Source organism: Quercus robur, chromosome 11 (genome assembly GCF_932294415.1).
Source record: "Quercus robur chromosome 11, dhQueRobu3.1, whole genome shotgun sequence".
In the NCBI taxonomy this organism is placed as follows: domain Eukaryota; kingdom Viridiplantae; phylum Streptophyta; class Magnoliopsida; order Fagales; family Fagaceae; genus Quercus; species Quercus robur.
Window position 1 is genome coordinate 5,665,901 of NC_065544.1, and position 130,094 is coordinate 5,795,994.

Sequence of the window (130,094 nt, forward strand, 5' to 3'; positions counted from 1 at the left end):
TACAATATATAGTATAACTACAAGTATTGAAGTAAGTTTGCTAACTTTTTGTGTGGTTCAAAAATGCTATATTCTATATTATTTTAGATTATATAACCTTAAGCTTTACCTTATGGAGAGGTATGTACAAGTTTTCAATTTCTTTTGTGTGGATATTTTCTCACAGCTGTGGAGTAAGGTATATGCACTATATGTTAGCTTATGTTTTCTCTATGGTCTTATACTTCTTTGTTTATTAATTAAAGATTATGTTGGAAGCCTATATTATTTGCACCTTCAAAGTGTTCGACAATGTTTGAACCAAATTATTCATCAATTAGGAAGAATTGGATAAAAAAAAAACTTAGAAAAGCTTTCCATCCTTACTGAAATTGTCTCGCAATAATGACTTTTTTTTTTGTTTTGTTTTTATAATTTGTAGGTTCTGAATGTTTTGATTTTTAATTTTATTGTCTTTTGAAAGTTTAACCATCTAAATTTTTGGGTTCAATTTTTTGTAATATTTGAAACAGTTTAGCAAATTTCAACTGTTATAATTATGAATTATTCTCTTGAAGGTAACCTATCTTTCTCTTATATTTCTCTATTTGGTAGTCATATATATTTTGTTTTGTTTCAATAATTTCTAGACAATACCAGTAAATTTTCTGATTTTTTCCCCCTTTCGAACGTTTTAACATCAGAACTTTTTAGTTATTTTTTTTTCAATATCTAAATTTGGCTTATTCATCAAATTGTAACTCAAAAAGATAGGAGCAATTCACGCAATAGTATAGTTTCATAATCAATTTAAAATTTTATAAAATTATTTTAGTCTATTATAAATAGGTAAGTTCCCGTGCGTTGCACGGGTTTCCGACTAGTTTATATTATAAGACAATCTTATGAGGTCACCTTCACAATAAGTGAAAACTACATATATGAGACCCAAATATCATGTGAGGGGGAGATTTTATGAGATCATCTCTTGAGATATATTCTTACTATTTAGGTGGTTATGTGAGGCGTTTTCTTCTACATAGGGAGTAATGAGTAGCCTTGACCATCCTAGCTCCTTGTGTGTTATTTGTGTGTTAGAATTTTATTAGGGTTAGTAAACAATTTTTTAGTATTTGGTGGTCAAATTTGTAAATTATATTATTTTAATAATAATTATTTAAATTGTTACTGTTTTGAAATAATTTGGATTTTTAACATTTTTTCAAATACAACCAAGTCAATTGATATTAAGTGTTAAAATTGTGTTTCTAAAGCTAGATTTTAAAAAGAGGCTAAGTTCCCAATTAACTTCAAAATAAGGTCAATTTAAATAATTAATATGAAAAAAATAATAGTATTTTACAAATTTTACTGATTATTAGACACTTGTTAGTGTATATCATTTGCTCACACTTCTTTTATGTTTTAAATGTAAAAATTGTGCGCGAAATTGTGAAAGTAGTATGTATGGAATGTACATTAGTGAATGTGTGAGAACATTTATTATTCTTGTTTCTCTATTACACCCCATACATGCAAGACAAATATAGTGTTCTCTAATCTCTACTTCTCTTTTCTTTTTTCTTTTATTATTATTATTATTATTATTATTATATATAGGGTTGTATTCAAGTTACACCTAGTGTAACTTTAAGTAATGTTATATTACTTAATATATTTTAATTGAATGCGACTTTTGACAAATTTACCGTTAGATTACATTATCTTTGTATATTCTCCATACTTGCAAAATTTCAAGGTGATAAAAAATTAATAGTCATGTCGTCAATCAATTATTTAAATTTAAGTATTTGTACTTATAAATAATGCATAAAAGATGAGTTTATGAATCGAATGGTAAATAACATCTAATTAGCATGAATGTTAGGAACATATAGAACATGTAATTCAACGGTAGAATTTTCAAAATATGAATTCTATAATGAGTTACACCTAATGTAACTTGAACTCAATCTATATATATATATATATATATATATATAGATAAGTACCACTAATAAGTGGAATAATACTAATACTTATACCGCTAGTAAGTGGATTATTATGACTTCCTTGGCAGAGAGGAGGAACAAGGGAAAAGCACTAGCACAAGGCTATTCTAAAAAAAAAAGGCTCCCAGCGGGACAACCTTTTGTAATGCATGAAGGCGCATCTTCTGGAGTAAAATCTAGTGGATCAACATCCCTTCAGGAATTTGTCCTAGCAAAGGAGACATATTCCAGTGGTGATATGATAATTGCTTTGCAAGAAGTTTTGTCTAAAAGGTTACAATTCCACAATGGAACCTATTTAGAACTGCCAGATTCTATTAAATTTATTCTTGATAACCTTCAAGTTGCTTTTACTAGAAACCACCATAACCTTTTCCAGAAAACCCTTAGAGCCCTTGAAATCCACCTTGTTAACCTTACTGCTCAAAATGAGGCTTATATGAGCCACTATGCTGACCTTGTTTCAAAAAATAACCCCATTTCAGAAAGTGATCTTGCTTCAGAAAATAACCTTGTTTTAGAAAATGATCTTGCTTTAGAAAATAACCTTGTTTCAGAAAATGAGGCTCTTAGAAGCCACCTTGAAGCCTACATTAGTAAACTCTTTGGCAAAGAGGAAATCCATTCAATGGATAAAAAGACTATAATGGGCATTGATTATGCTAGATTGAGTCTTAAGACCCAATCTCTATAAAGAAGTGCTACTATCAACTTGCCAACAGATATACAATCTCGTATTCTGGAAAGCAAGGCTATGTTTAGGTCTTTTGACCTATGGTTAAATATTTCAAGAAACTTGTTACAGCTACTATTCTTGATTCTGATGAATTGGATGAATCTGGTAACGTATTTATCCAACTAGACTGGGAAGAACACTTTGGGAGTTTTCTCAGAGTGTATGAAAAGAAACATCCATTTCCTGGTCTCCTGATTAATTATGATGATGGTTCATATGTTGCTGATGATGATTCAGATGATGATGATGATAGAGATCCTAATTGACTTTCCCAAATGTTTGAATATGGCTTTATCAGGTTCATAAAATTAACAAGCCATAAACAAGCCAGCCAACTCCCACAAATTATTTAGACCGTTATTAGAGGGTTTGAGAGCTCTTTTGTTTCCATTAGATGCTGAGCACTTTGCCAAAATGGGAAAGAGATAACTGGATGAATGTCCAACCCTCAAATCATCTCATTCTCATTAATGGTCACACTCACCAAGGACAATGGCTTGAGGGAAATTCCCACTTGTCATTCAAAGATCCTTTTGCTCTTGCAAAATGTTGGAGAAATTATTTTAATAATCAAATTCTTGATGTTGCTCAGAATCTATGGAAAGATTATCATTTCATAGGAAGTACAGATAGAATTTCTGTTTTTGGTCCCAGACCCTATGCTAATTGCCATTGCTCATTTGGGGAGAGTTGATCATTGTAACCCAAGAAGTCTTCTCACCCCAGGAAATACTCCAAAATTTGAGCCACTTCTATATTGTGGATTCTATAACCAGTATGCCATCTATCATAAGCATGCATGCAATAATGATTCTCCATGGGATCCTTATGATGGTTATCCATCCGATGCTTCTTCAACTAATTGATGAGTGGCCTCCTTAGGCTATTGCTACTTTCCCCTATTTGTCTGGCCTGCACAACGGCCAAATTGCTACAATGTTTACCTTTTGGTAAAATTCCCACAATTGTTTCACACCACTGCCCCATGCGTAAAAGATGATGTTAAGATAGATTCTTTTAGCTTTTAGTCAATTCAACGTCTACTATTGCTTCACTGCTTCCTGATGTTCAAAGAGATTCTTTTGGTCTTTTGGCTTTTAATCATTCCAAAGCCTACTATTGCTCCATGCATAAAAAGAAGTCATTCCAAAGTCTACTATATGATGATGTTTTGAAAAGAAATTTCCTCATGCTTTTCCTCATACTTTTAGTCATTCCTCCTGGCAAGTTTTGGACTCTAGTCATAGCTCTTGCAGATTCCTCATGATCTCCTGCTGATTCCTCATGATTTAGCAAAAAAGGTAAAAAAAATATTATTCACAGTTACTATTCACGGATTACTGTTCACCGATTACTGTTCACTTATACTGTTCATGGCACTGTTCATTCCGAAATTTTGCCTATTTAAGGGGGGCTGTCCCTTAAGTTTAGGACAAAATTCTTTCTTTAGAACTTCTTTCTTTTAGAAGCCTTTCTCTAAAGAGAGTTCTTTGTTTCCACCATAGGATTTCCTACTACTTTCCCTACAAACTTGTAACTAGAACTAGTACAAACTTTGTAATTGTTTCAATCTTGTAACCCCTACTACTACTGTAAGTGTTTTGTTCTATTTTCAATAACAAGTATTTTCAGTTTTCAGTTTATTATACTACTTGTTGCTATCGCTATCTTGAACGATTCAAATTTTTAATTGCTTTCATATATACTGCTAGGATGATTCTACTGCCTTACTATTATTTTAAATTACTTTGTTTATATCTGCAATATCGCCTTCTTGGCTGGTTCTACTTTATTTATTTTACTTTCAACATATATATTACTGTGCTTCTGCCTTCAGCGCCGTGTCCCTTCCCCCATTTTTTAATTGCTTTCATATATACTGCTTGGCTGGTTCTACTGCCTTACTATTGTTTTAAATTACTTTGTTTATATCTGCAATACTGCCTTCTTGGTTGGTTCTACTTTTTATTTTTTATTTTTTATTTTACTTTCAACATATATATTACTATGCTTCCGCCTTCAGCGTCGTGTCCCTTCCCCTATTTTGGTATTAGAGCCACTCTTTTCTGGCCGGTGATAGTGTTGTTGTGTTCTCTATCTTTCTGTCTGTGTCTACTCGAAACTTTGATACTCCTTTGTTGTGTTCCATTTTTACCATCATTGGCGCCACCCGTGTCAGAAAGTGAATTCCCAGAACCGAACAGTAAGGCCCGTTTGAGCCAAGAGAGGGCGTGTAGGGCATGAGAGGTATAGGGTTGACTAGGGTATGTGTTACGAAAAGCAACAGTGATAAGAAAAACATTATAATTGAGTGTTAAACCTAGGATAATATGGATAGGTTGTGGAGATCCAACTCCTCTATCAGCTCCAAGACTGGTTGTCCTCCTGATATTGTAAATGAAGAAGATCACAATGTTGAAGATAATGAGCTATTTCCTGATTTCCAGAAATGGAATATCCTCAAGATTGATATTAAAACTATTTACAAAACTAGTTGGACTGAAAATGCTTTTCATTCTACTTATAAAGCTAGAACTGTTGAACAAATATTCTCTATTTCAAAAACTCATGAAAAATGTAAATGCTTCTATTCTCATGTGTTTAAGAGATGCTAGATTTAAGAACTTTAACGATAGCATTCTTGGTATGATTACTGCTTCTATGTATGATGATCTTGTACATTTTAATTGTTATCTTGATATTACTCTTACTTTGGATGATCCCAATATTGTTAAAACTTTAACTTTGAATATTGCTTTATCTGGTTATCACATGGAAGAAGGTAGTAAACCTTTTGCTTTGATTTATCGTATTTATTATAGACTTTTGGGTACTCAATTGAACCCTCGTGCTAAGATTAATAGAGAACCTTCTGGTAAAACCATGTTAATTCAATGTTCAACCCCTAATGCTAAAGTTCAAGTTCCAAAAAAGATTCAATGGCAAGACGTAAAGCTTCCCACTGAATAGTTGTTGGAACAAGAATCCCCTCTTGTTAAACCTGTTTTTGATGAGCTAGATCTTACTCATATTCAACAATATCTTGATGGTACTGTTAAAATAAGTTTTCAAAATAATCAACCTTTGAGGATCAACGAAGGAAGGCATTCCTTTGCTGGATCTGAAAGCATTTCAAAAAGAGATCAAGAGATCAATGATTTTTTTGCAAAAGAATTTTGAAAAACCCACTAATTTAAAGCTAAAAGGTGTTTCAAGTGATAAATCTCAACTTAGCTCTGTTTACTACTCCACTGAACCTGAAGCTTCCTCTTCATATAGCAGAACTGCTACACTAAATCTATTTGTCCATTTGATTCTGATTTTCCTCCTAATGAAAATCCTGTTTTCCAAAATCAACTAAGAGTTTTGAATGTTTTGGATGAAGGTTTTGAAATTGATATGGTTTCACTATATAATGAATTTATGTTTGTAAAAAACAGAAATAAAAGAAAATACTTCCAAAGTAATTTTGCTCAGTCTGAAAAAGACCGTGTTAAAAAGATATGGTTAGAAAAGATGAATCAATTGAAAAAACATATTTTGTTTTTTGATTTTCTTGAAAACCATTATGTTTCAAAAGCTGAAGTTTCAAAACAACATTTAAATTTTATAAAAAAATCAAATTTTGTTAAAGAAGATAAAACCATTGTTAGGTCTAGCCATCCACCTCTTGAGACAATTTTCATAACTACTAATAAGACTGATGGTAAGGCCTCCCCTTTCAAAATTGCAGATGATAAAACTCCCATTGTTAGTCTTATTGAACAAAACAATTTTACTAATGAATCTTTGCATATTATTGGTCAATAGCTTGACTACATTGAAGAAAAAATTGTTGAAAAAACTCCTGTTTCAAAAACCGAGAAACCTTTGATTGATTTACCTAGTCAAGATAAAAAATTGAAGTTTAAAACTTCTCAAGCAAAACTCTTGACATTGTTGAGAAAATGCTTTCTGATTTAAAGGTGAAAACTGAAGGTACTTCTACAAGTATTCTTGTTGCTCGAACTATTTCAAAAAATGAAAAAGAAATTATTTCTGAAGAAAATACAGATTCTGATATTGTTTCTTCTGTTTCTGTTAAAAAGGTTTTTGATGATGATTTACCAGAAATTAAAAGATTTGTAGGAAATTCCAAACCCATGTCCTTTACAAAAAATTGGTATTCAAAACCTACTCCTCTTGATATGCAGTTTGAAGAAAGAGCTTTTCAAACACAATTCTCTGTTTTTGCTGATAAAATTTATGAATGGAATATTGATGGTTTGTCTGAACAAGAAATCATTAATAAAATGGGTTATATGTCTATGGTTGGAATTGCTTATGTGAATAATCATAATCTTGATCACCCTAAAATTGTTGACCTTCTTGTTACTGGTTTTTCTGGCACTCTTCATGGATGGTGGGATTCATATCTCACAGAAGATTCCAAAGAATCTATTAAACATGTTGTTAAAAAGAATGCTGAAGGTTTGCCTATTTTTGATGAAAGTATTGGTCGAGGTATCCCTGATGGTGTCAATACCTTGGTCTATACCATTCTCAAACATTTTGTTGGTACTCCATGTAATATTTTGTCTCGAATTTCTGATTTTCTGAATAATTTGGGATGTCCTACTATGTTTGATTACAGATAGTACCAAGATGTTTTCATTTCTAGAGTGATGCTCCAGAAAGATTGCTACAAGCCTTATTGGAAAGAAAAGTTTATTGATGGTCTGCCTTCTATCTTTGCTCATAAGGTAAAACAAGAGTTAATTGGTAAAAATGATTCCATTGATTATGATAATTTAACTTATGGTGTTATTTTAAGCACTATTAAAAAAATTGGTATTAATATGTGCAATGATGAAAAACTGTTAAAACACCAATTAAAGAATAAAAGAAAAGCTAAATATGAAATGGGTAATTTTTGTGAACAATATGGTTTGCCCCCTATTGCTCCTTCCAGGCAAAAGGGTAAAAAACATGATAAAAATTATAGCCATAAAAAACATAAAAAAATACAAAACCAACTTTGCTAAACCTAATGATTTCTATGCTAAAAAGAAAAATGTTTCTAAAAAATATGATAAACAGAGATTAGGTAAAGGTAAATATTTTAACTGTGGAAAACCTGGACATTACAGTAAAGATTGTAAACAAAAACCTGGTAAGTTAAAAAATAAGTTTAACATGTTAAAAATTGATGATAAAGATCAAGAAGAATTATTCAGAATCCTTGAATCAAACAATTCGTCTGATTCTTTGGAAGATGATTTTTCTTCTTCATCTGGTTCTTGTTATCAATCTGCTGATGATTCCTCTGATTCACCTAATGTTAAAATTGGTTTTAGAGATTCATGTTGTAATGTTATTAAATCTGTTAATGTTTTCACTAAAAATGAAGAAAATGAAAGTTTGTTGGTTAGATTGATAAGTCAAATTGAAAACCCTGAATTACAAAAAAGAATATTTGGATAAGTTTAAGAAAAAGCATAATTCAAGCTTCTCGGGTAGTTGAGTTGGGCTCGATTTGGCAAGTGGGCGATGGGATGTCAATCAAGATAAGAGGGGATAAGTGGTTACCTCACCCTCACGGCAGTTGTATTGTCTCGCCTTTATCTTTGCTCAGCCCGGACTCTATGGTGAATGCCTTGATTGATGTTGATTCCCACTCATGGAACTCAGAACTGATTTAGTGTGAGTTCCTATCTCATGAAGCTAGAATCATATTGGGTATCCCCTTGAGCATTCATAACTCCCCGGATAGGCAGGTTTGGTTTCCGTCCAACCAAGGTGTTTATACAACTCGAAGTGCCTATAGATTATTATCTTCATCGAATAGAGGGTCTCTCCCTAATTGCTCGGACCCTAGCAATCGTAAACACATGTGGAACGACATTTGGTCTTTACAGGTTCCTCAGAAAATCAAACACCTGTTGTGGAAGGCAGCAAACAATGCTATTCCTATGTTTTTCAATCTCTGGAAAAGGAAGGTGGTCAATGCTGTGGTCTGTCCTAGTTGTGATTCTGAATGTGAAGATACTATCCACGCCCTTTGGAGCTGCCCTGTTCTTAGGTCGGTTTGGGAGGCAGAGGAGTCAACTAGAAAATTTTTGAAATATAAATTTTCTTCCTTTGCGGACTTGCTGGATTTGTCTTTCAGGTTTAAAGAACAAACAGATATGAATCTCCTTGCAGTGCTGTTTTGGTCGATATGGGAAAAGAGAAATACAAACCGAGAGAGGGGCTGTGGGTCAAGCCTTCATGACTTACGGTCAAGGGCGGTACGTTTTCTACAGGATTTTACAATTGCCCAAATTGCTACTCGTCAACAGCATGCTTCTATTCCAGCTCAAAGGGTCAGGTGGATACCGCCAATCTCTCCTCATTACAAAGTGAACTACGATGGGGCTGTATTCAACGATTTAGGAGCTGCTGGTCTGGGTGTAATAATTCGGGACTCTGATGGTAGTGTGATAGGTGCTCTTGTGGAACGGATCTCTCTCCCTTCCTCAGTCACTACGGTGGAAACTCTGGCATGCAGGCGTGCTGTTCAGTTTGCTTTGGAACTAAGTGTTTTTGAAGCTATCTATTAGGTTCTAAAGTCTTAGGATTTTCTGTATTTAAAACTCTAATTTGTATTGTTGGCAAACCATGATCAAAACAATGTTTTAGAAGTGTTTTTAGTCTAGCTCAAAGTTGTGATTTTATGTAAAGTTGGAATCGAGTTAAAGCAAGAAGCATTGTGTCTTTCGGCCTGGCTCGATCGATTGAAAGACAGGCTCGATCGATCGAAGCTCGGGCAGAATGTTTTTCTGCAGATTCGTCTAACTCAGCCCTAAGTGTTTTAAAACGTTTTTAGGGTTTCTTATTTGTCCTAAGTATAAAAGGCAAACCCTAGCCACGTTTTAGTGTTGCTCATAATTTGCGGTTTGTGTAAATCTCTTGTGAGATCTAGAGGAGCTTTCCTTTACACAAACTTAGGGTTTTCAAGGAGAAGATTTATCTATGCCTTGATGATCAATTCAGTTGCTGCCATTGAAACTTAAAGAAAACACAAGCGGGTGTGCTTGTATCTGGTGGCGAATCCAAGAAAGAAGGAGTCCGTGGATTCAGAGCTTGCATGTGGTCGTGTCAGTAAGTTCTACTGGTTGGTAGCAATAAGAAGTCGAGCGTGGGGGCTTGTCAGTCTTATTGTATGAACTTCGATTCTTTCAAGATAGTGGATTTAAGTTTACCTTGAGGATAGCTAGGTCAAATTCTCCCCAGGTTTTTACCGGTTTGGTTTCCTGGGTGATCATATCTTGTGTTATTTATTTTCCGCTACTGTGCATGGTTTGATCTTTTATTTTGTGATAGTCTAGACTTGTTTAATTGGACTAAGTAACAACTTGGCTAATTACCTAGGTTAAATCAATTGTTTAAAGGGTCTAAAAACCATCACTATCATTGAAGGAGACGCTGAAATTGTTACAAAAGCTCTGCATGAGGGTGTTTCAAACCATCCGGACTTTGGTTTGGTGATAAATGATTCCCTAAGGCTAGCTATTGCTTTTCGTTTTTGTAATTTTACGCATGTAAAACGACTGGGTAATACAGTCGCCCATTTACTGGCCAGAAGTTCCAAGTCTGGTAACGAGCTCTAGGTGTGGATGGAATCCGTACCTGAGGACATAGCTCCTTTTGTAATCCGTGATGCATTGTAATCTTTTCTTTTATTCTAGCAGGCCTCTGGGTCTGGTTTCTCAAAAAAAAAAAAAAAAGTTGTTAAACAAGAGATAAATGAATTAAAACATGAATTTAAAAGCATTAAAAGTGATAATAATAATCTTAAACAAGAAGTGTTGTTGTTAAAAATTGATAAAAATCTTAATAAACCTGATAATGAACAAGATGAGCATAAAGATGGAGATGAATCTAGTCAACAGACTCTTCTTTCTAATAAAGGTATTGTTGATAATTCTCAACTTAATCTTGTTAATAAAATACTTCCTTCAAAATGGTTTACAAAAGTTAAGATTGTTGTTTCCCATGATTATCATTTCACTGTTATTGCTATGATTGATTCTAGTGCGGATATGAACTGTATCCAAACATGAGCATTATTCAATTCATATTTAATCTTCATTTGACTACCATTAGCAGAAACCAATCTTTCAGTTGATTCCTTCAAAATATTTTGAAAAATCAACTGAAAGATTGGTTTCTGCTAATGGTAGTCAAATGAAGATTAAATATGAATTGAATAATGCTCATGTTTGTCATGGTAATGTCTGTTTCAAGATTCCTTCTGTCCTTGTTAAAAACATGACTGATAAAGTGATTCTTGGTCTGCCATTTATAAATGCTTTGTATCCTTTTCTTGTTGAACATGATGGAATTACTACTGATCCTTTTGGGCAGAAAGTAAAATTCAAATTTGCTTCAAAGTTTGAAATTGATATTGATCATGCTTTAAATCTGATTCATGCTAAAACCAAACATCTTAACTTCCTTTAGCAAGAAGTGAGGTACAAGAAAATTGCTGAACAACTTTCAAATAAATTGTTACAATAAAAAATTGATAATTTTCAGAAAATTCTAATTGATGATGTTTTCTCTGATGCTCCTAATGCTTTTTGGCATGAGAAAATACACATTGATAATCTGTCTTATGTTGAAGACTTCCTTATTAATGTTCTTATTCAAGACCTAATGATAGGTTCTTGCCAATGTTTCACAAATATTGCTAAAGGTAATATTCATAGCACCAAAATGTTAACTATTACCGATTGTCCTAACATTATCAATGTTTCTTTGCAGGAATCGAAGCATGTTACGTGGATAAGTACCACTAATAAGTGGAATAATACTAATACTTATACCACTAGGAAAGCTAGTTAGGATCCCTATTATCATCTGAATCATCATTAGCAACATATGAACCATCATCATAATCAATCAGGAGACTAGGAAAATGGATGTTTCTTTTCATACGCTCTGATACCACAATGGGGGCGGTTACCCGGGGCTCCCATCTCCAAGTTGCTTATGCTTGGAAAACGCCCTAAACCCCACGATGCTGGGCCCTGCTTTCAACGACAAGGCATCGATACCACAATGGGGGCGGTTACCCGGGGCTCCCATCTCCAAGTTGCTTATGCTTGGAAAACGCCCTAAACCCCACGATGCCGGGCCCTGCTTTCAACGACAAGGCAACGGGCAGGACACACGCAATTCCTGTGGTCCCAACTTCGGCGACACCGCGTACCTACTAGAGCATACAGGCCTAGCACTTTTCGGTACTCACACCTGCCACTGGAGAGCCTCTCTTTACCGTGTATCTATTACAAAGTGAGAGGATCGGCAGTCTAATCAGGCTCTGATACCAAAATGGGGGAAGGGACATGGCGCTGAAGGCGGAAGCACAATAATATATATGTTGAAAGTAAAATAAATAAAGTAGAACCAACCAAGAAGTGGTATTGCAGATATAAACAAAGTAATTTAAAACTATAGTAAGGCGATAGAACCAGCCAAGCAATATATATGAAAGCAATTAAAAATTTAAACCGTCCAAGATGGCGGTAGCAACAAGTAGTATAATAAACTGAAAACTAAAAATACTTGTTATTGAAAATAGAACAAAACACTTACAGTAGTAGTAGTGGTTACAAGATTGAAACAGTTACAAGGCTTGTACTAGTTCTAGTTACAAGTTTATAGGGAAAGTAGAAGGAAATCCTAAGGTGGAAACAAGGAACTCTCACTAGAGAAAGGCTTCTAAAAGAAAGAAGTTCCGAAGAAAGAATTCCGTCTTAAACTTAAGGGACAACCCCCCTTAAATAGGAAAATTTTGGAGTGAACAGTGTCATGAACAGTAAAAAGTGAACAATAAAAAGTGAACAGTAATCCATGAACAGTAATTCGTGAACAGTAATCTGTGAACAATAAAAGTGAATAGTGATTTTTTATTTTTTGACTAAATCATGAGGAATCAATAGGAGATCATGAGGATTCTGCAGAAGTAATAACTAGTGTCCAAACTTTGTCAAAAGAGAGCTTAAGTTGACATAAAGCATGAAGAAACATCATCATGAAGAACCATCATTATTTGTGGTGTGAACCAATGGTGGGAATTTCATCGGGGGAGTAAACATTGTATCATTTTGGTCGCCGTTGTGCAGGCCAGACAAATAGGGGAATCAATCAATCCTTTGCTAGATCATGAACATCTTTTTCATCATGATTAAACCACTCCTAGTTGTAAGGGTCTTTTGTAACAGAGGCTTCAGAGGACCGTTCATCATCTGAGCCAGCAACTTCTTTTCTTTTGAAATCATTTTGATAAGAGCATATAGAGCATCAGGGTCCTTGCAAATTTCTTCCAAAGGAGAACCCTTCTTTCTAGGCTTAACAGGAGGTTTAACAGTTTTAGCAGATGAGGAAGTAGGTGCATCAGGTAGTTCAGCTTTTTGCATTGGGGTAGCGATTCTTAATGTTGGAGAAGCACTTGGGAAGAGAAATCTCTGGTAACATCGTTAATGATTGATTGGGTATGAGGCTTAACATATACCAGCAGTGAGTGAGAGTATCACCTTCCTTAACATATTGCCATTTCAGAATCCATGGAACTTTATATTTTTTGACGAATGGAGCAAAGGAGGGAATTTTGCACCATAGGAATAAACTTTGAGCACACTTTTGAAATAATATGTAAGAGAATTCATTAATGGCTCGGGCAATATTTCAACAGTTGAGCCAAACTGAGCCCACCAGTAGATGAACCAGAGGGGGAAATTAGAATTGAAATTTTTATCAAAATTAACAAACCATGAATGAGACATGTTGTCATTCTGGTGGAGCATAAATCTGAACCAGGCAGTGAGATAATCATGATATGAATAAGGAATAGGAGATTTTGGTAGCCTTCTTGTGGCGGCAAGGTTGGGGCCTCACATTTCTTCAGAAATAATATGATTAAGAAAAACACTATGATAAATTATCTTGGTAGTGTTGATTTTATCAGTGATGGCTTTAATAGTGATTGAGTTTTCATGGTGCAAAATATCACAGTAATATTGCACAGATTTTTCACCGTGTTTAGGGATCCAGTGGAATCTTGGGGAAAAGTAACTAGTAGCAAGTGAAAAGGGACCAGTAATGGAAGCCCTATTTGGCTCAATATAGAAGAATAATTAGGCTTGGGAATAGTACCTAGGGGGGTTAACAATGTCTAGAGGGTAAATAGTTTCTTTTTTAACAATTTGATTAGCAATGGCAGGCGTCTAGTCTTTCGACCTTCTACTTGCCATTATGACACTGCAGAAATTCACTGGTAAGGAAATCAGGGATGACATTTTGAGATCTTTTAATATATTCAATATCAAAATAAAAAACACTTAAAATAGCTTGCCATTTGGCAAAAATATGTTTTGAAGCAATATTTTCAACATCTTTTTCAATAACATATTTAGCACTTTTGCAATCAATACGTAACAAAAATTTTTGGTTTAACAAATCACTTTTAAATTTTTAAATACATAGTACGATAGATAAAATTTCTTTTTTAATAGTACTATAGTTTAACTATGCATTATTCTAGATTCCAGAATAGAAACGGACAATTTGTTTAGATGACTCTGGGGAAATTTTCTATTTCAGAATACCACCATAACCAATGTCAAAGGCATCGGTTTCAACAATTTTGAAAGCATCAACAGTAGGAATACCAAGACACGACAATGTCTTAACATGAGACTTGATTTGTTTAACAAGGGAAGTATGAACATCAGACCAAGGAGGAGGATTATTCTGTAACCGATCAAAAAAGGGTTTACATTGTTTCCTCATATCCTTGTAGAAATCAACAACATAGTTTAGGAACCCAAGAAATCTCTGGAGTTGAGTTTTATCAGTGATAACATCAGGAAACTTATCAACAAATTGAATGGCTCTATCTATAGGATGAATCTGTCCCTCAGAGATGTCATAGCCAAGGAAGCGGACTTTTGTTTGAAACAGTTTAATTTTCTTAGCAGAGACAACAAGACCATTTCTTTTGATGGTTTCTAGAAACGAATACAAATGTTTTCAGTGTTCATCAATAGAGCTGGAATAAACAAGAATATCATCAATATAAACAATGGTGAAATGGCTGAAAGAATTGAAAATATAATTCATAATGTTTTGGAATTCACTTGGGGCATTCTTAAGACCAAAAGACATCACATTCCACTCATAATGACCAAAAGGAGTGGTAAAAGCAGTTTTATACCTATCCTTCTCACTAATTTGGATCTGCCAGAATCCAGATTTCATGTCAAACTTGGAGAATATCATGGTTTTACTTAATCTGTGAACTAAATCATTTTTGTTAGGTATGGGATACCTAATCCATTCTAAGACCTTGTTCAAGGGCTTATAATTGATAACTAAATGAGGGGTTTCTCTCTCAATCTTAGCATTTTTTTGAACATAGAAAGCAGCACAAGACCATGGGGACTTGCTATTCCTTATGAGTTTTTTCTGAAGTAAATCATTGATTTCTTTTTTGCAAAACTCAACTGTTTCAGCATTCATTTGAACAAGGAGAGCTTTAGTAGGAATATTCTTTTCATCAAAATCTTTAACATTAGCAAGTCAACAATATGTTTTCTTCTATGCCAAAAAGCATTAGGAACATCAGAGCAAACATCATCAATCAGAATTTTCTAAAAATTATCAATTTTTGATTGCAATAATTTATCAAAAAGTTGTTCAGCAATTTTCTTGTATCTTACTTCTTGTTGAAGGAAGTTAAGATGTTTGGTTTTAGCATGAATCAAATTTAAAGCATTAACATCAATTTCAAACTTTGAAGCAAATTTGAATTTTACTTTCTGTCCAAAAGGATCAGTAGTAATTCTATCATGTTCAACAAGAAAAGGATACAAAGCATTTAAAAATGGCAAACCAAGAATCACTTTATCAGTCATGTTTTTAACAAGGACAGAAGGAATCTTGAAACAGACATTACCATGACAAACATGAGCATTATGTCAGTTTTTAGACCCCTTAAACAATTGAATTAACCTAGGTAATTAGCCAAGTTGTTACTTAGTCCAAATTCCAAATCTAGGTTATCACAATCAAACAATCATATCATGCAAAGCAGCGGAAAAATAAATAACACAACGATATGATAACTCAGGAAAACCAAACTGGTAAAAAACCTGGGGAGGATTTAACCTAGCTATCCTCAAGGTAAAAAGCAAATCCACTAGAAAGAATCGAAGTTCATACAATAAGACTTACAAGCCCCCCCCCCCCCCCGCTTGACTTCTTATTGCTACCAACCAGTAGAACTTACTGACACAACCACGTGCAAGCTCCGAATCCACGGACTCCTTGTTTCTTTGGCCTTTACAAAACACAAACACCCCCGTTTGTGACTTTGAGATCCCACTCAAAAGTTTAGCAACACAAACTCTCCTGTTTGTGACTCCAAGACAACCCTTGAAGGTTTAGATCATCAACACCTTTGATGACAAGAGAAGGCAGCTACTTCAACAATACCGGATCTTGAGATTCTTCAAGGAATAGCACCGGTAGAAGATATAAGAGAGCTTTTTAGGAACAAAACCCTAAATACCAAAGAGGCACACTCTTTTCTCTCTGAAAAGCCTTATAAAAACGTGCTTAAGGTTTCCTTTATATACTGGGAGAAGTAGATTAGAAACCCTAATCCTAAATGGGCTTGAACTGCTGTTTGGGCTTAATTAAAATTCTGCAGATACGATTTTCGATCGGTCGAGCCTGTCTTTCGATCGATCGAACTAGACAGATTATGAAATCTTCTTCCTGCAGCTTGTATGTTCTTGAATCTTGACTTGAATCACCTTGAGCATTGTCTAATAAAACCTATAGACTCTAAGATCTATATCTAGACAAGTTTGTGTTCACGATTTGCCAATTGTTCTAAACATTTAGAACCTAACACATTATTCAAATTCATATTTAATCTTCATTTGACTACCATTGGCAGAAATCAATCTTTCAGTTGATTTTTCAAAATATTTTGAAGGAATTAATCCTTCTTGGATACAGTTCATATCCGCACCAGAATCAATCATAGCAATAACAGTGAAATGATAATCATGAGAAACAATAATTTTAACTTTTGTAAACCATTTTGGAGGAAGTACTTTGTTAACAAGATTAAGTTGAGAATTATCAACAATACCTTTATTAGGAAGTAGAGCCTGTTGACTGGATTCATCTCGATCTTTGTGCTCATCTTGTTCATCTTGTTCATTATCAGATTTATTAAGATTTTTATTAATTTTTAACAACAACAATTCTTGTTTAAGATTATTATTATTGCTTTTAATGCTTTTAAATTCATGTTTTAATTCATTTATCTCTTGTTTAACAACATTAATTTCATGTTGAAGATCATTAACAGTCAATTCTTTGGATTTCTTTTTATTAAATCTTTCCAAAGTTTCTTCAAAGCTTATAGTTGATTTTAGTTTTTTACTAGTTTCATCTTTTATCAAATTTTTCTTAAACTCATCCAAATATTCTTTTTGCAATTCAGGGTTTTCAATCTGATTTATCAATTTAATTAATAAGCTTTCATTTTCTTCACTTTTGGTGAGAACATTAACAGATTTAATAACATTACAACATGAATCTCTACAACCAATTTTAACATTAGGTGAATCAGAGGAATCATCAGCAAATTGATAGCAAGAATCAGATGAAGAAGAAAAATCATCTTCCAAATTGTTTGTTTTTAGACCCCTTAAAACACAACCAAATTAACCTAGTTATTTAGCCAAATGATTAACTTAGGTAAATTATGCAAATCTAGGTTAATACATATAAGTCATATCATTGATAAGTGCGGAAAATAAAGAACACAACAATATGGTAACCCAAGAAAACCAAACCGGTAAAAAACCTGGAGAGAATTCAACCTAACTATCTTCAAGATAAACTGAATTCACTATGAAAGAATTGAAGTTCACAATAGCGACTTAGACCACTAACATCCTATTGCTACCTCCAGAAGGAAACTTACTACCACGACCCCATGATAGCTCCGAGTCCACGAACTACTTCTTTCTTGGATTCCCAGCAAGTACAAGCACTCTCGCTTGTGTATCTTTAAGCTCTTGAATCTACAACTGATTTGATCACCAAGTTCTTGACATAATCTTGAATCTTGGAAACCCTAAGTATGTGTGAAGGCAACCACCTCTTGATTTCACAGAAGATTCACACACGCAGCATAAAGAGCAACCTAAAAACGTGGCTAGGGTTTTTCCTTTTATACTTAAGATAAAACATAAAACCCTACACGTCAAACGAGCTTGGGCTGAGTTGGAAATTCTACAGAAAAAACAATCTGCACGACTTTCGATCGATCGAGCGAAGCAGATTTACACAGTAAATCCTGCAGCAACTCAATTCCAACTTTACATAAAAAGCATATACTTTGAGCAAGTCTAAACAAGACTAAAACGTTTTGATCATGGCTTGCCAACATTACAAAATGAAGTTCTAATTCCTTAGAACCTAACACAAAGAATTAGACGAATTGTTTGATTAAAGGATTCTAAATAATTCTTCTTGATCTTTATTATCAATATTTAACATGTTAAACTTATTTTTTAACTTACCAAGTTTTTGTTTATAGTTTATACTGTAATGTCCAGGTTTTCCACAATTAAAACATTTACCTTTACCTGATCTCTGTTTATCATATTTTTTAGAAACATTTTTCTCTTTAGCATAGAAATCATTAGGTTTAACAAAATTGGTTTTGTATTTTTTATATTTTTTATGACTATAACTTTTATGATGTTTTTTACCCTTTTGCCTGGAAGGAGCAATAGGGGGCAAACCATATTGTTCACAAAAATTATCCATTTCATATTTAGCTTTTCTTTTATTTTTTAATTGGTATTTTAACAGTTTTCATCATTACACATATTAATACCAAGTTTTTTAATAGTGCTTAAAATATCACCATAAGTTAAAATTATCATAATCAATGGAATCATTTTTACCCATTAGCTCTTGTTTTACCTTATGAGCAAAGATAGGAGGCAGACCGTCAATAAACTTTTCTTTCCAATAAGGCTTGTAGCAATCTTTCCGAAAGATCACTCTGGAAATGAAAACATCTTGGTACCATTTGTAATCAGACACACTAGGACATCTCAAATTATTCAGATAATCATAAATTCGAGACGAAATATTAGATGGAGTATCGACAAAATGTTTGAGAATAGTATAGATCAAGGTACTAACACCATCAGGAATACCTCGACCAACACCTTCATCAAAAATAGGCAATCCTTCAGCATTCTTTTTAACAGCATGTTTGATAGATTCTCTGGAGTCTTCTGTGAGATATGAATCCCACCATCCATAAAGTGTACTAGAAAAACCGGTAACAAGCAGGTCAACAATTTCAAGGTGATCAAGATTATGGTTATTCACATAAGCAATTCCAACCATAGACATATGACCCATTTTATTAATGATTTCTTGTTCAGACAAATCATTAATATTCCATTCATAAATTTTATCAACAGAAACAGAGAATTGTGTTTGAAAAGCTCTTTCTTCAAACTGCATTTCAGGGGGAGTAGGTTTTGAATACCAATTTTTTTGTAAAAGACATGGATATGGAATTTCCAACATATCTTTTAATTTCTGGTAAATCATCATCAAAAACCTTTTTAGTAAAACAGAAGAAACAGTATCAGAATCTGTATTTTCTTCAGAAACAATTTCTTTTTCATTTTTTGAAATAGTTCGAGCAGTAGGAGTACTTGTAGAAGTACCTTCAATTTTTACCTTTAAATCAGAAAGCATTTTCTCAACAATGTTAAGAGTTTTGGCTTGAGAAGTTTTAAAATTCACTTTTTCTCTTTGACTTGGTAAATCAATCAAACGTTTCTCAATTTTTGAAACAAGAGTTTTTTCAACAAGTTTTTCTTCAATACGGTCAAGTTGTTGACCAATAATATGAAAAGATTCATTAGTAAAATTGTTTTGTTCAATAATACTAAAAACAGGAGTATCAGCATCAGCAATTTTGAAAGGGGAGGCCTTCACTTCCGTCTTTTGACAAGTTATCAAAACTGTCTCAAGAGGAGGATGACTAGACCTAACAATGGTTTTATCTTCTTTAACAAAATTTGGTTTCTTTATCACATTTAGATGTTGTTTTGAAACTTCATCTTTTGAAACATAATGGTTTCAAGAAAATCAAAAAACAAAATATGTTTTTTCAATTGATTCATCTTTTCTAACCATTTCCTTTTAACATGATCTTTTTCAAACTAAGCAAAATTACTTTGGTAGTATTTTCTTTTATTTCTGTTTTTTGCAAGCATAAATTCATTATACAAGGAAACCATATCAATTTCAAAACTTTCATCCAAAACATTCAAAACTCTTAATTGATTTTGGAAAAAAGGATTTTCAATAGGAGGAAAATCAGAATTAGATGGACAAACAGATTTAGTGTCATCTTCTTCTTCATTAGTAGTTTTGCTATATGTAGAGGAAGCTTTAGGTTCAGTGGAATAGTAAACAGAACTAATTTGAGATTTATCACTTGAAACACCTTTTAGCTTTAAATCAGTGGGTTTTTCAAAATTCTTTTGCAAAAAATCATTGATCTCTTGTTCTCTTTTTGAAATACTTTCATATCCAGCAAAGGAATGCCTTCCTACGTTGATCCTCAAAGGTTGATTATTTAGCAAACTTATTTTAATAGTACCATCAAGATATTGTTGAATATGAGTAAGATCTAGCTCATCAAAAACAGGTTTAGCAAGAGGGGATTCTTGTTACAACAGCCATTCAATGGGAAGCTTTATGTCTTGACATTAAATCATTTTTGGAACTTGAACTTTAGCAGTAGGAGTTGAACATTGAATTAACATAGTTTTACCAAAAGGTTCTCTATTGATCTTAGCACTAGGATTCAATTGAGTTTCTAACAATCTGTAATAAATGTGATAGATCAAAGCAAAAGGCTTACTACCTTCTTCCATGTGATAACCAAATGAAGCAATATTCAAGGTCAAAGCTTTAACAATATTGGGATCATCCAAAGCAAGAGTAATATCAGGATAACAATTAAAATGTACAGGACCATCATACATAGAAGCAGTAATCATACCAAGAATGCTATCTTTAAAGTTTTTAAATCTAGCATCTCTTAAACACATGAGAACATAAGCATTTATTTCTTTTCTAGTAAGTGGTTTAATAGCAACTTGAACCATACCAATATGCAAATAACTGAATTTTTTAGCAGCAATAAATTCACTAATATTTCTCTTAGAAAACAAGCAACATTTTTCATGAGTTTTTGAAATAGAGAATGTTTGTTCAACAGTTCTAGCTTTATAAGCAGAATGAAAAGCATTTTCAGTCCAACTAGTTTTGTAAACAGTTTTAGTATCAATCTTGGGGATATTCCATGTCTGGAAACCAGGAAACAGCTCATTATCTTCAACATTGTGATCTTCTTCATTTACAATATCAGGAGGACAACCAGTCCAGGAGTTGATAGGGGAGTTGGATCTCCACAATCTATCCATACTATCCTAGGTTTAACACTCAATTATCATGTTTTTCTTATCACCATTGCATTTTGTAACACATACCCTAGTCAACCCTATACCTCTCATGCGCTACATGCCCTCTCTTGGCTCAAACGGGCCTTACTGTTTGGTTCTAGGAATTCACTTTCCGACATGGGTGGTGCCAACGATGGTAAAAAGGGAACACAACAAAGGAGTATCAAAGTTTCGGGAAGACATAGACAGAAATACAGAGAACACAACAACATTATCACCTGCCAGAAAAGTGGCTCTGATACCACAATGGGGGCAGTTACTCGGGGCTCCCATCTCCAAGTTGCTTATGCTTGGAAAACACCCTAAACCCCACAGTGCCGGGCCTTGCTTTCAATGGCAAGGCATTGGGCAGGACACACGCAGTTCCTGTGGGGGATTTTGTTATTCTTTCTGACAATCATTGCCATTGAAGACCCATATGAGCTTCTTTTATGAAGTCTTTTTTTTTTTTTTTTTTGAGAGGGGTCTCTTATCAAGTCACGGGACAGATATACCTGATTAATCGGTGTATTCTTAACTCTTAATTAAGATGTATTTTAAGATAATGAACTAAAATTCCTTATTCTGTTCACAGTCAATTTGGTGCTTTAAATAAATTAAAAAATAAAATCAGCCAAAAAAATATATTAAAAAATAATAATTAAAAGAAAAATTTGAAAGCCATGTCAAATAAGTAACTTGACTTCAATATGGCATATAATAATACATTAATACTTGATACATGTTCCAAGACTGTAAATCTTATGAATCAGCGCATGCGCAGTGACCATTCTATACAGTAACACAAAATCAGAATACAAAAACATTTTTTTTTATAATGTTTTTATATCATTTGTACACACTTCTTCTATGCTTTGAATGTGAAAATTGTGTGTAAAATTGTGGAAATAGTATGTATGGAGTGTATATTAACAAATGTGTGAGAACATCTATTATTTTTGTTTCTCCATACCCCCTATACAAGACAGATATAGTGTTCTCTAATCTCTACTTCTCTTTTCTTTATATATATATAGATATATATGGTTGAGTTCAAGTTATACCTGGTATAACTCTAAATAATGTTACATCACCCAATAACCTACTATAGAATTCATATTTTGAAAATCTCACCATTGAATTATATGTTTTATATGTTCTTAATATTCATCCTAATTTTCATGTCAATTGGATATTATTTACCATTTGATTCATAAATTGATCTTTTATGCATTATTTTAATTAAACTACAAAAATTTGAATTTGAATAATTGATTGATGACATGACTATTAATCTTTGATCACCTTGAAATTTGGCAAGCACGGAGAATATACGAAGGTAATCTAATCTAACAGTGGATTTGTCAAAATTCGCATCCAATTAAAAAATATTAAGTGGTGTAATATTACTTAAAGTTCTACCAAAGTAACTTGAACATAACTAATATATATATATATATATATATATATGAAAGCTTAAATAGTGTGAAAACACTATAGCTTATTCAGACCCCTAATTTTAAAAACACGGCTTAATTGCTTTTATTCTAATTTATCTAAGTACGAAACAAGAGTGAATGATACGCAATAATCGAAACAACTCTCTAAGCCATAACCACAAGCAAGCAATAACAAATATAAAGTTTAAAGAGTAAGGGAAAAGAGATGCAAACACAAGATAACACCGCGATGTGTTATCGAAGAAGAAATCGAAGTACTCGGCGAAAAACCTCTTCGCGGCCCTCCAATCTGAAATCGATCCACTAGTGAATAAAGTTGGAGTATACAAATATCGAAAAGACCCTCCAAGCCTAATCTACCCAATGTACTTGAACCCTCTAAGTTCTAGCTACCAACGGGCTTCATCGAGCCATATCTTCACTAGTTATTCGGATCTTGCAATTAGCTCCAAATTGTATCCACCAATCGATGGCTTCTTCCAATACTTCCCACATGCACTAAAATTTCGCTCAGTACTCAGATTTGGTGAGATAAGTGTTTGAGCTAGGAACCTTTCAAGGATTTGTAATTGGAGAGGTAGGAGTAGAAGAAAACTAAGAGAAATTGTGTAGATGATTGTGGGTTTACAATCTCTAACTCTCAAGTGTATTGCTAGGGTTTTCTTTCTCAAAAGCTCCTTACAATTTCGTGGGTAATGTGGGTTTATATAGTGTTGGTAAAGAAATGAGAAAAACACATTTCAAAAAGGTTCGGGCAATGAATTTCACGGTTCACTCGCAACTTGGCCTGAGTCATGAAGTGACTCGCGAAATCAAGCTTGGTATGAGACTATTCATATACCAGTATGTGCTTCTCACGTGGCCTTTTGCGAGTTGTCCACTTGCAAGCCAATCGTGAGCTTCACTTTCGTCACAAGTCTTCACCAAACTCTCACACTAAACTCTTACATTAAATCCCACAAAAATATAGGGAAATGATTGAGTAAAATATAATCAAATTTTACACGGAATTAAAGCCAACAAAAACATAGTTGTAAATCATAACTTTACAATATATATAGAATAATGCTAGAGATACAAACTTATAAAATTTTTTACAAACTGCTGATGTGGTGAATGATTATTGGTAAATGAAAAAGTGATATTAATGGTGGGCCTAAATGAAAACCAATAAAAAATTAACCACATCGACATTTTATAAAAATATTATAAAATAGTTTGTGTTTGTAGTATTATATATATGACCCCGCATTTTGTTATTCTTTCTGTCAATCATTGCCATTGAAGACCCGTGTGAGCTTCTCTTATGAAGTCTCTTTTTTTTTTTTTGAGAAGGGTCACTTATCAAGTCACGGGACAGATATACCTGATTAATCGGTATATTCTTAACTCTTAATTAAGATGTATTCTAAGATAATGCACTGATATTCCTTATTCTGTTCACAGTCCATTCGGTGCTTTAAATAAATTAAAAAATAAAATCAGCCAAAAAAAATATTAAAAAATAATAATTAAAAGAAAAATTTACAAGCCATGCCAAAGAAGTAACTTGTCTTCAATATGGTATATAATAATACATTAATACTTGATCCATGTTCCACGACTGCAAATCTTATGAATCAGCACAGTGACCAAGCAACCTTGTCTCACCAATATTAGAACAAAATCAGAATATAAAAACTTTTTTTTTTTAATTAAGAGAAAAACAAGGATGTCAAAGCTTTATGAGAATCATTTTGCTATGGGCAGCATAGCAAAACTCATTGACATGAACACATGCATATAGTCCTAAAACTACGGACAAACCATGTTTGCTTATTAATGGTGATCGTTGGTAATTTAGACAAAGTCAACAAATTATACTTTGGCATGTTATTGCAGCATGATTTGCCAAAATTATTATGGTTTTATTAGCCTGATAATTCTGTCATTACAATTAAATGTTGTTTTTGCACCGTTCGTGACAAAAGCCTGAGTTGCGAAGCATAATACGTTAGCTCAAGCACTTGCTATTCTTTAAGGCTTTGTTTGGATGGAGGAGTGGAAAAATGGGAGGATGGAAAATTGTGGAAGGATGGAAAAGTGGGAGGATAGAAAATATTTAGTTTTCCCTCTTATGTGTTTGGTTGGAGGGGTGGAAAAGTAGGAGAATGGAAAACTCTTTTGTTTGGTTGGAGAGAAAAATGGAAGAATGGAAAATGTAATTTATATAAATTGACTATTATACCCTTGTTACATAATATGTAAGAAATAGATTTATTTGTACTCATTAAATAATATAAAATTTACCACATCATATATATAAATTTATATTTATATTTTTATTATTATAATGTAAAAATTACATTACAATTTTTTTTTTTTCATGTTGAAAAAAAAAAAAAAAAAAAAAAAACAACAGAGGAGAACCTGGACTTCTCTGGACGGTGTGCTAGATGAGAAGATGAGAAGGGTATGAATGAGGGTAGGTGGGCAAAAGTCTTCAGCTGGGTAGGTGGAGGGTATGAATGAGGTTACGTGGATGGGTATTACGGTAAAATAACAATGAGGGAGTTTTCCCTCATTGATTTTCCTCCCGATTTGGGAGGAAAGTTTTTGTGGGCCCGGGAGAGAAAAGTTTCTCCCGGGTTTTCCACTCCTCTGATTTTCTCCCCATTACCAAACAGTGGAAAACTGAGTTTTCCACCCTATTTTCCCTCTTATATTTTCCATCCTCCCTATATTCCACCCATCCAAACACAGCCTAAGTGTTAACCAGCACGACATTATAAAGAAAAATCTCAGAATATACACAGCTTTTTATAATTTTTTATACTATAAGATCGTTTATTTCAGTAATATTAGGGTCATCAACGCATAAATATGAGCTAGAGCTAGCCTAAAGTTTTTTATTTTTTTTGGTATTGGACTTACACACATTTACACCCCCATCAACTTGTCAATTCATTAAGGTCCTAAATGGTGCATATCTCTATTCTCTAGTAGAAGTTGGCAAGTGACAAATTGCAAGTGTCAATAAAAAAGGGTTGAGCCATCAAAAGTTTAGTTCGAATCCTAGTCCTCGTTTCGCTACGTACGTAGATTTTAATTTCAACCCAACAATTTAGATATCATAATTTTCTTTTAATATATATATATTTTAAGATAATAAGAAAGGAAGAGGTGATATTTGAACCACAAAAGATGTTATTATTAGGGGTGTTCACCAAACCGCATAAACCGTACAAACCATAAAAACCGCACTAAAACCGCCCACAAAATGACATAACCATACCACACCGCAAGTCATAGTGCACCGCATTGCATCACACCGCATGGTATAGTGTAATTTGCGGTTTTATAATAAGAAAACCGCACAAACCGCACCCTCACTATATATTAATATATTTATTTATTTTCAATATTAAATATATTATTAATAGTTTAATAACCCTAGTTTTCAAAAAAAAAAAAAAAGTTTAATAACCCTAGCAAGTGTTAACTAGAAAAGCCAACCTAAAATAAAGAAAAACTAGCTCAATAATTTAAAACTTGGCCTCAAAAAAAGGGAAAAATTACTTTTGGACTGAGTAGGAAAAGCCCAAAATTTGAAAAGTATACCGACTTCAAACCCCATCTTATACATAGTATCGCACATGTAACCGCAAAAATGAGACGCGGTGCGGTTATGGTTTTGGCTAAATTTTAAATCGCATCACACCGCACATATGACCGCAAAAATAAGGTACTGTACAGTTATAGTTTTAGCTAAACTGCACCGCAAAATACGGTGCTAAAATTGACCCAAAACCGCACTGTAAACTCCCCTAATTATTATTATTTTTTTGAAAGTCCCCTAATTATTATTATTGAACTATCGCTTTCAATTCCATATCATAATATATGTTGTCACGGACTCACTGAGCTAATTGTTTATTTATTTATTTATTGCTTATAGCAAGTGGGGGAGGGGGATTCCAATCAAAAAAATTTATTGGCCGAACTGCAACACGTGGCATCTGCAAAGAACCTTACATTGTTGGGTCCGTAGATCTACAGTTGCCCCAACCCACAGCTTGTGATGTGTAATCTTCTTCAAACTCCTTAGGTTTCTTGACTTGCATCTTGCAATTCCCGGTGATATATAACCTGAACTTGCAATAATTGATGAAACTTGGCATGCTCCAGGTCCAAATGGAATACTTGCCTCCATTAAGAATAATGATAAATGGATGAGTGATGCGATTTTGGGCCATCTCTAAGTCTTACATTGAAAAATAGATCTTAAATTGAGAATCTGTGTTAAAAAAAAAAAAAAAAAAAGTGGTTAAGTGTCCTGATTGCAAAAATTGGGCATAAAAAAAATATTAAAAAAATTCAACAATAGTAGTCAATGATCAATGATGATTGGTCAATGGTGATGACATGGCAAGCTAACATGAGAGAGAGATAGAGAGAGAGAGAGGTCACCTGGTTGCAATGGAGTTGGTAGGGCTGCACATGTACATATACTGAGGTTGTCAACTTAATGAAAATCCCTATTGGTCCAACATTAAAAAAAAATGCAGACTAGAATGTTCGTTGTCCTTTGCATTGTTTGCATCGATTCTTAGCTAAAAAGTAAAAAACCAAAGAAATTTACATATCCATGCCTGTACGTTTCCACTAGTCCAATCATTTGCAAAAGCTTGGTTTAAATAAATTTTGATCCCTCTAGTCAATTCTGTCCATTGGTTCCAGTTTTATCATTATATAATTTTTTGAATTATTTTTTATTGTCACCTCTCTTCAACATCGATGGTAAGCAATTAAAAAAAATCCAAAAAAAAAAAAAAATCCATGCAATTAAAGCCAGTGTACCTACCGGATTATTTTAATTCCTATCCTTTTTTTGACTTCAAATCCCGTGTATAAATAGTCCCATAACCCCACGCAGCATGCAAATCAACAACAACAACAACTACAAAAAAAGTCATGGAATCTAGAAGTGCCATTCTTTTATCATCTTTGCTTTTTTCTCTTCTCCTAAGTACTACTTCAGCTCAACTTAGCAGTGACTTCTACAAGAACACATGCCCGAATGTTGAATCATTAGTCCGCTCAGCTGTCACAAATAAGTTCCAGCAGACCTTTGTGACTGCTCCAGCCACTCTTCGACTCTTTTTCCACGATTGCTTTGTTCGGGTTTGTAGTCTTATTTCACACAGCAAATTTCAATTCATTTTTTGTCCACGACTGTTGAGGTAGTAAGATGCGCTAATTATACAATAAAAATGATGTCAGTGATAATCTAATATGAAAAAGATGTTGCATTAATTACAATTTGTCATCCTGAAAATCTTTTGAAATTTGATGTATTTATAGTATTGATAATTATCATTTTTGGTTTTTGGTAAAGACCTTGTTGGTTGGAATATAATCATGGTGAGTTTGCAAGATGAAACGTATGTATTGAGATATTGGCTTTCTTTGGCACAGGGATGTGATGCTTCAATTTTGATTGACTCACCAACTAATACAGCAGAGAAGAATCACCCTGATGATATTTCTCTGGCTGGTGATGGATTTGACACTGTGGTCAAAGCTAAGGCAGCTGTAGATAGTGACCCTCAGTGCACAAACAAAGTTTCCTGTGCTGATATACTAGCTCTTGCCACTAGAGATGTGGTTGTATTGGTATGTGGAAACAAAACGTTGGTTTTCTCTTCAGTTCATTATTTTCAAAACGATATACTTATATAGTTTTGAAAACTTTTGTAACTTTTCAAACTCTCAACTAATTTATACGGTTATACCTATATGGTTGAACTTCTACAGTCATTATAATCAAGCACCAACACATTTAAATAGTATATGCTTTGACATGTAATACAGACAGGGGGACCATTTTACGCAGTCGAATTGGGGAGGCGTGATGGGAGGATATCTACTATTGCTAGTGTTCAAAGGCATCTTCCTCAGCCCTTTTTCAATTTAGACCAGCTCAATTCCTTCTTTGGCTTTAATAATCTCACCCAAACAGATATGATTGCATTATCAGGTACCTGAAGTCTTCAAGCCCTTTGTTGTAGCTCTTACAATTTTCTATGTAGCATAGATTTGACAATTTTTAAACTTTGATAGATACAATAATAATGGGAAAATGATAATTTGAACGCTGTATGTTTTCATCGTAAATACCAAATGATGTTAATTAAATTACAAGACTTTTAGCAGATTTAACGTGTTTTTAATTAATTGATCTAAATTATAAGACATCACAGGCATTTCCAGAATAAAGTACACGTGTTACTTCCTCATTTTATATGAATGATGAATCCTATTAAATAACTAGACCTAGAGAAATAAGTAACTTGTCACTTAATTTTAGTGTACAACATCAATCATAAATATACTGATGTGTAATGTAACTCATGTTATCTAACATGCAAAGTTTTATGTTTCCATTAGGTGCGCACACAATTGGGGTTTCTCATTGCAGCCGTTTCTCCAGACGAATCTACAAATTCAGCCCCAAAAACCCGATTGACCCAACCCTAAACTTGACATATGCTTTCCAGCTTAGACAGATGTGTCCCTTAAATGTGAACCCCATAACCGTCATTAATTTGGACCCAACCACACCTAATAAATTCGACAATGCTTACTACACAAATCTTCAACAAGGAAAGGGTCTCCTAAGCTCTGATGAGGTATTGTTCACAGATGCAAGATCAAAGTCCACAGTCGATTTATTTGCATCAAACAATGGCGCTTTTCAACAGGCCTTTGTAAGTGCTATAACCAAACTAGGTCGAGTTGGGGTTAAGACTGGAAATCAAGGTGAGATTCGGCATGATTGCTCCCGGATAAACTAGAGAGAAGAGAAGAGAGTTTTCTTCTAGTTTTGTTAATTATGACTGTATCACAAATCTATAAGTTCGCACTGAACATGATATTTCATTTTCATAAGCTTTTTTTAATGTAACTTTCAGAATATAATAAAAGTGATACGTTCAAGCTACAAAAAAATAATGCCAAATCAGACAATGTCATACGAATTTTAGAGTACCTAAAGAGGACCGTTCAAAGCTAATTTTTTTGACTATACTAGCGATAAGCAAAGGTTGCATACTAAAGTTGGCAGGAGCTAACACGTCCCAGATTATATATATTCCTTTCAATTTGTTTTTGCTTACAAATGTTTAATATATATAATCATATGACTCTAAATTTAGATTAGCTAAAAAAATATTTGACGAGTAGTAGGCTTTAGATATCAGAGCTCCTACCAGAAGTGATAGATAGCTCTGACAATAATGATCATCTTTAGCTATGATTTCAACATAAACCTTATACTACGACTTGTTCACAGAGAGAGAGAGAGAGAGAGAGAGAGAGAGAGAGAGAGAGAGAGAGAGAGAGAGAGAGAGAGAGAGAGAGAGAGAGAGATGGATTGGAGGGCAAAAGGGTCATTTCGCCTTTGCTTGGCTCACAAGAAAAACCTCTCAAAAGAGCTTGAGACACTTGTTAAATTTATGAACCCACGCTAGATGCCTTGTGTTCAGGACCGGCCCTAGGCCTAGGCCATGGCCTAAGGCCCCTTAACATAGAAAGCCCCCTCAAATTAAAATAGGGCTAGTAAGGGTATTTTCTTTCTTCTTCTTCTAATTAAAAAGAAAAGTGTGTAACTTGCACTTTTTTTTTACTGCATAGGTCTTATAAATTGATATATTCGATCATAATAAGTAATTCAATATTCATTTATTCTTTTCTTGAAATGTCACATTAGTTTGTAAGTTTTTATAGTAAAATTTGTAGTACTTTAGCATCTTCTTCACAAAAAAAAAAGAAAAAAAAAAGAAATACAACACAATCACCAATTCACCATTAAGTGAATGAAAAATGCTAAAACTAATACAAATTTTATGACAAAAAACATACAAATTGATCAAACAATATAATAAATGAATGTTTTCAATAACTTTTATTTATTGATGACTCGTTAGTTTGTAAAACCAACATGGTAAGTATCACTAGCTCACTTTGGATGAATTAGTCTTATTAATTAGTAAGAACTAATAATAGATTTGAAATAAATAAATTATGATATAAAAAATAAAATAAATATCATTTAAGTGATATTTAGATATAAAAAAACCCATTTAAAATTTTCGTCTTAAGCCTTAAACTATCTTGGGCTGGCCTGCTTGTGTTAAACATAGGAGCTTCTAAAAAATTCCATGTTTGTTGAATAAAAGGCCTCACCTAACACTATGCTTTTTCTTCATCAAATAATAATCAGTCACCATTAATAAGAGACACAAAGAAGAGAAGAAGATGAGAGATTGAGAGAAGCAAGAGAAAAGAGAAAAGAGCCTGAATGAGAGAGGAGAGAGAAGAGTGGAATAAAAAAATAGTTTTTTTTTTAAAAAAAAGAAAAACATGCGACAGTACCCTTCTATTGTAGCATGTTGTAAAAGAAAAATTGGATCTTGGTACATTTGATGAGGGATGATTTTTGGTTTCTTGGTGTGCCAAATGCTAAAAATTTAGCATTTAGCACACTTAATGCCAATGCTTTAAGAGTTTTCTATGTTTTTTAGAATACTTTTTATGTTCCCATGCGTTTGGAAAAATTTGGCCCCATGAAGTTGTTAAACATCAAGCACAGCCTCTCTTTCTCTCTCTTTCTCTAGAAATCTCTAGACATCACTTTGTAGAGCCACAATTTGACTAGAGCCTAGAAGATTGTAGAATTGAAACTATATATAGAGGCATAAAGAAGAAAACACTAGAAGTTGTCATGAGTTAGATATTAAACAAATAAAAGCTAAGGCCTAGAACTACTAGAACTCTACTGGCAGAAATTAGTGAAGCTAGAAGCTTCAATGTCAGTTACTTAATCGGCCTCTAAGAGCAACTGCATCAGTTCGTGCAAAATTTCTGTATATTTTGCAACAAAAAAAACATACTTTTTCTATTTTACACACCTACTTTTACAAAACACCAACATCAGTTTATTTATTCTATCATCTATTTTATTTAAATTATAATATTTCTTTAATTTTTTATTATATCAAACAAACCACTACCCACGTGGCTCCACCCACCTCTTTCTTTCTTTTTCTGACGCCAACCCACTCTTTTTCTCTGAACCATCTCCTTCTTTCTTGTTTTCCTTTTCCTTCTTCCTTCTTCCTTCTTCTCTTTATTCTTTCTTTTTCTTCAATAGATTTCTCAAACTCAAACCAACCTCACCACCGCCATCATCACACCGCCGCCAACAACCAAAGTCAGCCCTAGTTGCAGTGACCCACCACTGCCACCTCCGATCTTGATGTAGTGCTGCACAGTCCCCACTTGACTTCATCTTGGTTTTGGTTAATTTTGGAGTTTGATTTCATATGGTTCTTGTTGATTCTATGATAGGTTATTACTAGTTTTAGTTTTTGGTTTTTTTTATTATGATGGGTTATTGCTAATTTTAGTTTTTGGGTTTTTGTATTTGGGTGGTACTACCACCTTGATCTATGGTTGAGGCTAGGCAGGGGTGGTTTTGTGATTTTGTTGTTGGAAGAAGATAGAGATCGGTGGTTGAGGCTAGGGCAGGGGTGATTTTGTGGTTTTGTTGTGAGAAGAAGACAGAGGAGAAGAGCAAGATGAAGGGGGGAGAGAGAAAAAAAAAAGAATAAAAAAATCATTTGCACATGAACAGTAATCATGCATATATGCACGGTTACTGTAGCAGTTTTGTATATTTGCACATTTTTGCAAGCATTGATGTGGGTGTTTTTTGGGTTAAAATGTGCAAAATTAAGCACTTTTTGTATTTTGCAAACTTTTGCAACAACTAATGCGGTTGCTCTAACATGTATAAATAGGAACTTTGGTTCCCACTTGTGATATGTGAAGTGTGAAGTGAAGAAAAGAAAGTCAAGAGCTAGTGTGTAAGTGTCAGTGCCTAGGTGTCTAGAGAATTAGTGTGTCTCTTGTAAAAGCTTGTATTTTTGTATTGTAACTAGTCGCAGACCCGTGCGTTGCGTGTGATAATTTTTTAGATAAAATACTATTTTAGTCTCTAGACTTTATAAAGAGTTTTAAAAAAAAAATTTATCATATTTTTCATAATCTTGGCTATAACATTTTTTCCATTATCATATATTTATTGGTTGATGATTTGCATAACATAGACATTAAATAAGAGGTAAAACTATTCATTGTGTATGAAGATTATGATTATATATATAATTTCCCTAGTTAGAGTTTGATTAGTTTTAAGTTTAAATTTTGTATTATTATATTTAATTTTTGATTATTGATTTAATTAAGTGAATGTAATGGTTGATTTTATAGCACTATAAAGTTTTCAATGTCCTCTGTATAGCCATTTCTATTTTATTTCTTATTCCTCTTGACCACCTTTTTATTTTCCAAATAACGGTTATTAATTGACATTTGATTTTATTTCTTTTTTTCTTCCTTCATTTATTCTTTATTACTTTATATGTTCCCTTCCTAGTTGTAAATTTTATGGTTATCAATAAAAAATAGATATCATGGATGGTTTAAATAGTTATAGATATAGTTACGTTAGTAGTATGTGAAAGGTTTTTTTATCTTCTGAATTTTCAAGGAAATATGAAAGGTATTTCTCCAGTTTGGTCTCAATCAATTATAATATCCATAATATATTAACGGAAGTAATAATGAGCCTTAAATATTTTTAATGTATGAAGTGGTTAGGTTAGTGGCACGTCAAAGGTTTTATAAAAAAATTTTTTTAAAAAAAATTCCAAGGAAATGTAAAAGGCCTTTTTCAGAAAAAAGAAATTGTGACTTTTTGAATTGTAAAAATATGATTGTTTTACTTACCTTGTTTATAGATTTCATTATTAAGTTATAAACATCTAAATTAAAGTAAATGAATATATAATGCAAAATTATATATAAAGTTACAACTGCACAAGATAAATATGTATAGATATATATATTTTTTTAATTCATGAATCATTATTTCATTTTTTACTTATAAATATCTAAATTAATTTTTTTTTTGAAAAAAAAAATCTAAACGAAAATAGATGAAAACTTAAAATTACCTAGGATGAACGTTTAACCACTGCTAGATGTGTGTCTAGCCAGGATGACCCTATATCACACAAATATTTTGATTCCTCTAATGTATGGTAAAGTAAGGCAGGTTTGTGTCTAGCCATTTTCTTGATTTGTGCTGCATAATTTAATAGTATGGAGGATGTAATTGGATTTAAATGTTGAATAAAATAATATGAGAGGAAAAAAGAGTAAAAATAAAATATATAGCAATAAACATCAAATTATCCAAGTCATTCTATGTAATATAATAACATTATATTATTATATACTATATGTATAATGTAGTAGGATAATATTTAATCAAAGAGAATATAAAAGATAACAACTTAAAACACAAAACTAAATTACATCAACCCAAAGTAAAATTCTAATTAACACAAAAATTCATCAACCTAAAAAATTGATGCAATAAAAATAAAAAAATCAAACAAAAAATGAAAAACAAATTGAGAGAGAGAGAGAGAGAGAGAAGTAACCTTTTTTGTGTGAGAAAACTATGCATAGAATGAAAAAAAATGTCAAATTTATAGTAAGATGTTGAGAATAAGAAGAGTCAAAATAAAGGAAGATAAAAAGGTAGAGAAAGAATGATATTAATGTAGAAAGTAGTGGGGAGATGAAGAGGTAAAAGGAAATGAGAGTTTTGGAAAATTAATAATAAAAATAATGGTTAAAAGATATTTTAATTTTTAAATAATTAAGTCACCTTAAATGAGAAAATATTTTAAAAAATATATAAGAAAAATTGAAAAGAAAAAAATTATGACGTGGCTACTGATGTGGCTCAACGTGAGTATAGCAACATTAAATGCTACGTTTCAGCTTTTAGTAATATATAGATAGATAAGAAGCTTCTGGAGTCTTTTGGCTAAATATATGGGCACCATTCAAATTTATTTGAAAAAAATGAGGAGAGAAGCAAATATCAGCAATAGTATTGTTGAAATTCTAAGAAAAAGTATGAGAGAGGAGAAAGAAATGACATGATGGAAGGAGAGAGAGAAAATTGAATTTTGGTGATGTAGTTACCTATATTCCTGCCAAAATGCAAGCTGCCTAGGAAGAGTGCTAGAAAAGGAGAGAGAAACAAATAGGAATTGTGGTAATGGAGTTGCCTAAATTGTAGGGGAGAGGAGAGAGAAAAAAAAAAGAATTAAGACAATGGAGTTGCCAAAATTGTGGGGGAGATAAAAAAAATTTATGGCAATTGAGTTGCTGAAAATGTAGGGGAGGAAAAAAAAAAAAGAATTGTGTCTCTCCGAAACTGGAGAGGAAAAAAAAAAGGCAATGGTCTATGGAGTCACCGAAATTGTGGCTTGTCATAATTTTTTTTTTCTCTCCCTTACCATTTCGGCAACTCCATTGACCATTCCCATAATTTTTTTTTCTCCAATTTCGGCAAGCCACAATTTTTTTTTTCTCCCCTACATTCTCGGCAACTCAATTGCCAGAAAATTTTTTTCCCCCCACAATTTCAGCAACTCCATTGTCTTAATTCTTTTTTATCTCTCTCCTCTTCCTACAATTTCGGCAATTTCATTGCCACAATTCCTTTTTTTTTTCTCTCTCCTTTTTGGGATGCATTTTGAGTAGGGATTTCGGTAATTACTTCATTGAAATTCAATTGTCTCTCTCTCCCTCCATCACATCATTTCTCTCTCTTCTCTCATATTTTTTCTTAGAATTTAGACCACATTATTGCTAAAATTTACTTATCTTCTCATTTTCCAAATAAGTTTGAAGTGTCCATATCATGAATAAACTTTATTTTTTACAATGCGGTGTTGTACTTTTTTGGGTAAAGATAAAAGAATTTTTTGTGTGCTCTATCACATGTTTAGTTCAACAGAAGTTAGCCCAAAGCCCATTAATATGGACCACAAAGTCATGGAGCCAGCCAGTAAAATTGGCCGACTTGGTCTCACCACATGATATTGGACAAATAGAGACCCACAATTGGGTCAACATTCAAATTACTTAAAATCTTCTTTTTTCATTATGTCGACCAAGCCCATGCATGCGTGAAAGAGAAAACCATCCAAGGTTAAAAAAATAAAAATAAAAATTTGATAGAGATATGGATTAAAGGGCAAAAGAGTCCTTTCACATTTACTTGGCTCACTAAAAAGCCCTCTCGAAAGAGCTTGGAAACATAGAAGTAGGGCCGGCCCAAGGCCTAAGCGTAAAACCCCACCCCAAAAAAACAATTCCCCTTAAAGGAAAAGACCCCACTTTCAATGGTTAAAGACCGAAAATTTTATAAGATTATATATATTTTTTAAAATTTGTGCATTTTTTTTATTAGTGATGTTAAGGATATTACAAATTTTACTATTGGCTAATAAATTGCCATGTTATTATATCACAAAAAAGTGATTTAAATATTCATTAGTTAGATTGATGAATTTCATTAATGAGAGTTAATGTCATATCATATTGTGAATATTTTATAGTGCTTTTAATGCATTTTTCCTTTTCATTTTTATTAAGACTCTCAATGTATGAGACCAATAGAACCCTAACCCAATTGAAACTCTAAAATGTTTCAAAAAAATGTTGCAAATGTATTAAATCATCAATTATAGATTAATCTCTCCTAATAGTTAGACACTTTAATTTTTGTAAACTAATACCCTACAAGGCCATACGCCAAATAATATCTATCTCCCTCTCTTAAAAACAAGATATAAAATTAAAAATTAGATTTTAACTTTACTTAACTATGTATCGTATATCCAAAATAAATAATTTTTTTAAATCGTAATATATTTTTATTAATATTTATGGTTCTACTATGATATTCAATTCTCTATATGATATTAACATTAGTTTAGTTGGTATTATTCATCAAATTATGTATTTAATGTATCAAACTAACCTTGAATTGATTAGTATTAAATAATTTTTTTATTAATATTTAAATATTAAAAACCCCGCATAAATTTTTTTACCTTAGGCCCCAAATAATGTTGGGCTGCCCCTGCGTAGAAGCTATGTGATAAATATAGAAGCTTCTAAAAGAACACCATGTTTGTTGAATAAAAGGCCTCACATGACACTATGCTTCTTCTTCATCAAATAAGAATCAGTCACCATTAATGAAAGATTATTATGTTCCCTTAAATTTAGCAAATTGAGAAGATAGTTTTCTCTTTAGGGAAGCAATTTTTTAAGTAGGTTGCTATTTCTAGAGGAAAACCATAATCAATGCATCATTTTTGGGATGGACATTGTTCAATGATAAAGAACATTAATGCCTAGTAGTCATAACTGATTTTCCTCTCAGTTAGTAGGGTTTTGAGTTCTTAAACATCACTATAAGAGCAAAAGGTATCCCAACATGAGGGGGGGTGAATTAGATCAACTTATGAAAAAAAAAAATACAAAACTTTCCTACACTTAAAACATACTTGCATATTAATATATCCTAGCTCTTTTGAACACTTGGTGGATATGAAATACTTCCTCATGAATTACTGCTTACACAAATAGGGGTGTCTCTTTCTTTTTCATCACACCCCTTCTATTTTTCCCTTTTCCCATTGAAACTAATACTCAATTTTTTCAAGTTATGAGAGTTGGTTGCAAGTGTTTTTCTCTCTTTTGCAGGTTTGTTAAGTATTGCATAACCTCAAGATGCGCTACTAGATTTCTTCAACAGGTGTGCCATTTAAGATAAATCTTATTGAGATACTTTGAATTTCACTTGCAATGAGAAGCACAAAATCAGTAATAATGTAGTTGGGGATACTCAGCAGGTGGGATCAAAGTATTATTTCAAAAGGAATTTTGAAGTTTGAATCTTTTCAAATGGCTCATCTAAGAATTGCACATGACCTAGTACATATTGTGATGCATAATGGCTTAAGAGTTTTATTTGGTTTCAATTTTATTTTGATTTTATTTATGAATTTAATGTTGTAAAGATTACATAAAATGAAGCATAAATTTTAGCCTTATCAAAACACCAAGTGAAGACATTTATATTTATAACAGGATTTGATGATAATTTTGTATAGAATTGAGGTGTTCATATTGCAAATAAAGTCTCACCTAAGATCATTCAAATTACAAATGAAGTGTATAACCTATCAACTCTGGCATTCTTTCTTATTACTTTCTATTTAAATCCTCTAAATCACTTTCTATTTGAACATTCACTTGTCATGGGACTTATGGGGTGTTGATAATCATGCTAATCCTTAACACACCCCTTCAAGCTAAATGGTGGTGAAACAATATTGAGCTTGATTTGTAGAAGTGAATATTTGGAAGAAAATACGAGCTTCGTAAAGATATTAGATTATTAATCGGAATTGTTGGTTACCATATCTCTTACACATGGAAATCAATTTCAATATGCTTGTTTAGCATGCAAAATTGGGTTAGAGGAGAGGTAAGTGACCCCAATATTATCATACCAGAGTATAGGAGACGTGGATAGAGGAACATGAAGTATGACAACAGAGATTGTAACCATTTGACTTCATCTACAACATTTGAAAAGGCCTTGTACTCAGTGTCCGTTTGATATGGATTATTTTTGCCAACTTATTTTACTTTTTAGCTTATTTTTGCTATTATTCATGGGTTCCACTGCACTTTTTTGTACTATTAATGAGTTTCACTGTACTATTTCAGCTAACTTTTATCTTTATTTACAGTACTTTTAGCAAAAAGTTTTCAGTTTCAGCAAAATAAGCGGATCCTCAATATCAGTACTTGACCTTGCAATTTGTGACTTCCTTTTTGTAGCTCCAAGAGATGAGATTCTCACAAAGAGAGAAACAAAAGCCCCTAGATTCTCAAAGTGGGTGTTTCGCACAACCTCAATACCAAGAAAGAAATTGATCCAACCTAAACTTTATGGTAAAATTAGAGTGCAAATGCAGAAACAGTTTATCAATAGCAGATAAATTAACGTAAGTAATGATAATAGCATACACAAATATCAAGAAATAGAAGGTAAATTCTCTATTTGGCCTAAATGTGTATGGAAGAGAATGATATAGATCCCCTGAATCTAAAGTCAAGCATTTGTGTGGTCATTTTTGAAAACCAAGCTCACATAGCACGTTTCAAAATTGTAGATAAATTTTTGCAATTTTCATATGTGATGTGGAAATTGGGCATATGTAAAACCTTTGTAGTTGGGCCATGTAAACATCTTCAAATGATTTGTTGTGCAAGAAGGCATTATGAACATTAATTTTTCTCACAAACTATACAACAATTAAGAGAATAGTATTCATCGTTGTGGGTTTGATAATAAAGCTAAAGGTCTCACTGAAATCCACGTTGAGCTATTGGTGGAAGCCTTTTGACATAAAAATCGCCTTTGTACCGCTTGATGGAACCTTAGGCACAACACTTGACCCGCAATACCCATTTGCAATCAATTATATTGCGAGCAATATCTAAAGAGACAATAAGCCATGTTAATTTGATTTTGGATGAGTGCATCAAACTTTGAGTTCATGGCTTAATGTCATAATGAAAGATTGTTAGTGAAAATTTTGGGTTTGGTTGTGTCATGTTTGGATTGAGTGACCATTGGGTGATGAGAAGCAAAAGGACCGATCAATAATTGGGAAGTGATATAACGAGAGAGGTTGAGCATCGCAAGGTAACAGGTTATGATGAGGGAGAGAATTGGGAAATCAATATATATATAAAAGCAGAGACCTCAAGCGGAAATGCATGAGGTCCTGCCATGTGGCACTCTAAGCTTCCATTTAGTCTTTTTAACCTTTTTTACATTAAAATTTTTAATTATAACCCAATAATTTATAGTAATTTATTTTTACTGTCACATATACAGCAACAATGACCAAACAATTGTAATCTTCTAAAAAAAAAAATAACTACGTTGTTAAAGTAGATGAAAAGCCCAATCCCATAAATATTGACCCAAATATGAATTTCCCACCAATATGTAGCTGAAAGGCTACAACCTTTGACTCACCCCAACTTTGAACCCCCCACCAACGAGTATCTCAAAGGATAACCCACATTGAACAACCCACCAACGTGTAGCTCAAAGGCTATAATCTGAATTCCCACCAACGTGTACCTCAAAAGCTAACCCATGCCAACTCTGAACACCCCACCAACGTGTAGCTCAAAGGCTAACCCACGCCAAGGTTGACCCACCCACAGTTCAGTTGATGAAAGTATAAATTTTTACACACAAACCCTCTTCTTCTTTCCCACCTGTAGATGAAACCCAACCAAGAATTTCAGTCACAGCGAACCTCTGTTTCTCTATACAAAAACTCTTCAACTTCTAAGAAAACAATGGTTTCCATTCCAACTCAGTGATTATTTATACAAATACTCTTCAACTTCTAAAAAAAACATCGGTTTTCACTCCGACTCGGTGATTATTTGAAGACATAAATGCAGGAGCTTAAAAGATTTTAGCATTTAATATATTGGGCTTCAATGTAGCCACTTCCAACCAATTATACAATGCAATTAACACCAGGTAAATGCCACCTGATTTATGGAATTGTAGAGTTAGTTTCAATTAATGTTTGTTTTGCATGTTGTAAAATCTGTTCTTTTATATATCTTCATCTCCTTATGCCTCAAAACTTATGCCACTATAATTTATCATAATTCATTTCAGAGAGGTATGTTTACTTTCTTAATTTTATGTTCCTCTTAAATAGTTCATTTATTAATTTATTTTTGAATCCCAAAATACTATATTCGTTGTTATGCCACTATAATCTTACATCTCATTTCACATTCGTTGTTAATTTCATGTTTCTCTTCAGTAGTTTGTTTATTGATTTGTTGTTTATTTAGTTTACCCATCTTTGAAAACTATTTATAATTCAATAGTTGTTAACCCACAGAAACAATATTGATTTGTTTGTTGAACCAAAAAAAGAAAACACAAATAAAACAAAACAAAGGAAGTATTTACAATTAATTTCAAATTCCCTTTCAAAAACCATGAGGTCCCTTAATAGTTTTGAGTAGAGGAATTTATTGGGGGAAATGGAGGCTGCAAGACTTGCGCGCCAAAGAAGGTGCATGATCATGTACAGGAAAAGGATGGCCAAGATGCATTCCACAAACATAGTGTCATCAAAGAAATTTGGAGGTGGAAGCCATAGGAGTAAAAAGCATAAAGACATAGCAATGATCCATGAAATAGATAGTTGTAAGCGAGCAAGACTTAATAGGTGAATGGTATTGAACTTTAACCGTACTTAGGAAAGTAGTTCAAATGCTCAATATTTGCAGCGATCAACCCCTTCAGTTATAAATGTTTTTTCTCACTCGGTTGTTGGGCTTAATGGTGATGTTGCTACTACAACTACTGTACAAGAATTCAGGATACATATGCCTACAAATTCCAGTGCCTTGGATAAGCATCTGCCTACAACTGAGCTTACAGGTACTAATTTCATAATTTGGAATAATTGTATTGATATAGTAATTAGCTTGGTTGGAGTATTTCTTTGGTTGTCACTTGCCTAAAAGTCTATTGAATCTTTGCTTAGGCTTTTTATTGCATGATTAATTGTCTTTTGAGTAGTGTAAATGGCCTAAATTATTTTGTGATTTAGCAGGGATCTATTAAAATGAAAGCTACCATGTTATAGGTTTCACCGTAAAGGACTGCTGCCTTTTATAAAACCAGCCCACGTTGTGATCTATTATTCATGCCATGGATCGATTTCCCTTGATAATGTTCATTGTTATTGCTTGCTTTTTTTATTTAAATGATAAAGGACTAAAACACATTTTATATATGTATATATTTTCTTTTTTCTTTTGATTCGAAACACGTTTTAGATTAAATAGTGATGGAGTTATCCCAGCCATAGTAAAATGTAATTTAAACAGCTTTTACAGCCATCAAATATTTTGGTCTATTATTCATGCCTTGGATTATCCGTAATACTATTAATGGTAAGTGATGGGGAATTTGAGGTTTTGGATATTGAGAAAATTTAAAATCAAACTTTGCTTTACTCTGTCTCATCCATATTTTTACTTACTTTGAATAGTTTCATGTCTTAAAATTTAAAATCAATGATAATTAAATAGGAAGATTGATTAATAGTTGTACTATAACTACTGAAATTCACATTTGAATACACTACTTAACCTCACCTACAGCAGCCATACATAATAGAACCTTCACACTTGCTTATTTTTTATAGCGGTCAATCCTCATGTTTTCTTAACTCTCTTTTAGTGTAAGGCTTAGTATTGTATATTAGTAAGTTGAATATATCATCTTTTATATTTCATTTTCCGTAATACTGTTAATAGTAAGTGATGGAGAATTTGAAGTTTTGGATATTGAGAAAATTCAAAATCAAACTTTGCTTTACTTTGTCTCATCCATATCTTTACTTACTTTGAATAGTTTCATGTCTTAAAGTTTATATTTATAATCAATGATAATTAGATAATTAAATAGGAATATTTATTAATAATTGGGCTATGACTGCTAAAATTCACATTTGAATACACTACTTAACCTCACCTACAATAGCCATACATAATAGAAGCATCACACTTAACTTGGTTTATTATTATTATTATTATTATTTTGGGCAGTTATGGTGTGTAGTTATATATGATTGTGTAGTATTAACTTTGGGAATTGGTTGCTCTTGCTCTGCATATTACTAACTATGAATATTAGGCCCATAAAAGTTATAGGTTTCACCGCAAAGGCCTGCTACCTTTTATAGAACCAGCTCATGTTGTGGTCTATTATTCATGCCATGATTTCCCTTGACAATGTTGATTATTGTTGCTTGCTATTTCTATATAAATGATAAAGGATTGAAACACATTTATATATGTATATATATATTTTTAGCCTCGAAACTCATTTTATATTAAATAGTGATGGAGTTATCCTAATAGTAGAAAAGTGTAATTTTTAAACAGCTTCTACAGCCACCAATTTTTTTGGTCTATTGTTCATGCCTTGCATTGTCCTTAACACTGTTAACTATAAGTGATGAAGAATTTGAAATTTTGGATACTCAGAAAATTCAAAGTCAAACCTTGCTTTACTCTATGAATATTAGATCCATAAAGGTATTATAACATGGAAAACCACCTTCAGAAGCTTTGAAGTATAACCTGTGCATTTGATTTGTGGAATTTGCTTTTGAAAGAGTAAGACAAAATTTTTGATGTGATATTGATGTCATTATATGTTTATATAGAAAAATCAATTATAAATAAAAAAATTACTAATATAGAAAAAATCCTCAATGATTTTAACTATACCAGGGGAAAAGAAATTAGGCTTTCACCATGGGGAACAAGTGTCTAGCGAATTGATGAAGATGTATTTAAGAACAATCTAGGACCTTTTGTCTTAATTGCAACTTTGACTATTGTCAAATCATTTGGAGGTAAGTATAACTAAATAATGTTACCAACTATCAGTTTTAATGTACTTAGTACTGCTATCAAGTTAATAAGTATATTGGTTACTAATCTTAGGCCATAAATTTTACAATGAGAAATGTAATCACTAATTATAAATTTTTTATACTCAAACTTATTCATTTTCAAATCAATCTAATGATACTTTTAGAGAATTTCATTCTCATTAAAACATGTCTTCCTTTTTCTCAATTTCAATTCAATACGATTTTGTTTGTTATAATGTATTCTGCAATTTTTGTAGGCAAATTCTCTTTGTCATCCACCAGTGCAACAAAAGTATATCTAAATCTTGAGATTCCCATGGTTGTTGAAATAATTGGCAGGTGCATATTTTAAAAATTATTAATAAAAAAAAATGATAAATATCATTTTTTATCTCACAAAATACCATTTACATTCTTTTTTCCTTTTTAAAAATTCAATGATAGGAATGGTAAAAAACATGATCATATACAAGAAATACCAAAAATACGTGCAAAACAGTTTTCAGAGGAGGATTTATCTTCAAACAGAGCTTAAATGCATTGAATGAGATCCTACGAAACAGGTTTGTTAATCATTTCAAAGTAGACTCATCATTTACATGAAAATATAATAATACATCACTTACTTAAAAAAAAAAAAACATATTACTTCAAAATTCATTGCAAGATGTTAACTGCTATTGTGTTGCAACAATAAGCAACATTGATACAACAATGGGTTGGTATTATATTTCATGTGTGTTATATGGAAAGAAGGTCAAACCACAATCAGGATCGTTTTGGTGTGCAAAATGTGAAACAAAAACAAATCTGCCTATACCAAGGTTAGAGGCACACACATTAACTACAAAGTTTGAAACTTTTTTTATAAACATATTCATCTTACTATAATTACTATACAATTGCAAAATACTTCAGATACAGGATTCAAATTGAAGTTTTTGATTCAACTAACAAGACAACTTTTGTCATATTTGATCAAGATGCTGAGAAAATCCTAAATAAATCTGCAAAAGACCTTGCTGAAAAACAAACCGAGGTACAACTTATTTAAATTATTAAATTTATTGTAAAACTATAGATTATAATATAAATTAAAATTCCTAATATCAGATTAATATTGAAGAAGGAATCCCACGTGATCTTAAGAAAATTTTAGGAACAAAATACATTTTTCTACTTCGCTTGAATGAATTCAATCTGAAGGATGGTTTTGAAAATTACACAATTGCTAAGATTTTTGATGCACCTTCAAATGAGAAAAAGGTATGGAAGAAAAAAAAAACACAAGCCAATATGCTATATTATTTCTTTCTCTACACTATATTGATGTAAATAACGTGCTCAAATTTAATATGAATGCAGATATCTATGCAAAATCTTAGCGACAACAAATCTGCCAGCATAAACTTTGTAAGATCCAGCCATGAATCTTCCAGTGCCATTTCATTAATGATCCACACAAATGATGCAACAAAAGGAGAAAATGATAAAAGCTCACAAATTGAACAAATAAGGATAGACCAAACTTCAAATGTTGAAGATGAAGAAACAGATGATGATAACATACCCCTTAACATGCTTTACAAGCGTCGACATACTTCAAAAAACAAAGCATTCAAGAAACAAAAAAAAAAACAAAATTTTGCAATAAAGCTCTTTATTACATCACAAAATAAATATCAATAATATGGAATGAATTACCATGCTTTTATCAACTTTTATAAAGCTCTTTATTATATCACAAAATAAATATCAATAATATGGAATGTTACCATGCTTTTATCAACTTTTATTATACAATATTACTCTAAAGTTGATTCTTTTTTGTTGATTACTTCAACAAAATAATTATAATGAATATGTTTCTGCAATTTATAATTGTTACTTTTTATGATAAACTTAGTACTAACAAAGTTTTATAACAAATATGTTATAATATATGTACAATATTCTTTATAAAAAATTGTATAAACTATTACAACATTATCCGTGCATTGCACGGGCAATTTACTAGTTGAGGACAAAGGAGAAGTAATGGGTTGTGAGGGTAGTGGACTCGAATCAAAAGAAGTTTGCACTTGGGCTTGAGCAAATAGCTTGATAATAAAAGTAGAAGAAAATAACTCTAATTGGTTAGTTATAGTTAGAAAGGCATTGACGAATGACGTAAGTTACCATTGATATATGAATGCAAAGTCCACTAATATGCATCATGGCATAATTGAGCTTATTTAAGGAAAAACTTTATAGATATGGGAATGGGAGTGGGAATGTAAACCTTTATAGATATGTGGACATTACAATTCTATTCTATTTCTATACATCATGGCATGAAAATGAGAAGTTTATGTTAAATTACTGTTTGTCCCAAAAGTTTAAACTATCAGAAAATTGTGAGTTTAATCACTTAACCATAATTCTAACACTCCCCCTCACTTGTGGGGTCCAACAAGTGGGAATTTAACATTTTAAATGGGAGGTAGAGTAAAGACAAGGATCGAGCTCAGGATCTCTTGCTCTGATACCATGTTAAATTATCGATTGTCCCAAAAACTTAAGCTATCAAGAAAGTGTGAGTTTAATCACTTATCCATAATTCTAACAATTTTCACTTATATTGGCCAAAGAAGTTGCAAATGTTTCTAAAAATATATTATTCTTCTTATTCTTTTTTTTTTTTTTTTTTTTTTTTAAGAGAGTTTCAACCTACGGCGTCCGCTTCTAATGATAGATCTTTATCATCACTCTAAGACACTAATAAGTTTTTGGTATAAGCAAAGATTGAACCTTAGATTTCTTATTCAACAATCAAATATTTTATCAGTTGAGCTAATTGGAACCAACCTGAACACATCATCCCGAATACAAACACTCTCAACAAATTAAACAGAAGATAATGCGTAAATTCTCTTATCTTTGCTGTCCTTACGGACAATGTCAGAGGCACAAAATTATAGTAAAAATTCAGCAGAAGTAGAAGGCAAATATACATTGGCATTTATAGCTTCTACTATCTGAATTGTGGTTGTGATGAAGGCACGTAATGCAAACAAGGTAAAACATATTCCCTTGATCCCTTGATAGATATATCAAAGGTAAAGTCCCTACTCCTAAGCAAAATAGGGCTCACTGTTTCAAATTATTTGATTTAGACCCAGTCGATATGCAATCACACAAAGACAAGGATTTGGCAACAATTTTAAATTACCTAAATCCGCACTACTTTCTGCCCCATGGATCGTGACACATTTGAGGTAATATTAGTTGCGATATCTAACAGTAATCATTCTCATTTCCACAAACAAAGCAAAAAAAAAACATTCTCATTTCTCAATGCTGTCTTATATATGTCTTTTTCAGCCCACTTGCAGTGGATCCCTTTCAAAATAACCATCAGAACTTACTAAACTCTTTTGACCAAGCCAGTCTCAACTCATTATCAGTAGCTTTGATGTACTTAAATATTCCGTACTGCATTAGTAATTGGTTGATTATTCGATTAAAAGTCTTATGCTGCTTGATGTAAAATCCTCTTACTTGTAGTGACTGTTTTGGTTGTCTTTCAGACTGGAAGGTTCTCCTAGTTAAATACCATCTTTGTTCATTGAAATTTTGCAACTATTTTCTCATCTGCTCATGAATCACAAAGTTGCTTTGTTTTCAAAGTAGGATTAATGCTGCCTAAACTGTGAATGTCTATCATGTTGCATGCAATGCAAACATCACAATTAACCAAAGGACAAGACAAGTAGTGTGACAAGGATGGCTAATGAGCTATTTACAGCAATGTACACCCCAGATATAGGTGTGTTAATTATCCCATTATTAGAGTAAGGAGACAACTAATTCAGATATCTCAATGCATGAACCGTGTAAAATACAATCGTCCATATACAGGCAAAAGGATAAACACAATATCAAGTTCAAATCCATGTTCAAATCCTATTTGAGCTTTAAACCTTGGAAAAGCCAATGCGGCCGGTTTGTTTCCTGATTAAATGTAGCACTGGAGCTGCTCATGGGGGTGTTGGGGTCACTACAATCCTCTCCTCGGTCCGATTTGAAAGAGGCAGATGAATCAATCTCCCTAATTCCTTTATGGGACGAGGAATCACATAATCCTAACTGAGTTTTTGAGGATTTTGATGATGCCTTCTTGCTCAAGCAACCTCCAATGCTTAATGTCAGCTCTACTTCACTATCTTCATCAGAACCAGCAACGCTCATCTTATGACTGCTGGTGGGCATCTGGGAACTTGGCCCTGCTTGGTCTTCCTCAACGGCACTGACTCCTGTGGACCTGTCTTCCTCAGCAGCAGGCCTTTCAAGATCAAATCCCCTTGCCATTTTCATGGTGTCTCCAGAGCAACTGCCACTTCGCTCCCTTGAGTTTGGATCGTCTCTCAAGCTCTGAATTTGGAAATTAAATTCACTTGTGGTTTGCATTGATGGATGGTGGGAGTTAATGAAGTGAGCATGGCTTATATCTGAGCTAGTCATGGAACTCCAATATCTGTTTTGTTTAAGTTCTTTTTTCAGCTCACCCATTAGTATCTTCTGCACTTTGTAGAGTCTGTGCAGTTCCTTCACCTGCAACTTTCAGTTTGTTATTACTAAGCTAAATAGCACCAATGACAAATTCTTGCAACTACTACGTTTTTAAGTGATGAACAACGGACTAATAGGAAGCTTGAAAGGGTCAGGATTTTTAAGGAGCCAAGTCAGTGTCATGGTGTATAGAAATAGTTATTTATGGAAACATTATCAATACTTTATAAAGAGGTGGATGGTGGGGCTCTTAGAATAATTGACAACATCAATAATGTGTTTCTGGTAGTTTAGCAGGAAACAAGAGTTAGGTTTAACATAGGTATTGATAAAGTTGGATGAAATACTTGAAAGTGTTGATTGTGATGTCAGTAAACCATTAAGTCAGTATTTAGCAATTTGTTTATTGATGGAATATATGTGGAAGCCTGAAAGGGGAGGCCTCTATTATTCATTTCACAAATTTACAGAATTTGACACCAAAAAATCTTCATACATATCTGTAGCCCCATGACTATCAGTTTATGTAGATTCATATGAGTGAATGTAGAATTTGCAATACAAATTAATGGCATCTGAGTTTTCTTAAAAAAGTGAAAGGTTTACTAGCTAATAAAAGATTCATAGTACCTGGTTTTTGAAGACATCTTCATGCATCTGCATTGTCTTTTTGATGGATTCTAAGTTGTGCTTTTCTAGCTTCCTGTCCATGGAGTCCTCAGAGCTGTCCACTACAGTTGTATAGCAGTTCCCCTTCAGTCCTCTATTCTTGAAATGCTCCCAGTCATCCACACAATGCACAGTAAAGCTGTTGCTGTTTGGTGAGGTTGCTAAGAGATTGACGGCGTATTCAAGTCTAGTCCCCATGTCTGAAATATATAACTATCAATTTGTTTCTAATTATGAAATACATCAACATACATTTTGAAACACAACAAAAATTTTGGAAATTTATTTTTTCAAGATAATGATACATTCTAAAGAACAAGGAATAAGAAATTGAATCCACTTTTTTTCCTCTCTTATCTTTCTACATTTCAGTGGGTTGGGTGTGATTTATAGGAAGTCACTACTACATGTAAGGTGGAGACAGGGTTTGATTGACCCCAAGTCTATCTGATGCTAAATTCAAGCACCAAGGACTAATGGAAAAATCTGATCATGTTGAGTCATCTCCAACCTTGCCCCAAGTCAAATTTGATTGCAAAAAAACAATTCCAACCCATCTGATCATTCCTCAAATTCACTCGTGCTTTCCTTTGATTTTTAACAGTTCCCTTTTATTTAGTTTGCTACAGAAGAGAAATTGTGGAAACAGGGTCTGGGTTTGGTAGTACTAACCAAAGGGGGAACAAAATGAAATGTTCAAAACTGCATAGGGAGCTCCAAATCCAACAGTTGGCAGACAATGAAGAAGGGTGAAAAAGAAAAATGTGATGTGGCAACAGTGATACCACAAATGGTATGTGGGTCTTTCTTTCTCTCACACACTCTTTTGGTGCCACCATCACTGGTCATAATAACAGTGGTCTTCATCTCAAGAAATTGTTCTCAAAAAGTGTCCACTTCTTTCTGTTTCTTCCATAGGCCTTTTTGCTATCCACATGATCAAATCACATAACAGCCAAACTACCATCTGATGATGCTCTTAGAGAGACTTAAAAGCAAGAAAACATTATTAATTAATAAACAGTAAAAGAGAATATGAGATAGAGAGATTCCAGTTCTCATGGCAAATTTACTATTTAAGAACTATCATTTCAATCTTAACATCATTTTGTACTGTTAATTATTTAATAGAAAGATCATTATCACTTTCAAACTTATTGGCATACCTCCTATGCATGATACAGCAATAAACATCACCATCTTAGTCCCCAGGCCTTATTAAGTGGAAGGATTGAAGGAACACTAATATTTAGAAGTGCTACTACTATCACATAACATACACAAGTACATAAAAACTTAGGACACAAACAAGCAAGAACTTGCATTAAGACCTATCACCAAACTTAAAAGACTTGTCTTTTATGTCATTCAGAGCTCTTCAAACACCTGATTCATCCCAAACTAAGAAAGCATGAAAACATGTATAATTCACGTTACCGGCGATATAAACTGGGCTGATCGCGATACTCTCTTAGGAGGCTCATTGAGCATGTTCCTCCTTCATGCCACTGCTTTCACCCATAAGCTGGTCTTCTCAGTAAACTAGAACCAAAAGAATGACTAGCCAATTCTGTGATGAATAGTAGCTGTTTTATTTTGTGACATGGACGGAGCAATCTAAGCAGTGCAACTATGGTGAGGCCTGAAAAACCAATCGTTGACACCTCTACACCAGCAAATCTATTGGCAGGCCAATACCTGCAGTCTTTCAGTTTGCTTAGAGAAAGAACAAAGCACCTTCTTCACTAAAAATATATATATATCAAAATCAGAATCATGGTTGTTAATAATTCAGGCTTGACAGGCTGTGAATGAAGGAAAGCAAGAAGAAAAAAAAAAAAAAAAAAAAGCTGGACTAACAATGTCCTTGTGTGTGTAGGCGTGTATAATATTTTGAGAGAGAGAGAGAGAGAGATATTTTATAAAGTTAATATTGTATTGTATATTGTATATTTGTGTTGTACTGGACAGTAGGAGAAGATCAAAGAAAGAAGGGAGAGGGGGGCCCATAAATTTATATAATAAGAACAAATGAGACTACTAAACATGAGCCAATGTAGGCCAGTGAACAAGATATTCCAGACAAAGTCTTGCAGATATCAAGATATGCATGAAAATTATATGGAAAGCTGGTGCTTCTTTCCTACAACAATACCACTCTTTTTCCATACATTTTTCTTTTTTTCTTTTCTCTTTTTTATTTTATTTTTATTTTATATATTTTGAGGAAATTCAATGATTCTGATCCAATTATTCTCTCCGTACTAAACATTCATATCTATTATTTAGTCCATTGTTGTCATTCAGATTTTATCAGAGTACCCAACTTTCAGGTGTTGGGATTCCACTGTTGTTTTTCCCTTAGCAACTGTAAAATTTTTGTTGGTCTTGCTATATCAGCAACCAAACCACAATAGTATAGTGACTATGTAGTTCAAACATGGCTTACTTAGTTACATTTTATGAAGTCTAAATCTATTTTTGTTGATAGAATAATGGTTATTATAATTAAACTTATTTTTGGGACTGTACCTATAATAGAGTAGATGATATTGAATTTGAATTATGTATTTACTACCTCCCATTTGAAAGTAAAAAATTTTACATGCTTGGTTTCCTTTATAGTAAGGAGTATGAACCCACACACACATCATTTAAAAAAAAAAAAAAAAAAAAAAAAAAAAGATCCAACATTTCGTAATTACAATTTATGCTTTTCTAGATTTATTGTAGTTTATTACCTATGTATGTCTAACTTTGAGAGAAAAAGGAAGTTAATATTGTTAAATTTTCCTTTTGCGTGAAAAGGCATCATAAATCATATTTTTCAATTTGAGCATGTATCTAGTTTTTTTGTTTTTTGTTCTTTTTTAAGTATAACATTGTTTATTTCTATTAATTATTTTCTTTTTGTGGGTATCATATTGAAAAAGAAAAACTTTTCACACTTGTCTCCTTGTGTCTGCTCCATAACTAAAAAAGCATCACCTAAAATTTTCCACATGTACTTGAAAATTGGGAAATGGGTGATGATGCCCTAGTTGTTTATATGTATATCTTAGGAAGACCACAAGACAAAAAAATTCCACATTACATAATCATATGATTAAAGTGTAGAAATTTAATAACAGTATAAAAAGTGTTAATAATAACAAGAAACCCAATTGAGAGATTTGAGATGAAGGGGAAACTTCCCACACATCACTTTCCTCTAAAAGCCTAAAGAGCCAAAACATACCTGTCCAAAACTAATTATTAAAAAAAAAAAAAAAAAAAAAAAACTTAAACCTTACAACAATTCAAAGTCTGATCCAGAGAAATCACAACCACACACATCCACATGCTTCACACCATTAAAATAGTACTATATGACTTTTCTTTCAACATTATATTCTATATGAGCATGCCTTACCTTGTCTTTTACTTGTTTATTGTCTCCTCTAAAGCTTAAGGTAACATGGGTTTGGGTCATGTGTACCCCATTACTAGCTCAAGATAAACCTACAAAACCGCACACCTATTCACACACACACACACTCACACCAGAACAGCATGCGAATATATATGCATTGCTAGGTTGAATTTGGGTTACATAACTAGGGTTCATAATTAACTAGATTCTTGTGCAGAAACTAATTGAAGATATGCCAAGGAACATTCATGTACTTTCTAATCTATGTAAGATTATCTCTTTTTTTTTTTTTTTTTTTTTTTAAATTGTCAATATTATGAATTAGATTTTTGCCCATTTAATTTCATGAGGCAAGGATTAGAGCAAGCGACTTATTATATGATTAAAAAAAAAGTGTTGATGGTTTAAGAAATATTAGCTTAAATTTTTTTTTTTTTTTAAAAAGCCCAAACTTGTGGGATGTGTCTTTGAGGATTTGCCACAACCTAGCAAGATTATTTTTTTAAAAAAAATTTCTATGTGAATTATGTACTTTTTTCTATATTTTTTTTTATTTCATTTCCATCATATGGAATATGTACTTAGTCTTGCATTGTTTATTTATTTTCAATTTATATTTTTTATTGGCACGATTGCGTATAACAAAATAATGACATGTTGGACTGTGAATCATCATCAATCTTTGCTTGCTGAATCCACCGTCTTAGTACTAAACAAATAAGCATTTATTACATGAGATTAAATCATACAAATGATTTCCTAACTTACATTGAAATATGCATATATTCATAAAAAAATAAAAACATTAAAATATGAATAATAAATAATTAGAAGTAATTAATAATAAGATTGAGACGGCTATAAAATAAAGACAGACTGGGCTGGCCATGTGAAAGGTCCACATGGCATATAAACCATAGGACCCTCCACCCGAAAAAAAAAATCTATACATTTTGTGGGCGCGCATGTAAAAAGCTATAGCTAGCTTAGTTATGTGGGGGAGAGGATTTGCCGATTTGGGAGGAAAAGAATATTATTTCTTCTTTTTTATTTTTATTTTTTCCATTTTTCTTGGAGATGTGGTTGTCATTTCCTATGTGATTTTGCTCTACTGGCTAGTTCAAGTACCTTCACAAACAAGTTGTCTTTTTTCAATTATATATTTGTGTACATTGAGAATCTAGTCCTTTTCACATCAACTTCGTAACTCCCCTTTTTTTTTTTTTTTTTTTCAACTCACTCTGCACGTTTCACTGATAAATTGGTTCGTATAATTGTATATGTCTAATCTTACTTTACCTTTTTATTATTATTATTTATATTTATAAATACTAAATATTTTCATTAAAAATATCAAAAAGTGTTAATGAAGTTACAAAACTCTTGACAATTGCATTAACTATACTTAAAAACCATTTGTAATATGCTATCTGTGTCATGTACGATAGAATATACTTTTTTATATGCTTTATTTTTATCATTTTTTTTAAACTTCGTTTTATTTTCATAATGTTAGGATTTAAGATTATATTTTCTTAATTTTTTAGGTGTTTTTAGGGGTTTACTACTTGTAAGGACTCAATTTGTAACGATCCCAAAATGATGTTGGGTTCGTACGTTAAAAGGCCTAAACAATAAAATTTGTAGAGCGTGGGCTTGAAAGGCTAGGCTTTGGTCATCGAACGGTGGTTAGTCATGATGTTCATACAGAATTAAACCATGTTCGCTCGAGGAATCTTTCTCCTCGATACGGCCTGGGAGGCTCTGGTTCTTGGCCTTTTTTCCCAGCCTCCTTTCTGGACTGCTTACTTCTCCTTTTATATTAGCATTTACCCCTCCTCCAACGTCCACGTGTAGGTTCAACTTTCTAGGGCTTATACTTGTCCCATTAGCCCATACCCAAAGTGGTTGGGAGTGGTTGTAAAAACTGAAAAACATTACTCTGTCTGGCGCAAAGTATTTAATTGCAGTAATGGTAGCTTTTCCTTTGTCCTTTGTCGCCATATTGTCCAAGGCTCCTTTATCTATCAACGCGGATGTGTTCGGCTCTTCCCAAAACTGTTCCTATGCCATTCTTACCCTTTCTTTTAGGAGTGCCTCGGGGATGCCGAGGATAGAGTCATCCTCGGCCATGTCTCAAGGCTATTTGGACTTTCACTGTAGGTCCTCGGTTATATCCCTCTTCGGCTCGGGTCTTGGGCCCCAATGTAAAGTGGGCCAGGGTCACAAATCCTCTGGCCCCACACTACTCATAATAGAGTGTTATTGTTATTTGATTTGTATCCATTAGAATCTATTCATCTATTTACTTCGAAAATAAGTTTTTTTGAAGCCTTTAAATGTCGATTAGCCCTTTCATATTTCATGTTTTGCATAGATGTTATTAGAGCTAATTAGTATCATGATATGGCAAAAATTTATGATGAAAGTAACCACCCTATTGACGATAATTGTGGGTGTAGGCCTCAGGGCGGCATGTCTATCGATTTAGTTTGAATACTAAATTGTTGGGGAGATAAACACTTTAGGAAGCTTTCTTGAATAATCAATATAACATATTGAGATACACTTTAATCCAAAAGGCTTAAGTTTAATGAGTATGTACTCAATTATGTTATATTAAATATTCATTCTTCTCATCATTATTCTATGTGAGACTTCATTCACACGTGTATACCCAATAATCTCCCTCTCACGTGTGAGTCTTTGCCTCTTTGTGGATTTCAATACCTCTTTGTGGGTCATGAACAAGTCCTACTTGCTTCTCTTTGCCTAATGAGCATTTCCCTTTACTAGTGCATCATCCATGGGCTTCCACGTGTCAATCTCACACGACTTTTGTCCTCCATGGGAACCTCACACTACACCATTGTCTAGTACTATTGGCAATAATACTCATTTGTTGGGCCTTTTCCAAGATCGTTTGTGTGAGCTTTATGAGTTTGCTTGGTGCAATATACCATTCCCGCTCTAATTGCGAAAGGGATCCGCCCTGCTCCATTTGCGAAAGGGTTTCAAGTACCTATACCCCGTTCTCGCTTCAATTGCGAAAGGAATCCCGATAAACTTGCCACCTTTGCCCTACTACACCATGGATTTTGATACCACTTGTTGGGGATATAAACATCTTGGGGAGTTTCCTTGAGTAATTAATATAACATATAAAGACACACTTTAACCCAAAAACCTAAGCCTTATGGTATATGCTCAATTATGTTATATTAATTACTTATTCTTCTCATTATTATTTAATGTGAGACTTCATTCACACATGTATATCCAATATAAACAAGATAGTGAAAACAATGGGGATAATCGTTCTAGAGACTGTGCTTGTGGTTGACCTATCAGCCGACACGTTCTTAATTTTAATGATGTTCTATACATTAATGGGGTATATCATACAAAAAAGGCTTCATAGATTGGATCTTGGATCTTGAAGATTATTTTTCTTATGTATATATTACAAAAAGATTTCAAGGTGCAACTTATATCAACCAAGCTTGAGCGTGGTTCAGTAGATTGGTGGAATGATATAACACTATTTTATCATGCAAAGAGGTAAACCTAAAATTTCTACACGGCCAAGAATGAAAAAAATTGATGATTAATTTTTTGTTCCCCCGTGATTATGATGAAATATTCTTTTATACAAGTTATGGTCATAGATTAAAAGAATTTACCTAAAGAGTATTGTGACGATAATTTCAGGAAGATCAAAATTTGGATGCAGAGAAAATTTCAATTTTCAAAAATACTCTTATTATCAGAGAAGTTGAACAAGATCAAATTTTAACAAATATTAAAAGCTAGAGCTAGGATACAAATAATTTGAAGAAAGAACGACTATTAAAGATGAAATTTTAAGTTTTAGTAGACAATTTTGCTTATGAAGAAGAGAAAACCGTGATACAAATAAATTTTCTATACATTATTTTAGAGAAAAAGTAATGCACATTTACTTTGATATAAAATCCCTAGTTTTTATTTTTAAATAAAATTCATAATAATAGTATTTTAATAAGAGTAATGCCTAATCAGTCGAGAAGAGGTGTAAAATTCAAACGCTACATAAACCCTATCAAGTTTAAAAATTTGAATCCAAAGTCAATCCATAGTAGTTTAAAAATATTTGAACCCATTTTAATAGGGTTAGGTTAGATCCAATCCATTGTCATTCCTAAAAATAACGAAGAAGTATGTTCATTTTTTTTTGTGTCTTTATCATGAAATTTATTGTCAATAAAAAATTCTTCAACAATAAACTTCTTTATTTAAAATTTCTTAATTTATAATTGGATTCTTGACTTAGGCAAATTCCTAAGATCAATTGCCTAAGATCGTAAGTGAAAGAAGGGCAATGACACATGGCTAAAATTAAACATGTGTCACCATCGTGACAAGTCCAATGCATTAGAATACTAGACCCAATTTTTGCCCAAAAACATATACTCTCTCCCCCTCTCTCTCAAAAGTCTTTCCATCTTCCCATCAAGCATATCTTTTATAAAGTATCTCTTAACAACCAAAAATTTTCAACCTACTATTTTCCTCTCTTACCCCAAAACTTATTATTCTCAAGGACCACATTTAAGATATATAATTTTTATTTTTTATGCATTATTCTTTATATATACAATTGATGTGAAAGATTCTATTATTAATTTGATTATAACTAAATATATTTTTGCTTGTGAATGTTATGGTTAGGTGTGATTTTATTGCTAAGTGAAGTTTTTTTTTTTTTTGAGAGAAAACGATAGTAGACTTTATTTATAGAGAATCAAGTTATACAATGGAGAAGAGAAAAGAGGAACATTCTCTTGACCAAATAGTGACCCCCTCATTCTCTTTTGCAACACTAGCTAAAACTAGAACAGTACGATTACATCGTAAAAGTAGACTAATAAAATAAATAAAATAAAAACTACCACAAAGAAATTTAATGTCTTCAAAATCTAAGCTACTGTAAAAGAGCAAATCTTCTCTTCAAAGTTTCCAGATACCCATAAAATCAATAAAGCGCCAAACAACTCCCTCTTGATATACTACGACATCAATGTGATGTGGTTTTTTTTTTTTTTTTTTTTATTATTATTATTATTTTTTAAGTTGAGAGAAACTTGGGGATGCCCAAAGCAGTTAGGATTGAGAATTTTTTTACAGAGAGAGAGGGGGGGGGGGGTGGTTGAATCTAGTTTTGTCTGCTTAGGATGTGGTTCAAGCTGGGTAGTGAAGTTGTAATAGTATCATTGATAAATCATGTTTTATTGGTCTACACTTTAATATTTATTTTATTCTATCATATTATTATTTATATTATAGATAATGTTCCTTTTTGTCTATAAATATTTTTAAGTATAGATGGCTACTAGAAAATATGGATATGGAAACTTAAGAGAAGAGAACAAAAAGGAAAATTAATTGAATATCTTGATAAATTTGACTAGAAAAAAAAACAAAAAAATACGGAAAAATATTGATAATTTAGATTTATTTTCAAAACTGCAAATTTCAAAAAATTATTTACAAATATAAGGAAATACTTAAATTGACGAACTAAGTTATATATATAAAAAAGACTATATTATTTTCCAAATGCGTGTATGGCTTCCATAAATTTATTGAAGTTGCTTCGAAACGGTCGATCAAAGCCTCAAAGTAGGTTGTTTAATTATTGTAGGTTTGAATTGGTTGGACTAGCTCACCTCAAACTTTATTGGGTTGATATCCTTGGATTGAGATTTGGTGCAATTGCAATATGCAATTACCAATTTCTTCTCTCACAAATTTTTTTACGACACCCACTTTTTAACTAATTTTTATTTTATTTTATTTAATGGTTGAAATAAAAAGTTGTTTTTTTCAACTCTCAATCTCAACAATACAATGCTATTGCATCAAGTGCAATACCTAGGGTATTACACCTTATCTGAATCCGATATCCTTGGTAAGGTTTCTCTCTTAATAAATTTACCCCCTTCATGCCTATAAGAAACAAATGAAATTAGTATGGAGCATCTTAACACTTAAACTCAATCATGATCAAAGACTCCAAATAATATCTACGTTCTTTATACCATTTGTTAATCCTAATTGCAGAAAGCTATTATGAAATCTAATATGGTTACTTTTCTTGAACTTTCTCCAATATCAATTCAAGCAAGCAAACACGTTTGCTTGTATGTCAAAACCATTACCCTTAGATTATGTTAGTTATTTTATTAAAGAACAAAATAATAATCAAATAACATAGCAATTTATCAAAGGAGTATGTTAACTAGTGTTCTTAGGACAATCATTAAAGAAAATAAAACGGATTCCACTTACATTGGAAAGTAACAAAAGTAGCAAAGATTAATAAAACATTGATTTTTTTTTTTTGAAAGTGACTCAATTTTCTAGAAAAGTGGCTTGATTATATTGTAAATTCAACATTTTTAAAAATTAATACGATAGATAGAATTCCAACTTATGGCGACTACTCTATAATAATTGCTCTTTATTATCAATTTAAGACACGAATTCATTTTTTTTATATAGAGAAAGTTTGAACTTCATACCATCAACGTAAAAATTCAACATTAATAATTGCCCTTTAGGACATTCAAGCTAAATGCTTTTGGAAGAAGAGCACTTACCAAAATTAAAAAGTCTATAGAGGCTACAATTGCACAATCCTATAGTCAAGTGGGTATTATTAATAATTTTGAAGAAAAAGTAAAGGACAAAAGAAGGAACGGAATCTTGAAGCAGTTCTAAAACTCTGTATGGTTTGTATGATTGGATAGGAATAAGCAGTAAGCACGCGTTGTAGCCTAACCAAGACACAAGCCGTAAGAGAGTGCCCCACACGACTCCACACTCTTTTAACATTTTATTACTTCTCCTTGTCTTTAACCAACAATTCCCATCAGTCATCATCCTAGTCCACTCTCCATAACAAGATTCTCTTAACCTCATCCATCCCAATTTCATATTTTGATCATGGTTTCTTGATAACCGTTATCATCGCGCTTTCTCTAAGGATAAATTTATTGGACCTTATACCACTAAAAAGCAATACAAATATATAAATAAATACTTATTTAACTGACTTATATGCGATTGCCCCAAAAAAAAAAAAAAAAAAGTTAAATATAATAAAAAACTTAATCTTAATCACATTTATCAGACACTTATTTTATATATATAATGAGTTTTTGGAGAATGTGATTAAGATCCATGACTCCCATTTGTTTGTACGTCTAATGCTTTGCATTTTGCAAATGTGCATACATGAAGATAGATACAACATGATACTTGTATGGGGACACTACCATATACTTGAAAAGGATTCTTTAGCAGAATTTCTGTAAACTAAGAATTCAATCATCGCAGTGATTGTCAATTTTCCAGCAAAATCATGAAAGTATTCAAGTAGCTCAAGCAATAATCCTTGATTTTTATTGAAAATATACTTAAGGGTTGGATTGGTTAGGCATTTTGGGAGCCTAAACACATTTTTTTAAAATCAAAAACTCTATTTCGTAAAAGCAACTTCTCATGACCATTTTACAAAAGCTTATTTTAAACCCAAAACATTGTTTTGCAAAGACTTATCCAAATGCACCCTTAGTAGAGTTTAATATAACACTACCTAATAAACATATTAGGTTCAAGATTAAAGTTTAAAAGTGAAATTCGCCCTCCACTAACCACAAATGTCCATAAGCTTTTCTTTCTTTTTTTTCCCTGAAATTTAGTTTGGTTTTTGCCCTACAAATTTTAGAAATTTATAATTACATGATAAAAAATTTTAAATTGTCAATTCTGATACTTGAGTATGATATCATTCATCGAGCTTGGCATGAAAGAACTAGTCACATTTGTACTATTTTTTAAGGGTGTCCACGGGTCAATTAAAGTAGGGTTTGTGCTCAAATCAAACTCGACTTGATCACTTTGGGTGGTGAAGAAAGAAACCCATCGTCGACTAGGAAGGAATGTCAATTCGGACGGCTAGGGTCTCAATAAGTGGTAATTGGTTGTCGTTTAGAGTTGGTGAAAGCAAATTCTGCAAGATCTATTGAGATTTGGTTATATTTGATTGAAATCTCACGGAGACCAACAAAGTAACCCTCATATCGGAGGAGAAAACGATGTCTAACGGTGGAGATTGGTCAGATTAGTTGGATTCATTTTTTCTTGCAAGGACCCATCACTTGACTCGGAAGCTGTTGAATTTTGAAGGAGGCGACTGTCTTCGATTGTAGAATTAAGCAAATCCATTGGATTTTGAAAAAGGCGACTGTCATCAACTGTGGCATTGAGTGGATTGGTTGAATCTCAAATTCGAACAAGTCAAATCTGCTGGTTTAGTGGGTACTGATCTTAGATTAGTTGCACATCCACACAACATATTAATAATCTAAGCATAGGTAATAATTAAATTTCTTGCTCTAATTATATAGTTCAAAAAAAAAAAATATTTGGTATAGAACTGATCTTAGATTAGGTGCACTTCCACACAACATATTAATAATCCAAATTTACATTGTTAAGACATCATTTGAAAAACATATTTAAAATTTTTTTCTTTCTTTGAAAAAAAACAAAAAAAGAAAGAGACAATATAGTATGATTTTTATTAAGAATGAAACTATTGTATGATTGTATCTTTGAATGTGTCAATTTGTTCATTCTAAAGTTTACAAACTGTACACAAATTGAATAATAAAAGCCATCCTTGCAGATATTATCTTTGTAACTATAATTATCAAATTTTCTATATTTTTTAAAGGATTCAGTTAACTATCCATTTTGAGAAAAATTTTATGAAAAATTGAAAAAATTGTCAAAACAATAAATTACTTTTTCTTTTTTTATAAAATATTTCCTAAAGTTGATTATAAATATATACCTTAAGCCACACATACCTTAAGCCACACATGAGTAAATTCCTTTTCAATATTATAAACTAGATTTCATTCTCAAATGTCTTTTCTTGCTTTTTACAATCTCATCGTACTTAAATGGCATCCTTTAATAGACCCCACCATAATAAACCCACCAATATAATTGGTCCCTATCGTATACCTAAGCTTGAATGTGAACCAATTGTTTCCACATCAAGTTCAGTCATGATCCATAGATTCAGGGAAGGTAAGCACTGCCCCTCCCTCTCCCTTTTATTTTGTTTTTTGTCTAGAAAAAGGGTCACATCCTCATAAGTTCTTGATAAGATTTGACCTAATAAAAGTTGAAAATGTTTCAATCAAGATGCTAGGTGTCTTGTGGGGTTTGAAGATTGTCCTTGTGACACGTGTTACTCACCCAACCATGAAAGTTGTTTTTAGTACTCTTATCGTGTTTTTATTTATCAGAAGTGGAGAAGATCTAATGGTCACTTTGTGATTTGACTTGAGGAGTTTTTGTTTTGGGATTTTTAAAGGCCATCACTTAAAGGTTGTTAATTAAATACTTAAGCAATTGGCCCTAGATTAGATTCTTATAAGCGTGTCAGGGTTTTTTTTTTTTTTGGAGAATAATAAGCGTGTCAGGTTAAGGGTGAATTTTTTCATTGTTTTTACATTTTAGAATGAAAAGGCACATCACTTCTAATTAAAGCAAATCACTAGATTGAATACTTCTTTTTATCTGGTAGAGTCAGCAATTTTGGACTCTGATACACCACCTTTGCTTTTCTTAAGAATTCCTGAATTTCACTTCATTAAAATAATACCAACTTGATGATGATCAAACCTAACAAAATTGAATCCAACTTGGTAGCTCGACTCATAACCAAAATAAGAATATGAGAATTTTTGAAGGAGAGGAATTTGAACCTTAGATACTTTCGTTAAAAACATCAAAAAGTATCAATTATGTTACAAGGGTTTTGATATTCACATTCATTGAATTAATCCACTACATATTTCAATCACATTCATAGAATTATTTAATTGAGTTAGAATATCCTTCTCAAAGTTCTTTAAAAAATGATTCATGTCAAAATAAAATCTAATTAATATAAAATTGAATTTATACTATTTGGGTTTTTGGGTTTTCAAAGGTTCATAAGCAGTTTGGTAGTAGCATAATTTATAATAAAAAGATAAATTATACAAATGTTTCTTGAAGTTTAGGAGAATGATGTTCTGCCCAAAACCTTAAGGGAAATGTTGCTATATTCTCTTGAGATTTAATGAAATCAACGCATTACTCATTTTGTTAATAATAGCTTTGAATATTCTAAATTTTGAAAAAGTTTCCTTCACCAAACTTTAATCATAGTTAGTATAATTTTTTTTTAAAAAAATATTGTTTCTTGTCACCAAATCATGTTTAAGGTTTAGTCAAGAGGATCTTTTCAAATTTTGATATATTTTGTTACTGCTATCAATGGAGAAGGGCTTATGTGTCGATTTCATCAATCCTCAAAAGAGAGGAGTGTTATTTTTCTTAAGGATTGGAGTGAAGTATCATTCTCCCAAACCTTAAGGGAGGTTTGTGTAATTTACCCAACTGAAGAATACACAGTTTATTTATAAATTTTCTACAAAATATCATTTACACCCTTTATGTTTGAAATTGCTTGTAAATCTGTCACTTAAATTTGAAAATTTGTAATTTACACTATTAAGTGTTATACACTTACACCAATATCAATGTGTCCATTCCATTAACCTTAGTTAAAATCATTCCAACGGATGATGTAAATTGTAAGTATTGAAGTTGATGGGCCAATTTAAAAGTAACCTCAAACTTAGAGGATGTAAATATAGTTCAACTTTTAATAGATTTCTTCTGAAAATTATAAATATATTTTTATGTAATTAACCATTATTTTTTAAAAAAAAAAACTTAATAATCAATTAATAAGTGAGTTATTTTGGAGCTCGAAGTTGAGCTTCTATACCTAAATAAGCCTTGCTGAGTCAAGTTTCATATCAGTTGGCATCTGGAGCATAAGCTCAAACGAAATATAGGATTAGCTCAACATGAACTTTTGTATAGCAATGGTGATGGGTTAGGTTTGTGAGTTTTTCCCCAACCAGACCCTAATAGTAAAAAGTTTTTTAATAGGTTTGGGGTGGATTTGGGTTCACATTTTCAAACTCTATAGGGTTTTTGGAAGGATTTGAGGGCTATAGTCATTGTAACCTAAACTAATTATTAATTTAAAATATTAAAATACCTCTATTTTTAGTTTCTTTTCTTTTCCACAAAAAGTAGGGTTTCTATTAAAAGCAAGTATGCGTATTTCTCTCTTAAAATGTTACTTTTTTTTTTTTTTTTGGAATACTAAGTATTTAACACACACACGGAGAGAAAAGAAAATGTCTTAAAGAAACTGACAGTGATATATATCTAAAAGGACCCAACTCTTAAAATGTTACTTAATTTAGTGTAAAGTGCTTAATAATGCATAAATATTGTTAGATGGTATTTCATATCTTCAATTTTAGATTAACTTGACTTGATCTAATCTGTTTGACCTAACTCATGATAAGATAAACAAGGGTGTTTTGGCACGAGTGTAAATATAAATATTATATGAGCTTGAGATAGGGTTAGTTAGATTTATTTGTATAAATTAGGGGTTGGGAAAATTTTGTCTTATTTTTTTTCCAACCCAAATCCGTTGCCATTCCATTCCTACTTCTCGAGCAAAGCTTGATTACTATTAATTTTTATAGATCTTATGTTTAAGATCAATTATTGGCACGAGAACATATATTTTAGTAGGTAATACAAGGTTTGTATTTTTTTTTTCATGAATCTTAAGTCATCCTTTAAAACAAAAATCTCATCAAACAAAAGATTTAGATCAACAAGTCTTAAATCAGTCATTTTGGTTTTACTCTTTTTTTTTTTTTTTTTTTTTTGTTTTGAGAAGAGCCATTGTAGTTTTACTTCACTCTAGTAGCTTAGTTCTTCTTGGGTTGTTTATAATTTTGGCATCAATATATCAAGAATAACTTAAATACGATCATAAGTTCAATTGAAAAGGATTCACAGAATCACAGCAGCTGAAATTTTAACTAGCATGCTCGCTATGGCAATGTTACCAAACTATCAACCTTTTGGCTGTTTAGATCCATGAAAATTAGGAGATAATTACATACGTAATATTTAATTAATTTAACACATTATATATGCTTTCTGTCAAGTACAAAATTTTTAGAACATATTCCCGAAGTTTATAAGAACAATGCACCGAGTTAGGTCACATAAACCAACATGAATATGATTGTGTAAGTATCATTGTTGACTCCAAAAAACAAAGTAATCTCCAAGAGACTCAATCATGGTACAAGTTTTGAGCTGATTGAAGTTATTAGATTTACATTTTTGTATGCTGGGGTTGGTCAAACAATGATGCCTCATCCCCTTAACATATAGTACTACCAATCATATTCACAAAAATTAAAAAAAAAAAAAAAAAACCCACTAATTGAAACAAACAAATAAATAAAAAAAATAAAAGGGTCACTAGTGAAAAAAAGATTTTAATAATCATCATTCTTAAAAATTGAAAAAAAAAAAAAAAAAATCCATTGGCTCTCGTTCAATTCCCACATTCAATGCATCAGATTCGGAGTGTGACTTCCCAACCAATGAATATAAACAAATGTTAAACAAAGTAATAAATTATTAGAAGATTGGGTTTATAAAGAGCCAAAGGAATCTCTCTATTTTTGGGTCTAAAGCTTATCTTCTCTGGATCCAATACTCATCCTCGTTTTACAACAATATCCTCACCCCCCACGCTGGACTGGGGTTCTCTTTTTTTTATTCTCATTTATCTTCCTCATTTGTTTTGGCGCTTCAATTATTGTTGTCAACATTTTTAATTACTATTTTAAGTTTTCATTTGTCATTTTGATAGAAAGTGGATGTATATGTTGGAAAGCAAATAGCATCATTCTAATTTTTTTTTTTTTTTTTTTTAAGCTTGGCCTTGACCTTTTATTCTATTTCTATTGTTGTGTTTTATTTTACTTTATTTTGGGCTGAGGAACGAGAGTGCATTACAGTTTGATGAGATCTTTTAAGACTATAATTTTTGTGTTCACAATTTTAATGTAATAAACTGTGAGTGACTGTTTATCACATTCATATGGACTGTCACTTTATATATTTATTTATTTTTCTCTCTTTCCGACCATTCATAATAAGTCAAATTGGAATTATAGCAAAAGCTATAGCATAAGAGTTGTGTCCACAAATTTTGCAAACGCGCAAGCTGTCCCTCATGGCACCAGCATATTTGATTGCTTTGTTTTTAATTTACACACATAAGCACTTTGGTATAACTAAATGATTTGGAAAAGTAGGTGTGTGTGCCTAATCACATGGAGGAAACTTTAGCTAGAACAAGTTTGTATTTTAGAAAATTGAAGAAAGGAACAGACAAGAATCTTAAGCTTGATTGCAATTGTCCTAGAGAATCTCTTTGTTTCAGAGGAAAATTTAATAATTCTGGACAAGGAGAGTATCCATGTGTTAGATGGGTTATTTTTTTTGTACCAAATATGATGGTGATATGAGGTTGTTGTGTTGTATTCAAGTGCAAATAAAGAATTCTTCAAAAAAAGAAGAACTGCAAATAAAGAATAGACAATAAGTCAATTACCTGTTCAGGAGAAACAAGCACAGGTACCAGTACTGGGCAATTGTAGTTCTTTTGAGTTAAATTTTGGACAATAATTTAGAAAAGCTCTACTGTGGAAGTCTCACTACGCATCAGCAGATAACGTTTTCATGTCAAACTAGCACTTATTTTTTATAGTACGAACCATTTTCACTTTTCAGTTAACTTTTTCGATGTCTACTGACCATTTCAAAGATGAAATTTAAAATTTTTGAGGGAGTGAAAGGATTTTAAAAAGTTTGATATAGCAGTTAATGTGAGACATCCATATTAGATTTTCTGCATTTTTAAATATCTTATGCCAATCCAAGTCCTTAATTTGTAGCACAACTGGTTTTTCATTATATTTTTAATAAAAATATTTAGAGTTTAAATCCTTTCTATCTCTATTTCATTATAACTACCGTATTAAAAATAATGATAATAAAAGAAAGTGATACCACACTTTGTCAAATAAACCTATTTGACAAAAGTGACTCAACCGTATTAATCTGTCACTCACACACACAGAGTAAAGGATATTAAAAGTGGTGATGGGAGTTGGGGTTTCTGTGGAATTTTAGAAGAGCTTTCGGGTTGCCACAATGTTACAATCCAAGTAACCCTTTTGATTATTGTAACTCTGTAAAGTTCTTCGATCTATGCTTGGATGAACTTGTTGTAACATGATACAAATCTCTAGGTGCACAAATGTCGCAACAACTCTAATTATGTGTGTATCTCTCTGTTTTAAGATGACAATTATAAAATATGTCTTTTATATGTTCTTGAATCCCAGTGCATGAATTCCTAGAAAGTCAAGTCATTATGGGTTGAAAACATAATTTAATGTTCAATTTTTCTAAAGCTTGATAAATCAAAAGGTGTTGATCTAGTTTTCCCGAAGATTCATTTATTCTCGATAGATCAACAGGTATCGAGACTTGCAGATTTAGCTTTTCTTGAACAATTTTGTGTCTTCAATAATGACATTTGTTTACTCAACCAAGATCTTCTTGAACACACTGACACAATTACATATAAAGTGTTTTGATTTCGGATATGCAAATACATAAAAATATGACTCTTAAAATTAGTATTTTATTTTCCATCTAAATGTCAAAAGGTACAATAAAATAGTGTAATCTTGTATCACTATTTATTTGCATGCTTTTATTATATCCAACTCAATATGCACGTATTTCTTTGTCCTATGAAAGGGCTTAAAGGTTTATAATTGTGATAAGTTTGTATTTGGGATGGATTTGTGTAACTTTAAGCATTATTATATTACTTAATTTTTTTAATACAAATTTTTACAAAATTTACCATTTGATTAAAATTTCTTCTCATACATCCACGCTTGCAAATTTTTAAGATAATCAAATATTAATAACCATCTCATCCACAAAACACTTAAAATTTAAGTTTTTGTATCATAAAATTATGCATAAAATATTATTTTCTATGGATCAAATAGTAAATAATATTCAATTGATATGAAATTTGGTATGTGTTGAGAAAAATATAGAATATATATATATATATATATATAGAGAGAGAGAGAGAGAGAGAGAGAGAGAGAGAGAGAGAGAGAGAGAGAGATGTTTTAAGAATCTGTACATGAACTTCCTTAAAAGAATAAGCCAAAGAACAAGCTATAAGCTACCCCTCTTTGAAAAATGGTGGGAAGGCTGCTTTAAAAGGTATGGGAAAGAATTGTTGCTTCATTTTATTTGTATCTAAAAATAATGTTGGGTCAGAAGTCAGCTCCAATAACTAATGCTAAGATTTGTAGCCCTCTTTTATTTCTTAAATCCCTTATTATTATTATTTTTTTTGAAAGGTAAATCCCTTATTATGGTGTAGGAAAGATTCAATTCTATAATTCTGACAAAAGGTTACAAACATCCACAATCCACAGCTTTAACTTTAGAAGCTGTAGAAATTTTATGAGAATACATGCTCATTGATTAGATTCCTGATTTAGAAGGTGTATCTATGGGTTTTAAGTTCCCCCAATTGTTTTTCCTTTTTTTTGTCAGTTTCCTAAATTCCAATTCAAAATTCGGAAAAGATTTTCCACACACACTGGTATGGTAGAACTGAACAATGAGGTCTGGCTGTAAAGTAGGCCTTGCAATGTAAGCCCCATCAATACCCTAGAAAAAGAAAAAGAAAGGGCCCTACCAATGTTTTTTTGCCCAGGATCAAAAGTTAAGGAGGTTGGGCCCAAGAATGAGAAAATGGAACCCTATATGGACCTTAGGGTTGAAATCTTCGTGCTGCCCGTCAAAACTTTAGCCCAAGTGGACTAATAAAGTTCCCTCTAACTCTAGTGCAAACCTTTTCCTCTCAAGAGATAAAATCATTGTTATTTCTTCCACAACGGCAAGCAAACAATAAATCTAGAAACTTGTGTGGAAAATAGGGGGAAAAATAGCCCTTCTATAATATTCATACGTCCAAAGATTTGGACAATAATCGATCCTTAACATTATTAAAAAATGTGATAGAATAGCATAATATTTTAGATTGTTTTGAGTGCCCGTTTGGTTCAATTTTAAGGGTCTAAAATGTGCATTCACCAACCCAATTTATGAAAATGTGTGTCCAATAACGAATTTTAAAAGCACGTTATCCCCTCAGAACCTTTTTATTTTTTATTTTTTTATTTTTTTTATTTTTCACGTTGCAACCTTTAAACTGCGATTGCAAATCACAATAAATGCGTCAGTTTAAAACATAAATGTTACTGTCGTAAAGTACACCTATTTTCTTAATTTTCCCTCAGTTTTTTTCTTAAAAACCCAACTTTATCCCTCTATTATAAACATAAAACATGCAAATGGTCAACTTAGATCTCACAAAAACAAATAATTATGACACTAAGAAAATAACTACCACAATAATAATAATAATAATAATAAGGGTTTTAGTAATGTGTGTCGTTAGGGCATACATTAATAAACAATTTTAGGATATTTTTTATGGAAAAATGAAAAAAGTTACCAACTTTTTTTTACAACTTTTTCAATTCTTCATAAAATATTTCCATAAATGGATGGGTTAATGTGTGCCCTTAGGGCACACATTAACCGGACCCTAATAATAATAATAATAAAAACTTTGTTATGTATACATTTTTTTTTTTTTGGGTAATTTACAACTCAAATTGTTATTTTTATAAGTGCTAGCCAAACACTTAGATTTTTTATTTATTTAAAAAAAAGCATGTTTTGAAGTTTTTACCAAACACTCTACTTTAAAAATAAATTAAAAAATCCCAATTTTATATTGAACTTTTTCAAAAAGCACAGTTTCAAAGAGTTGAACTAAACTCACTTTGAATATGTTTTTGGTTACTTTTTCCTTTTCTTGGCCATAATATAGGGTGCAGTGTTGTGTGTGTGTGGAAATTCAGAAATCAACTCCAACTAGAATCGAGGTAGAATCCTTTCAAGAAATTAAGGATGAGAGAGAGAGAGAGAGAGAGTGTCTTAGCGGAGGTAGATGCTTGATGTAACTGACTCAATTATCATGTTAAATTAGGAACTTAGGACTTATTATAATTTTTAACAAAATAAATTGTTTGGATTAAATTTTTTGAAAAACTTGAAAAAGATTAAAATAAGTCAATCTAACCAAGAGCCTTGTAGCTAAATGATATTACTTATTTGACATTAATTATTTTATTTTATTAAGATAACTAAGATAGAAACTTCTCTCCCATTGTTTCAAATCATATTATCTTAAAAAAAAAAAAAATGACACTCATCCAAACCCAATACATGGATTTATATGAGATTGGATCTGTGGAATATATTGTTTGGGCCTGGACACTAAAAGGTATAAAGGCCCAGAACAATTTCTAAAGTATATATTATCCTTTAAACAGTGGAGAGAGAGAGAGAGAGAGAGAGAGAGAGAGGTTGTCTATACAACGTGGCTTCATTTGTTTCATAGCAACTCAGATTCTATCCACAGAGTTTGGGAACACAATAATCAGTTTGGCAGTGATTTCCAATTTTCTTTTATCATGATATTCATATTATCAGCCAATCACAACACACTTACTATCAACATTCCCACCATGCCTGCTTCTGCAGACATCATAACTGTCTGAACTACAAACACAAAACCAGAAAAACAACGAAAGTTATGCAACAAAATTCTAAATTTGGTATTAGTTTTTGATTCATTTTAGAGAAAGACCAAAAGGGTATATAGCTATTTGCTACCCACTATTTTCTCAATGGTGGGTGCACTCTTAAACCAACCACAGGGTCTCAAAGCAACACCAACCACTGCAATATCTAGCAATTCCCTTCAACAATATGAAAGGATTTCAGCTTCCCATTTAGCAGTTCTCAAGGTTCTTACAACTCTTTCAACAATTTCATTGATACAATATTCTTTTGGTATTGGGTTTATATGCATAATTCATGATGGTTCATTGACTGACTCAGTTTTTGTACACTCTCGCTAGAAACCCATTTCAGATTCCAGAGGTTTTTCATCAAAACAAAGTTCTTTTCTTAGAGGTCAGTTCAATAGCAGACACTTCCTCGGCTTCTCTTCAAGTCGAGCTCGTAGGTTTCAAGCAGGTAAGTCTTATGAATTACCAATGTAAATTGTGAATATTGTCGGGATGTATATCTGTTGTAGAAAGCTGTTTTTGGTTGCTGTGATGAAGTAAATTTTAAGAATTAGAACTAAATGGGGTCCAAATGTTTGTTTCATGGCAAATGCTTTTCTTATGGAACTTTAATACTAATCCCTTAAAGGAATTGATGTGGTAGGGACCCTTTTGAAATTGATAAAGAATGACAACTATTCATGTTAAAATGAAAGGTTAAGAACGATAATTTTCACATAGGAGGTTGAACATTTGGCTTATTTAATCAATTTTCTTTTGTATTCTTCTAAAACAATGATATTATGAAATGCAAGGAAAAAAAAGTTTACATTTTGAATCCCAAATCAACCTTAACTAAACTATGACAAGGTTTGATTTATCAAAATTATAATTAAAATAAAAAGAGTCATAATTGGTAGGCAGCTTTTTTTTGGGTCTACCAGAGGTAATTGGCAGGCAGTCTAACCCCCAATTTTTTTGGAGAGACTAACTCCTGAATTTATTAAAATTATAATGGAAAAGAATTAAGATATCAAATTGTTTTTCCCCCCCTTTTCTTAAGCTATGGTGGGTTAATGAAACCGGATTGAATAAGAGATTTGATCAAGGTTTTGATTTTTGAATGATTTTCAAATGTTGAAGGGCTTGTGATTTCACCAAGTTGTGTCCTTCCATTAACTGAAGAGAATGTAGAGAAGGTTTTGGATGAAGTACGACCTGGATTAATGGCTGATGGAGGGAATGTGGCTTTACATGAGATAGATGGCCTTGTTGTCGTACTAAAGCTACAAGGAGCATGTGGATCATGTCCAAGCTCAACTATGACACTAAAGATGGGAATTGAAACTCGTCTTCGAGATAAAATACCTGAAATTATGGACGTGGAGCAGATCCTAGACAGAGAGACAGGACTTGAGCTCAATGAGGAGAATGTCGAAAAGGTTAGAAAAGTGGACCTCTAATTTACATAAAATATATTTATCAATTGCATGAAATTGTTTCATGCAAATTTTGCATCACTACATTTCATAGAAGAACTTTTTGGAACTAAGTTGGAGTAGTACAAGAGGCTTGTTAAAATGTTATAGGGACACTTTAACTGATAGGGTTTTTCCATTTAGATGAGGGTGATGTATTCAAGATTTGTCAGAAAAAAGAAAAAAGAAAAAAAAATCAGAGTGGGTGAACCCAAGGATCTTTTTTGGGCTTATCAGAAAACAAGAATCAAGACATGATTTCCAATTTCAAATGAAGCATGATTGATGATTCTTCTTCTAGCATACAAGCTGCCACATGGACCAGATTAGAATTTCCTAAGTTCTCTTAAACTAAAAGCAACTTCAAATGATAGTTACTACAGATCTTGCAAGGAAGTTGAAATTGAAGTTTTACTGTAGTAGCACAACTTACACAAATATGCTAATTGATATGGGTTTCAATATTTTTTTAAACATCTCGTATTATTACTATTTTCACAATAACTGACTGGGGACTGCAGAAGTAAAACATCGATTGGAAACTTGAATCCATAAGGCTCACTAAAATGCATGAACTAGTCAATTGGACCAGGAAATCTCACATGTAGAACAAGGTCAAAATTTCAACTTCTTGGTAACAAATCAGTAATATCAAACTGCTTGCTGTTTATTCATGTCTCTGCAATGGATATAGTTGTAATTAGTCATTCACTGATGAGTAGTGATGACTTCCAATAATGAGTTTCTGTAAGTTCTTCTGATCATATCTTTATGGCTGATTATTATTACCTAAATATTGATTTAGACAGCTTATGATATATTTGTGGTTGGGGCATGGGGGATGTAAAAGGAAAAAAAAAAAATGATGAATCAGAGCTTAAATTGGTTTTTTTTTTTTTTTTTCTTCTTCTTTTCAGGTTCTTGATGAGATTAGACCATACCTTGCGGGTACAGGAGGTGGAATTCTTGAGCTTATTCAAATCAATGACTATATTGTCAATGTTCGGCTTAGTGGACCTGCAGCTGGAGTTATGACAGTCCGTGTTGCTCTAACACAAAAATTGAGGGAAAAAATACCTTCCATTGCAGCTGTCCAGCTGATAGAATAAGTGAATAACATATAAACTGAAAAACATTGTCTATGACAATCAGAATATAGCTTTACATTCATATGTTTCAGAATGTAACTGGTCATAAAAAATTTTCAACTTGGAAATATCAAGTTACCTCCTAAGCTCTGATACATGCTTTCCATGTACTTCAGAATTTATAAGAAAATGAGCTGGGTGGCATGATGTAATTACTTAGAACTTTAGTACTTTCCATATGGTAAGAATGTCATTGAAGTCCATGGCTGATGGCTGAGGGACTAGATTTATTGCTTATCTACTCTAAGCAATTGTGATTTCAAACCAATTTGTTCAGTCATACTGGTTCATGCTATTTTAATTGCTTTACAAAGCAAGATAGAGATCCTCCAAGGAAGACTGATTTTAAGCTTCAATGTCAATTGGTTATAGCTCAAAATAATGGAGGCAGATTGCTCAATATGTATAATGAAAGCTGCTCATTTCCTTCTCAATGTTTCTGGTAGGTGATTTCAAGGTCAAAATAGGTGTGGAAAGGTGTTTATACAAAGTGATTATAGCTACACTCTAGCCGGTTGTTACTTCAGTACTTCTTTCTCCAATCAAACAGCTAACTTTATGTGTACGCATATTTAAGCTTTAGGGGCTTAGGTTTTTCATTTATGATTGATATGAGGATGAATGCGGGTGTTCTTGTTCTTATGATGAATGACAATGTCAGACTTGTGAATCTAGCTGCTGCCAAGGAGCATCAAAGAATTCAGTTTTCATCTGCTGCATGGGAGCCTCTCTTATAGATAGTTGCTGAGTAAAAAAGGAAGGAAAATGAATTCACACAAAATCATTTCAGTATTGAGGTTAACCAGAAAGAAAGGAGAGAGACTAAAACTGGTGGTATAGCAACAATTGGACCAACCGATGGCAGACCCTGTAATTTATCTTTAGAGTGATTGGACTAAAATTCAAATGACTAAGGTTTTTTTTTTTTTTTTTTTTTTTTTTTTTGGCGCATACCATGTGTTCTGCTATATAGAGTTGTACAAAAAATATTATAAATACAAATGAAGATTCAAAGAGGTGATTTTACATGCACAACTGAAAGTATACATCAAGCTTGACAAAAAATTGCTAAGGTTTTGGATAAAACATTAGATATCATTCACCTATCTCTTATCAATTGTTGTGTAGGTACATGCTAAGAACAAAAAGAATAAATTTTTTTACAAAAACTAAGTATTACCTTTTAAAATGTGTAGCCTATACTCTTGTAAAGAACTAAACTCATCAAGTATCAAATATCAAATATGAATTGATGTTTTTAGTAATTTCTCTTTTAATTTAGAGAACCAAATTAAAGTCTCCCTCACACCGACAATCATCTCTCCCCTTAAATGCATTACTAGCATATGCTACATTATTTAAACCTTAGACATCTTTGTTTAAAACACTAGGAAGTATCAATTTAGCCACAGCAAATTTTTAAAATCTGCAGATTTTTAAAATCTTTGGAGGGATTAATGTACCCCCGATTCCCACTGGTCATCCCTTTAAAAATCTTTATTGAGAGATTGATGTCACAGAATGTCAGGTTTGAATTCGAGTTGGCTATCTTTGTGGCATCGATTGTACAAGTTTGTGAAGAGGGCTGGACGAATGGGATGAGGGAAAGCGGCTTGATCAACAAAAAAGAAGACTAGCCCCCCTTGAACCTGGCAAAGTCACTATCAATGAAGAAGGGGCAGCACAAGTAGTCAACAAAATAAATTACTGCATTTATACTGTTATAAGTTCTTGTAAACAGAGAATTACAAGTGTTTCTCTTCTCTAGCACAATTATATTACATAATAATTGTTACAAATACAGGTTGGTGGCTAGATGAACGTGTCTTGTAGCCACTTAAGTAAAACTTATATAATTAAAGCATCAAAAAAAGTTCTATCTGCCACTAGTAATCATCATCATCTTCAAATCTTGATCGAACGAATCTTCTCACAACAGCAGCTACAGCACCAAGAAACAGAAACAGTGCTAAAACATCAAATCCACCTCCAATGCCAACGGCGACACTTGGACCAGGTGCAAAGAACGAAAATGGTGACCAACCCCAGCCACCAAAGAATGGTACGCCATAACCATACCCGTACCCACCGACTAAAGGTGGGGCAACTGGAGGATTAATGTAAATGTTGGTCCTGCCAATAAAGTTATTAAGTAGCCAATACAATATAAATGAAGAATTTTAGATGAGAACCAAAATAGAAACAAGAAAAAGACAATATAAATGAAGAATTTTATTTAAAATTCTTACAATGATCCACCATGTGATGGATAAAAGAAGCCAATACAATATCCATTTATAACCCAAACAAACTTATTTAAAAAATTATTCAGCATTGAATACTGGTAATACTATCAGCATAAGGATATTCTTCTGTGCTTCAAGACGTGCTAAGCTACAATAATCTCCCATACAGTCAATGGAAGATCCATTCCATGAAACATGACTTCGAGTTGCTTGAATTTAATCATTCTGAGCTATTAAGTACAATTAGGAAATCTTATTTCTGTTGGACATAATTTCTTTTTTCCTTTCTCATTTAAGTAAGAAACTTCCTCTTTTAATAGATCCCATACTGCTATTTGGCTGAAACTTTTTATATGGGAAAGCCTATGGTGTCTAGACAAATTAAACTTGTTTTGTAACTAATGAGCCATAGTGAGCATGCAATATCTTCTTCTTCTTTTCTTTTCTTTTTTTGGCTGGGCGTGAGCAAGCAATATCTAATCACTCATAATTGAATAGTCTCCTAGTTTTCCCAAAATTACACAAGTGATCATTTAACCTGTTACTTTGTATGCATAACTCTGTGAAGCTCAATTTCCTTTACTTTTTAAGTTGTTACCATCATTTTCCTTATTAAATCCTAAAATCCAAATTATTCCACGGGTAACAAATTTCTAGCCCCAAATTTTTCTATAACTTTCAATGAAAATTTTTCCCACTCAAATTTGTTACCATCATTTATATTCATGTCGGACTGTGTTACAAAATAAGAAAGAAAAAGGAAAATTTGGAAGATGCTTTAATTGCTGTGGTTTGTCACCTTTAGCAGCGAGGGAGTTTTAGTGTCCCTATCTTCTTTTCTTCCTAAGGAATTTCTGGTAGCTAATGCAGCAGAGGATTTAGGAGCAAAGTAAGGCTTATGGGAAGATGAGGAAAATTTATAGAATGGAGCCTCTTAGAGTAGCTGGAAGTTTGCTCCTGGTTTCTACTGAAGACTTGTATTATATGCAAATATGTTCCTTTTGATAGTGAGTTTCATTCCTTTCCCCTGGTCTCATTGGCTTGGTGTCTCAGGAGCTTTGAGGCATCCTGATCTTGCTTGCTAATTTCTAAATTGGGATTATATCTCTCAGCAATGACAAGCGGAGTGTTGGTTTGTTGAGGGTTCATGAAAGTAAGATTCTGTATACCTTCACTAGTTCACTTAGGCAACTCATCCTGTGTCAGAACAACATCATAAGTTGGGTGCCAAGGTACAACTTGCTGTTCAGAGAGGGATAAAGCAATTGCTACTTGCTACAGACCCTAAAGAATGATGCTAAGTAGCCATTAAACATATAGTGCTCCTTGGAGCCTGAAATTCATGATATTTGGATGTAGAAGGGACTGGCGAGAAATAAAATGGTAAGAGACATCAATGCTGCCACAGATTTCTAGGAGTGAACCACGCGATTCTTGAGAAAACAAGGCTGTAATTTGTGGAAAACTGACATGTGAAAGCCCTTCATTGCATGAGGTTATTACACAATTTGTATATATCTTATGATATATATATATTTTTTTTCTGAATTTCAAGTACAATTTTCAATAAAATTAAGTTGGAATCAAAAGGGATTTCTGTCATAGCTGTAAATTATTAATGGCAAGCACATTGCTAAAGAAAAATTGTTTACCTTGCAATCTTAGATACTCTAGACATCCAGTTGTTGGATGTTTCATAGGGACTATTAAGTTCTAAGGTTTCTCTACATCATACTTGTTGTCTAATTCTATCAAATACTGATAGGGTCTATTACATAACCGCATACCACTAAGCTAGTTAATGTAGGAGACAGATCTATTGAACAAGAAATATCTTATAATCCTTAAAAGAGGCTAAGTTATAAGTTGTCATTAAGGGATAATGTCAAGGAATATATTCTAAGGCAATTTTGGTATTGTAGCATGTCTGACCATAGAAGGGAATGAAGAACATGATTGAACTAAGTCAAACTAAACCACAGAGACAAGTGGACTAACTGAGGGCCACAAATCAGAGTTCTGGAGTACAATCACTATCCAGTAGGACAGAATTTTGAAGCTGTGTGTAAGTTAACAGGGCAGTTTGTAACTAAAAAGCAACATCTCTAATCATCAATTTTCACCTGCACACAGATCATGATCACTTCTCAGATTTTATCCCGGAGTTCCATTTTCTAGCAAAATTTAAAAGTCACTGCAACTGTCACAAAAGATTGATTCCTTCTCCTCATGACAGAACCTTTACCACACTTGTCTAAAATTTATTCCATCTGAGTTGCAAATTGATATATATATATATATATTGACCATTCTAAAGCCCAGAAGTGTTGCCCATACTTGTCACCACTTTAAGTACACAGATTTTTAATCATGTTAACTTGGATTAAGACCAACTTCAGTCGCACTTGTGTTTCAGTATAAACAAATTATAGTTGCCATGTCATGATGATTCAAAAACTCCATTTGAGAAATCGGGAAGATGGATAAGAACTGGCATTTTAGTTTCTATTATAGCATGAAGCCTTCAATTTTCAAGCCTTGTTACTCCTCTTAGAGACAATACCAAATTTAGGTATTTAACCACCAACACGCACACCTTGACCTAGGTTGGTTAGATTACTGATTTGGCTTGGAAGTCACGCCTTCTCCAAGTCCTATTTGGTTAAGGACTTTTGAACGTTTTCCCTGTACACCTCAGCCTTGTGAAGATATACACACACACACACACACACACACACAACTAGCTCTTTGTTTTCTAATGAAGTCATAACCATGTGAAGGTAAGGTGTATTTGGGGTTTTTGTTTTGTGAGAGTGCCTTTGCCCCACTATTTTGATTTCCCAACTTCTCAGTTAAATTTTCTCTTTTTCACAGTCATGGATGTAGGCCTAAGGTTGAACCATGTTTTTATTACATCTCGTGTGTGGTTGTCTCTTCTTTCTTCTAATATTGTTTTGTTCTTATCGTTAGTTGTTGAGATCTTTCATAGGCCCATCATAGTGTTCACAATCAATCTTATGAGGAAGTAACATCTTGATACTCTTTCGCATTACAAGCCCAAATATAAATTAATAACTCTCACTGTTAAGGGGACCAATGATATCTGATAAACAGCACTTTCCAACTGAAATACGTATCGTATAATAATCAAGCATGTTCAGCTAATATCTTCAAGTCTATTAGAATGATTTTCTCATTACAAAGTCTTTCTTGAATAAATAAGTCCAACCAATGTGATAACTAATACTGGGTACTAACAAATTCAACCAAATCTCAGAAACAGTGCAATTTGTATTCAAGTTACCTCGAATTATTGTTGATTCTAGGGGGTGGGCGAGGAGCCGCTGACCGAAAAGCCTGCCCCCCAACTCTGCCACCAGTTTTTGCAGCTGATGCATCATGAACTGAGCCCAGTGTTAACACCCCAGCTGCCAGTGTAACTATTGCCAGCTTTGCCAACGGGTTCTCATTCTTCCTAAAAACCCCAATACACAGCACACAAAATCAATAATTTATCATGGTATCAGAGCAAGTGATTCTCAGTTCAAAGCTGAAAAAATCTAAGCCAGCAGTGTTAAAACAAAGATTAAATTCACCATTTTCTAACTAACAACTTAAGCTAATAATATAACAATGATAAAGACAACACAACAGGTTGAAAAGGAAACCAAAGAAGCAATACCCAATTGAAGGAACTACCTTAAAAATGATGAGATTACCTTGGAGAATCAGAATCTTGTTCGTCATCATGAGATGGATGTCTGCATGAGATAGTTTTAGCAGAGTAGAGAATCTTTGTGCTGGGTTTGTAGTGGTTAGGTGGATTACTGAGGGTGTTGGTAGGGAAGCTTTGGTGAGATGAGGCTATGGTTAAGGATGACATATTTGTTGTTGGCAATAACATTATTGTAACCAATAACTAACACCAGATTCTTGGAAAATGTAGTTATGTTCTACTCATTGTCTCCTACTGCCACCGCCTTGAGATTTTTTTTTTTTAAAGAAAAATTTAATCTTTCTTCTGAAATGAAATGAAGAGTCTTATCCTTTTCATGGTGCTGAGTCTGCCACGTGGTAAGATATTTTTGGCTGATACGAATTTTTAAAAAATAAATAAAAAATGTGATACTCGATTATCAATTTTATTTTATTTTATAACTATTAATGGGTCATTCCAAATTATTTTTTAGACGAATTTAAATGGTAAAAATTGCAAATGTGAGATTCTCATATTTGCATGACCCTTGTTAGAGCATTCATATCTGCAAATCCTATCTTATTTTATTTTACAATCTCAAAAGTTTACTTTATCAATTATACAATACCATTTTACATACACACAGCATCTCAATTTTTATTTTTATTTATTTTATTCATTAAAATAATATATCTACACAATAAAATATATATTTTTATTTTTTCCAAATTTTCTCCTCCACACGCGTATGTACCTTCCAGACTCCTCCATACCTTTACTTTTCACCTTCTTCCAGACTCCTCCATCCCATTCCTTTATCTTCCATCTTCATTTTTGTTTTTTCTATCTTTGTGTTTTCCCATTCCTTTATACTCCATCTTCATTTTTGTTTTTTCTTCGTGTTTTCTCATTTCTTTATCTTCCATCTTCATTTGTTTCGTCTAACCATACCATACCATTTTTTTTTCTTTCTTTGTGCTTCTCTCTAGTTCTCACTCACTCTCAGTTCCTCATCAACAACTTGTTACCACTAGTATCAGTGGGTCTCACAAGCTCACAAGCTCCCTCAACCTCTAGCGCCGCGCCTCCACTGTGCAATCACCACCATCAACCCACCTTTTCCTTTAGGCATCGGTCACCCAAAAAAAAAAAAAAAAAAAAACCACAGAACCCAGAACTCCAAAACCCAGAACACAAAACACAACCCAGGTTGCAACCCAAAAAAAAAAAAAAAAGAACCACTATGATGTGGTTTTGCCTTTGAATCAAGTTTTGCTATTTCAAAACCCCCAACATCGACGGAGCTTTGCAAACAAAATCTTAACCAAACCCAAAAACCCTTGAGGATAGAGTGAAGAGTTAGATGGGTAGAGCTATCTAGAGTGTTGTATTTATGAGATGAGTAAATCAGCAAAGGGATTTGGAGATGGGTGAAGGTGAATCGATAGAGACATTCAGAGAGAAAGAGAGAGACCTACCTCTGCCACAACCCTCCTTTGCTCGCCTCATCCACCTCTGCCACGACCCACAGATCTCACCACGTCGTGACCTCATAGGAAAAAAAAAAAAAAACCACCACAGTGACCTTGCCACGCTGAGATCCACCATAAACAGGCCACCACTGCACATTGAGAGAAATAGGGAGTAGGAGACGGAGAGACAGAGTTGGCGTGAGGGAGAGAGGACTGAAGGAGAGAGAGAATCACTGAACGTGGAGAGAGGACCGAAAAAAATAGAAAATAAAGAGAGAGAAAAAGTCAGATTGAATAAAAAACTATTATTTAGTTTTACAATTGTGCTACAGTGCGATTCTACAACGTAGAATTGCAAATTTTTTTTGCAATAGTCTACATTAGGGGTGTCCACGGGTTGGGTCGGGTCAGGTTTGTGCCTGACTCAGACCTGACCTGAATTTTTCGGGTGGGTAAAAATCGAAATCGAAACCGACCCGTTTTAATGGTCGAGTCATCTGGTTCGGGTCCGTCGGGTTTCGGGTTGGTGTCGGTTCGGTTTCGGGTTTCGCCGCTGGTTCCGATATTTCGCCGCCGATGCCGATATTTCGCCGGATCGGTCTAGATCTGGTCGATATTTGGCTGGGTCTGTCGAATCAGGAGTAGATCTTGACGAGATCTCGCCGGATCTGGTGGATTTCAAGTAGATCTTCGTCGGAAAATAAAAAATATCGTCGGATCTGGTGGATTTCAAGTAGCTCTTTGTCGGAAAACCTTTCAATCTCACCAGATTTTGTTGATTTTATGGTCGGGTCGGGTGGCTCGGGTTTTTGGGGAGGAAACCCGTAGGCCGACCCGAAGGGATCGGGTTCTGTGGGTGGTGACCCGCCGCCGACCGTCGGATTGGTTGGTTCGGGTGGTGGTAGTTCGGGTTCGGCGGGTTGAGCGGGTGAACGGGTTCTATGGACACCCCTAGTCTACATTTACAAGTCCAAATGCAGTGGGGTTTTTGAACTTTTATGCTAAATTGAACCAATATATGGCATATACCATTCTCAATGTGAATGCTCTTAGCACGACCCTTTTACTAAAGATTATACTAACATATTAACCCCCAAACCAAGTCCTTTGTTGAGACATTCTTAGATTTCATATTATATTTATTTTAAGTTTAGATTATAGTTTTTCAATTTATCATATTACCTCTCCCTTAATCTATTATTATTTTATAATTTTATCAGTGGTTCAAGAATTATGCTTTTACATGTGAATATGCAATTTTAAAATATATGTTTTGAAAATAATTTTTTTTTAGACTAAAATATTTTTTATTTGAAAGATTACTAAACACAATTTTTGTTATAATTGTTTATACTTTGTTTTTGTTTTTTTGTTTTTTATTGAAATTATAAAAAAAAAATGGTGAAATTCATTTGATAGTTGTTTAATTTTTAAAGATATTTTTAAAGTAAAATTTTTAAATTTTTTTAATTTTAATACTTTTATTTGTATTTTAATTACTATTAAATTAATTTTAACGTTATCATGGTTTGATTTTGATTGAATCTCAGTCCGAACTTAAAAATCTTGAATCTCTCACTTTTTTCTTCAAATGGTCCAAGGTAGACTTAACAAAGGATTAGATCGATTGGATTGGGACTAAATGGGTGCAAAATTTATGAACCTTACCAAGTCTTTTTAGGGTTGGGTTAATTAGTATCATTGGTAAATTTTGTTCACATGCAAAATTTAATAATAATAGTGAAAAGGAAACATAATTACTATATTATTTTTAGGCACAAATGCAAAACTCACTTTCTAAATTTCACTAGAATTCATTTCAAGCATTCAACTTTACTTTTGTTCAATTGAGTTTTCTAAGTTTAAAAAACTTTCAATTAAGGATTTTCGTTAGCCTTCATTAAACTAATCCATTAGACACCCAAAACAGGTTCATTTTGGTAACTTCAAAACAGTTAATAAATAAAATAATAATTTTATTATTATTTCAAATTTTAAAAAATAAAATAAGCCTATATCATACAATCAAGTTCCTTACTATATGGCATATGCACGCAACAAGACGTATGTGTAAGAGACATTATCCTCAATCAAATGGCACTTCCATAATTTTTATTTTATTCTATTTTTAATTAATGCTTACTACTTATTAGGAGTATCAGTCCTACTTTGTAGGCCTAGGTTCCCTAATGATGTTTTGAGGAAGTTGCTTAAGTGTGCGTTTGGTTTAGAATTAAAAATTAAAATTATTTCATTATTCAGCTTATTTTTGGTACTATTTATGGGCACCACTACACTTTTTGACACTATTTATGGGTTCCACTGTACTTTTTCAATCAACTTTTACTTTATCTATAATACTTTCATCAATAATTTTTCATTTTCAGTAAAATAAACGGTATCCAAACACACCTTAAGTATAAGCTCTTGCACCATGACTCTTCCAAATAATTGTGAGTCACTTTTGCTTTGCTTTGCATTGCATTGCATTACTCTCAATATATATAGTTTGAATTTTGTCCAACATAACAAAGAGCATCCATGTGTTCTCTTCTGCTAGATGATGAGTATCGCCTCAGCTGCCTTGGTCATGATTTTCTTGGTATCAATACAATGCTTAAACATGGAGTGTTTGCTTCTATTGGCTGTAAAATTGGCGTTGGAAAAGAATCCGGTCTCTTTTTCTTATCTTGCTATTCTATGCAAAACCTCTTCTTCAACTATTTATTGTTGTTATTCTTATTCAAATGTTAGCACTGAGTGTTTAATTCATATTCTTTTCTTTAAGATATCTTCGAGGTTTTAAGAGAAGATGGTATGCTCCTAGGCATGAAACTGTACAGACTAAGCGGGGTTACTTAGGGTGTCGTACTAGTCACAATTGGCTTTCTTTGTCCTGTTTCTCTGCAAAAAGTGAATTTGATTATAGTCTTGTTGGTTTCGAAACAATCATTGGTCTTGTTATTCGTTTGGTAGGAAAGGGCTTCATTCATTGTGACTTTAATGAATTCAATCAATATTATGGTGTGCAACTAAGCCACTCTGCAGTATCATTTATTTGCATCTTAAGAGCTGCATAATTGGGAACCTAACATGTGGTAGCCATGTTCTTGTATTATTTTACAACATATATATGTCATGGTTATTAACGCATTTGTTGGATTGACATGATATCCAAAATGTTTTTTCAGCTGAATTACTCAGCTTACTGGTAAACCAGTAATTATTTCTCTATATTTCTGCTCTGTAGATTGATGATGATGAGAAGGTCACCATGATTGATTTTCCACAAATGGTATATGTAGACCATGTGATCGTAAGCAACAACACGTTTTTGTAACAATCACCATTTCTTGATTCTCTACTTTACAAGTGAAATTAATTTTATATTAACTCTTCATAGCAATAAGAAAACCTTTATAGAAGACAAATATGCCTTTATTAGCTTTGGCATATCCTTTTTTTTTACTAAATTTATTTGTTACTGATAAAAAATGGTCCACAATAAATACTCTACTGATTTCATCTAATCTGAACTTTACTTGTTTACTCTCATATGACTAGGCAACTTGCTGTTTTTGGTTTATAGAGCAAGAGAATGAATATTTGGTTGGCTCTGTGTTCTGTTTATCAAATTTGGGCAGGGATACTTCGTTTAAAGTTTTGGCGAGATTTCATAAGATCATGCAAAACAATGAATGATGGATAGCCTAGCAAAGTGTTAATACAAGTGAATATGTTTTTCCTAATAATTTAAATTATTCTGCTTGCAAAATAGCCAACGAATAAGGTACATCTCTATTATTTCATAATTTTTCTCAACCTCCAATTTTATCTTTAGTTAAGAGTTTATGTTCTAATAATGTATGTTTGGTGTTATTGGTAAAGAAAAGTGTTACTACTTACTGCCGATTCTCCTCTTTTCACCTTCAATAATTGGAATACTATTTGATTAAAAGAAATACTGTTGTAGCCTGTGTGTTGCTGCATTGTTTGAGATGTTTCAAACATCCGTGTTATGTATTAGAAGCTATTGGTAGAATGCAAAACCATTTTAAAGTAAGTTTGTTTTTCCAGGAGAAAGATAACCGGGCCATGATTAGTAAAGACAGTGATTTGACATTTCAGAGATCAAAATTGCCGTGCCATAGCATCAGTGCGTGGAGGACAGAGGACTTTTGCCTCTAGAAATATCAACAAAGACAAGGGTGGTAGGTCATCTCATAATTCCAAAATCCAGAAACAATTGAGCAGCTGGTGAAGTTTTTGGAGAAGAAAATCGATTGGAATCACTTTTGTGACTATCATGGGCTTGTTCATGAAATTTTTGAGGAGCTTGATTGTTTGATATAGGGGGAGAATTTTGTGATTATTGTTATGAGGTTTTTAAGGAGCTTGATTGTGTGATATTGGAGGAGAAAATAGCTTGCCTTTTTTTTTTTTTTGATTTTTTTTTTTTTGATTAATAGCTTTCCTTGTTGCAGAGTATGTATTACATTATCATTATTATTATGCGCATATATTCGGGTATTACTGGTTTGCAGCATGTATGTAATCTGTACTTTTGCTTCTATTGGAAAAATCTGCTTACTCATAAAATAAAATAAAATAAAGTAAACCTACCTGTGATTTGGCTTAAAATCACTTGATCTACCCATTACTGTTTGTCTCTTTTTATGTCTCTCTTCTCCTAAAACAAAAGGCAAATAAAAGGACAAGAGAAAACAAGATAAAAAAGTACTAATTAGTAAAAAATTGATGCAATATCTTAGAACTTCAACTATAATCATAGAAACTTGGCTCAAGAAATTCAATGGAACATGTTGGAGCATTTTAATATTAAATAATTAAAATGAATAAATGTTACAATATAAATGTAAAGATGTGGGAGTGAATATGGAAGATGAGGAGTTAGTGAAAATGTTTAATCCCACATTGAAAAGAAGAGAGACTATTTTATTCTTTTTAATTGTGGTGACTAATGGGCTAACATGAATTGCCTCAAATATTGGGCTAGATACGTGTGCAAGGGGGAGGTGAAGGGTGGAGGTATCAAACAATTAATTGTGTAACTCCAGCCAATTAGATTAATATCCAACAATTAATCTTGTAACATCCATTATATCAGAATAATGGACCTAATTAATCAGATTAATTTGGGTAGTAATTTCGTGAGGCCCATTGAGCCTATAAATAGACTTATTCAGACCTAATTCAAGTTACTGCAATATACACAACCAAGTGCTTGAATCTCCTTAAAGAGAGTGAGTGTCACGCCTCAGTCCAAATAGTGTTGTGTAATTTCTCTCTTTAAATTAATAAAATTCAGAAGTATTATTTAGTTTTTCTTTGTGTTATTTCTATTATCATTGTGTTTGCACCAACAATTTTAAGGAGATTCAACACATGGATCCTACACAAGAGAAACCAAATGAGCCTATTGGAGATCTCAACACATGGAGCCTACACAAGAGAAACCAAATGAGCCTATTGGAGATCTCAACAAACCTTTTCGCTTTAAGGGAGCCCACTTCAAGAGGTGGAAAGGAAAGGTCCTCTTCTACTTGAGTCTTCTCAAAGTTGCCTATATCCTCACTGACAAGAATCCATCAAAGGTTTCTACCGATGAGATGAGTGAGGAAGAATTTAGTTTCCATCAAGAAGTATGTTGCTAGTAGATTTTTTTGTTACCAAATAGTGGATGGAAAATCGGTGGTGGATCAAGCACAAGACTTTCAAATGATTGTGACAGAATTGAGATCCAAAGGCATAAAGATTGGAGACAATTTGGTGGTAGCTGGCATAATTGATAAACTACCACAATCTTGGAGAGAGTTTCAAAAGACTTTGCGGCACAAACAAAAGGAGACATCCTTGGAGATTTTGATCACACACATCCGTGTGGAGGAGGAGGCTAGAGGACAAAATGCACTCATGACACAAGAGAGCAATGGTAATTCCACCACAAAGGTAAACCTTATTTCAACCAATAATAATATTCCCAAAAAATCATTTTCCTAGAAATGGTCAATTGAAGCCTAAAAAAGAGCCTTTAAAAATAATAATAGACCTCAAGGAAGGGGAAACCCGAATAAAAATTACAATAAGGACCAAGGACCACCTTCATTAGATCAATTTAATAGATCCTGTTTTGTCTGTGACAAGAGTAGGCATATTGCTCGATTTTGCAAATTTCGGAAACGTGAATCTGTCTCGCAGGCTAACGTAATCGAAGAGCCTTTAGTGGCTATGATTATAGACATCAATATCACCAATATGTTGAAGGGTGGTGGGCAGATTTTGGTGCTAATAGGCACGTCTACTATGATAAAAATTGGTTCAAGTTATACACTCCTTTTGAAGAAGAAAAAACAGTTATGCTTGGTGACTGTAGCAAAACCAAAGTTCTTGGGAATGGTGAGGTGGAATTGAAATTCACTACTGGACGCATGCTAACATTGAAAGATGTTCTTTACACTCCATCCATAAGGAAGAATTTGATATCAAGTTTTTTGCTTAACAAGGCTGGCTTCAAGCAAACTATAGAATCTGATAATTATGTAATCACTAAAAATGGATTATTTGTGGGCAAGGGTTATGCTTGTGATGGAATGTTTAAATTGAATGCTGAGAATAATAAAGCATCTACTAGTTCAGTTTATATGCTTTTTTCTATTAGTTTTTGGTATGCTCGTTTGTGTCATATAAATAGTAGATATGTGGAAATCATGAGTAGTTTAGGATTAATTCCAAGACTGTCAAAAGATTTTGAAAAATGTGAAACTTGTAGTCAAGCTAAGATTACAAAAAATGCCTCATAAAAGTGTTGTAAGAAATACCGAATTGCTTGAGTTAATTCACTCTGATTTATGTGAATTTGAGGGAATTTTAACTCGTGGAGGAAATAAATATATTATCACTTTTATTGATGATTTCTCAAGATATACAACTGTTTATTTGTTGAAAAATAAAAGTGATGTTTTTGAAAAATTTCAAGATTTTTTTAAAAGAAGTTGAAATCAATTCGGTGGAAAAATAAAAAGAATAAGAAGTGATAGAGGCCGTGAGTATGAATCAAGTGCATTCAACTCATATGTTCAGTCTTTGGGAATTATCCATGAAACTATTGCACCATATTCATCTGCTTCTAATGGTGTGGTAGAAAGAAAAAATAGAACTCTAATTGAGTTAACAAATGCTATGTTAATTGAATCTGGTGCACCTTTACATTTTTGGGATGAAGTTATTTTAATTGCATGTCATGTTTTGAATAGGGTGCCACATAAAATGTCACATGCCACACCTTTTGAGATGTGGAAATGACATAAGCCAAATTTGGGATATTTGAGAGTATGAGGTTGTTTTGCTTATGTAAGACTTATTGACCCTAAAATACCAAAATTAGGTATAAGAGCTACTACTTGTGCTTTTCTTGGTTATGCGTTTAATAGTGCAGCCTATAGATTTTTTGATCTTGAAAACAAATTAATTTTTGAATATGGTGATGCAATTTCATGAAGAAAAATTTCCTTTTAAATTGAAAAATAGTGGGGGTGAAGAAAATATGTTGTCACAATCTAGTTCTTCTACTTCACATCTACAAAATCAAGAAAATTTTGAAATGGAACCTAGAAGGAGTAAAAGAGCTAGAGTTGAGAAGGATTTTGGTCATGATTATTATGTTTTTAACATTCAGGAAAATCTCCAAAATTTTAAAAAGGCTTTAACATCATCTGATGCTATTTTTTGGAAAGAGGCTGTAAATGATGAGATGGAATCTCTAATTTCTAATAGAACTTGGAAATTAGTAGATCTTCCATCGGGTTGTAAGACCATAGGTTGTAAATGGGTCCTTAGAAAAAAGTTAAAACCAGATGGATCAATAGATAAGTTTAAAGCTAGACTTGTTGCAAAAGGCTTTAAACAAAAAACGGATCTTGATTTCTTTGATACATTTTCTCTGGTAACAGAACTACATTTATTAGATTGTTAATTGCCACTGCTGCAATTTTTGATTTGAAAATTCATCAAATGGATATAAAAACTGCTTTTCTAAATGGGGACCTAGACGAAGAGATTTATATGGACCAACCCGAAGGCTTTGTAGAGCCTGGACAAGAAAGCAAGGTATGTAAGCTAACTAAATCCCTATATGGCTTAAAACAAGCACCTAAGTAGTGGCATGAAAAGTTTGATTCTTGCATGATTGAGAATGGTTATAAATCAAATGAATGTGATAAATGTATTTATTCTAAATCATGGAATAATTTACATGTTATTATTAGCCTCTATGTGGATGATATGTTGATTTTTGGCTCAAATATGCATGTTATAAATGAGACAAAAAATATGCTTAAAAGCCATTTTGATATGAAAGATCTTGGTGAGACTAATTTTATTTCGGGCATGAAAATTACAAAAGCATATGATAGAATATATCTTGATCAATCACATTATGTTGAGAAAATATAATTTTCATGATCACAAAAGTGTAGCTACTCCTTTTGATTCTAGAGTTCATTTGTTTTCTGTGAATAATGATGATGAGATTTTTAATCAAAAGGATTATGCTAGTATCATTGGTAGTTTGAGTTATGCTACCGATTGTACTAGACCTGACATTGCATATGCAGTAGGAGTGCTTAGCAAAAAACTATGGCTTATTTTATAAAAAGTACCCTCCTGTGATTGAAGCTTTTAGTGATGCCAATTGGAATACTTTGTCAGGTGATTCTCTCTCTACCACTAGTTATATTTTTACCTTAAGCAATGGTGCTATTTGTTGGAAATCTAAAAAGAAAACAATAATTGCTAATTCAACAATGGAAGCTGAATTAATAACATTAGCTTTAGCTAGTGAAGAAGCAAATTGGCTTAGAGATTTGTTATATGAAATTCCACTTTGGGAAAAGCCAATTCCACCTATATTAATTCATTGTGATAGCACTGTTGAAATTGGTAAAGTTAAAAAAAGTTACTACAACAGTAAATCCAGACCTATAAGAAGAAAGCATAGTATCGTGCGGTCTTATTTGAGTAGTGGCATCATAACTGTGGATTATATTAAATCTAATGATAATCTTGCAGATCCATTTACCAAGGCCTTGGCAAAAGATAGGGTTTGGAATACATCAAGGGGGATGGGACTAAAGTCCATAGAATCATGAGCCATGTATGAGGATACCCAACCCAAGGACTAGAGATCCTGAGAATTGGGTTTAATGCAAAAAACAAATCATATGATGGTCGTAAGAAATGCACCATTTATTTATTTTTAATTATTTATTTTGTAAATAATTTTTTAATTGTTCAACCCTATGATGTAAGTTCATTTATCCTGTAATGTGGAGAGGTTGAGTTAATAACTCTTAATGAAATTTGTAGCTCGTATGAGTGGGGTGTCAGAATTACAGGAGCACCCTTGACAAAATTTCACCTATGTGAGTATGGGGGTGGGGTTGCTCCCTATGAGATTTGGACTTAATCTCAAATACACTCGTGAAACCGAGATCAGCACACGGCCATAAAGTGCTAGCTATAAAAGCTCATGTCAACACATGGGTTGTTATGTGTAAACAGTGATGCTTAATTTCCCTAAAGCAATCTTAGTTTAAGTCGGAGACCACTATGACTCTGGAGTTGAGATTGCTGTTTTACTATGTGAAGGTTCAATGCAGAGCACACCTTCATGATGCATAGTGACCCGTCTTTGCCTGGTAATCTCTCTTTAACTAAAAAAATTAATATTAAAATGAGTGGGGGATTGTTGGAGCATTTTAATATTAAATAATTAAAATGAATAAATGTTACAACATAAATGTAAAGATGTGGGAGTGAATATGGAAGATGAGGAGCTAGTGAATATGTTTAATCTCACATTGAAAAGGAGAGAGACTATTTTATTCTTTTTAATTGTGATAATTAATAGGCTAACATGAATTATCTCAAATATTGGGCTAGATACGTGTGCAAGGGGGAGGTGAAGGGTGGAGGTATCAAAAATGGAAATGAATCAGCATCTTGGATCCTCCTACTTGATAGCTTATTCAGAATAATTACCATATCTGTTGGTGAGTAAATGGCCCGAATTAATACTCCATTTTTATTATGGAAAATGAAGAGCTATTAACCCACTTAATGGACTATCCATTTAGGCCTATTCATATTTCAGAAACTCCTTGTCTCACCATTAATTGTGTAACTACAGCCAATCAGATTAATATCCAACAATTAATCTTGTAACACCCACTACATCAGAATAATGGACCTAATTAATCAGATTAATTTGGGTAGTAATTTCATGAGGCCCATTAAGCCTATAAATAGACTCATTCAAACCCAATTCAAGTTACCGCAATATACAAAAAAGAAAAAAGAAAAAAAAAAAAAGAGGTTCTTGGCAAGGAAGGGTGTTCTTTTTGGTGGAGCTTTGGACTTGAACACTTTGCGTAGAGGTCATTCTAGCCATATGACACTTGTTAGGCTATTGTATCCTGGAAGAGACAAGTCAGAAAAGGTCTGCACCGATTACAAAGTTTAGCCAATTAGGGGCTTGAATCTCCTTAAAGAGGACGAGTGCCGCACCCCAGTCCAAATAGTGTTGTGTAATTTCTCTCTTTAAATTAATAAAATTCAGAAGTATTATTCAGTTTCTCTTTGTGTTATTTCCATTATCATTGTGTTTGCACCAACAAAACACAAGAACTCAAACATCAAATTATACCATCATATAAGATTGTGCTTAGCAAACACGCACCCTAGTTGATGTTATTATCTCCCTTCAAATAAAACCTTTCCCCCTTGTATTAAAGCCCAAAACTCATCTATTTAACCCTCACCTCCTTTCTCACCTCTCCCTTTGAAACCCAAAACCCAAGCTGGCTGATTCTCAATCAACCACTGTGAATGTTAATTAAAGATTGTTAACTCAATTAAATTTGAGTCCAATTGTTTCAAGAAATCAAAGAAAATTTGCACCAAAATCAAGTCCAATTCAAATCAGAATTTCAAATTTTGCATGCTTTAGCATTTTGGGTATGCCTCCAATATTGGATTTTGATGATTTAAGTTGGGCTAAAAAACTAACTTAAAGGGTTCACAATGTTGTAGTTTACCAAAACTCTGACTTTTGACTTTAAATGGGCCAAAAAATTTGGTTAAGGAAGCTTGAAAACTAGAGATTTTCTCTAAACAAGAATCCAACTTATAATAGGATTTCTTGGCCAATTTCAAAGCTCTTTAGGGAAAATTTTTGAGGATAGCAGCCTTAGTACAAAAATTAGGCTTTCTTAAAATTTATTTAAGATTTTTAGAGTTTCATTTGGTGTAATGGGTGAAACATAACTGTTTTTTTGGTATTTTCACACATTTTAAAAAATCTATAAATTTTTTCTCAAAAAATATTTTTTAATAATTAATTAGATTTCTTTAATTCAAAAAATTTGAAACAAAAATTAAAATTGGTACACTTAAACTTAATGCAACATCTAACAAAAGTTGATGGAAACACATAATTATATAAACTTGAAACTTAGAGAACTTGATTGAACGAAAGTGAAGTTGAAGAACTAAATTAAATTTTAGTTAATGTTAGGGAATGTAATTTGTAATTTAGTCTAAAGTTTTTGTTAATATATCATAATTTAGGGCTAAAGAGACAAAATAAACAAAAGCCCTTTGACTGCAGGAGTAAGTTCTACTCCTCTACCAATTCAATTTTTGGTTTTGTTAAACATGGTTCTGCGCTTCTTAATTAGATTTAGCTAGTATTCTTTAAAAGTTTTATATGAGAAAACCTGAATATATGCAATTTTTTTTTTTTTTTTTTTTTTTTTTTTTTTTTTTTTTTTTTTGTGGGTGAGAAGAATATGCAATTGGGTTGTTGGTTGTGTGTGTTTGCTGGTTTAGTCAAGTCAAGTGGGGTTTGGAATTCTTAAAAAGTATCTATATAAAGTCTTCCTTGAATTTGTGAAAATAGCATAAACATGTTTTTCACCACACGAGACTCAATTTTTCAACACAGGCAACAGATTTGGTGAGTTACAAACCTAAAAATCTCAAGATCACAAACATCACCAGGATCAAGTAGATGACAATACCACTAAACATCAACAAAATCAACAAATCATAACCTCACAAACTTCATAAAATATAGTTGCATGAAAAATGAAGGAAAAAAAAGGGGAAAAAAAAAACCAGAAATAAGAACTCATTCAGAAGAATGTTTTTATGCTATGGCTACGTCCAAAAACACATTCTATCAAAAAATAATTAAGAAAGAGTGAATGGACCAAAAAAAATAGGCCAACTCCCTAAGCTACTTTGGGGCCCATATGGCTGAGAAGGTGGGGAAGCACCCTTGGGCTGCCGTGCATGGGGTTACCGGGATAGAGAGCTAGTGCCTTATGGAAACCTGCCCACTGAACAAACGAGATTTGGTGTCAGGTACAAGTTATGAGGGGGCCACTTCAATAGCAGAAGGGTGGGCACCTTTTCAACATTTGATGCATAGGAACAGTGGCCTAGGCAGAAGAAGCCACCCACAATTCTTGAGTGGAGGGCCCCACCGATATGACAGAGATTTTCTTATCATGACTACCCCACTCAAAGAAGATTATAAATAGTTGGTGTGGGGTGGGGGGACAAGAGGGGGGTTGGGGGAGAGATACACAGGAGAAAGGTGAGAACAAGGTCGTGGGAACACTGAAGTCCAACTCAGACTTCAAGAAGGGAACTCGGCTATCTGGGAGCCTTCTAGGTTGGGCTTAATTTGAAGTAGTTTAACAGTGAAGTAGGAGGGTGTTGTCCATCTTGACACAAATCACTTTAGAGATCTCCCACGGTGGGCAAAACCTAACCCAGAGTACAAATAAATTGGGGGCTTGAGCCCAACTTAGCTCATGATTGTTGGGAATGGACCTCTACAAAGAGTATTTAAATTAAAAAAAGAAAAAGAAAAAAAGATTAGTTTGTTGCAAATTGAATGAAAATGGATTAAAAAAAAAAAAGAAAAATAACTTTTGGTTAAAAATACCTAACACCACCTTAAATTTTATCATACCTAAATTTGGTTATGAAAAATAAATTTATTAAATATTCTTTAGTTAGTTTCATCATACCTAAATTTTAACTAGTTATTGCATGAAAAATACCTAACATCACCGTTGTTTTTTATATTTCTTTTTCTAATTTCAGTATATATAAAATTGTAAGGACTCAATTTGTAATGATCCCAAAATGGTGTTGGGTTCGCACGTTAAGGGCCTAAACAATATAATTTGTAGAGCGTGGGTTGAAAGGTTAGACCTTGGTCACCGGACAGTGGTTAGTCATGGTACTCATACAGAGGTGAACCATGTTTGCTCGAGAAGTCTTTCTCCTCGGCATGGCCTGAGAGGCTCTAGTTCTTGGCCTTTTTTCCCAGCCCCCTTTTCTGGATTGCTTACTTCTCTTTTTATATTAGCCTTTACTCTTCCTCCAACATCCACATGTAGGTTCAGCTTTCCAGGGCTGATACTTGTCCCATCAGCCCATACCCAAAGTGGTTGGGGGTGGTTGTAAAAGCTGAAAAACATTGCTCTGTCTGGCGCAGAGTATTTAATTGCAGTAATGACAGCCTTTCCTTTGTCCTTGGTCGCCATATTGTCCAGGGGTCCTTTCTCCATCAATGTGGAGGTGTTCAGCTTTTCCTTAAACTGTTCCTATGCCGTCCCTGCACTTTCTTTCAGGAGCGCGTTGGAATGCCGAGAATAGAATCATCCTCGGCTATATCTCTAGGCCATTTGGACCTTCATTGTATGTCCTCAGTAATATCCCTCCTCGGCTCAGGTCTTGGGCCCTAAAGCAAAGTGGGCTGGGGTCACAAGTTCTTTGGCCCCACAAAAATTATTTATGCAATATTATTATTCCATTGCATGTTTCAATATTTATTTGCTTAGTTTTATTTAAAATAGTTTCTACAACCCCAATTCTTTTTGGCTTATATATAAATAAATAAATGACGAAACTATATTATTAGTCTCTAAAACTTACTTTGTAACCGCAAATAATCTCTCTAGTTTCAAGCCAACATTGTAGGTCCCTCAAATTTAAAAAAGAAGAGATATTAATCCTTATGTTAACTATCGTAAGTGATGTTGCTTACATGATTAACAAAATAGTGAACTGATATTTTTTTTTAATGAAAAAAATTACAAAAATTATATTACACCTAAGAAAAGAAACCCAAAACCCAAAACTAGCTTTCTTTTCTTTTCTTTTTTCCCTAATCCGGTTGGATAGAACTTATTTTGCTGAAACTGAAAACTGAAAATACTGTAGCAAAATAATTTTTAAATATGTGAATAGTACCATGAGACCCATTTTTAATGAAAAAGTTGCTGAAAAGTGAGATTTGTGAGTCCCATAAATAGTGCACGGGACCCACTGATGTGCTGAAAAGTCAAATATTACAACTACTATTTATGAACAGTAGCCGTAACAATGTTATTTGCTCCTAAAACGCGTGCCCAAAAAAAAAAAAAAAAAGAAGTAAAATGCGCAAACGCGTAGACATGGACATAAAAACGTGTATCCAAATGGATACTAAATGTAACACACACTCTGCGTCTTACTTTATATATAAAGGAAGTCTTGATTTTGGGATTTCTTGAGCCCCTGCCTGCTTCATAAACTCCTAATAAGCACATTCAAAACTATTAATAATGATATGTACTCAGATTTACTCCAAATTACATCTAAGATGGCAATATTAATATTTGTATGATCAGTTCGAATCAAATGCGCTCACAAATTGTTTGACGAAATGTCTGTTAACCATGTGATATAATCTTTGTAATTTTTTTTAAAAAATACCACATTATCAAAAACAAAAATACAAGGATATCATTCCATTAGCCACATAATCAACACTACTAATTGCACTTAAAAAAAGACTAACTAATAATATCTTGTTTTTAAAATTTAAGAAACTAATAGCATTTATAAGATAATCTTTATGAATCAATAGCGTAGTTTCTCCACCCAAAAAAAAAAAAAAAAAAACGACAACAAAAACAAAATAATTGATCTCTCTCTCTCTGAGCATTCGACGGCAAAGGCCTGCCTTGTCGTCCACCCAAAAAAGGTAACTGAGTCCGTACGGCAATGAAGCTTGTGAACTAGATTGGAAATCGTGGGTGCAATCTATACCCATCGTCAAGAGGGCAAATATCAACAAGATCTTTGGTTGCTGAGCTTCCTGCGGGCTTTTGCCTTTACATTCTCTGCCATATTGTCAACCTTGCATGTGATTGCACATCACTGTTAACCGTATGCTTCCAAAATAGCAATAATCAAAAAACAAAAACAGAAAAAAGTGTATAAAAAGACACCCACGAGTGAAGTTTCCCTATACTCTCTGTTGTCTTTCAAAATCCAAACCAAATCTATCCTTAGAGATTTGGAGGAGAAAAAGTATTTGGAACTAGTCAAATTAATTTATGGCTGCATTCGGTTCTTTTATGCAGATATTGTTGAATTGAAACGCATAAAAATGCCATATGATACACGTTGGCAAACTTTGAGCATGTAGTGTAGAATTCTAATTTTGATTAGTTCTTTTGAAGTATAAATAGCATAGAAGTAGATAGCATTTTTCTAGAATGATGAATTTTTACCTAAATAAGATTAGTTATAATTGGAATTCCTCATAATATAACATAAATAAAATTAATATCGGCTTAGTGTATGGACAATATACATATATATGCATGTATAGTCAATATCTTTCATAAAAAAAAAAAAAAAAAATTTCAAAGTCTAAAACTTCACAATATTGGTACAACTTTCAGTTTAGCTGTTGAATTATGGGCAGTTTGAACGATTGTTTCTCATTGGCTTGGGAATTAGGGTATTGAACTGTTAAAATGGAGATAGACTCCTTACAGGCTTATAATTTACTTTAATGGGATTTCGTCTCCTGTTCTTCTCTCTCTCATTGCTCTAATTTCTGATTGCAGGAACATTCTGACTAGGGCTTGGAATATATCTATCATTCTATCCCACACATATATTGATCGACATGCAAATAAATGTGAAGATGTTTTGTCAAATTTAAGAACCATTCTTTTCTTCCTCAAACTTTTTGTTTGCATTGGACTTGCTCTCCATCTATGTATTTTGAGTATTTTATGGGAAGTCCATGGGTTATCTTCACCTAGGCTTGTTTATTGTGTATTATATATAATTTATATTATGTACAAGTAGTTTCTTCTCCTTTGTAATATATTATTCTTTGCTGGAAAAAAAAAGTTATATATATATATATATATTACGTATACTTTTTTTGGTAATAAAGTCACCAAGTGATTTATCAAAAGTACTCCCCAAGAAATTATCCTTCATGTTTCGAGCTTCCCATGCCAAATGGCCTGTATAAGAAGGCTTTCATTTTCAATTTCAAATCCTAAAATGCCATTACGATATTAGCACATGCTATGGTATACAATAATTTCCATAAGAGTGTCACTCTTTAATGGCCAATTTGTCTTCTTCCATAATCCTTTTCATCCACCTTCACCAAATATTTTCTTTTTGGTTAGCCACACAAATTAAGTCACTTTAAAGGATATGGTTATATGGCTTGAGACTTCCTCAATTCATAGTGAGTTCACAATGAATGAAAGAGATGTAGTACTTAAGAATTTTCCAAAAGTTCTAATGGGTTTTATTCATGACTAGCTTCATTAAACAATTGCAGAAACTAAAGTAGAGTCTTTCCTCCAAGCATCGATCCCAAAAATCAACTAGGAGGGAGGAATTATTACAACAGGGAAAACTTAATTTAATATATTATATGAACATTTAGCAAGAGTACGGGCCATGAAGTACAGTCCTGACCTAAATGTATATTTTTTAATTTATATGTAAATTATTTATATAGATAATTTAATATTTTTTTATTCTATTTCTAATTTATTTTATTTTACTACTATTATCCGAAAACATTTGTTTTCTCTTCTTTTTACTTTTTTAGACATCTTACAATTGCTTATCTCTTTTATCTCTACTTCATTAATGTCAAAGACATCTCATTATGGATGGTCAAATACCTCTAATTTGCCCTTCGTTGTTTCCTACTAGCATGGGTAGCAAGGGCAGAGCCATGTTATAAGTTTTTTTTGGGGGTGGGGGGGAGGTGCCCCCCAAATTTTTTTTTTTTTAAACCTTATAATAATAGGTGAAAAGTATAGCCACTCTATTTTTTGGCCCCCCCACCTCAAACAATTTAGCCAAATTTGCCCTAAAAAATCCCAACTTTTTACCTAAAAACAAAAGAGGTGTTCTTTTAAATAAAAAAATATGTGATGGAATTTATAAGATAGACAACTCTCAAGAAAGTTCTTTTTTGCCAAAGTCTTCCTTCTCACATGCCACTTCATAGTTCTACTATATATTGTACATTTTTTACAAATGTGTACTACATTTTATATGTTTACAATGCAAATTTATGTTGCAAGTACAATGCAAACCAATAAAAGTCTTTTTTTTTTTTTTTGTAATTCTTTTTCCTTTCCCATTCTCAATTCTCATACCATTCCTTCTCTTCCACAGTGCATTTTATGTTACAAAATTCTTCTTCTTCTTTATCTTCTTTTGTGCTACTTAAGTATAATTTCTAATTATTTTATTATTTTCTTTTTTAGTTCAATTTCTACTGAGAGTTATGAAACTAATTTTGAATTTATTTACTATAGTTGTCTAATCTAGTTGAATTTAAATTCTATTTATTTTATGGCTTCTTATAGTGATTTTATTATATTTAATTTCTATGAATATCATTTCTTGTAATTGTAAATATAGTATATTTTTGTTATATATTGATATTTAATTTCTATGAATGTTATGGACTTATGGTTTTTCATAAAAATAGGAAAAACGCAAGATAAAAAATGACTTTTAGATGCTCAATTGGGTGTGTAGCTTCATATTTTTGAGTGGTAGTAAAAATAACACTAATAAAAAAAAAATTGATATAATAATATTGCAGTATTATATATGAGTTATGACTTATACATTGGATTAAAGATTAAAAAAAAAAAAAAAAACACTAGTGCATGTAAACATGTATGTATGTATATAGTATGTCGTGGTTTGCATTTTTCTTGAATCACAAATCAATAGAATGGTTTTACCTCGGCCCCCTTGAACAAAAATTTCTAACTCCACCCCTGATGGGCGGGAACGGAGGTGGGGCACCCTTACTCTGATCTCACCCTGCCCCATTTTCATCTCTATCCACACCTATAATCATCATCACTCTTGACCTTGATACCACTACATTCACCATACAACCTCTATGTTGATATTGGGCCCGTGTGGCTTGAATTGCCAAGTCCAAATTTGGTCACCTTAGTTGATTGAATCCTAGTTGTAAAGGGAATGCTCTTGCCGACTTGGTAATAACACACACACACACACACACACACACACACACACACATATATATGTTGTTATGTGCGGCACTAAATAGATATAATTAGAGAATTCCTAAAACCTAGCAGCAGCCACATAAGAAGAAGAATAGTGTTTTCTTGTCTTGTGGGTGAGAGAGAGTTAGGGTGTAACTGGAATTTGGGTTTCTTGAGAGTGTTCTTGTGCACTATTGTATCTCCCTAATTTTTTATAGTGAAATTTCTCCGTCGTCTCCGTGGAGGTAAGCAGTTTGCCGAACCACGTAAATTCTTGTGTTCGTTGTGTGTGCTTGTTATTTAATTTCCGCTTATTTGCTGTTATTTATTTGAGTCTTGGGGTGCTATCTGCACAACAAGTGGTATCAGAGCTAGGTTAGGATTCAATCTTTTGAATACAGTAAAGATGTCAAGCACAAAGTATGATGTAGAGAAGTTTTGTGGTAAGGGAAATTTTTCACTTTGGCAAAGGTGAATGAAGGATCTCCTGATTCAACAAGGAGTTCACAAGGCCTTGCTTTGGAAGGAGAAGAAACCGGAAACAATGAAGGATGTAGAATGGGTAGAGATGGATGAGAAAGCAGCTAGCACTATTTGCCTTAACCTTGGTGATGAGGTCATTCACAACATCCTAGAAGCAAGACCACAAAGGAGGTTTAGGAAAAACTAGAAGATCTTTATATGAGAAAGAATCTGACGAACAAGTTGTACGTGAAGAAGCAACTGTATAGTTTGCATATGAAGGAGGGTTCAAATATGTTGGAGTATCTTAACACGTTTAACATGTTGAACACCCAACTGTCAAGTTTTGGGGTGAATTATGAAGACGAAGATAAAGTGTTACTCTTATTAGCATTGCTTCCTACTTCTTTTGATCATCTAATGACTATGTTGATGTACGGGAAAGAGACTATAGTACTCGAGGAGGTGACTAGTGCTCTCCTGTCACACATAAAGATGAAGCAAGATAACGATGGTTCTCAAACTGATGGACTTATTGTAAAGTCTGAGTCAAGCAATAGGGGTAGAAGCAGGTTAAGAGGACGAAACTCCAACAGAAATAGATCACAGTCTAAATCACGTGCAAAGAAAGATGTAGAGTGCTTTTTTTGTCACAAGAAAGGGCACTGCAAGAATCAGTGTAAATAGTTGAAAGTGCATTTAGAGGAGAAGAAGAATGGAAAGAAGCCCCTAGAATCAGCTAGTGTTGCTGAAGAAACATCAGATGACAGTGAAGTTGGTGCAGATTTACTTTCAGTCTTATCAAGTAACAATGTTTTATTGGAATCTTGGGTTTTAGATTCAGCATGCTCATATCATATGACTCCAAAGAAAGATTGGTTTGACACGTATAAGCCTTACAACGGTGGTATGATCCAAATGGGTAATGATGCTATATGCCCGGTTATTGGGATTGGTACCGTGAAGATCAAGATGTTTGATGGAGTTGTGAGAGTTCTTAGTAATGTCAGACATGTTCCAGATCTTATAAAGAATTTAATTTCTTTGGGAGTATTGGATGATTTAGGCTATTCATACTCATCAAAGGGTGGAATCATGAAGATTACCAAAGGTGCTTTGATGGTGATGAAGGGATAGAAAATAAGCACACTTTACAGATTGATTGGGAGCACAGTTGTAGGAAGATTTGCAGTCACCACTTCGGTGGAGTCCAGCACCGACGACACAAAATTATGGCATATGCGACTTGGCCATATTGGTGAACGTGGTATGTTAGAGTTGCACAAGAGAAATTTATTGAAAGGGGTGAAGACATGCAAGCTAGACTTCGGCAAGTATTGTGTGTATGGGAAGCAGCATAGAGTTAGTTTCAAGACAGGCTCTCATACAAGTAAGGGTGTTCTTGACTACATTCATTCAGATGTTTGGGGTCCAGTATCAGTTTCTTCTCACAGCGGTGCTCAATACTTTGTTAGTTTCATTGATGACTACTCTAGAAAGGTATGAATTTATTTTATGAAGCATAAGTCTGATGTGTTTGGCATATTTAAAAAGTGGAAATCACTGGTTGAAAATCAGATTGGCAGGAAAATAAAATACCTTAGAATAAATAATGGACTAGAGTACAGAGATAAAGAATTCATAAGATTTTGTGAATTAGAAGGCATTACTTGTTACTTCACAGTTAAAGGAACTCCACAGTAGAATGGGGCTGCAAAGAGAATGAACAGAACCTTAGCAGAAAGAGCCAGATGCATGAGATTGAATGCAGGGTTGCCTAAGGTATTTTGGGTAGAAATAGTTAACACAGGAAGCTTCATTATTAATAGATCTTCATCATCAGCCATAGATTTCAAGATTCCAGAAGAGGTTTGGTCAGGTAGACCAATTGATTATTCGAGTCTAAAAATCTTTGGTTGTCCAGCTTATGTGCATGTGCAGAGTGGAGAGCGTTCTAAATTGGATTTGAAGTCAAGAAAATGCGTATTTCTTGGTTTTGAAAAAGGTGTTAAAGGCTACAGGCTTTGGGATCCAATCTCAAAGAAAATGGTGACTAGCAGAGATGTCATATTTGATGAAGCCTTTATGTTGAAACAGAATGAAGCAGAGTTATATGATGATAGTCCACAGGAGAAATTAACTGTTGAGGTGGAGTTTGATGAGAATAGTTCACCCAATGATAAGGGTGATGTTGAGATTGATCCACAACAGCAACAAGAAGAGCCTTATTCAATTGCTAAAGATAGAGAGAAGCGAGTTCACAAAGCACCACAGAGATATGGCTTTGAAGACATGGTTAGCTTTGCTCTCATAACTAGCAGTGGAGATCCATTGTCTTATAGGGATGTAGAAGAGATGGGGTCACTACAGAAGAATAAGATTTGGGAATCCTCCAGTATGTTGACAAAGTCAGTTCCAACAGATAAGTTCAAGAGCTACTTGGACTTGGTTGGTGTTTGCAGCTTGTGAGCCTTAAAGGGTTAAGGTAGAGGTGATGGAGGAGTTTGCTCGTGTAGCTTGATCAATTCAAGCCAAGGTGGAGATTTGTTGATATTGGGCCCGTGTGGCTTGAATTGCCAAGCCCAAATTTGGTCACCTTAGTTGACTGAATCCTAGTTGTAAAGGGAATGCTCTTGTCGACTTGGTTAATAACACACACACACACGCACAAACACACACACACACATATATATATATATATATATATATATATGTTGTTATGTGCGGCACTAAATAGATATAATTAGAGAATTCCTAAAACCTAGCAGCAACCGTATAAGAAGAAGAATAGTGTTTTCTTGTCTTGTGGGTGAGAGAGAGTTAGGGTCTAATTGGGATTTGAGTTTCTTGAAAGTGTTCTTGTGTACTATTGTATCTCCCTAATTTTTTATAGTGAAATTTTTCCGCCGTCTCCGTGGAGGTAGGCAGTTTGTCGAATCACGTAAATTCTTGTGTTTTTTGTGTGTGTTTGTTATTTAATTTCCGCTTATTTACTGTTATTGATTTGAGTCTTGGGTTGCTATTTGCACAACACTCTATGAAGCCAAACATTGTCAAATGTCAATCCCAGTAATCATGATCTTTTTCTTTTTCTTTTTTGATCTCGTTATCATGATCTTAATGATGGTACAATACTACAATGCATCAAATTTGCACAAAGTTTATGAAGTGCTAGAAAGTATAATATACCATTTTACAAAAGAAGAGGACAACCAGTATTGGGTCCTAGACGGTTGGTAGAATTCAGGCATTGTACCAATTTGTAGCTTAGTTATAAAATTATAAGAGAAATAATGTCCGCTAGCTGCTATGTTTCTACTTGATGCATTGTAGTTATCTTTGAATTTGGCAAAACCACACAAAGCATTGTGGTCCGTTTAAAATTCAACTGGTCGGTTGCATTTAGTTTCCTGTCAGACTTGAGACCCTAGACTCTAGGTCTTGTGAAATCATTCAGCATGGGTTTGCATTTAGCTTCAGACTTTATTCTGAAGCCTCTCCTCTTTTTTTTTTTTTTTTTTTTTTTTTTTTTTTTAAATTATATTAACTTCTGTCGAGCTTTAATAAAATTTTAGAAACTTTGTTCTTATTTTTATAAATGATTTAGTTCAAGTCATATCTAATATAACTTTAAGCAATGTTACACTACCTAATATTTTCTAATTAGATACAAATTTTGACAAATTTACCGTTAGATTACGACGAAAATGGTACTGTAGCACCTTTAGGCGAAATGTATGGAAATTTACTACTGTTTCGAAAATAAGTAGCAATGTACCATTTTTTTGATACTCAAGTTCATGGAAATCGAGTTCTTAATGGTACTTGAGTTCCATCAAATTTTTTTTGGCTATTTTGAAGGTTATTTTTTCAAAGAACTTGAGTACCATTTAGAACTCGATTTCTCCAAACTCGAGTGCCAAAAAAGTGGTAGATCCCTACATATTTCCCAAACAATGGTATATTCATATATATTTCCATGAACAGTGGTAGAAGGCCATTTTGACCGTTGGATTACATTATCTTCACATATTCTCCATGCTTGCAAAATTTCAAAATAATCTAAAATCAATAGTCATGTCATCAATCTCATCTAAAATTATTAGATGGTATAACATTCCATATCCAATTACATGCCACAACAAATTGAGGCAAAGTACAGTTTCCAAATTAAAATCTCATTGAAAATAATTTTGGATATGTTTACTAACTATACTGGTCCAATGATATGAAAGATTGATCAAGAAAAATAACTATCTTAGGTAGGGATGGCAACTTAACTAGGGAGGTAGAGGGGATTATATAAGGAAAATAACTATCTTAGACATGTTTTTATGAACGTCACTATAGGCAGCGTTTTTTTGTAGTGCCACACTATAACTTGTTTTGGGCGAGGAAACCCTTGTGTGTGGGGATGAAGTTGTGATCCCTAGCTAATCTTAGGTGGCTATGTTCCATTTCCAAAAATAAGAGAAAACTTCTGATATTTTATTATAATTTATCTTTACTTTTAAGGCAAAAAATAAAAAATATGCTTTGGGTTGGGATAATTTAAAACATATCTCATGTATTATTAATTTAGTCTTATTGATCAATGCGTTATTACTTATTAGAAATGACAAAATTGACTCACCAATCTCATGTTCGTCAAGTATAAGTTAAATGATATAAAAATGTATATATAATAAAATGAAAATTGAGCGTTTGATGCGTGCAGTAGCCTCTAGTCCAACCCTCTCTCTCTCTCTCCATATATATATATATATATATATATATATAAATATAACTACCTACTCTTTTTTTTTTTTCTTTTTGAGTAAAAGAGGGATTTATTATTATAAAACGCTATTATATAAATTTTGTCCTAGTACCATTCCAGATAGATGGCTATAAGCAAAAGGGATTATATGGCACTCTCTAGGAGTATTTATATTTGTAAAAGATCCCATACATAATTCTCTGTTTTCCTTTTTATTTTGGGCCTATGGCTATTGAATTTCTACTTGTTTGTATCATAGTCCTAGAGGAATTGTGTGTAAAATGGAGTATTTTGGGTCTGTTGTTGTTGTTTCTAGGTTTTGTGCTTTGTATTAATTTTTTTCTTTGTTCCTATAATTTGCTGCTCAAGGTCTTATTCCAGTTGGTGTGAAAATGTTTTTCACTCATAAAAGAAAAAGAAAAATACATCTGATAGGGATAAATTTTCATAATTGGTAAAGTTTCCAATGGGGATAAATATTTTTAATTGGTAAACTCATTCCTTCTTTTGCTAACTAACGAACCACAATTTTGTTGACTTCTTTAAAATTTTAAGAAAAAAGTTTGACAGAAATGATAAATTTTTACAAACAGTGGAACATAAGATTTTTATTTGGCGGAATAAAAATCCCCAAATCCAATGTATAACCCTCTTCAGGACAGGACCATGCTCTATATGTTAGGATATGAAGCTTAAAGTATATTTTCCTGCATGTCAACCCAATCTCTTGCACCTTTTACCTTTGCCAATGCTTACTTTACCTTTTTATTTTTTATTTTTTTATACAAGATATAAATTTTACTTTAACCTAATTTAAGTATATATATATGTGAAACCTTCTCCTAAAAACTTAAATCCTAATCCTTATTATCTTTGAAAAGCATTCATATATGTAATGTGATCTACAAGAATAATTTCAGGTAAAGTTTGACAAGGATGATTAATATTTAAGACTCTTATGTACAACTGGAACTTTAATTGATTAATAAGGTTGTTCTAAACATCCGTATATAGAAATAAGATCCTTTTGCATTGATTACAGATAATATAGTTGAAAAAAATGTTGAAGGTACTATCAATTTGATTAAAAAACTTATTATTAAAGTGATAATAAATATGATTAGCATTATTATATCAATAATATAGTAATAAAAATAAAATTTTTAATTACTTTTTTTTGTTATGTGTTTTATAAATACGTAGGAAGGAACATAATTAAATAAGTAGAAAGCTTGTGTTAACATGTGTTTAATTATACTAATTGCATGCAATTAACATGTGCTTATTTCATAAAATATGTTGGCCGAAATCCGCATTAAAGAGAATTCATTGCGAGAGAAGAGGGTTGAAAAGAAGGGGGGGAATGAGCTGGTTGATTTGATATGAGGGGAAAAGTAAAGACCCTGGAAGAACAAAAGAAAAGAGTACTAGCTAACTAGTAGGTGTGGAGTCATGTGAGGACATTTATAGTGGGGCTTTGCTGTTTTTTGTTTCGTTAGTGCACATGGGAGATTGTCCATCTTTAGTAGGTGTAAAAGGCAAAGAAAGCATGTGAGTCCATGTGCCCCTCTCCAAATAATATTTTCACACAAACACAAATCTTTGTTAACTTAACACCCAATATTGCCTTTACTCTCAGTAATCGACTCTAGGGTTAGGGCATTCCCCCTCTCTCTCTCTCTCTCGATTTTAAAATTTATTTTAATAATAAAATAGGGATTAGTAGGTGTGTTTATTGTCTTTAATTACTTCACTTAAGCCCTGTCATAGATGACATAGGACCACCCGAGTATTAAATGTAGTGTACAACTACTCGAACTCACAATCTCAAACTCGTTGCAAGGACTTCTTACTATTAAGTGACCTTCTTAGGTAGTATTTCACACACACTCGTGCATGCAAACATAAATTTGGACTTCCTTATCGCTCCAATTATTTTGTGGGCTGGTGTCCATATGTCAAAGAGTGTTTGGTGGGCACGAGTTTTATGGGGGCAGGGGCTAGAACTAGGATAAGGTAGTTACACGTCTATTCTTTGTTTAAAATCCCAGGTGCTTTAAAGCACTGCAAAGACTTTTGCCTCTATATTAGTGTAGTAGAGAGTAATAAAAACCAATACTCTCTATCTCTCTTCTATATTTGTCTTGAATAAGCTCCTTGATTTAACAACTACATCTACTATAGCCGTTATAACCACCAAGGGTATATCTTTTGCACATTTATGTTAATATGTTCCCCATCTTTTTCTTCTTCTTCTTCTTTAATAATGTTGTCTTCCATTTGTACTCATCTTTCTTTGCTATATTTGGTGGCAGCATTGTTCATTTCTTGGAAATTATGGACTGGCAACTGAGTAAAAGAAGACGTGTTTATTCCCTTGAACCAAACGAAAAAGTAAGTGCCTTGTTTGCAAGAAAATATGTCAATCACTTAGTACCAGCTCTGAGGAAGATCAACCAATTGTCTTCAGCTAAAAATGGTGTGTATGAAGTGGAGAAAATTGTTCGACATGAGGTGGACATGGCAATGGTATCGTCCGCCGAAGAATTTGCATGGAGTCGTGCCTTGAAACAAAAGCTTCAAAGAAATACTGTCAATGCAGGTGGATTCCAAAACTCTTCCTTTCATCATCTAACATCTTTAAACTGTAATTTCACTTGTGGGCAGAAGAGCAATTGCATTATTGATGAAAAGGGTTGTGACAGTTCATCACTGCCTCCTGTTTCTAAAGCATTGATCCCAATGAAATTTTCTCAAAACCCTAATACCAAACCGGAAATTAAGAAGCCCATTAGGGCTAGGAGACTACTTTTGCCACTAAAGGAAGAGAATATAGAGGAAAATGAAGAGGAGAAGATTAGCTGCCAGTTGAAGAAACTGAGAAACATTTTACCAGGTGGAAATGAGATGGGTGTTGATGTATTGCTCACAGAACTGGGAAGCTATATAACCTGTCTTGAGTTGCAGGTAAATGTACTTCAGTGTCTAGGCCAAACGCACTGATCAGCTAAATAATTTTTTTTTTCAATTATAGGAATAATCTTATGCGTCTAGCATATTATTGCTGTTATCATATTTCTTGTGTTGTAAATATAGGTGGACATGGACCTAATTATTTAGTGAAGAAGGGTTAAAAGAAAGCACTTTTGTTCTTTCTTTGATTGTTTAGTAATAATGTGTGAAAAGCATGTGGTTTATGTAATATGATGTAAGCTTTTGATACGATACCTTCTTCAATTGAGTCACTCGTATCCTTTATTATACAAATGAGTTAAACTTTTATTAAAGGAAACAGCTATGGGAAAATGTCAGATATTTGCATGAAACACTACAGCCAGCTAAAGCTGCAAACTCCAAAACAATCAAAAAGTGGATCATAAGTGTTAATGTTTTAGACCCCGGTTATTGAATTACATCAGTGAATTAGCCAAGTGGTTAAATTAATCCAATTATGTCAAATATCAATTATGCATGTAAACAATATAAGCATGTAATGACAAAATAATGCATCACCAATCGTACAAAATCAAACACAATGGACATGGTTGAAAGTTCAATTAGTGTATAAAACACTAATGAATGTTTAGACCCTTAATTTCAACAATACCAACACAAGCTTATACACAAACAATATATGTGCGGAATGATGAATATAAGCTATATCTAAATTGGTAATTAAAACACTCTAAACCATAATTAATCACAAACATAGCTGCAATTAAAAGGTAAAGAGTAAGGGAAGAGAGATGCAAATACAAAAATAACACCGGCATGTGTTATCGAAACGGAAACTGAAGAATTCGGCGAAAAACCTTTCCGCTGCTCTCCAAGCAGTCAAATAATCCACTAAAGAATAAAGTTTGGATACATGAATAGTAAAAGACCCTCCAAGTCTAATTTACTCAATGCACCTAAGCCCTCCAAGCTTCTTGCTTCAATAGGGTTGCCTAACCTTGTCTTCTTTAGCTTCTCGGATCCTGCAATAAGCTCCATATTGCATCCGCCATCCTTGGCATCTTCCAATGATTCCCAAGCTCAAAAAACACTCTCAACACTCTAAATGGGTGTGTGTAGTGTTTGGGTACAAATCTTCTCTTAATGGGTATAACAATGGGAGAGGGAATGAGAAGAGACTACAAAGATTTCTCTCTAGGAATGAGTAGCTCTCTCTAATGGGGTAGGTGTGTTGTAGAAACCTCTCTTAGAGTTTTTCTCTCAATAGGCTCCTTACCATTTTTGTGGGTAATGATGGTATATATAGTATGAGTGATAAGGAAATACGAAAAGTCACATTTCTACTAAACAAGGCATTCTGGCAACTCACTCTTGCGACTAGAACAAGTCGCAAGTTTAATTGTCAGGCCAGACTGTACTTTTTGTCTTGTAGTGTCCAGCTATCATGACTCTTCAGCTTCCGGTATGTGCTCCTCATATGACTTTTAGCTGTCTTGATCAAATCACCACCACTTAATACTAAACCCAATACAAATAAGTCCCACAAAAATACAAGGAAATAATTTTATGCAATTACAACACCTTTTTGTCATGGAATAAGCCAATACAAATGTTATGAGAAAAATCATAACTTAACAATGGTGATATGGTAATGTAGAGAAAACTGTTGGAAAAACTATTCCAAAGGAAAAACTACTGTGGGTGAAACCTTCCTTAATGAATCAAATTCACTATAGTAAGATAAATTTTACAATCCAAGGAAAAACATTTTCCTAGACTCTACCACCTGTACATAATTTACACACACACACACAAAACTTTCACTACACAATAATGTCTGGAGTCTTCAACAATATGAATTGCTTCCACGAATGGTGTACCTATGATCACGATTAGAACCTTCGACTGACTCGTAGAACCTCTTAAAGGTTTTCTTCACAATAGCAAGTCAGTAGTAGGTGATATGGCTTTAGTTTCTTCACTATTTGATCTTCAAATCTACTTGAATTCTCCGGTATGGTAAATTCAATTGAGAGAAACTTGGTTCGAAAACGCATAATTTGGTCTTTCTCTCCTTAAAAAACCTCTCTTGGGTCAACTTATAATTTTCCCCTAATATCCCAACAACTAGGACTCAAATTGGTGTTAGAACAAACAAGTTGTTGGGTCTTTTGTGTTGTTGATTCACACAGTCTTGCTTGCAAATTTGTAATCTAATTACTATCAAGGTAAATTGATCAATTGAAAGGAATTGAGCTTGGAGTTGAGATTACAAATAGTTCACTTTCTTGAGTTGTTCGAGACTCGATCGTTCGAAAGAAATTGAGATTGGAGTTAATGTTACAGAATCTTCATATTCTTGACCTCTTCTTCAACAGTCATTGAGTTTTCAACTTGATCTTCAATTACAACTCTAAGATATAAAAAAACAAATTCACAAGTTAACATGGTTTTCCAAGACTAAAACATATAGTGTGAGTTTTTAGACCCCTTAAAACAAAATTTGATTAACCTAATTAATTAGCCAAGTTATTACTTAGTCCAAATTCCAGATCTAGATTATCACAATCAAACAATCATATCATGCATAGCAGCGGAAATATAAATAACACAATGATATGATGACCCAGGAAACCAAACCGGTAAAAACCTGGGGAGGATTTAACCTAACTATTCTCAAAGTAAACCTGAATCCACTATGAAAGAATCGAAACTTTACAATAGGATTTAGACCGCTAACATCTTATTACTACCCACCAGTAGAAATTTACTGACATGACCACGTGCAAGCTCCGAGACCACGGACTCCTTCTTTCTTGGATTCTCCAGCAAGTACAAGCACACCCGCTTGTGTTTCTTTAAACTTCTATAACAGCAACTGAATGATCATCAAGCTCTTGAAGAAATCTTCTTCTTGATAATCCTAAGCTTGTGTAAAGGAAAGCTCCTTACAGATCTCACAAGATATTTACACAAACCACAATATGAGTAACTTCTAAAACGTGTTTAGGGTTTGCCTTATATACCTAGGGCAAAAGCATAAAACCCTAAACGTTTTAATGAGCTAGGGCTAAGTTGGAATTCTGCAGAAAAACGCATTCTGCCCGACTTTCGATTGGTCGAGCTTAAGTTTCGATCGATCGAGTTAGGCCGAAATACACTATCAATTTTGTATCAGCTTGAATCCAACTTTACATAAAAGACACAACTTTGAGCAAGTCTAAACAAGACTAAACAACTTGTTTGTTTTGATCATGATTTGCCAACAATACACATTAGAGTTCTAAATACATTAGTTCCTAAGTCTTTAGAACCTAACATATAGAACTAACATGGAGAAAATTTAGCTACAAAATTGGTTATTGTTTACGGCTACAACCTTATTCATTATCTTTTTATTGAAAGTAAATTTTAACAAATCTACCATTGGACCACATCTTCTTCTTATATTTTCTATGCTTGCAAAGTTTCTAGAAAATTAAAGATCAATTGTTATGTCATTAATAAATTGTTTAAATTGCAAGTTTTTGTAATTTAAAATTATGCATAAAATATGAGTTTATAAATCATATAGTAAATAATATTCAATTGACATAAAATTTAATATTCGTATTAAGAGCATAAAGAACATGCAATTCAACAGTTAGATTTCCAAAATATGTAGTAATATTTATTTTATTGAGTACGGTTGTAGTCTTAGGCTATAACCAATTTTGTAACTAAATTTTGTCCAACTAACATTAAGGACTAAGCATTACATTCGGTGCTCTAATTCTCCTTTAAAAAAAAGAAATCTACTCCCCAATTACTACATAGCATACTATTCATTATGGAATTCTTTTTTTCTTTTCTTTTTTTACAATGCTCAACCCTTGCTTTAATATTTTATATTATTATTGTGAATTCAAGCATTCTTTTACAAGAAATGTTGTTTTGAAAGAGCATTAAAGAGGACTAAAAGAGTTACCAAAAAATCATAATTTGCCCTTCATGAAACCTAAAGATTGTGTTTGGAATGTTCCCCTCTTTCATCCTTATTTGGTGGTAACTTCATCTCAAATAGAATTTAGAAAATATGGTTGCCCTAAAAGGATCATGCAAAAGCTAATCCACCATTAACATATATAGGTAATTTATCTAAGATCGTGTTCATGTTAAGGGCTCTATAATCAATGTAGATTCTCTAACTATCATAAGTTTTCTTTGCTAGCTATACAAGAGAATAAAAACTAAAAAAGATCTTTGGTTGGACATCAATGCTCTTATTTTAATAGCTCACTAATAATCTTTTCTCCCATTTTGTTGTTGGTAAGGATACCTATAAGGCCTAACACAATTTGTTAATTTTTTTTCTTTCAAATAAATTTAGTGCTCATGAATTTTAACTAGGATTGAGCATTTGGTTTTTTCAAATACCTTACTAAAGTTCTATAAGAACTCATTGATTCTTTTGATCACTACCCATAGTCTTCTCACATTATTCATCAAGTGCAATTATTTATAATATCAACCCTCTTTTCTTAGTAGTTGAACATTTAAGCAAGTTATTTCCTTCATGGATGCTTAAATATGTAGGCCTTATCCTTATAACATAATCCCTTCCCCCAGTAGCATAATCCCCTTCCTTTCATGGTTAAAACTCATGGTCATTTGTAGGAAATCGCATGAATAGACCCTAAAGTACTTAACCCTTAGATGCCCAACACAATATCATAGCCCCCAAGATAAGTATATAAACATCATTACAAAAATGTATTACCTTGCACATGAAGGGGACCTAATGTGCATACCCCTTTACTTTGATCACTGATCCATTTGCTATCTTGATTTTATGTTTCTGTGAATTGGTCAAGGGCAATTGAGTATTAGAGTCTTGACGGAAGGATCCAAGAAATTCTTAGTACTCCTTGTGTCAACCAATTTTACCATCAAATGCCTTTTGATTTGCCCTAAAAGCCCTATAGTTCTCTTAGGTTAGGACTCCCTAGCATACACAAAGAATTTTGGCAACTCCATAGTAGATCTTGCTTCTTCATGTAAGACTTACATTCCTTATACATATAATTCTTCTAGTTTTACTAATTATTTTCTTCTTGGAATAGTATCCCCTATTAAATATAGTGTGGAGGGTTTTTCATTGAAAACCCCATATTGCATGTAAGGTTGAATTTATTCAACCATCTAATTGGCTTTATTTCGTACCAAATTTGCTCGTATTTCAGCATTTAGTAACCCTGTATTTAGGTGGGCTTGTTGTAAGGGTAGTGAGTGAGATAGAGTGAAGTTTGCTCAAGAGTGTGCAAGAAAACAGAGACTCGCGGCTTGGCCTCGCGGGTGACTCGCGGCTGCAAGCCGCCAGACGCAGCACACGTGCCAAGCATGCTAGAAGGTGAACAGTCATGTTAGTTGGAGCACTACAGGACAAAACAAGACAACTGGCCATATGGTTATCTCGCTACTGGATCTTGCGACTCAGTCAAGTCGCGAGGCCAAGTCGCGAGCCAGCCCTGTTTTGAAAAACCTGACGTTTCACATTCCTCTCTCACCCTAGTATATATACCCCTTATACCCATAAAAGAAAGAGAGCTTCCTGAGAGAATTTTGAGAGAGAAACCCTAGAGTAAAACAAGATTGATTCATTTATAATCTTTACATAAGTGCCTCTTCAAATTCCTCAACTCTCTTCCTCTCCATTGCCAAACCCTTGAGAGGCTTTTTACCAAAACCTTGTTCTCACCATATCCATTACTGTGAGAGGGCTGTTTGGTGTTCTGGGAAGCAGTTAGGAAGGAACCAATCTTCATTGGTTGATGCTATGGTCTAGTAGCGGAATCCGGGAAGTTAGAAAAGAAAAAGGTTTGGCGCAACCTCGTTGGAGCAAGAAGCTTGGAGGGCTTAGGTGCACTGGGTAGATTAGGCTTGGAGGGTCTATTGCTGTCCATGTATCCCAACTACATGTTTTAGTGGATTGTTTACCGCTTGGAGGGCGGCGGAGAGGTTTTACGCCGAGGGCTTCGGTTTCCTCTTCGATAACACATCACGTGTTGTCTTTGTGTTTGCATCTTCCTTCCCTTTTATCTTTGCCTTTTATTATCTGCTATGGGTTGTGATTTTAATTTGGCTTAGATAGTTTATCCAATTCTATATTATAGCTTATATTAATTTTCCGCACACTAGTTATTTGACATAATGCTTGAATTGGTTAATTTGTAAATTGGGGGTCTAAACGTTCAAGGGTGTTTATACACATATTTGAACTTTCAATTGGTATCAGAGCGGGTACACTTGTTTTGGTTTTATTACCTAAGTGTGATCTTTGACCCCTTGTGTGTTTTTCCATGGATAATGCTTTGTATGCTTCTATGGATATTGTTGATTGTAACATGTCATGTGTTTGTGAAAATGCCTCTATGAGTGTTAATCCTCATAATTGTGATGACATGTTACTTGAATCTATGAGTGTTGTTGACAAACTCTTGAAGAAAGGAGCTAAGAAGTTTCAAAAGAATTTGAGCAACTTAGTTTGTGAAAAGGATGATTTGATTGCTAAACTCAATGAATCCAACAAATTGGTTGAGAAATATAAGAATCTTGCTGAAATTTCTCTTGAAAATCTGAAAGAGTTTGAATGTTTAAATAAGGACTTGGATGCTAAACTTGTTTTGTCTAACAAACTTGTTGATGATCTTAAATCTGAAAATAAATCTCTTAAGATGCATGCCAAGTGTTTGATTGCTGAACCTGTTGCTAAAATGGAAGAAAATATATGTTGCAATCATGTTGTGGTACCCGATTTTGTGCATATTGTGTGTTCTACCTCAAAGGACAAATCGGTGTACATTCCTCCACACAAAAGAAATCAAAAAGTGGAGAGAAAGGCTCTTAAGCCTAAGCCTCTGTTTAGGTCCCAATCTAGGGAATTGAGTGGATCTAAGTTTGTTCCTACTTGCCACCATTGCGGTGTGATCGGTCACATAAGACCCCAATGCCCCAAGTTAAAAAGAGAACAAACCTTTGTTGTTAGATCCTTTCCCAAAAAGCCTAATGGACCTAAATACATTGTGTGTCACCATTGTGGTGCCTTTGGTCATCTAAGACCTCATTACTCTAAGTTTCAAGCTCTTAAAAGAATCAAAAGAAAAGAGAAACTTGAGCTTTTTGGAAGTTGTGCTTTGAGAGCTAAACCGGATTGGATGGAAAATGGTAAGTTGTTGAAGAAAGTGGTTAATGCTCTTACCTCCTTGTCTATGTGCATCTCCGGTTTTCATTCTTCCAACCCTCATCTCACTTCCCATGAGAAACTCATTCCAAACAATCATTCCGTTTGGATGAGGAAGGGTTCCTATGGTTGAGCTTTTGCGCTTTTGGTCATTGATCTAATTCTTTCGATCTTTGTAGGACCCTTCATGCATTATATGTCATAACTTCATGCATTTTGTGCATCTTGCATTTATTTATATGCATTGTTTCGTTTTTGATCTTACTTTTATGTTTCTGTTTTGTGTGAGTAAAAATCCAAAACCACATAAAAAGTGAAAAATTCAAAAAGTTTGATCGTATTTGTTTGAGCACATATCACATGTGAGTTTGGTCTTGTACCTTTGTACAAATGGCTTTGTGCATTTTCGAGCTTAGCTTGTTATTTTTGCACTTATATCTTTGTGGGAAAAATCTTGACATCTTTGTGTGATTGTTGTAAATCGATCTTCAAGTTTGTCATGAATGATTAGTCAATAGTCATGTTGGTTTTGATACTTGCGTAGACTTGTGCTTATATCTCTTCCCACTTTTTTTATTTTATTTTTTTTGCTTAAAGAGCTCAATAAACGTAAATCTCAAAATGAAAAGAGATAATGAGCTGCAAAAGCCGTCGCATATACTAGTATTTGACTAGGAAAAAGGGAAAGCGACTTGTATTGAAAATGTTTGATGCCCAAAAGCCAAAGGCTTGTTCATCAAATTGAAATATCAAAAATTTCAGGCATCAATCTCAAAAATGAGATGTATTGCTCAAAATGAGTTGTATTGATTCAAAATGATCTAATGATATGAATTGTAAGAAGCCAAATGAAAAGCTTCAATCTTATGTAATCATTTTCTTGTGGGAGGTCATATATGTTTATTTCTATAATTGAGATAGACCACTTGACTTAGTACTAGTTGTGTATGACTTGATTGAATTGATCATTGAAGCTTCACTCTAAACTAAGGACTATTCCATATTTGATAATTGATACACACACACAACACACATGCCTAATGTTCAATAAATGTCTTATTCATTTATTAAATTGTACTTGTCTAAATGTGATGTGTGTGTGCTCAATCATATATGGTTCAATCCAAAAAGATTTTTGATCATTTTATATGTTTTTGGAAGTGATTTTTATCAGTCTTTGTGTTCATGTTTAGTGTTTACTTTGTTTTTCATTGTTTAATCATGTTCTGTATTGAAAAACAGGTGTCAGAGTTTTCGCGGCTCAGCTGGCGACTCGCCAGTCGCGAAACCCCAGTCACGAGTTCATCCAGAAGCTTTTGGCGACTCACTCGCGGCTTTCTCGCGACTCGCGAAAATTTTTGCGACTGAAACTCGTGACTCGTGGCTTGCTCGCAACTCATTCGCGACTCGCGAAAATTTTCGCGACTGAACCTCACGACTCGCCTAGTCGCGAAACGCCCAGAAACAGCTTTTTAAAGGGCTTTTTGTGGGAAACTTTTTTTAAACCTCTCCCATCCTCTCTAAAACCCCTCTTTCAATATTTTTACATCAAAACCCAACCAATTTGAATGATTTTTCATTCCATTAACATTTTTAAGGTATTTATAAACTATTTTCATTAATTTTGATCCTTAGATTATGTTTTGGAGAGTTTTGTGCTTTTGGTTGGGATTTTTATCATAGGGGTTGGGAAAACTTAATTTTTATCAAATTTCTTCATGGGTTTGGTTTCTTTTGCTGATTTGCATTGGATGTTGGCCCCTTGTGGCAGATAGAACATGTATCAAGGGTGGATTTCATGATGTTCATGCATTGTTTCACATTATTGTTCATAGTGTGCATGCTAGGTGTTTGATAAAATGTCTCTTAGACATTTTCTTGCTTGTATGGACTCCGATGAGTACCAAACTTTGGGGTTTCTCATGTTTCCTCATTAGGAACATGTTTGATTCATTGGTTGTGTATTTAACATACCTTGCCCCACATGTGCATTTTTCATGCATTGGTCATGCATTGCACTTAGCCACCTCTTGCACACACCTTTACTACCCTTATCATGCATTGGTCTTGATCTTGCTTCTTCATCCTAGCATGTCATGTTTACCTTATATTTTGTAGCATGTTACTTTGTCTTAGGTTTGAGCTTCATTTTCTCATTCATCTCGCATCCCTCATGCATCATTAGTATTGTTCGTACCTTCATCTCTTGCCCTCATTTCTTCTTGACCCTTTGTCTATTCCAAACAAAAAGGGGGAGAGTGTACTCTAGAGAGTATACCGGAGAGTTTTTGTCATTTCTATATGACTCTTGTGCACATCCTTAGGGGGAGAAATTCTATTTCTTGTGCACATTTATAGGGGGAGAGATTTTCCATTGTGGAGATGCATATAACAAGGGGGAGAAGACATTGTGTTAACTAGAAAACTTTGTTCTGTTTGTTTTCTTGTTGGTTTTATGGTGCTTTGAGTTATGCTTTGTTGTTCTCATTGCATCATGTTTGTATTTTGGACATGCATATATCCCTATGCTATTGTGCTTCATTGAATGCATGTTCGAATGATCATTTGCTTTTCTTTGTGATCATTGTAGTCATTTCTATTTGACTGTTTTGGTGTTTGATCAAGTTGCTCACATGTTTCACATCTTGTTTACTTGATCGCAATTTACTTGTTACATTATACTTGTCATTTTATTACTTGCTTTACCTTGAGGGTTTAATGTGTTTTGTGCAAGTGTTTTAGGTTACAAGTATATATGTTCCAAGTGCATCACAACTTCTCATCACTTTGAAGGGGAGAAACTTTAAGCACTTTTAGTTTATATTGTTTAAGTTTATATTCAGTATTTTGTGGTTTGTACCCATGTTGCTTTTGTAAGCTTTTAGGGTTATGTTTTATGCATAGTTTGTAGGCTTTATGGTTTGTACCATACTTTATGCAGCCTTTTATGCTTTGTTTAAATCAGTACTTCTATATAAATGTATTGCATTTTCTTTTAAGTACTGTCACTCTTGTGCCCTTGTAGGATTGTTCCTAGATGCATATACTTAGTGTATTATGCATTGGTTGAGTGTTTGGCATGCAAGAGACTTGCATTGAGCTTGTTAGCTTGTATGTCCTAGTGTTCATTTCAAGTGTGAATGAGCATTGTGGTCACTACCTTTTAGTGATTACTTGGTTGATCAAGCCATGGTTTGTTTCTTAACTCCATCTTTGCTTGATCACATATTGCCTGTTTCATATGCATTTCACGATTTTCTGCTTACAATGATCATGGTGTATTGTTGTGTTTCAGGAGTCTTATGTTCATATGATTCAAGTGCTTCACAGCTTCTAGAGTTAGGTGTGAGTGAGTTTTGCTCAACTGTTCTCAACTCACATGTTAAGTCTAGAGTCTGTTTTGGGGTTTTGTCACGGAATAGCCAAAGGGGGAGATTGTAAGGTTGAATTTATTCAACCATCTAATTGGCTTTATTCCGTGCTAAATTTGCTTGTATTTCAGTATTTAGTAACCCTGTATTTAGGTGGGCTTGTTGTAAGGGTAGTGAGTGAGATAGAGTGAAGTTTGCTCAAGAGTGTGCAAGAAAACAGAGATTCGCGGCTTGGCCTCGCAGGTGACTCGCGGCTGCAAGCCGCCAGACGTAGCACACATGCCAAGCATGCCAGAAGGTGAACAGTCATGCTAGCTGGAGCACTACAGGACAAAACAGGACAACTGGCCATTCGGTTATCTCACAACTGGATCTCGCGACTCAGTCAAGTCGCGAGGCCAAGCCGCGAGCCAGCCCTGTTTTGAAAAACCTGACGTTTCACATTCCTCTCTCACCCTAGTATATATACCCCTTATACCCACAAAAGAAAGAGAGCTTCCTGAGAGAATTTTGAGAGAGAAACCCTAGAGTAAAACAAGATTGATTCATCTACAATCTTTACATAAGTGCCTCTTCAAATTCCTCAACTCTCTTCCTCTCCATTGCCAAACCCTTGAGAGGCTTTTTACCAAAACCTTGTTCTCACCATATTCATTACTGTGAGAGGGCTGTTTGGTGTTCTGGGAAGCAGTTAGGAAGGAACCAATCTTCATTGGTTGATGCTATGGTCTAGTAGCGAAATCCGGGAAGCTAGAAAAGAAAAAGGTTCGGCGCAACCTCGTTGGAGCAAGAAGCTTGGAGGGCTTAGGTGCACTGGATAGATTAGGCTTGGAGGGTCTATTGCTGTCCATGTATCCTAACTACATTTTTTAGTGGATTGTTTACCGCTTGGAGGGTGGCGGAGAGGTTTTACGCCGAGGGTTTCGGTTTCCTCTTCAATAACACATCGCGTGTTGTCTTTGTGTTTGCATCTTCCTTCCCTTTTATCTTTGCCTTTTATTATCTGCTGTGAGTTGTGATTTTAATTTGGCTTAGATAGTTTATCCAATTCTATATTATAGCTTATGTTCATTTTCCGCACACTAGTTATTTGACATAATGCTTGAATTGATTAATTTGTAAATTGAGGGTCTAAACGTTCAAGGGTATTTATACACATATTTGAACTTTCATTGCACTTTTCATCACAAAAGTATCATGACCCTTTCTTTCTTCTTTCTTCTTTTTGTGTTGGTGAAATCTTTTGGACTGGGATTCTTTGTTTCTAATCAATATCGGGAAAGCCTATTTGGATGGCCTTTCTTGATTAGAGGTATCAACTTTATGGTCCTTTTGTTGCTTAGTACATAGTCTTCCTAAATCTTGGTTAGCCCAAATACATTCAAGGATATGGGATTTAACATCCTTACTTGTAGCTTAATCTCATCCCTCAAAACACTCATCCCTCAAAACACTCAAGAAACAACTCAAATTGTGGTCTTCATATAGGCCTTTCAACCTTATTGGATATGTTCTCAAATTGAGCCTATACATTGCCACAATAGATCTTTGCCTGATTCTTGTGAGGTATTTTGTGGATTATCATAGGAAGTAGGGCCAAATCTACTTTTAATGCTCTCATAAAGGCTTTCCAACTAATAAAAGCACTTTATTCTTTTGCATCTTGAAACCATACTAAGGCTTCTTTCTTCATGTGGAAAGAAACCATAAGATTGGCCTTGTTCTCCATGTAGAAGGATTTTTCCCTCCAAACTTGGGTGGTCCAATTTCATTACTTACTGATGGTTGCCTTAATTACCTATTGTAATGTCTATTACCCTATTGGGTTCTTGACCCATGTGTTGTGTTTTTAGTTAGAGATTTAAGACATTAAGGGAGATGGTTAACCTAATTTGCTAGCCCTTCCAAGACCTTTTGTTGATAATTGTGTTTGTTAGGTTCTAAAGATTTAGATTTAAATATTTCGAATCATTGTTGTATTGTGTTGGCAAACCGAGAACAAAACATGTTTAGTCTAAGTGTTTAGGAAATGCTTAAATGTGCATGTTTCAAAGGTTCAAGTCCAATTGAGTTCAGAAAAAAGGGAGTGTGATTCTACCTTGCTCGACCGATCGAGAATTAGGCTCGATCAATTGAAAATCACAAGTCTAGTTTTTTCTGCAAATTTTCAAACAGGCCCAAACCCGCGAAAACGTTTAGGGTTTTATCCAAACTTCTCCACATATAAAAGGAAAAACCCTAGCCACGTTTTGTAGTGTTGAAAAATTCTTGTGTATTACTCTTTGTGAAATTTGAGAGGTTTTATACCTTCTAACTACATAAGAATCTATCGGAGCCAAAACTACAATCAAGACTGGTAGAACATAATTGCTGCATCAAGATCATTACTGATGGTGATTTGAAACCTTTAAGTGAGATCTCAAAGTCACAAGCATGGCGGTTTGTGTTGGTGTAAATCCAAGAAGAGAAGGAGTCCGTGAATTTGGAGCTTGCACTTGGTCATGTCAGTAAGTTACTACTGGAGGTAGCAATAGATTTATTTTCCTAGGTCATTATACCGTGTGTTATTTACTTTTCTATATCTTTGCATGATATGATATATTTGTGTTTAACCTAGTTTTGAATATTTAATCTAAGTAATCACTTGGTTAATACATTAGGTTAAACAATCTAGTTTAAGGGGTCTAAACAAAGAAACAGTGTTGTTTCTTCATGCAGATAATGAATTTAGTCCACTAAGGGAATTGAGTTCCTTTGGCCATTCTAGGTTAATACTCTAGTACCAAATGTAATGGTTAACTGGAACCTTAGGTCTTGAGGAATCCATGAAGATTCAAGGATTGACAAATATAATTCGAGGTAGTCACCATTGAAGAAGAAAAAGAAAAGATAGAATATAATGAGAATAAAAGGAAAAAGTGAAAAATTTCATAACAAGTTTCTCTTATTCATGTTTAGCACTTGTGACAAGTATTTATACAAGTTGGCCTTGGGTCAGTTGGCTCTAATTACATGTAACTAATTTGAGCGTAACAAATAACTCCTTAACAACTCCTAAATGTAACTAAATTCACCAGCCAACTAATTGTAACAAACTTTGAAAACTCTCCTAACAATTAGTAGTGAACTAAATTTGGGCTCATTACAATATTTTTTTTAATTGATAGCATAACCATATTTGAATTAATAATGTTAGGGTTACTATGAATTTTACTAAATATTATTTATAAATTGATGTATTTCACAAAAAAAGTAATTTAAAAATTCATTTATTATATCGTGAAAATCTAACAATTACATTCTTTTTTATGTTTGTAATAAATACTATGTAGTAAAATTTGTAATATCTTTAGTATTAATATATTTGAAATGACTAGCTTCCAAATATCCACATCCCATACACAATCTTGTTCCTATCAGAATTAGATATTATTTTAGCATTTTTCCAGTACATATTTAAGGTGTTAGAGTCAAAATGTAATTTATGTTGGCAAATCTGTATCTAAAACCTTATTTTAGATGTAATTGAGTATTAATTTTAGCGTCTAGATTAGGGCTTGAAGTTCCACATTGAAGGCACAAGAATTTGCTCAAGAAGAGTTTATTTTGCCTTGACTATAGGCCCCACTGCAGCTGATCAGTTGAGCTTGATTAAACCCCTACTTCAAGCTTGACACCACTTGATTGTTTGAGTCTCGAGAAATTTGTTTTCATAGGTTGTGGCCAATGATGACTAAAGACATAGTAATCCTTGCACTGGGGTTCCAAAGCATATATAGACTTATGTTAGGTCATCATAAATATAGAGAGAACATTGTGTGAAGAGATCTTGTTGTGACTACTGTGTTCCAAGGGTTTGCACCAAGCATCGTCTCCAGGACTTAAATGCAGATCAAGGAGTGTTCGTAGTGAAGTTCTTGCACAAAGACTACTGCAATCAAGTTGTTGAAGAGATCCACATGATAAAAGAGTCCAACCGGGTTAGATTTGCATGTGCTCATGTGAGTAAAGTTCTATTATAGGTACCAATAATAAGATTGAGATATTATTGTATTGTAAACTTTCATTTTGTCTTGTGGATTCTTCAGCTTGGTAGTAAGGTACAAACCAGTAGGGTTTTTCCCTTGTAACCATAGCGCGAGTATTAAATTTACTTTTCACCATATTCTACTTTTGCAATATGGTTGCGACCATCACATGTCAAATTGGAAAATTGCATAATTAAAATAATTAATCAACATGGTTAATTACTAAAATCAATCAGGGTCTAAATTTCTGAACATAAGGTAGTTACCAAAACAAGAAATGTTAGGCATGTCATCAATAAATCCGGAGTGTCTACAGTGCCATAGAAATTCCATGCATTCTTATTCTCAGGTCCAGTTATCTCAATATTATGTTTACATTTGATCATCGCCATGTCATGATGGGACGATGGCATACAATACGGAGATACATTCAAAAGTCTAAGATAGGAAGCGCCAAGGCGTATGAGAAGGAAGAAGATGAACTTGAAACTAGAAAACTGTGTAACAAGTGCATTACTCTGCTCCTAAGTCAGAGCAAGAAGAAAACCAAACACAATTTTTCTTGTGTCATTCGAAAGTAAAAGGAAAAGTAAACAAACTGGGAGAGTTGTAGCACAAACATGCTCTCCTGTCTAGTAAGGTTTAACTAGTTAAGCCTTTGTTTCTCTCATTGGTTTGGGCACAACATATCGCAGCCCTTTCTCCCCTCGAGGAATTGTTGCTTCTGAGTTTTCACACTGTGTAATGCTGCTGGATTGTATCAATGTCCAGTCCTTTCAGCTTCACCACTGACTCAACATGCCCCTTGAGTGTGTGAAGCTCCCGAAGCCTATAACCACACGCACAAAAATACAGGTGTACTTTCTTAGAATATTGATTCATGGTGGAAGATACTAAATTTCATAAGTTAAACACTGATAAAAATTCTGCTTAAAAAAAAAAAAAAAACCATGATAATTCGTCTGTATATACCAATTGTATCCAGGAGCCTAACAAAATGTTGGCTTACCTTGCAACCTCAGCTCGTCGCTTGGCCTGCTCAGCAATCTCAGACAGCTCCCTGTAGCTGTTCTTCTCATGGAAGAGATTAGTAGTTTCTGGTGGTTGAAGCCCATGTAAGGTCCTTTGAGCATGAGCCCATTGAGCTTCTCTCTCTTCCTTTCCATAATCTTTCTTGGTGGTAAAGGCAGTCTGTTACATAGAATTTCAAAATGACAACAAAAAGTAAATTGAAGTTCAGTTCACTCATCCAACTAGCTAAATGCATAATTCTACTTTCAGAAACAAAAATGAAATCAAACCTTGTTTTCTATCATGTTTGTCCAAGCCTTCCCACTTAGGATGTAGCGGATGGCAAACTTTATGAAGTCAAGTGGAATATAGAAGATGATACTGTAAAGCCAGATGACTCCAGCCCATCCCCAACCCATTCCTTTTATCTTTGCAAAGCTCCAGTCGGCATATACAGCTATGATAGTTGCAATCTGAGAACACCGTAATCTGTTAGCTTCTTCTAACATATCGAAATGCTGCATTGAAAAGAGTTTTAAAGGAATAAATGGCACCATCATTCTTACCAATTGTGCAATACAGAACGCACTGAGTAAGAGACTTCCAGGGCGTTCAACATAGGACCAGCTGCGTGATCGAGTCACAAATATGAGGGCCTGGCTCACAATACTCACTTGCAGGTATAAAGCAGCCATCATTTGATCAGTGTCATCCTTTATGTGTCTCACACCAAATTTCTCCTGAAAGCATAACAACAGAAATCATATTAGTTCAAGGTAATAAATATAAAGAAAACACCCATGAAAGTATATTTACACAATAGAAATGAATTTATCTCGTACAGGGAAGAAGTCAGTTTCATGCATTAACCAGAAGAATATGACAGTCATCAATGCCAAGTAACCTCCAAGAACAACCCCTGTAGCAAATATCTCCTTCAGTTTCCAGCTATCTGGCAGAGGAGATGGCACCACTCTATCCTTTGAGATTGTCATAATTGTTCCTAAGAAATATAAAAATATACGGCGTCAACACTAATCAAGCTGTATAGCACAAAGAATGAGAGAGATTGTTAAATAATTTTGAAAACAAAAAGTACTCTTTAAGAACTCACCATCATTTAGAATGGCAATGATCAGAACCATGAATGGAGAGAAGTCAAATTTCCATATCAGAGCAATGAGCATGAAACCAAACTGCAATTAGGAATAAACAGAAAAACCATGTTAATCATCTCCCCTTCTTTAATAACAACTTATATAGTTTGAAAGCAATAGCATCTACGTACCACTATACGAATGGTGATGGAGACTGCATAAATCTGCAAAAGTAAAATTAGAGGAAGTTAAAATCTTCACTCAAATGAAAACTTAGAACATGGTAAAGAAGAAAAGAGAGCAACTAACTGTGTAGTTCTTCATTCTTTGGAATATAGCTCTGCTAGTCAGCACTGCACTGATAATAACACTCAACCCAGGTTCTGTCAGAACAATGTCAGATGCACCTCTTGCAGCATCGGTAGCATCAGCAACGGCTATTCCAATATCTGCCTTCTTCAAAGCAGGGGCATCATTGACACCATCTCCAGTCATTCCACAAATGTGCTTGCTCTCTTGCAACTTCTTCACAATTTCATATTTGTGCTCTATACAGTGGAAAGGAGCAATTAGTGCCAGAAGAAATACTTTATCCAGAAAACTATATACTGAAATTCAAATTTCTTGTTTGTAGCCAGCCAAAATAATAAAAGCACCAACCTGGAAATACTCCAGCAAATCCATCTGCCTTTTCAATTAACTCTTCAACAGGAAGGCCAGCAATGCTTTCATCCTTGTGTTGCCCTAGTAAAGAAGCAGATGGGTACATGTTTGTTCCCATTCCAAGTCTACGGCCAGTTTCCTTTGCTATGGCGAGTTGATCACCTGCAAATTGAAGTAATAGTACAATAGTACGAGTGAGCATTACTGAAGAAAGAAAGAATATGTATTGCATTGGAAGAAAAAATTTGTTATTACCAGTAATCATCTTGACATTAACACCAAGATTGAGAGCCTGGCGGATGGTTTCTGCACTGTCATGTCTTGGAGGATCAAAGAGGGGCAACAAACCAACAAACTGCCATGGACTGCCAGGACTTTCCTTAGTTTTCTCTGGAACTACCTGCCAAAAAATTTAAGTGAAAAAAAAAATCAGAGAAGAAATAATAAGAGTTTTTTATATATAAATATTATTAATGAGGAGATACAAAACAGTATTAGTCATTAAATCATCAAGATTGCTAGTAAAAACCTGTCTAGCAATAGCCAATGATCGAAGTCCACGCTCAGCAAACTTATCGATAACAGAAAAAGCCTTCCTCTTAAAATCCTCTTTGCAGTTGCAAAGGGTCAGGATCTATTTGCAAAAATTAATTAGTTAAGAAAATGGCATGACTAGTGACCTCTCAAATAGTGCCTTCAAATGTTGGGCTAAGTGAATAAAGGATCAAGGTTACCTGCTCAGGGGCACCTTTGCTTGCTCGGTGCCAATTTCCCTCGTCATCAACATATGTCAAAGCAGTTCTCTTGTCCACAGGATTGAATGGAAAGAAGTGCACCTCTCTAATACCAGCCCGAGCCTGCATAGACATATTCAATACAACATAATCATCATTGTTCAAAGATTTCCACTTCAATGTTCAAACTACACACCGACAACTACAATGCTAAGGAAAAAAAAAAAAAAATTTAATAATAAGTTATACCTCCTTAGGGTCAGCAAGCATTCCAACAATGGCAGCATCAATGGCATCCTGGTTTTCAGTTCTAGAAGCCCTTGCAGCAAGCAAGATCACATGGTCCTTATCTACTCCCTTTGCAAACACCTCAACTAAGTTTCTGTCAACACTAAGTTTGTTGAGTGTTAGTGTCCCTGTCTTGTCACTGCAAAGTACATCCATACCAGCCATCTCTTCAATTGCAGTCATTCGCTTAGTGATGGCGCCCTGCTGAGACAGTTTGTGAGACCCAATGGCCATTGTCACAGACAAGACAGTGGGCATGGCAATGGGGATGCCTCCAATCAAGAGAACCAGAAGATTGTCAATTCCTTTTCTATACTGGCGGTGCTGAATCGGGTACATGACTATGATCTCAATAATCATTCCAATTGCAATGGAACAAATACAGAAATTCCCAATAGAAGAAAGCACCAACTGGAAGTGTCCAACATTTTGTGTGCTATCCACAAGATGTGCTGCCTTCCCAAAGAAAGTATGAACACCAGTAGCAATAACTACAGCTTCAATTTCACCTTGCTTACAAGTTGAGCCAGAGAAAATTTCATCTCCTGGATTCTTGGTCACGGGAAGTGATTCACCAGTGAGGGCAGACTGATCAACCTTTAAAGGATCACCCTCAAGAAGACGAGCATCAGCAGGGATGATGTCTCCCAATTTGACACTAATGATGTCTCCTGGAACCAGAATTGCAGCTTCCTCCTCGCTCCATTTACCATCCCTAAGCACCTACAAGTAAATCACCAAGAAACATGAGATGAAGCTTACACTTTGCAGAAACATGGCCCATTTAATCATGCCTATAGGATTAATAACCTGTAGCCATAATAATGAATTGCCTTGCTCACAACAGTTTCAAATTATCAAGACAATGATTTAATTGTATTTTACTTTTTATTAGTCTCATAAGTATGTTCAACCTATGCATCCACTCCTAGTAAACAAAAATGCGGTCAAGTTAGAGAGCCAAAGCTTCTTTAGCCAAAAAGTTCTTCATTGTGTATATACGTCACAAGGCAAATTCACATAATGTCTATTTGGCATAAGCTTTTTCTTTTAGGTTTTTTAGCTTATTTACCATACTTTAAAAATATTTAATTATACTTTAACCAGTTTCAGTAAATAAGCAAATAAACTTTCATAAAAAAGTTACATCCAGACACATGAAAGACCCTAGAAACTAGTGGTTATACATTCATAGTTGCATAAGGACAATCATTACAAATCATCTATCAAAAAAAGGTAGCTATCTAAATTGCTGTCTACAATCTACACATATAGTTAGTGTTATTACCTTAGTCTTAGGAGCAAGACCAGCCATGAGAGCCGCAGCAGCATTCCCGGCATTGTTTTCCTCAATAAAACTGATGGTGGAGTTGATGACAAGCAGGGCAAAAATACCCACAAAGTCTTGCCAATCTGGGGGCTTTCCGCCACCATTTGCCAATGCAATAGCCATTATAGCAGCAGATTCCATGACCCATGATAGGGGATTCCACATGAACCCCAGAAACTTGAGAAATTTGCTTTCCTGTTTATTTAAATTCAAGCATACACATACACCATTAGACTATCAGAATTATAGACATTTTTTTCATGAAAACTGGTAGATAGTCAATATATATCAATCACAAACTAAAAAAAGACCTTTTTCTCTTCTAGTTTGTTGGGTCCAAATATTTGAAGCCGGCTTTCTCCTTCTGCCGTGCTCAAACCTTCGTGTGTACATTTTAACTGCGCAAACACTTCCTCAATGGGGACCTTTTCCTGTATACAAAGAATTTCCAGGAAAAATTGAAATCAAAACTCAGCAATCAGTGCACCTAAGTTAATCAGATACTACTTTATATTGAATCTTTTCTAAGTATAAGGTGCTGCTGCATATATTACCAAATTTGTCTATGTTATCATGAAGTTAACTTGCAACTGCTTAAGTTACTAATGGCATATCAAAATTACTTTTTCTTGATCATTGAATCTTTTAAGTGTAATTATTAAAAAAAAAAAAATCAATCATTGAAGATGAAGGGATTTGAATAGTGAAAACAAAGAACATATTAAAGTCCTTGGTGTAATTTAAAAAAGAAAGAGAAAATAACTTATTTCTTTGTATAAAAAATAAAATTTTTTCAAGGGACTTCGCATAAAAAATTATGATTTAGCTTTCAAGGTTAAAAACAAAAACAAAAACTATATAAAACTCCAACTTAACCGGTTCTTATAAAGTAAAATAAAAACAAACAAATAAAACAAAACAAAAACCAACTTAAGCAGGTAGACAATAAAGTCAACTCATCAATAGTACCCAAAATAATAATTATAATAATCTTTTAGCGTGCACTGACTTTTCAATCATACTCTGTCACACCTTTTTTTTTTATATATAAAATATTTTAATGCTATAAAATAATCAAGTTTAAATTTTAGACAAAAAAAAATAAGTATATATTATATGGTATACAATCAGTGAACAAAAAATGAAACTCTAGAACTAGTACAGAGAGTTTTAAACCCAATGTTTCAAATGAGTGGTTCAGATCCATAAGACGAAACTATAGGAGCATAAACTATTTTTCAGTTTTTTTGCTAGAAATTTAACAGTAAATTGTAAGTAATTGTCTATTATTTACTTATAAAATCACTAGTTTTTCTCTACTACTCATACTATACCACATTAAAGTTATGACAAAGAAATTATGAAATATTTTGTGGTCTTAGATTTTTTTTTTCTTCCCAAAATCATAGAAAAAAAATATATATACTTGGATCTTAGTCCTTTTATTTATTTTTTATATGATGGTAGTATTTTGGTAGACGATTATTTTCATTTCTGTGAAACCTTTTGCACTAAACAGTCATAAAATTTGTCTCATAATTTTTTTTTTTTTTTTTGAGATTCAGTCTCAGAACATAAATGAACGAGCCAGTACATGAACATTAATGAACGAATCACACATGAACAATAATAAATGAATTAATGAACAGAGTTTGAATTAAAAAAAAAAATCAATAATAATAAATTTTTTCACTACTATTTTTTTTTTTTTTTTTTTTTTTGCTGGGTAATTGGTTTATAGGGGGATCGAACCCCCGAGCTTGACAAGGCACTAAGGCCCGGTGGTCACTACTATTTTATTTAGTAATTTATGATTGATTGTATGTTATTTTCACATCAATTTATCATTATTTTATTTTGTGATAAATTATAATCGATTGTAATTTATCATTATCTACCAATTTTTTTTTATTTTTCACCATTCAAAATCTTCTATAACAAAATTGTGACAAAAATGATGATGGTGCTAATAAAAACGGCTCTGAAAATTGAAGCCTCGAGGTCGTAGCTAGACAGAAAAGAGTTTTGACTCAGGCCGTGACAATATCAATTTCACAAGAATTTGTTTGTGCCCACTTTTCCACTATGTGATTTTATTGGCCCGTGTATTCTACGCGCTCAAGTTCCAATAAAACGTGGGTGTGTTTTTTAAGTGTGAAGACTCAAAGGGTAATAAGGGACAAATAAAAATAAAAAATAAAAAGAAGAAGAAGAAAAAAGAAAGAAGAGAAACTAAAATTTGATGAATCCAAGAAAATAGATCAGTGGTGTCAGGGAGAGTCAGAACCAAGAACCGTTGGATGTGAGAGTTTACTTTTACTTTTATTATTAAGGTTTTTAGTTTTTATTACAAAAGAGGCAAATTTTGCAATTCCAAGAGTGTGAAAAGCCTAAAGTCCACGGAATAAAAGTATCTATAATTCCCTATACAAGCTTTTGTTTAGCAAAAAAACAAGCTTTTGTTTTTTTACTATATTTTAGAGAGAGACAGAGAGATAGAGCTCTTAGAATAAAAATGGGCACCCATTAATTTAAAGATTTGGAGTATAAAATTGTGAAAATGAGACGTATCAAACTCCATCTCTCTGTCTCTCACATGTTTCAGATCCAGTTTTGGAAACATGTGATCTGTTTGGTTGAAGAGAAAAGGGTTGAAAAAAATTAGAAGAAACTCAAAACTCTGTTTTAAAAAAAGAAAAAAGAAAAAAAACCATCTTTTAAAAGCACAGAAAACCAAAGGCCTTGCTCTAGAGCCTAATACAAAATCTAAGACTTGAAGGCCTACATGCATGTTTTTACTAATGAACATGAAATTTAAATTTTGGTTAGTATCTAAATCCTCAATTTTCTGGGCAGTCAAACATAGGATTAGAGAAGAAACAGAGTCAAAAAAACTTGTACAGATTAAAAAGTGTAGTAGTAGTAGTTGCACTTAATTTTTGGACCGTGATAAATAGTTTGAAAAAGAAAAAAAAAAAAAAAAAAAACTGCTTCTTTGGACCGTAGACCACTCCTAGGAAAGAAAGAAGAGATAGGAAAGAAGGAAGAGAAATTTAATGAAAATGACAACAAGAACTCCATTTTTGTTCTGGTCTAAAGAAGTACCAAAAAATATACATATAGTGAGGAACTTCTTATGGCTCCAATGGAAGAACTCAAGCTAAGCCCACAACTTAGAACTAATAGATCTTATTTCTAAGACAAAACTCAATTTTCATAAACAAAAACATGATGCAATTATCAAAGTTTGCGGAGAAATATAGAAGTGAAAGAAAGTAAGAGAAGAAGAATGAAGGGGAAATGAAAAGAAATACCAGATCAACAGTCTCGTTCTTTATTTGCTCAAGGCTGATACCCTCCATCTTTGCAGCCTTAATAACCACAGCAAATTAAAGGAGAAACACAAGAAGAAAGCAGAGGATTTTGTGTATGAAATGCTTAAGTTTTTGTTTTTATTTTTATAGTGCCATTCAATGAGAATTCTATATCCCAAGAAAAGTGGCAATGACTACAAATGAGGGCACGGCTTTCTCTTCTCCATTGGCCTCTCCTTATATATACTACTCCTCAGCCCCCATTAAAATAATACCTTATTACTGAGTCATTGTATCAGAAAATATCACACTTCCATTTAGCCCCCACCCCAAGTGGACCTCTCTCTCTCTCTCTCTCTCTTTACCAATGACTTGTCGGTTGTGGCTGCTGATTGTGATAGTGATGGCTCGGAGTTCCAACCTCCCTGTGATATCCAAATGAGAAATTTTGATGCCACACTCAAAACCATAATTTTGTTCACAACTTCCTCATGTAGTGAGTTGTGGTTGGTAGAGAGATGTTGTCACATGGACGAGTTGTGAGCAAAGTTGTGGTTTTGGTATCGCCACGTAGGCGAATTGTGGACAAAGTTGTGGTTTTAGGTGTAGCACTAAAGTTTTTCTATCCAAATATATGTACATCTATGTACATGGGGTCTCAAACTTGTTAACGATTGGCAAGTACAATGTCCCACATGTGTGTT

At 33.4% G+C, this 130,094-nt stretch overlaps 6 protein-coding genes across 8 annotated transcripts; 3 read left to right on the top strand and 3 right to left on the bottom strand.

Annotated features, from left to right (window-relative positions):
- The first annotated feature begins 27,697 nt into the window (after positions 1 to 27,697).
- LOC126706836 (peroxidase 16-like) lies at positions 27,698 to 29,773 on the top strand. Its single transcript, XM_050406389.1, has 4 exons — positions 27,698 to 27,946; positions 28,241 to 28,438; positions 28,637 to 28,802; positions 29,213 to 29,773. The coding sequence occupies exons 1-4, from the start codon at positions 27,737 to 27,739 to the stop codon at positions 29,617 to 29,619; spliced, it is 981 nt and encodes a 326-aa protein (XP_050262346.1). The 5' UTR covers positions 27,698 to 27,736; the 3' UTR covers positions 29,620 to 29,773.
- A 17,288-nt stretch (positions 29,774 to 47,061) lies between these two features.
- On the bottom strand, positions 47,062 to 50,359 carry LOC126706030 (uncharacterized). 2 transcript variants are annotated; one of them, XM_050405293.1, is made up of 4 exons: positions 49,939 to 50,359; positions 49,174 to 49,489; positions 48,463 to 48,701; positions 47,062 to 47,874 (listed from the first exon to the last, which is right to left on the bottom strand). In XM_050405293.1, exons 3-4 carry the CDS (start codon positions 48,697 to 48,699, stop codon positions 47,227 to 47,229), a joined length of 885 nt encoding a protein of 294 aa, XP_050261250.1. In that variant the 5' UTR covers positions 48,700 to 48,701; positions 49,174 to 49,489; positions 49,939 to 50,359; the 3' UTR covers positions 47,062 to 47,226. The 2 variants fall into 2 exon arrangements, with proteins under 2 accessions (XP_050261250.1, XP_050261249.1); XM_050405292.1 differs by lacking the exon at positions 49,174 to 49,489 and having other exon boundaries at positions 49,939 to 50,356.
- A 19,104-nt stretch (positions 50,360 to 69,463) lies between these two features.
- On the top strand, positions 69,464 to 72,590 carry LOC126706046 (nifU-like protein 3, chloroplastic). Its single transcript, XM_050405307.1, has 4 exons — positions 69,464 to 69,906; positions 70,021 to 70,138; positions 70,813 to 71,111; positions 72,065 to 72,590. The coding sequence occupies exons 1-4, from the start codon at positions 69,787 to 69,789 to the stop codon at positions 72,254 to 72,256; spliced, it is 729 nt and encodes a 242-aa protein (XP_050261264.1). The 5' UTR covers positions 69,464 to 69,786; the 3' UTR covers positions 72,257 to 72,590.
- A 1,393-nt stretch (positions 72,591 to 73,983) lies between these two features.
- LOC126705855 (uncharacterized) lies at positions 73,984 to 78,546 on the bottom strand. Of its 2 annotated transcripts, none has more exons than XM_050405076.1 (3): positions 78,261 to 78,544; positions 77,846 to 78,016; positions 73,984 to 74,428 (listed from the first exon to the last, which is right to left on the bottom strand). In XM_050405076.1, exons 1-3 carry the CDS (start codon positions 78,443 to 78,445, stop codon positions 74,182 to 74,184), a joined length of 603 nt encoding a protein of 200 aa, XP_050261033.1. In that variant the 5' UTR covers positions 78,446 to 78,544; the 3' UTR covers positions 73,984 to 74,181. The 2 variants fall into 2 exon arrangements, with proteins under 2 accessions (XP_050261033.1, XP_050261034.1); XM_050405077.1 differs by having other exon boundaries at positions 74,165 to 74,402; positions 78,261 to 78,546.
- Positions 78,547 to 105,420: 26,874 nt separating this feature from the next.
- Positions 105,421 to 106,602, top strand: LOC126707022 (transcription factor bHLH146). The gene is made up of 2 exons (XM_050406606.1): positions 105,421 to 105,582; positions 105,696 to 106,602. The coding sequence occupies exon 2, from the start codon at positions 105,718 to 105,720 to the stop codon at positions 106,381 to 106,383; it is 666 nt and encodes a 221-aa protein (XP_050262563.1). The 5' UTR covers positions 105,421 to 105,582; positions 105,696 to 105,717; the 3' UTR covers positions 106,384 to 106,602.
- Positions 106,603 to 121,269: 14,667 nt separating this feature from the next.
- LOC126707563 (plasma membrane ATPase 4) lies at positions 121,270 to 129,614 on the bottom strand. The gene is made up of 16 exons (XM_050407283.1): positions 129,391 to 129,614; positions 126,388 to 126,507; positions 126,035 to 126,271; positions 124,708 to 125,469; positions 124,459 to 124,581; positions 124,254 to 124,358; positions 123,980 to 124,124; positions 123,722 to 123,886; positions 123,371 to 123,609; positions 123,253 to 123,285; positions 123,079 to 123,160; positions 122,807 to 122,967; positions 122,531 to 122,704; positions 122,255 to 122,437; positions 121,963 to 122,144; positions 121,270 to 121,782 (listed from the first exon to the last, which is right to left on the bottom strand). Exons 1-16 carry the CDS (start codon positions 129,436 to 129,438, stop codon positions 121,686 to 121,688), a joined length of 2,856 nt encoding a protein of 951 aa, XP_050263240.1. The 5' UTR covers positions 129,439 to 129,614; the 3' UTR covers positions 121,270 to 121,685.
- Positions 129,615 to 130,094: the final 480 nt, after the last annotated feature.

Bases quoted from the DNA above. Each gene is read 5' to 3' on its own strand.
- LOC126706046 (XM_050405307.1), top strand. From the start codon at position 69,787: ATGGTGGGTGCACTCTTAAACCAACCACAGGGTCTCAAAGCAACACCA. The intron at 70,139-70,812 runs GTAAGTCTTATG...CAAATGTTGAAG, and splicing joins AGCTCGTAGGTTTCAAGCAG to GGCTTGTGATTTCACCAAGT. The intron at 71,112-72,064 runs GTTAGAAAAGTG...TCTTCTTTTCAG, and splicing joins ATGAGGAGAATGTCGAAAAG to GTTCTTGATGAGATTAGACC.
- LOC126707563 (XM_050407283.1), bottom strand. From the start codon at position 129,438: ATGGAGGGTATCAGCCTTGAGCAAATAAAGAACGAGACTGTTGATCTG. The intron at 124,582-124,707 runs GTATAACTTATT...ATGTCTATGCAG, and splicing joins TGCTTGCTGACCCTAAGGAG to GCTCGGGCTGGTATTAGAGA. The intron at 122,968-123,078 runs GTGAGTTCTTAA...TATATTTCTTAG, and splicing joins CATTGCCATTCTAAATGATG to GAACAATTATGACAATCTCA.
- LOC126706030 (XM_050405293.1), bottom strand. From the start codon at position 48,699: ATGGGGACTAGACTTGAATACGCCGTCAATCTCTTAGCAACCTCACCA. The intron at 47,875-48,462 runs GTACTATGAATC...TGAAAGTTGCAG, and splicing joins AAGATGTCTTCAAAAACCAG to GTGAAGGAACTGCACAGACT.
- LOC126707022 (XM_050406606.1), top strand. From the start codon at position 105,718: ATGGACTGGCAACTGAGTAAAAGAAGACGTGTTTATTCCCTTGAACCA.
- LOC126705855 (XM_050405076.1), bottom strand. From the start codon at position 78,445: ATGTTATTGCCAACAACAAATATGTCATCCTTAACCATAGCCTCATCT. The intron at 78,017-78,260 runs GTAATCTCATCA...TGGGGTTTTTAG, and splicing joins CAAGATTCTGATTCTCCAAG to GAAGAATGAGAACCCGTTGG. The intron at 74,429-77,845 runs GTAACTTGAATA...CTTTATTGGCAG, and splicing joins AGAATCAACAATAATTCGAG to GACCAACATTTACATTAATC.
- LOC126706836 (XM_050406389.1), top strand. From the start codon at position 27,737: ATGGAATCTAGAAGTGCCATTCTTTTATCATCTTTGCTTTTTTCTCTT. The intron at 27,947-28,240 runs GTTTGTAGTCTT...TCTTTGGCACAG, and splicing joins TCCACGATTGCTTTGTTCGG to GGATGTGATGCTTCAATTTT. The intron at 28,803-29,212 runs GTACCTGAAGTC...TGTTTCCATTAG, and splicing joins AGATATGATTGCATTATCAG to GTGCGCACACAATTGGGGTT.